Raw genomic sequence first — 133,083 nt, forward strand, 5'->3', positions numbered from 1 at the left:
TACACGTTAAAAATTTTACTTCTTTTTTAAAAAAATATATTTTTATATTTTTTAATTAATTTAATATACCAATATCAAAAAAAAATTAAAAATATATAAAAAAATTACTTTCATATATTGCTGAGCAAAAAACACTTTGACACTTTAAAAAAAATCATTACTATTTAACACAGTTCCAAAAGTTATTGATCATATATTGAAAAACAACTAGTTAAATGAGTCAACTTAATATTTATTTATTAGAATTATGTTGTTTTTTTTTTAGTTTTATAAAAAATAAATTCAAAGCTTGGTTTGACTGGAATCAACTCACCTATTAATCAACCTTTTAAGATACTATTTGTTTTTGTATTTTAAAAGCGCTTTTAAAAAAACTGCACACCCTAATTAAAAAATAGAAAAATATTTTTTTTCTTTGCTTTAAATTAATATTTTTTTGGTGTTTTTAGATCATTTTAATGCACTGATATCAAAAATAATTTTTTAAAATAAATTATTTTTAATACATTTCTATGTAAAAAGTATTTTAAAAAGTTACAACAACGACACTCTCAAACAAGCTATAAACCTAGTTAATCCTCAAATCGAGTCTTCTAACTATAGGTTAAACAACAACTGTAAATTTTAAATTACATAGTCATAAGGATTGGAATACAATTTACCCCAAAGAAAATTCTTTAGGCGTTTAATATATTGTAATGTTCTACTAATGCAAGAGTACAAATAATATCACATTTAATGAATTAAATACTGTAATATTTTGTACCTTTAGAGCATCTAGTTACCGTCTCAGACACGATAAAAGGAGAGACGATATGAGTAAATAAAATATTTTATTTGTTTTCAGTATCTTAAAATAATATAAATTCATTCTAAATTAAATTATCTCGTAATATATTTATTCTATACGTACGTATTACACACAACGTGGGACAATGCACAAAATATTTTGCATGATAATAAAGAATCATTGTGAAAGAATGAGAGATGCTCTATGGGGTGGGTGTGGGGGTGGCAGGCAGTGCAATGAACACCGAAGGTGACGGTGGTGGTGCACATGTGAAAGTGGAAAACATGGGGGATTTTGGCATCGAATTCTAACCTCCATTTCGGTGGAATCCTTCTTTATGAGGCCATGATTTTCTTGGTGTCGTCGAGGTGGTGGGTACGGTGGGTCGATCATGCCATCATCATCTTCAACTGTGTTGGAGACTATTTTTCTTTAAATATAGTCGTTAGGGTCCCTTCTGCGCTCAAAAGAACCCTTCCCACTATCATTAGCATCACTTTCTCTGTGATTCTAATCAATGGCCGCCTCCATGTGAGTTGATGAAAATGGGTCAGCTTGACCATGCCATGTTTTGTGTGATAAAACCAAAAGGTGAGAGAGAGCAGCTTCATGGCATCCCAAAACGTTTAGCTTTAATGCTTCTCAATCTCTTCTTCTTCACTTTTTTCGTCTTAGTTCATGTCCCAATCAAGATTTCCTTTTTCTTCTGGATTTAAAGGTATATTTTTCGCGTTGATATGATGCTTAAAGTAGCGTTTGATCACTCTTTTACTTTTTAAAGAAATTAAAATAATGACGGTTGGGAAAACAGGCTAGCTCCTTCATTTTATAAATCTAAGAATTACTAAAAATTTATATAATTATTAACTTTAAAATTTATATGATTAGTTAAAAAACATACAAACTAACTTGAATACTAATATTAATAAAAAAAATTAAGATATCCAACTATCTTCGGCCATCAAATTTGTCCCTTGTAATATTTTATTATTATTATTATTATTGTCGGGTGTTCGGGTCAGTTTACACGCATCACGACTATTCCCCACGGCTCACTGAACATCCTACAAGCCTAGTGAGCAGGTAAGGCACCGTGGGGATGACAGACGTGCACATAGAAAATCGAACTCGGAACGGGGCGGAACAAGTCCCTTGTAATATACTTGATAAAGAAGATTTTTGCTGTGTTCCATCATTATTATTTGATGTTGTTTGTTCTGTTCATGTTAAAGGATTAAAAAGAGTAATAATTGGAATGTATTCTGAATAGAATGTCCTTTTCTATAGTTAATCACGAGTAAAAGCCCCGTGCCCTAGCTAGCCGTTGGACCTACTAACTTTGTGATTCGTGAATCCATAATGAGATCGATCGGTGGACATTATGAAGAACTTGTTAGAGATTTTTGTTGGAAGTTTGATGATTATTTTCTGTAATTCTTATATTTCAGCTATTGATTTAATAATAAATGTAAGTATGTTATGAATATAATTTCAAGTGAATTTTTAAAATATATAAAAAAGATTTTAATACTATAGATGCATAATGGAATTGTAGTTTTGCCCACCCTTTTCATAGAAGGCTAGGGTTATGTTGTTTTTTATATTAATTTTAATTTTTCATTGCTTGATTTTTTTAATAACAAATAAAAACTTAAGATTATAAAATTTGGTATTAATTAACATCGGTCAACTAAGGTTGTGTTTGTTTTTGTGGTTTAACCGTGTTTTAAAAAAAAATTATTTTTTTAAAATTTTAAATTATTTTTTTTGTATTTTTTGTATTGTTTTAATATCTTGGTGTTAAAAATAAATTTTAAAAAATATTAAAAAAATAAAATATTTTCATATAAAAAACATTTTAAAAAATAATATGTATGATAATATCAAAATGCAATCTAAATAAATGAATAAGAAAACACAAGAAAATAAGTTGGAGGAGTTAACAGAACGTGATTTTAAAGAACTAAATTGAAAAGAAAAAATGTACAGTGACCGAAGTGCAAAATAATAAAAATCTCAAGGACTAAGAGTGAAAGAATGGGCTATGAACAGTAATACGAAGGGAGCTACAAGCTATCAACAATGAAAAACATGTCTGTTTTAGTTTATTTGTTAATGTTAATTCCCTTGGACTTGGGCTCTGCTGTTGTTTGCAATGGAGAGATTTATTACATTGGGCCAGATAGAACAAGGCTATCCTGTAAAGTGATACCATGGCTTTGGGCTCTGAAACACCTCCCTCTTGGGGTGTCAATGGCAGTCTTTTTATGAAATCTGGTAGTTGTTTGATGTTTACCAGAAAACAGTAACGGATAAGAGAGGAGGGAAAACAACAGTCACTCAAGAATGGCATCATTAGCAACATCAACACTCGTGTACTCTACTCCTGTTAGAATCAAAACTAGTTCAAAGCCAAGGTCAAGTTCAAGAACTTGCAAGAAAACAGTCCCTTTCCTTGTTACTAGAGCAGACAGTTCTTCTCTTCTCCTCCATGCAGCTAAGTACACTGTATGATTATCATCCCTCCTCATTTTTTTCCCTTTGAGGAGCATGCAAGGTTGCCAAAAAAGCTACACTCTTTATGCTCTTTTCTTCATCACTGAATGTATGTGTTCAATACCAAGAAATTAGTTTCTGTTCTAGCTTTGATCTGGGATTGCATTTTTTATACGTTTCTTGATCTCAAGTGTGGATTTCTTGAAATTGGTTTGATTGGGATTTGTGTTAGGACTTTTGGGTTACAATCTAGAGTCTAAGAATCAACAAGAGACTGAGAAAAGAATTGATAATTAACCTGCATTGTTTGTGATTTTCCATGCAAATGTTATCTGTGGTGAATTTACAGGCAGATTCGTTGCCATGTTCATTTTCTAGGTTGATAAACACATACAAAGTGGCATGGTTGTTGGTTTAGGGTCTGGACAGGCTTCTGGTATGGCTATACAGTATCTGGGTCGGCTACTCGGAACTGGGGCTTTAAAAGATATAGTTGGAGTACCCATGTGAGTTCATATTCCCAATTTCCTGACATTATCAATGATGGCATTGTCTTTTTCACCATTCAAATAGGTTTCTGTGCTGCTTGATGAATCTATATGATCGCCTTTTTAATGCATATACAAATATTAGAGAGCAGAGTTCAATTCCTACCAACTTGTCTTAGTTTCGTCTTTTTTTTTTCTTTTCAAGAAAATTTATCATAACTCAATCTCATAGATAGATAGTATGCTATATACATATATATATTCCTCTGCGGCATTGCCTTCAGTCTTTATTTGTGCTCGAGTCTCGTTATTGTAGATGATAGCACACTTATACAGTTATACATCTGTTGTGTTCGGCTTTCACTATCTTTAAAATTTTTTGCAGTAGTCCTATCCATTCTTTTGCTAGAATGTAGATCTTGTTTTCATTTGCTTCCAGGTCTGTAACAAGTGCAAGTGAAGCAGCAAAGGCTGGCATCCCATTGGACGTATACCAAGATAGTTCTCAAGTGCGATGAAGTTCTGATCATTTATCAAAAATTCCTTCTTATGATATTTCTCTAGTTCAGTTGAAGTTTTATACATTTGCAAGTTAACATCACGAAATAAAAGTTAGCTAGCCTGGACAGGAAGATTTGAAAACTTTCTAGGATCAGATTAGGTTGTCTAGTCAGAAGTTGATATATATGAGAAGAAAATTTCTATTGAGAAGGAAGAAAGGAAAACAAATCCCTTTAAGAATTTGTACTCTAGTTATAGCAACACAGCCAGTAGTTCGTCGAGTCAAATGGTTCTAATTTGTAACCAAAAGGGAGACTAGAGTGGCTGGTTATGATTAAAATCTATCTACGCAGGTGTGGTGACTTTGGTCTAGCCACGATTGCGTGGAGTCACTTGCTTAGCATGCCCCTACCTTTGGTTTAAAGGGTTCCTCATCCATCATGGGTGGGTAGATCAACAATTTATAGTAGCTCTTTTGCCTTCCATAGTTTTGACTGTTCAAATATCAGAAATCTTGGACCTTAGTCTTGTGTCACTTTTAATTTGCTGTTTTGTAGATTGATTTTGCATTTGATGATGCTGATATTATAGAAGAAGAAACACTTGTTGCAATCATTGGACGTCGGAAATCACAGAGCGACGAGTCCATCATTCAAGAGAAGGTAAGTCTAGCTTTTGATACTCTAGGCATCTGATGGTAAGTTTTCTAAACCATTTGTGGATAATTCAATAATCAAATGCATCTACTGAGAAATTGTTCTGAATTGATATCTCAAAGTTGGTGTCTCAGTATCAAATTCTGACTGGTTATCTTTCCTCCTCCTTATCTCTTGCAGTCAATACTCAAAACAGCCAATAAGCTTGTATTCATGATTACAGAAAACCAGTACGTGGGAGGTCTTGAAGGTTCTATTCCAGTTTTGGTTCAAGCTGTAAGCCATAACGATTCTCATACATGCGAAGCATTAACTGCTGCAACAGGAGATTGATGACCTGATTAACACTTGCATCTATATTTCAGCTCAACTGGATGGAAACTGCTGAAGAGATTGATGACCTATTTTTAGGTGATGCAGAGGTATGAACTTCACAACATACAACTCAGTGCCACCAAGTTGATTACCTATCAATTAATGGCTAAAAGATTAGAATAGTAGGCCATTTCTTCAAGTAGCAGAAAATTTAACTTTCCATGTAAAAACCTGAATTAGGGAAGCATAATTGGGGGATAATATCACCTGGACAATAAGCAGTGGTCTATACCAGGGTAGAAAGCATGCATTCTATTTACTAATCTCAGTACCTTCTGATGTAATCTAATGAGAAATTTTGGTTCTCAATTATGTTCCTGCCTAAGGAGGATCGTTGCCGCAAACAGTTTTAGGCTATACCAAACAGGCTCTCTTAATTCTCAGTACTTTCTGATGAAATGATTTTTATTGAACCCATCCTAGTTGAAACAACGGCCGATTTGAACAAACTAAATCATGCAATAAGGGTTCTTGAAATATGGAGTTGTGATTAGTAGCTTCATTCATACTCAAATGCCCAACTACCACCTTCCTCCTTTTGCTTGGCATTCAAAGGTATGGAGGAGATCATCGATAGGACAAGCTGGTCCGACGGGGGGCGATTACCCTTTCATTACAAGCGAAGGTCACAACGTTCTTGATGTCATCTTCACATCTCCAATACAAAGCCTTGGTAGGTCTATAATCATGAGTTCTTCTCGTTCTAATCTCTTTGTCCATGCATTAAGTTACTCTTTTCCACGACCGCACACTAATCCTAATCTGCAGCTGAAGTAGCTGAAAGTCTTGATAAAGTTGATGGCGTTGTTGATCATGGAGTTATTTCCAAGTTCCCGTTAGTTCTCTTCTTGTCTCCTTCCAAACTCTTACCTGTTTCCTTACATTTGTTTACTTGTGTACAAGGTTGTAACAATGCAGTTTAAAGCAAAATCATGCCAAATTTTTCACAGCAGTTCACTATGGAGGAGTAGATTTGTGTTATTAAACCCAGCCTGGCTTGGTTAGTCAACATAATGACCCGTCGACCCGGGCTAGATTTCAAATTAAACTGGATGGGAATTGACCCGGCATGCCTAGTTAATCTGATCAAAACCTAGTTTGATTTTCTTCCAAACCGTTTTTGTTTCAACTTCAAAATAAAATAAAAAAACCCTTAAAACAACATTTTAATTTCGCTCAGGCCAAACCCAGATTAACACGCAAATCATGTAATCTGGGCCTGGGTCAGGGTATAATAACTTTGGAGTAGACTACATCACTTTTTTTTGAACTTCTCATGTACAATCTTTTTTTTTTGTGGTTCCTTTCCTCAAACATGTGTTTTCAACTGATAACTATGAGACTCTATTGTCTTGTTGCAGATGCACTGTTGTGATTGCTGCTGAGAGTGGAGGTCTGAACATTGTTGATAGATAGTCTCCTAGTGTGGGATATGATTCTTCTTGAGTCTGTTCTGTACAGAAAATTGAGCAAGAAAAAAAAAAACGAAGTGAAATTTAGACATCCTGTTTTTGAACAAAGGTCTCATATGTGCCACAAGATTCTTCTTTTGTTTAAACCCAGTATTATTTAGTATACTTTGAATTTAATTATGTCCCTAAGACTTACCAGTAAGTTACTGTAACCGGGTTTGTTGGGTCAACTTGTGCGCCGGCAAGCTTAACATATATTTATTTTAAGTTTTGGATATTTTTTTAAATAACTCAAAAGACGTTTTAGATAAATAAAAATCTTTAGAATTAAAATTTTCGGTCCTCGTCTGAATTTAGCACGATAAAAAAAATTATTTTAAAAAAATAACACATTTTATTTAATTGTGTCAACATTATTAATAAATATTTCCTCTTTTTTTAGTTTTTTTTAATTTAACATGGGTGTCCGGGCCAGTTTATGCGCACCTCGATTAATCTTACGGGTCTTGAAATTAACGATCATATAACCCTCCCGTGACCATCATATGAGCAACTATAAGGCTCGAATCTGAGATCATAGAGAAAATAAATTTTTTGATTCCAAACTCTTAGTACTGACCGCTAATTAAATAGTTTATCAATAAATATTTCTGCTTATTAGAGTAGATGTCATTCCCCCGTCAGAAATGAGCCTAATTCTCAAGTAAAGAATCTTCAAATATAATTATTTTATTCAAAAAAGTTGACTTTAACTTCCATCAACCACATGGCAAGCCACGGAGAAGGAACAAACATATTAATTATCTGGAAGATGCATATGAAATCACCCGCTTGAATTTCAAGAAAGCAATGTCTACCACTTGAACAAACATATTAACATATTAATTTTTTTGTTTCAATTTTTTTTTAAATTTTTTTTTAAAATTATTTAAACATATTGATATTAAAAATAATTAAAAAAAAAAACGTTGAGAAATAATTAATATTAAAGTCTCAGACACCACTGAGCCGACAAATCTTGTAATTATGGGTATAAACAACGTGAATATCGTGCAAGACGAGATCGGTATGAATATTTGATGAGCAGCACTCCTTTTCAAAGAGAGGTTGAGGGGACAACACTTGCGACTTTAGAGATACTCCTGGCTCCCTCGTTAGATTTCTGTCTGCAGCACTGTCTCTTTTTTCTTTTTCTTTTTTCTCTTCGTTTTGGAATGTTGCTAACCATAGAAAATAAAAACAAAGCTAATTATTTTTATGATGTCTAGTTGCATGTATGGCATGCTTCTTATGCATAGATAATAAAATGGAAGATTATGGAATTAAATAAATAGGTTAGGTCTCGAGTTTGTTATTAAATTAACTTTAAAATGTTAGCACAACTGGGTCCAAGTTTATTACTATTGTCCTTTTTCTTATAGATTTCAGTTACTTCATCATATTATGGTTCACATTTGACTACAAGATTATTGGCAGGCAGAAAATTAAATGCGATTTTAGACTAGCACACTACTCATCTTTGCCTATATGAACCCACCATTCCATCCTCTGTAACCTCAAATCTTCACAAGTTGCTCCCAAAACTATTGAACAGATTCTTTAGCATAAAAAATAGTCATGGAGGTAATATGTTTATTGGTGTCCATGGTTTTTTTGGTCCTAGCACTAGCTATTAGCATCTTTGCTTTCAAGTACTCATCCCACAGTGCCAAGAACCTGCCACCAGGGAGCTTAGGATGGCCTATCTTCGGCGAAACGCTTGATTTCTTGTTTGGTAAGCCTGAAAAGTTTGTTTCTGACAGGATGAAGAGGTACTCTTCTGATATCTTCAAGACTAAGATTCTTGGAGAGGAGACTGCTGTCATATGTGGCCCTGGTGGACACAAATTCCTCTTCTCCAATGAGCAGAAGCTTTTCACTGCCTTTCGACCTCATGCGATGCAAAAGATCTTTCGTTCCTATCAAGCTGCTGCTCCTGCTCAAATTCCACGCGAAGCTGAGTCGAAAATATTAAGGTCGCCAGGGTTCTTGAAGCCTGAGGCATTGGTCAGGTACTTGGGGAAAATGGACTCTATCACACAGCTGCATATGCAGACTTATTGGGAAGGAAAAGATGAAGTCAAGGCCTTTGCTCTTGCTAAGACACTGACTCTGTCTCTTGCGTGTCGCTTTTTCTTGGGCTCGGATGATCCTGAACGTATAGCTAGGCTTGTCAGCAATTTTGATGATATGACCTTGGGGATGCATTCCATTCCTTTAAATGTCTATGGAACAACTTTTTACAGAGCTAACAAGGCTGCAGCTGCAATCCGCAAGGAACTACGAATAATAATCGATGAGAAAAGGGCTGATATGTCCAAAGGAGCACAGGTGCAGGATATACTATGCCACATGATCTTGGCCACTGACCCTTCAGGCAAACACATGGCAGAGGCTGAAATTGCTGACAAGATCATGGGTTTACTAGTTGCAGGATATAGCACAGTGGCTACTGCTATGACTTTCTTTATGAAAAACGTTGGAGAGAGGCCTGACATTTATGCTAAGATCCTAGCGGGTAAAGAAATCATTCTCTCCTGTTTTTGATGATTTTGAGTATCAACACACACACACACACATGATTGTCATGTTACTGTTCTTATCAATGGCCTGTCTTCTTGAAATCCAGAGCAAATAGAGGTTGCAGCAGATAAAAAGGCTGGAGAGCTGCTAGATTGGAATGACATTCAGAAGATGAAATACTCATGGAACGTGATGCATGAAGTGATGAGGCTCACACCCCCACTCCAGGGAACTTTCAGAGAGGCCCTAACTGACTTTACTTACGCAGGATACACCATTCCAAAGGGATGGAAAGTACGAGATAGTTTTTGTTCAAGTCCATAATTGTCTGCACTGCTTTACACATCATGCTTTCCACTAACTCTTGATTTGCTCTACATTTGCAGATATACTGGACTGTTAGCACAACAAACAAGGATCCACAGCACTTCCCAGATCCTGAGAAATTTGACCCATCGAGATACGACGATGAAAAGGTTTTTCCTCCGTTCACATTTGTGCCTTTTGGAGGTGGCCCTAGGATGTGCCCTGGAAAAGAGTATGCTCGACTAGCTATTCTGACTTTTGTTCACAATGTGGTGAAGAGGTTCAGATGGGAGGTAGCATTTCCTGTGGAAAAGATCGCTGGTGACATGATGCCAACCCCTGAAAAGGGACTTCCAATTCGCCTTCAGTCACGCCAAGCCGAAAGGTTTGCTTACTTTTAACCATTACCTTTCTCTACTGTCAGGATTGTAGCTTTCCACCCTTTGGCCATGTCACTTTCTTTAGTTTCTTGCAAAACTCGGAGTTAAGCACCTTTTATTTTCTGTAAGATGATGAAAGTGTGATAATTGTTGTTTTAAAAGTTTTTTATATTTATAATTAATATAATATATTTTTTAAAACAAATTTTGCTAAACGCAATACCAGGCTAGTTTCTTGCAGATTGACTACAGCAACATTTTTTTATTAGTTTCTTGCAAGACCTGGAGCCACGCAAGTTGACTAGGGGGGCAGCCCAAGCTTTAACTATTTTTTATTCTTAAATAAAAAACCCTAAAACCTGTCGTTTTAATAAATAAATAAAAGACTTTGACTTTTTCTATAGACCTGATTGGGCTACATCCCAAGCCATTCTTTATTGCATGTGTACAAAATTTTCCTTACGCAGCTTCATGTGCACATCGAACAGAGGTCCTGTTAACTTCGCGATTCCAACGTAAAACGAGAAAAGAATTGCTTGTAAAAGGTTGCCAGATTCTAAGATCTCTACAATTGAAAAGAAAAAGGTTTAGGAAAAACATACAGCGCCTGTGAATTACGAGTGGATTACAAACAAGTCCATTATAATCTAAATATTTTGGTTCCAGGTCCAGCCATCCAAAATTTAACTTGGCATTCACTTAGTTGGAGGGAGAAGAGCTCAACACAAGGCTAACTCGCATGCAGAGAGCCTGACACTAACAGAAGTACATAACAAAGTGCCCCAAAAATTTAATAACACAGACACCACCAAACATCGAGATATATCACTTCAAGTCTCAATTTACTCTAGGCAAGAAATTGTCAATGCCACATTTCCACAGCATCTTTTTTTCAATGGACATCAGGCGATCAGCTTCATGTAGCTTGAGCACATGCATCATGCACCCAAAATCGCAAACATTATAACTTAGTTGAAGGCCTGCACTGCGCCAAGTTTGTTTCGTCTAATGATCAGATTTGCTAATATAACTTTTCCTCTTGGTAGTGGATACTCTGCTAGAATAACATATTGTGATATAACATCGACCAAATCCTACACTAGAATATAAGAGAGATACACAGTAATTGAAGTCACTTGCAAAGTTGAAATGAGTTCAGACAAAATCAACAAGAAACCTTCACGACAGCACTTGAAATAACCTTCTTCTACAAATTCCATCTGAAAACGTTCAAGGCACATACGACCTGCAAGAGAAAGATGATCAAAGTGAGCTTTCCAGGACAAGCTTGGAGTACAGTGCAACTGGAATGCAATCTTACAATTGAGATATGTTGACAGCATTATAACGTTTTTAGCATCTGATTTATATCTCCAAATAAATCTGCCTAGAGTTGGTTAATAAGCAAGTCCTTGGTAATATTAAAAGTCGTGTCAAATCTAAAAATAGCTGGAACAAAAATATACAAATCTTTTAATAAATGCAAGCAAAACAAGCAGATTTTAATATAGCCACAAAAAAAGCGTTAATGAGCTAAGAATGTTACTCGTTCAGCAATGAAATCTGTGGGTAGTCAATGAATAAAATCACAAACAGAAGCAGATACAAAATGCTATCTTTTAGCACCGAGACTGAATAGGAAAAACATCTAACACTTTTAGCCACGTTTGTGTTTCCTAAAATTCTAAGTGAACCCAAATATGACATGCTGGGTAACTAATAAAATGACAAAAGACCCATTCAAACCAACCCCTCCTGGAATTGGTGATGATGAATGGATGATTAATGTTCTGGGGAAAATGCTTCAAGTTTGTTGGAATCAATAAGGGTATATAGAAACTTATATTTTAAAATTATGCACTTAGTGGCAGCTACAAAGTGGATTATGACTAAATGGCGCCACCACACAATGTGGTATGGGCCAGTGTTAATGGGGTCAAATATTCCCTTGTCAGTACACTCCATATTCCACAGGAACAATGATGACGGGGAGCATTATGTATTCCCACCATCTCTAACGATATAGACATAAATTAAGAATCTAATACATCTGTACATATAAGTGCACTTTCATTTGAAAGCCTGTCAGACAACCACTTCAAACTCATAGTTCAGCGGCATAACTAACAAATAAAAGGCTTTAGTGCCTGTTTGGGGATGCGGTTCAGCATGCTTTTCATGAAAATTTGAAAAAAAAATTGGCTTCAAATTAATTTATTTTTTTATGTTTTTGGATCGTTTTGATGTACTGATATCAAAAATAAAATAAAATAATATTATTTTGATACATTTCTGAGCAAAAAGCACTTTGAAAAACAACCGCTACCACACTCTCAAACACCCCCTTAGTAAAAGAACCACATTCTACTTGGTTAAAAAGCATATGCCAAACTCATAACTATCTAGATCAAACATCAAGTTGGTGAATATGCAGACACTTGGAATAACAAACCTGGTAATAAATCAATTGATAACAGAAAATTCCTAACATTGCACAAAACACATTAGGGGTGAAAAATTAGAATGCCTGGTCACAATTCAAATAACTGTTTACTCATTCATCAACTAAAAAGAAGTAAGCAACTGCTCAGAAAGTTTGGGAACTACAGTTACTATAAGAGCAACAAGCTCAGTGTTTCAGAATTCCTCCTAAACCGAGATCTTAGACCAAGACCTAAACTTCAGCAGCATGGAAAACTGAAATAGGATCATCACGAAAAACATTTATAGCTAGCTTCCTCATACATGCAATTAATTTATTTTTTCTTGCCACAGCTAAATTCGAGTTTCAAAATTAATTACTTATCCAAATGATCAACATCAGAATAGAAACACTATGACTAAGTTTATGTTTTCAACAATTCTGTTTTCATTGAAGCTATAAACCCAAATCCTGTCACCCAGTTAGTAACATATTTCAATACAAAACAATCAAAATATAAGATTGATAATACCAGTTATTGAACATATTATTAAATGGCAGAAATAGAAAACACAAGTTGCTGATAAATAAATTCATTCAATCAATGTAATTAAACAAACTCAATCCTATCAACTTCGTCTAAATCTCCAGGTCTAAGAGATTGAAAAGCAAGTAGACATTCAAAATCCATTAATCAAACATCAAAAGTAGGCATACCTAATCACTATTGCTGCTGATTCTGCTGCTGTTGGGAATTGGGAGGAGGTGGCATACCCGGACGAGGGGGTCCAAAAACAGGAACATGACCACCAGGTGGAAGTGGCATCCCAGGACGGGGTGGAGGTGGTGCTGACATTCCAGGTCTTGGTGGAGCAGGTGGTCCTCTCATCATTTGTACCTGTGGCTGTGGTGGCCCTCCCATTGGTCTCTGGGCAAACTGTGGTGGCATCGGGAAACCCTGTGGGGGCCTAGCAGCAAATTGAGGTGGACCTGGTGGAGGTGGACCCCGGCCCATTGGTGGACCCTGGCCAGGATATGGCATAGGAGGCATCTGACCAGGTGGCCGGACAATAGGTGCACCACCAGTTGGCAGACCACTTCCTGCAGGGTAGGTCATGGGCGGAGCAGAAAGTTGAGGACGAGAGAGTTGTGGCTGCATCATGCCAGGGGAAGGCCCACCAACACCACGGACAGGACCTGCTAGGCCAGGCTGCGCCTGAACAAGAGGAGCAGTAGGAATTCCGCGGCCAGCAGCACGACCAAGACCGGGACCAGCAACAGCTGCAGCAGAGACAGCCTTGGCACGAGACTCTTCAGGAGGAGGAGGGCCCTCAACAGTCATAGAGATGACCTCTTCACCACGAAGGAGAACAAGGCCAAGAGTACGGCGGTCCTCACGCTCCTCATTATTCTTCTTGCCCTTTGCTGGTGGGAGCTTACGGAACTCCTCACAATCACCAAGTACAAGGTTCATGTGGCGATCAAAGGCCATGAATTTCCCTACCAGCTGCCGGCCATCTTGGATGGTCACACGCATCCGGTAGTTGATATATTGGAGCATCTTCGAACTCTTTGACATCGACATTTTTGCAATCTACAGTTTCTTCAGCAAAATGTCTTTATATATCCAAATACTGCTTGCATTAGTTTAAAAAGTATCAACAGTTCTGGTCTGAGCACAAATCGCCAAATCCAAAAGTAAGATCTTTAAAAGCCAGCTCCAAACACAACCATATTGCATCAAGAACAAGATAAGACAGAGAAGCAAAAGAAACCCTCTTTCAGTTTTACAGAGATTCATTAACTGAAACAACACACCGATCATTCTTAGCTAAATACAAAAATCCAGAAAATTAGTTAATTAATTTGACACGATAGTACTGCTATTATTTCATTTTTCTTCACGAAAACCCATCCTTTTGTCTCTTCAAACATTTAATTACTTAACACATTGGAAAACAAAAAAAAAAGGTTTCTCATATTACTTATCCTAGTCTTAGATTCCAAAATTCAAGCACCAAAAATATAAAAATTCACTACAACTACCATTCCAATCCACCCATCATCCGAAAAACGAAAAACCCATCAAATAAAACAGAAAAAATAAACCTAAAAAACCCAGATTTCAGCAAAACCAAATCTGGGTTTCATTTTCCACTCATCCATTACATAAAACAACAAAATCCCACCTCGTAAAACAAGAAATACGAACATAAAACCCCAAAACTAAGCTAAACAATGCACAAACAACAGGGTCTCAAAAATCGAAACTTCTGCTGAAAAATAATATCAGAAAAAAAAACCAAAAGAAAACGGCAAACCTGAAAAGTCTGGCTCTTTACAGGAGCCCTCTTGGAAGTTGTAAGCCTCTTTTTCAAGGTTTTGGTTTTCGGGTACTGAGAGATGGAATCTGTAAGAATTAGGGTTTACGTGAGTGAAGAGTGGGGCTTTTCGTTTTGGTTTGAAAGAGTGAGGGAGGGAGGGGGGGTTAATTAGAACACGCACGCAGGGGTAAAATGGTCAAGTAGAATAAAGAATGGATTCGGTGTAGTCAGGTACTAGATACATAACCCATGCGATGCCGCAGGTTATTTTTTTACATAAAAAATATTAAAAAAAATTAAAAATTTTGGGGTTTTCTGCAAAGTTATACCCAAGAATCTTAGTTTGACTACAACGTTGGACCTAAGAGTAATATTTATAATATTAATAATAAAATTAAACTTGCATGACCCAAGTTTAAGTGCGTCTGGCTGCAATACCAGACCCAAAAATATTAGATGTGGGTCTGGTTATAAGGTCGTGTTATAAAAGTGTGATAATTAAATAGATTAATGAAAAAAACAAAGAAAAAAAATCAATAGGAAAGAAAAAACTAGTGAAGAAAAAAAATTGAATTAATTGGGTTAACCCTTTAAACCAGGTTATCCCGTAAAACCTGGGATTCGCGTCATGAAAGTTTAATAACTAAATAGAAAAAAAATGACGGGTTAACCCAGAATTAACCGGGTTAACCCATTAAACCAAGTTAACCCGTCAAGCCTAGGATACATGTCATGAAAATATGAAAGTCTGATAATTAAATAGAAAGAAAATTAATTTTAACAAACTAAACTAAATGAAAAAATAACTCATCAAAAATTAAAAATAAAAAACAAAAGAAAAAAATAGTTATATAATAATTATAATAATTATTATAATGAAAAAACATGGGGAAAATTAAAAAAAAAACAAAAAAAAAACGTGGGGAAAGCTAAAGCTAAATTTTCAACCAACTCAATATTAAAAAAATAAATTTAACAAAGATAATTTTAAAAAAAATATGTGGGGGAAACACTGCAGCCAAACAAAAACCATGTAAGGAAAACACTGTAATAATTCATAGTGTTGTTTTTTTTAAAAAGCTACAAAGCTAAGTTCTCAACCAGCTTAATATATAAAAAAAACCGACAAAGGCTATTTAAATAAAAAGTCAATTTTGGGTAAAAGAAATGAAAAAAAACATGTAAAAAAAAGGAAACAAAAGCGGAAAAAAAAACACGTGAGGGAAGCTACAATGTTTTAAAAAAAAGACAAAAAAACTAAATTTTCAACCAGTTTAATAGTAAAAACATAAAATCAACAAAATAATTCTGAAAAAAACAAAAAAAAAGAAAATATGTAAAAAACGACAATTTTGGGAAAAAAGAAATAAAAAGTAAAAAAACATATGGGGAAAGTTAAAGCTAGATTATCAGCTAGTTTAATATTGAAAAAATAAATTCGATAAAACTAATTTTTTAAAAAAATATATGAAAAAACACTACAACAAAACAAAAATTATGTAAGGGAAACAATGTAGCAATCCATATTTAAAAAAAAAACTACAAACCTAAATTCTCAACCAACTTAATATAAAAAAAATAAAATCTACAAAGATCATTTTGAAAAAAAAAGAATAAAGAAATTATAAAAAAATAAAAGAAAACAATATATGAGAATATTATAGCAATCCACAATGTTTTAAAAGAAAAAAACTACATAGTTAAATGTTCAACCAGCTCAATCTTTAAAAACAATTAGCAAAGATAATTTTGAAACAAAAAAAATTTTAAAAAAAGAAACAAAAAAAAAAGAAATCAATTTTGGGTAAAAAAAATACAAAGCTAAATTCTCAACCAACTTAATAAAAAAAAATCTACAAAGACCATTTTGAAAAAAAAAAAAAAAGAAGAAAAGAAAACAATGTATGAGAATATTATAGCAATTCACAATGTTTTAAAGAAAAAAACTATATAGTTAAATTTTGAACCATCTTAATATTTAAAAAAATTAGTAAAGATAATTTTGAAACAAAAAATTAAAAAAAAAGAAGAAAAAAAGAAGAAGAAATCAATTTTGGGTTAAAAAAAGGAAAAAAAAACATGTTAAAAAAAACCCAAAAAAAAAACCCTGCTACTGCTACTACAGTGAAAAACCCACGCGTTTTAGAGTTCTTATTAATATTCTTTTGAGCGTACAGAGAGTATGGCAGGATTTTTATTAAAATATTTTTTATTTTTAAAAAATTATTTTTGACATTAACATATTAAAATAATTTAAACATACTAAAAAATATTAATTTCAAGTAAAAATAAAAAAAAATTATTTTTTTTTAAAAATATTTTTAAAATATAAAAATATAAAATACTTTAAAATTTATACTCATTGATAATAAACACAAATAGATTTTAGTATGGACAACAATTTAGCAGAACCGTCTCTCTGAGCTTCACTTTATCATATGATTTTTTTTAAATAATTATTTTGCTTAATAATAAATGTTGAATAGGATATTATAATTATTATAAATAAAGCTAAAATATGTGATTTTTTTACTATTTAAAAAAATACTGTTCACTTTCTTATATTTTTACTGTTGATTAAAATAATATAAATTTTGTAAATTTTTAATTTAATCCTCAAATGTTTTTTTTACATAATTAAAAAAAAATTAGAGCTCAATTGCATTTTTTTTTGTAGGGGATGGTTGAATTGAAAGAAATATGACTAAAATAGAAAACAAATAGGTGGTGGATTGAAAATTTTGGTCAAAAATTCATTTGAGCCTCTCATCTTTTTTAATTATTAGGTGACCAGTCTCTTAAAATTTATAAATTCAATTTTGATACTACACTTCAATTTACTCATTTTTAGTCCTTTTTTAATTGAAAAAGAGAGAGGATATCGTCGAATTTTAACTTAGAAAGAGAAAGTGTTCGTTGGTGAGGAATCCAACCACCAAAACAATTATTTTTTTTGGTGTTAAGATTACATGTTTTTTTTTTATGAGAGGAGTTAAGATTACATGTTTTTTTTTATCTTAAAAACACCTAAAAAGTCATATATGAGCTCAAGAAGTTTTTTTGTTTCGGGTGGATTTCACGTTTTAGGGTAATTTTATGTTTTTTGTGGCCGTGGATTAATTTAGCAAGGTCTCTAGGGTGTTTTCTAAGTGTTTTGGACCAAGAAGTGGTTAAAATCAGTTTTTGGATAAAAAAAAGACCTCATTTTTCTGGCCACCACAATGGCTGGATTCAAGGGATGAACTAACGACACGTCATATACTGATGCAGGTGACGCGTCATTTTTTTCTAATGCATGGGGCATACGATATCTCGCTCATCCCATTAAATTTCAAAAAAATATATAGGCCTGCGTGCCAGGCGTTGCTTGATTGGGCCAGGATCTAGGTCGGGCCTTCCAAACCCAACAACAGCTAGCCTGATTCTTTTAAAAAAATCATTTTTTAAAAAAATAATGCATTAATTGATATTTTTTTCAAATAAAATTTGGGTTTCTGCTTTAATTAGTTTGTGATGAATTTTTAATAATATTGTGTATGTTTAGTTTTTAAAGAGCTAGGTATGATTTATGTGATTTGTTTTTTAATTTTATATAAATTAAATTTGTTTTTTTAAGTATTGGTTTTCTTCATATGTGCAACCTTGTGTTTTTTTATTCAATAAATTTTATGTGGATGTTGACTTCTATTATAAATTTTATAAGTTTTTCTATTACAATTTATTTTAATAGAGAAATTCATTAAACACAACAAAGTAAATTACTCGTGTTGCAATGTTAAATATTTTGATTTTCATTTGTTACTTAGTTTTTTTTATAGCATTTTAGTATTTGATTGATATTTTATTTTGTGATTGTATATTTTTTTATCATGTAGTTAAATAAGAAATAGTTTTGGAAAAAAAAATTATAATCTCATTGGTGTCTATAATCCGGTTAAAAAATGCTTCAAATTAATTTTGTGTTTTAAAAACGTTTTTGAAAAAAAATTAGAATTTTTTATTTTCTTCTTTGCTTCAAATTAATTTTGTTTTAGTATTTTTAAATTGTTTTAATGTGCTGATGTTAAAAATAAATTTTAAAAAAATTAAAAAAATATTATTTCAATATTAAAAAATACTTTAAAAAATAATTGCTATTATAATACCGAATGAGTTCCTAGTGTGTATATGATATTTTGGTAAATTATTTAATTGTGATCTGAGAAAATAGGATTAAGAAAAATTAAAAATTATATATTTTTTTAACCAAAGTTTAAAAAGAGAGTTTTTAGTAGAATTCCTTTAAAACTGTTGCGTCAAACACTTTTAAATCGTAATATATCGCATCACATAAACAAACGGATCTTCAGCCTAAGAAATGCTGCAAAATCCATGGTTTATGAGATCAGATTTTTTTTTTCTTTTGCTGTTACCGACTACCTAACATGTTGTAATAGGGCAGGTTCATGAGCTCTCGACGTACGGGCAATGCCAGGGACAGGTAATCCCTGTAAATGAAGTCATTCATATATCTTATCTTTTCTCCCATGCTTGTTCAAACTTAACTGAGTCGGTTTAGGTATTCCACATGATCCCCACCAGTAATGTGGCTAAGAACTGAGTTAGAATCCGAGTATGGAGTGAAGGCAGGCTAAGCTAATGACCCTAAGCAGACAGTGAATTGAAATTGGGTTGCATCTCATCAGGTGAAGGCAGGAGAGTACTGTTGTCATCAAAAAGTTATGCCTGATTCCATGGACATGATGATGTTTCCCTGGGAGGCCTCTTCTTTTTCTTTCTTTTCATCATAACAAATCTCGAATTTTATCAGCAGCTGTTGAAGGGATTTTCCTTATTCACTGGGTAAGTATATATTCTGTCTCATCATCCCTGTTGCCTGTAGCGACTCTCTCCAAATTAGACCTGCAGCCTCAAGGATTCGTAAGGCCATGGTGGGTTTTTTCCTTCCTTCACTACACTCTTTGGGATCAAGAGCTAAACCTAGCCCCTCTCGCTCAGTCTCAAACCATTATTGCCTGTACATTCCATTTCCTGATGCAGAGAGTAAGGGGGAAATTCAAAATGGATCGAGCAAACTCAAGTTTTGAATTAGTCTCTCGTTAAAGAGTTTTAGGTTTCTGTTTGAAATTTGATTGCCATTTGTTAGTCTTAGCCACATTCAGGATATTGAAATTAACATTGTCATGGAGCAATTATTCCTTAAACCCTCGGATCGGATGCTTCTGCAATTCCTGCAAAAATAATAAAGCCTGATCGCATACTGGTTCGTAGCTATGGTTCATAAATCTTGTAATTGAGCAAACCAAGAGACAAACATACTGGAGCAGACAGCAGTGTGATAGTAAGTACTGATTTAGCACTAACAGAACCATTGACATGCAGAAACAGTACGCTTGTTGTGATCATATTAGGACGATCTATAAATCTGTTCATAGTTTTTCATATCTAATGTTTTCTTTACACATGCATTTTGACTCGATTCTCTCATGCATTATTTCTCTTATACATCTACTTACTAATGTTAATTAACATATCGGAGAGTCGACTTGTTTTTTCAAGAATAACAAAGTTCAGACACCAAGTTCATATTCAAGCTCGCGTGTCTAGGCCAAGATCGCAGCTCGTGAAAAACTAATTTTTAAGTGAAGACTTTATTGATTGATATTCGATCTTTTGAAGTGAAAATTATCTGTCGTGTTATAGCTAGATATTTGGAACCAAAACCCTATCCATTAATTAGCATGCTATATTTTGCAAAGAAAGTTGGTGCCATTGTTTTTATTCTAATTAGAGCACCAGTAATCATCAATATGCCTTGTGTGTTGATGCTAAACAAGGCAAAAAAACCTAGCTAGTGATGAGTAGGAAGCAAACCCTAGAGAGAAAGAATACATGGTGTAATTAATTAGGAAACCCTGAAGGAAATGTGACTCTTTCTCCTATATATAAACATCTTATTCACCAAATCCTTCATTCAACAAAAGTGGGAAACGGCAACTGCCACCTTTCACAGTGTTTCCTTACTCAAAGAGAAGAGAAGTGATGAAGAAGATGAAGATGATGACATGCAAAAGCTGTTTAAGTTTCTTTCATTCACATTAATGATCGATATACCAGAAAGAAAAGCTATTCCTCATTGAACTTTCAGCTTTTTTGCTGAAGATATATAGCCTGAAGTAATATCCCCGATATCTTGTGCTGATTTATCTTTCCTTTGACATTGCATGACATCTTTTCCACATAAATAGCTAGCTTTTCTATGTTGACGAGGATGAATTAATGGAGCAGAGCAAGAAGGCTTCCATTTCCATTTGAATTAATTTTCATTTGTCAAAGTGAAAATTTCTGGTTAATGCAACGAGCAGGCCTTATCCTTCTCTTCAATCCCTCTACTAGAGTCTTCAACTTCCATTCTCGGGTTTTGATATCCCCATGTTCGAGAGTTCTAGCTTAATTTCGCCATGGCTGTGGTTTGGTTATCATCAACCACAAGATGATTACAAGGTGATAAGATGTGTTTAATCAATCTTAATTCCATCTTTAATTGATGATGGTCCATGAAGGAGTATGGTGTGAAGCAATCATAGACATTGCGCGGTTCCAAATTAGTTATTTTCATTCAAATTATTTCATTTTTGAAGCTACTAGTTACAATACAATTAGAAGATTTATCAAGATTTTAATATTAACTTGACTAAATTTAAATGATGAAGTTAAATCTAATCCAAATCTATCTAAATTAACACAAAAAATAATTAAAAAAAATATTAAATTATGATATTAAAATCGATTCTCCACCATGTTAAAATCTCAAAAACATTAGCCCAAATAGGTTAATGGAATCACCATTGGATTGGACCATTTGGGATCCATTGGGCCATTCTCTACTCTATTAAACCTCTACTATTCCATCAATCCAAGCCCCCCACCCCCAAAGATAAAATAAAATCCATACCATTTTCTATTATGCTTCCTTGATATATAAGGATCAACAACAAAAACACTCCCATATTCTCCTTCTCCAGATCTACCAGAAATCACAAATCAGTTGCTACAAGAAAGGCAGAGAGACCCAAGAAGAAGAAAATGGCAGGAGCACCAGATCATCTTTTCAATTTGCGTAACAATTTCTATTTAGGAGCATATCAAGCAGCAATCAACACCAGCGACCTTCCCAATCTCTCCCCTGACGACGCCGTTGAGCGTGACTCACTTGTTTATCGTTCTTACATTGCCCTTGCCAGCTACCAGGTTTAAAAAGTCTTAATCTTTTGGATTTTTGATCTGGGTTTTTTTATCTTGTTGAGGAAAGTTGAGAACTTTTTGTGTTTGGTTGTGTGCAGCTTGTGATTCATGAGATTGATGATGCCGCTGCTACTCCACTTCAGGCTGTGAAATTGCTCGCTTTGTATCTCTCAAGCCCTGAAAACAAGGTCCCATTCTGTTGGATCCGTTGTTGTTTTTTACTAAGTTTTTAAATTTTTTTATGATCTGCTAAGATTCTCGCATTATTGATTTGTTTTTCGTGCTGGTGAGTGAGATCTGTTTTTTATTTGTGGGATTTTAGTTAAGAAAAGATTCTGTTTTGGGGCTCTTAATTTTAGGGAATTCAAGTGTTTAGAGTGTAATGTTGTTTTTGAGTTTTGGCGAATCGGTTTTGGGTCGAATGATCTGATTTTGCTTAGTTTGGTTCTGGTTATTATTTTGCAAGTTTATGTAAGAGTTGCTGATTAGTGTGTGCAATGTGGGATCCCGGTGGAGTTTCGAGTGATTTGATAAGAATCTGAAGACGTGCAAATAATTGAGAGTGTATGCTCAATTTTTCAAGTTCTTAGATTTGCCCATTTGAAAGAATGAAAGAGACAGATAATAAAATTTCCATGGCAAATGTGGTGTGAATCACCATTGTGTTGGCTCAATGTATATTCTTATATGTTGATTCTTGTGTTTGCACATGTAGATCTAGAAAGGGAAGCTATGTGTTAATGATCTGTGGATTCTTGGTGCTTGTAACATAAACTGGAAGATATATAAAACCAAATTGCTATGCTTATTTGAGAGTTGCTAAATAGCGTGTTAAAAATGGGATTATGGTAGAGTTTAGGGTGATTTAAAATGAACCATTTGAGAACGGATGTTTGAATTTTTTAACACTGTACATCTTTGGTGTTGAGAAAATATAATCAAACTTTGTTATGGCAAATATTGTGAGAATCTTACACCTGTATTTGTACAACATATATTCTTATATGTTGATTTTTGTGCGTTTGTGTGCATGCCTACTTGTTTGCATGTCTAGAAATTAGAAACAGAAGTTGTGTTTTAATGATTTGGTTATTTTATTGTATGTAAGGTGAAGTAAAAGAAATAAAGGTCAAGAATGTGTGAAGTCTGTCTTAGTGATTGCTTGTAAATTAAACAGGAATCCACGATTTCAAGCTTGAAAGAGTGGTTGGCTGATTCAGCTATTGCAAACAATGCTATCTTGAGGTTGATTGCTGGAATCATATTCATGCACGAGGAGGATTACAATGAGGCTCTGAAACACACTAATGCTGGAGGCACAATGGAACTGTGAGTTCAATTTGATGTAGAATTGTTTAGCATATTATGCAACTAAACAACTAAACATACTTGCTCCCCCTGTTTAGAATGCTTAGCATTTTCTTGGTTCTTGTCCATTCATTAAAGTGTTGATGCAGAAATGTTTTTGATATTCTGGTGTATCTACATACACATGTATGTTGTAGGAATTAGTTTTCTTGGTTTTGTTATGGCACTTACCTGATTTCTTTTCATGTTCGAGTTAAATTGAAAATACCATGGACCAAATGATGGGAATTTTCACATACTTAGGCAAGGAAATCCCAGCAGATCATAAATTGCCACATCTGTATGCACATGTCAATGAGATAAAACAAAATTCTTGCTGGGTTTGCCTTTTATTGGTTTTTAATCCTGATGTACTGTTTCTCCCTTTGCAGACATGCATTGAATGTCCAAATATTCCTCAAGATGCACAGGTCAGACTATGCAGAGAAACAGTTGAGGATCATGCAGCAGATTGATGAGGACCACACACTAACTCAACTTGCAACTGCATGGTTGAATCTGGCAGTTGTAAGTGCATCTTCTCCGTTTAGTTATGATTAGTTAGGTTTCAAGGAATGATGGCATGCTGATATGCTGTTATATAAACCAGGGTGGATCAAAGATACAGGAAGCATATCTCATCTTCCAAGATTTCTCTGAGAAATACCCAATGACAGGGTTAATCTTGAATGGAAAGGCTGTTTGTTGCATGCACATGGGTAACTTTGATGAAGCTGAAACACTGTTGCTTGAAGCACTAAACAAGGCAAGTTTAAAACAAAGAACCTTGTAATGTCTGCTGAGATCACGACTCACAACACCACGTTCAGTTTTCTGTAACATGACAAAACTGACTGTCTGTATATGATATGTTATACTAATACATGAATGCAGTGTATTCATATAACTGACTGGGTTTTCCTTGGTACCTGCAACAGGATGCAAAGGATCCAGAGACACTAGCCAATTTGGTTGTATGCAGTCTTCACATTGGCAAATCTTCTTCACGTTATCTCAGGTTAGTTATCTCTTGCATGATCAATTTTAACATCATTCTATACTTTGTGTCACATTAAAATGAATTATTTTATGATCCAAATCACTTTATCCTAAATGCTTTACCAAAACAAGAAATTAAAGTATGGGAAACAGGGCAAGCCAGAAAGTTTGTCAACATGTTTGTATTGTTGTTAGGTCAGCACAAGACAATGATGTTAGGAGCTTGCGCATTTTTTGAAAAAAGTTAATCAGTTTACCTTTGTTGTGATTTGTGATAACTGTCCCCTAGCACTAGCTAGGAATTGAGTTTTACTTTTTTGTTCATCCGAAACCAAAAGGGAGCATAGTGTCTTGCAGGGTGCACTACCCCAGAAGGATATATATGAAAGAAAAACAGAATCAAAGAAGTTCTAATGCTGCGCTTTCAATTAATTGTTGGGACAACATTGGGCATGCTGTGTGGTTCTTTATTTCAATGATGCTTGCCTATTATCCATGCTGAAATAAAAGGGCGTAGACCCATTGCTTTTACATTCAGCTTCAAGAAGTTAGCCTTGCATAACATTTGGTCTGCAGTTTTTTTAAATTAGTTACCCAGTGCTCACCCCCAATTGCTATTGCATCTTCTGGAACTTCTCTCCTATTTTCTATGACCATATCTACCCAATTGTGCATAATCTTAGATATTTAAGAAAACAACAAATGTTTCATTGCTGCATAAATTGGATTGCAGCTTTTACTGAAGCATACTGAGATTTTTGTTTATCTTGGTGGCTTGAAATTTCTAGCTTTAACTAGGTTTGCTACGTATCCCGTTATCATTCGGGCTATAACATGTTTTTTGTCCCAACGAGTTTTTCATCTGTTTAATGTCTCTCCAAGATCCATTTCGAGATTCTCATGTTAAATCATATTAATGAAATGACCCCGTGTTCTGCAGCCAACTGAAGCTTTCACATCCAGACCACGTTCTTGTTAAACGAGCGTCATCCGCCGAAGACAACTTTGAAAGAGCAGTTCAGTCAGTTGCTTGATGTTTTGTGGTTTTGGCGATAGTTAACAAGGTGAAAGCTGTTGCTTCACTTTTGTCACAGTTGTTTTTTGGGATTGTGCAAAACCTTTTATAAAGCCAAGAAATATACAACTGAACCTGGAAAGTATGTTTTTGATGTAGAGCTCAAATCTACTTATTAGTGGTATTTGCCAAAGTCTTGTTTGATAAAGTATGTTATTTTTGCTGCTGCTGCATGTAATTGAAACTTGACAGTGCTATTTTTCTTCTTCTTCTGATGTGATCTTGTAACATGTCGTCGCCTCCCTCTACACATTCATTTATTTAGTTTTTGGAAATTAATTTCATTTTGACAAGTGGTATTTTTGAAAAATAAATTTTTAAAAAGTGAATTAATTTTTTTTCCATGTTTGATAATATCATAAAAATTAGTTGAAAAATATTTTTTATTATTTAGTTTTGTCATGAAAAATAAGTTAGAAAATAAATTGTTAATTTTTTTTTAAGTTTATTAAAATAATAAGAAATAAATTTTACAAATTAAAAAGTTTAACTAGAATAAAATTAAAAAAAAATTTTAATTTTATAAATTATTTTAAATAAAATAATATATATTAAATTTAATAAATAAAAATTTTGAAAAATGATAGAATTTAAAAAAATATATAATTTTAAATTTTAAATAAAATAAATAACATGATCAAATTTGATATAATCTAAATAATATATAGTAAATAATATAATATTTTTAAATTTTTTATAATTTTTAAAAAGTTTTTTCATACAAAATAAAAGGAAAAATATTTTTATAGAAATTAAACTAAATTTTTTTTATTAACTAACTTTTTTTAATAATAATCAAACATAAAATAAATTAAAAAATAAATTTTAGAAAACCATATTCCACGGAACAAACGAGTAATTAGTTTTCATTTGACTACGCGGGGCACATTTTATGCGAAACGCAGTTTGCACCGCTAAATAACCGCAGCAGTCTTTCAACGTAATACGTTAATCAAAACCAAACCATTTGACCATGGAAATCTTTGCAAGAAGACTTCACAAAAATATAGGAACTTGACCTTGAACTTTCCATCAATATGAATGGAACTCATGCTCAGAGAGAAAAACTCAAGCCATCCCTGTTTCTTTCTTTCCTTCTTTTCTTTTCTTTTTTTGTTTATTGACGATTATTCAGCTTCCATTATTCTTCAGAATTAGCATTTCATGGACTTTGATACAAGGTGTCCATAGTTGAAAACATGGATTGTGGAAAAATCATACCACATTAATGGAGGAAATTGATGCTGGTCTTTCCTTCAGGCCATTCGTCAGAAATTACTCTTTGAACGTTTGACGAACCTCATATTAGTCCTGCAACCATGTAGAGCTTCTCGTTTTAATCCCGAACCACAGATGATCTTATCATTCTGCCTTTCTTCAACTGTATCTTTTTGTTAAAATAATCGGAGATGGTGATAAGCATGCATGCTTGTGTTTCCTAATTAATTGAACCTGTTTTCTAGAAATCGTGGGTGCAAAAATACCAAATCATAGCTTGCAATTCAAGATAAGTTCAGGCAAACTGTAGCAAAATTGGAGCAATTTTATACTACCTAATGCTCTTGTGTTTTGAATGGAGGGAAAATTGGGCATTGTCACATCTAAGATTTGAGCAAACTAGGGTCGATAAACATTAGGAAGCAGAAGAATTTGATTGCATAGCATGTAAAAGTACTTGTGCATTCCTTTGTTGAGTTTAATAATAAAATTTTTGAAGGATTCCTATAAATTGATTTGCACTACATATTTGCCTTTGAGTTTCAATTTATCACGGGATATGAAATATTTAGTTGTAGACAAACATAAACGAATTGATAAAGAAACATTGAATTTAATTAAGGTTAGATTATTGTACAGTGAATGAAAAAATATCTCATTGATGGAGAGTTCGACTGATAAATTGATAGTTGGATGACTAAATGAAGAGACGTGTTTTATATTCGGAGAACTAATTTGAGGTTTGCCCTAGAACTATCAAAGCATGTATAAAGCTGGGAACAGTGTTTTCAACCACCGTATTCACAAACTTGTATTGTTATGACCATAGCCAAAGCTTGCAAGAAGTTTCCTGTGAATCAACTAGAAGCCTAGCCAAAGAAACTTGACCTAGCAGAAACAAATGAAAAAGGGAATTTTTTATTATCCCGTATATTATCGATAAGTATGCCCTCTCATGCATGACTGGTGAGGGGAAGAAAATTAAGCCATCACAATGCTATTTTCTTCTTTTCTTGATTAACAGTGTATAATCAAATCTGGTACTTGGACCTGTATCAATATCTATTGTTTTAAAAATAATTAATAATATTGCGATGATGGAATATTTTAACGGTATTTAAACATTGATTTCGTTGATAAATACCAATAAAAATAATAAGATATATAATATTATATCAGTAAATATTACTATAATTTACTAACAATATTGTTTATGTAAGTTTGAATTTAACAATTTTCTGGTAAGCTCCATTGATTATGATAATGATGGAACGATTAATAGCACAGTACCAAGCCTTTTTCTTTCGTTTATATATTTTATCATTGCCATGCATGACTTCAACTATCCATGCTTACATATATCTACGCTCATCTTTATTGACAATATTGCTAGGTAGGCAAAATATTCAATGAATGCGACGGGTCTAGAGGAATTGTACGTTGTTGGGAATGGTAAAAGTATGCATTAGCATTGATAAAATAGGGTTAGAGTTACTTGCCCTAAAAGAAACATTCCTTGGCTCCCTCCCATTCCATCTATAAATACAGCCATGCATTCATGGTGTAACAACCCTCAAGTATTGCCTTAAAATGAAGGTTTCAATGACTGTAATTCTCTCAGTATTTTCAGCCCTCTTGCTGTCTGTATCACTGGCAGCTAATTCTGATCCAAGTCTTGACAACTTTCTACAATGCCTTCCAAATAATAGCCTTCCCTCTTACCCTATTTCTGAAGCCATCTATACCACTGCCAACCCCTCTTTCGAGTCTGTTCTGCTGACATACATCAACAACCGTAGATTTCTGACCCCAACAACACCGAAGCCACTTGCGATAGTCACTGCCCTGCATGAATCCCATGTCCAAGCGACAGTAGTTTGTGCAAAGTCTCATGGCTTGCAGGTTAGAATCCGGAGTGGTGGCCATGATTACGAAGGCCTTTCTTATGTGTCAGAGGTCCCATTCGTCATCCTCGACATGTTCAATCTCCGATCCATTGACATAGATCTTGCCAGCGAAACGGCATGGGTTCAAGCTGGGGCAACTCTTGGTGAAATTTACTACAATATTGCAAACAAGAGTAACGTGCATGCCTTTCCAGCTGGTGTTTGCCCTACAATTGGTGCAGGTGGTCATATTAGCGGAGGAGGGTACGGGACTCTGATGAGGAAATATGGTCTTTCGGTGGATAATGTCATTGATGCGAAAGTAGTAGATGTGAAAGGTAATATCCTTGATAGGAAGACAATGGGGGAAGATCTATTTTGGGCCATCAGAGGAGGAGGTGGAGCAAGCTTCGGAGTCATTCTTTCTTGGAAGATCAACTTGGTTCGAGTTCCGGCTAAAGTGACTGTTTTCAAGGTTGATAGGACCTTGGAGGAAGGTGCAACTGATATCTTTTATCAGTGGCAACAAGTTTCCACTGAGCTAGACAAAGAGCTTTTCATCAGAGCAATGCCACAAGATGCCAATGGAAGTGTCGAAGGTACAAAGACGATTAGAATCTCTTTCTATGGCCTCTTTCTCGGACAAAGTGGAACCCTTATTTCCATGATGAACAAGCGCTTCCCTGAATTGGGTTTGCAGCAAAGCGACTGTATCGAAATGAGATGGATAGAATCCACACTTTTCTGGTTTGATTTGCCAAATGGTACGTCCATCGATGTTCTCCTCAATAGGCCTCGTGGAGCGCAAAGCTTTTACAAGAACAAGTCTGATTACGTGAACCATATTGTTCCAAAGGAAGCTCTGGAACGCATATGGAAGATGATGATCAAGGCCGAGCCAATGTGGATGCAATGGAACCCTATTGGAGGAAGAATGAGTGAGATTCCGGATACCGCAACTCCATTCCCTCACAGAGCAGGATACCTCTTCAAACTCCAGTACTCCATAAACTGGAGAGAAGAAGGGACCGAGGCCACAGACCGCTACATAAGTCTGATAAGAGAGATGCATGATGCAATGGCTCCATATGTCACCAAGTTCCCAAGGGAGGCATTTCAAAACTATAGAGATCTTGATATTGGCAGCAGTCCGAGCAATCAGACCAACTTCGAGGAAGCTAAAGAGTATGGCCTCAAATACTTCAAGGGTAACTTTCTCAGATTGGTGAAAGTCAAGGGAATGGTTGATCCAGATAATTTCTTCAAGCATGAACAAAGTATTCCTCCCCGTTGGATGTAGTAAAAGCCCTACAAGTCTGTATTGTTTTGAAATTAAGTTTAATATTGTGTATTGTGATTGTTTCAGGGCTTTTTTCCCATAATAAAACTGTATTGCAAGATTTCTTAAAGCTAATAATAATCTCACCGCTCAGAAAATAACATAAAATTATTTTTAAAGTTTCATTCAAGTTTTTGAATAGATCTTTCTATTACACACCAAAAACACGATCTTTCTATTAATTATGATTTATTACATGTTAAGATGAATATGATCAAAGCCATTTTCAGTTTACGGAGCTAATAATTTATTCTTGAACTAAACAATTTCTTTTTTGCTTAACTACTCATTTCAAACTAGCTGGAATACTTTGTTCATACTTGAAGAAATCATCAGGATCTACCCTTGACTTGACTTTCACCAATCTTATAAAGTTGTTCTTGAAAAGCTTGCTGCCATAGACTTTAGCTTTCTCAAAGCTGGTCTGGTTGCCAGGGTTGCTACCAATATCAACATCTCTATAGTTGAGAAATGCCTCCCTTGGATTGCTGCTCGCATATGGTGTCATTGTATCATACAATTGTGTTATCAAATCTATGTGATGGTTGGCAGCCTCAATTCCTTCTTGATCACTCCAGTCTACGGAGTACTGAATCTTGAACAGGTTTCCAGCTCTGTGAGGAAATGCAGTTGCTGTAGCTGGAATCTCATCCATTCTTCCTCCATAAGGATTCCATTGCATCCATACTCGCTCTACCTTGATCATCGTCTGCCATATTTTTTCCAAGCCTTTCTTTGGGATGGCTCTTTGTACATAATCAGATTTCCTTTTGAAAAAGCTTGCTCGGGTAGGCCTATTGAGTAGAGTTTCAATGGATGTTCCATTTGGAAGACCGAACCAGTAAAGTGTGGATTCTACCCAGCTCATTTCATTGCAATCTTTCTGTTGCAAACCCAATTCAGGGAAGCTATTCTTCATCAAGGGAAGAAGTTTGCAGCTCGGTCCTAGAAAGAGGCCAATGAAGGAAACCCTAACAGTCTTGTTACTCCCGGAGCTTCCATCGACTACCCGTGGCATGACTCTTATGAAAAGTTCTTTGTCTAGTTTACTAGCAACTGCTTGCCACCGGTAAACAACATCCGTTGCACCTTGCTCCAACGTCTTAGAGACAGTAAATGTTGTCACTTTGGGAGGAACATCAACCAAATTGATCTTCCAAGAAAGGATGACACCGAAGCTTGCACCACCACCTCCCCTGATTGCCCAAAACAAATCTTCTCCCATGGACTTTCTATCAAGGATCTTGCCATTGACATCAACTATTTTCGCGTCGACGATATTATCAATCGAAAGACCATGTTTTCTCATCAAAGGCCCATAACCCCCACCACTGAAGTGTCCTCCAGCACCAAGAGTCAAGCAAACACCAGCCGGAAAGGCAAGCACATTGCTCTTATTGGCAATATTATAATAAAGTTCACCGGTAGTTGCCCCGGATTGAATCCAAGCCGTCTTCCCCGCAACATCTATGTCGATAGAACGGAGGTTAAACGTATCAAGAATGACAAACGGAACATTAGATACGTATGAAAGGCCTTCATAGTCATGTCCACCACTACGGATTCTGATTTGCAAGCCATTAGACTTTGCACAAATAACAGTTGCTTGGACATGGGATTCATGCGTGGCAGCTATGATTGCAAGCGGTTTTGGGGTGGTTGAGGTTAGAAATCTGCTGGCTTTTGCATATGCTCGCAAAGTAGGTTCGAAAGAGGAATTAGTGATCCTGTAAATGGCTCTAGAAACAGGGTAAGAGGAATCACTGTGGCTAGGAAGGCATTTTAGAAACCTGTCAAGAGATGTATCAGAAGTTGCTAGCGGTACTAAGACCAAAAGAAGTGAACATACTAAGAGTATCAGAGACATTGAAGCCTTCATTGTTTAAGGATATTATGCTTCAGGCTTCATTTGCAGACACATTGCACGCCTGTACTTGTAGGAAGCAAGAGAGGAAGGCAACTCTCTATTAATTAGTCCAAAGAAACTGCATCTCAAAATATTCAATGCTTTCTCCATTAATCCAAAGTAACAGTAGCACAAAATATTCAATGCTTTCTCTATCTTGCGTGTCAAAAACTTTGAATATTTAATTTGTATATATCTTGGAATGTTTCTTTTCAGAAATTCAAGAGGCTGACTGACACATAAAAAGTCTTGTATAGTTCGGTGGCTCACACATTATCATAAATGCATTGCGAAGGAAGAACCTTGGCAATTCTATGGTCCATTATGCACACTTGTAGGGGTATGTTCTGGCTTGATAACAAGTTGTGAGAAAGTTGTAAAAACCCGGCCGGTCATAATGAAATTATAGATCGAATAGGTTTACTCGGGTTAATTAAAATAATATTATTTTAATAAAAAAATTTAAATTAAATTTTAATAAAATTAACCTAGTTTAATATCATCAATTCTCATGCACACTTGTAGGGGTATGTTCCGGCTTGATAACAAGTCGTGAGAAAGTTGTAAAAACCCGGCCGGTCATAATAAGGTTATAAATCGAATAGGTTTACTCGGGTTAATTAAAATAATATTATTTTAATAAAAAAATTTAAATTAAATTTTAATAAAATTAACCTAGTTTGATCTCATCAATTTTCATTTAAAAAACTCATTCGGGTTAGTTACTAAATTGATCCGCTAAATAAAATTGGATTTAAAAATGCCAGTAGTAAAGACTTTAATTTGAATTAATAACGTTTAAATATTTTTAAACTCCTTATAATTAAGATTAAGATTGTTACTTAATTTCCTTAATTTGGTTTAAATTAATGTTGTTCAGAATTATTATATGAAAATTTTCAGTTTATAAAGCAATGAATGAATGAATATAGAACAGTAAGGAATCAAATATAAAATACTATATATTACGTTTTTTCAATCCCATTCAATTTATGGATTTCTGGATTTGGCTAGTTTAATTAGCGAGATAATTAAAAGGGGTTGAAGCATAGTTAAAGAAAATCAACTCGGTATTTGACCTATTTCAAGTCCTACTTCATAGGTTGGGTGGCTGAATACAAGTTAAATCAACCTAAAATACCATAGCATAAATTTTTTAAAAAAAACCAAAAAGTCAAAACAACATGGTTTTGGGTTTAAAAAACCCATAACAAAATTTATTTTGACTATAATATAATTTTATAACTAGAGTTATAATGACTTGATTATTCCATAACCGCACGGTAAGGTTTTATAACTAGGGTAATCTTGACTAATCTTCCAATTTCTTATGATAATTGGAAGAGTGCTAGCTGCTAATACATAAACAAAATATTAAATGTAGCTGGTTGGTTGACACATGATCACAACTGTCAATTACAAAATATATTGTCCGAGAGAAGGAACAAGCTAGCTACAGTCCTTATAATAATGATTGTCTTGGAATGATTCTGGTTCACAGTTCTCGACAGAACAATCACCAATCATGCAATGCAAGCCTGTGCCCTCTAATACAATGAACATGTTCTTTCTTTTACTATAATTTTCAATGCCTAGTTGGTGACAAAGCATGCAGGAGGCGTCTTGCTCCCTCCTCGCATCCGCGCACGCATACTCGTATATAACCATGCACTGCTGACAATTAATTATGAATAAATATAATATTTCGTCAAAATCTTTAAAAAATTCAAAAACATTAACTATTTATGCATTTGATTCGTTATTTATAATTAAACATTTATTCACGTTGCATCCATAACTGTCTTGTAATAACTAACCATTACTATTATCATTATTGCTCAACACTCAGGATTTGGTGCCTTGTCTTAGGGGACCTGCAAGTGGAAACCTTAAGCCTACATGCATGTCGAATAAGCACTTGATATTTTGTTCTCTACGTTGCATTTATTTTAAATTTCCAACCACTTTTGGGATCTTTAATGCCTATTCATTGCAGACTATTCCTTTCTTCCATGCCTGCTTGGCTTTTTTCCAGTCAGTCTTCTGCATTTCTCTATTGAAAGTGGCATTGATTGCCCTAACTGTTCGGAGATTTTACTCATAGTTTTAAAACTCTGTATAAGATTAATCTAGAAAAAAACGATTTCTAGATTGCAAGAATCAATTCTCAAAAAAAATTTTAATAAAAAACAAACAGGTTAATTAAGTTTTAACCGAGTCAATTCAAGTTTTTAACTTAGTTAATTAACTAGGCGTCTTTTATTATTTTTTTTCTTTTAATCCAAACCAATTTTAACCCGGATTAACCAAGTTTCGGATCAACCCATCTTAACATTAATCTAGTTCTAAAACAATGCTTTTACCATGCAATCTTTTAGGTCTTTTATATTCCGAGGAGCTAGACTAGTGTTGATCGCGCATAATTTGGTACTGTTTAGCTTCAAAAAATGTCTGTCATTCTCATCAATCTTTTCACATCTTCTACTCTCTTTTTATTCTATTTCTTGAAACAAAAAATAACATAATAAATTGAAAAAAAAACATGAAATAGATGAAATAATTAAGCTATAAATGGATTTAATAACATAGAAATTAAATGTATAGTTTATGAAACTATGAAGACTAGTTAGTCAGCCAACATAAACTACAGGGACTTGGTTATAATTGAGTCCTGCTCAAAGTCTGCATTAATTTCCAAAAAAGAATTATAACGCAAGTATAACTGATAAGAGTGCAATGACAACATAGCACCATTATTTTCAGAATATTTTGCAATGGCAGCCAGGAACTGGCGAGGTCAAGAGCCATTTGGTCAACATTCTTATAAACTAGAATCTTGTAACCCTAGCAGCTTCTTCAATGCTCTCTTTTGATGCTTCATACACCCACTCAAGGTTTGACTATGGCAGAGCTCTACACAAAGTTCAGGTTAACTTGGCTAAATGAAATGACTCGGGAGGCAAACAGCACAGTCCCCATTCTCAAAAAACCAGCTTTATTGAACATGAAATATTATAACCGATGGGTATGAACAAAAGGGTAGAATCAATATAGAAGCTATACCAGCGCCAGGGCATCGTATTATTGAGATATTATTGGTTGGAATACATGTAATGAATTGGCCGCTCCTAACACTATATATTAGAAGGTGAAAAAATTATCTTTATCTGAAACCCCACTTCTAAGGGAGAATAGAAGCACAACTGGAGTCGGTGCTGCGTGGGGGCTGCGGGGGTCTGAGTTAAATTTCTGCTATGGACTCTTCCCTAAATGTTCAAGAAGCCATCACCAAAGCGGATCCATACCCATTTTGATGTGATTTTTGCCATCTCCATGCAGTCTGTAAGCTCTTCTGGAGATCCGTGTATTGCGCTGTCCAGTTCAGCTCACGGTAAATTTTTGATGGGTCACTGAATACTTCAGCGTAGTCACCAGGACGGCGAGGTAAATAGTCAACTTTGATATCTACACCAGTTGCCTTTTTACATGCCTTAACAAACTCCTTGACTGATCTACCTGATAATAGTAACAAGAAACAAACAACAGCTTGAGAACACAAGAAGACTGAAAAATCACTTAGAGAACAGTGAAACTTGGTCACCCACCCTTTCCAGTGCCAACATTGTAGATTCCTACTTTACCAGGCATTGCCTTTTCAAGTGCTTTAACATGAGCATCAACAAGATCAGTAACGTCAATATAATCTCTTATACAAGTTCCATCATGCGTCTTATAGTCTGTTCCTTTAACCTGCAAAGTGAAAACAACACCAACAAATTCTGAGAATTTCATTCTTCGTAATGTAAATACAACAACAGATCAGGGCATGGCACAAAGAATATGGAATCAGGCAGATATTAGCAATCTCTAGGTACGAAAACTCAATAAATGTCCCAATAGCCTGATTCCCAGACTCCCAAAGAGTCCAAATTTTCAGCAAGGAAATCACCATCTAAAACTAAACCAGCCACGTTCTGAAAATCAAAGTAACAACAATTACAAAGCAGGAAGGCACAGTGCTCTACATTCTTTTTCTGAAAGATTGAATGAAGAAAATCTCCTTTTCACCAGGAATTGCAGAATCATACATTTCTACCAAAATACAAACTGAAATTTCTACCTTTTTTCGCAGGTTAGCCTTGAAATAACTCAACAGTCAAGTTGCAATTTTGGTCTAAAAGGGAAAATTCAAGGTAAAAAACAAGTAAAAGTACCTTCAGCCCAGGAATAATACCACGAGCTGCATCGAAACAAGCACCAGAAATTCGTCCATGCTCACGCAGTTCAGGTCTAGGAGCCTCACCTAACCTGCCATCTGGATCTGATCCAATCACATTGAAGTATCTGAAAGTTGATCGAAAAAGCATTCATCATTTACCCTTTAAGAGTGAGCAGTTCTCATTATTTAACTTTCATTTAATGACGGGATGTTGCTTTAAAATATCAATTTTGTATTCAAAGCCTCATCTTCTGCAGTTAGTTCAAAAACTGAAGGGCATTTGAGGAATACTTTAAAAAAAACGAAAAAAAAAAAAACAGAGATCGACTAGTAAATTGAACGAAAAGCATTTGAGAGATACTTCAAAAATAACAAGTAAGAATATGCCAGCTATTGGAAAGTCAATAATTCAAAGAAAAAGGTATAAGGATACTCAACACCAACCTCAATATCATAATTGCCATGTCTGAGTTTTTAGAAAAATCAAGGATGATATCTTCTGCCATCTTCTTAGCTTTTCCATATGGATTAATGGGTACCTGAGTTGAGGGACAAACATAATTCAGTCACCTATCATGTAACCTGATAAAAAGGAAAACGAGTTGTAGTATTCATTCTTGCGCTCTCTTGTCCTAAATGAAACTGTAGACTGGACAAACAGAAGAAAAAAGAATGCCAGTTAGAAAGTTTTTAACTCAAACCTGAGGAGTTACTTCAGTAATCGGCATCTTTTCAGGCTCCCCATATGTTGCACATGTACTTGAATATATCAAAGTCTTTACATCATTTGCAGCCATTGCCTCCAACACTACCAAGGTATTTGATGTGATATTGTGATAGTACCTGCACAACAAGGACAAGCATATCATCATTTTGGACACATGATTAAGGGTATTGATTTTGACTGAGAATATAGGTTTTCAGTTAGAAGATGATCCATATCTATACAAAGTGAAATATATGATAAAAGAAAATCTCAAGACTTGATTTACATATATCAGTTTTCAAAATCAATGTTCTGTACGTATTCTATAGCTTCCAGTGGATTTTCTATGATTATTGGACTAAGAAACACAATATGCAAGATACAGCAGAAGTTTCAACCAAAATTGGCTTCCCTGAGCTATTAGGCAGTAAGATGCCCAGTAGATTTTAATAACAAGCCCCAAGGAAAGGTTGTCATGGAAGAATTGGTATCATATGAATACTGCAACAAGTGATGGTATTCTTGTAGATAGGAACCCTGAAGGAACTCATGGTGGTCGTAATGGTGATGGAAACAGCACTACCAGTGGGAAATGCAGCAGCTGGTGTAGTAGTGTCAGTGGTATAATGGGATTGTCAACTTTAGAGGTGGAAAACAAAGATTATTCCAATTAGGAATAGTAATCAAGAAACTCTACCAGCCAAGCAAACGTTTGTGGTCCCCGATACTTAGCAGATAGCCAGTTATAGCAGGTTGAAGAAGGGCAATGGGTATTCATATTTGTTCTGTGCATGAGTCACCATAGGCATAGTGACACAAATACTCATGCAAGCTAAAGCAGCAAGTCTTATAAACCTAGGCTGCACAGAATATGTGCAGTTACCTGTCAAAGAACACAACTTTTTTCTATCCCACTGGCATAATTTTTCACTTTCAAAGAAAAGAGATTTTAATCATGGCTAATTACTCTTCTAATTCTTTCCTTACATTTACTTCCCCCTCATTTTCCCTAACTTATAGAAGAACACGTAAAGTATCAAATAAACAAAATAAGATTCAAGGTTCCATTTAAACATCCTTAAAATATCATGATTTCTGGAAATTCCATTGTCATGCTTTTAAGTTTTGAACCCAAATACCAATGATTACCAGCATTAGAAGATAATTTCCTTCTATTCTTTTAATATTTGTTAACTTCTTAAAAAAGAAGTTCCTCTGCCTTCAATTTTTTCAAAACAACACCATGGAGCTGCTATTCTGCAATAATTTGATGCCTGTTATCCCATCATCTAAATCTTACTTGCAGTTCTTGTATGCAAATCATAGAATCAGGCTATCCAAAAAATCCCTTGTATGAAAAGTGGTTTCAGTGATACCTTCCTTAAACTTCTTATTATTCCATGTGGCCATGGAAAAAGAAAACCTAAACTTGTAATCACACAAACACAAACTATTTTGCAGCAAGTTCAACAGGAAACCAAAACGAAAGCTTACTTCAGGGGTTCCATGGTGCTTTCCCCAACATATGCAACTGCTGCAAAATGCATCACAGCATCAAATGCATTTTGTGAGAAGATAATGTTAACCTGGGATTTTGGTGAAGGAAACATGTTGCAACATCCAAGTTCAGCTATCTTTATAAACAACCTAAAATCAGCACTATACATTATATATATCAAATTGTAAGGATACAGTTTTAGGATCTCCCAGGTCAGCATATATAAACTGAAGCCTCCCGGGCTCTGGAAATAATTCTTGTAAAACCTTGACTGCACCTATGTTTCCTCGAGAAAGGTTGTCCTGTTAACAATATGAAAATCTTTACATTAAATATATATAGATATTAACATCACGGGTGATAACAGGATCTTTCAAGTGATAACAGATCCGAAAGGAAGTTGCTATATTTCATGTAAGGAACATACCACTATGGTTACTCGGTAACCATCCTTCAAAAGTCGCAATGCAGCATGGGAACCAATGTAGCCAGCACCACCTGTCACTAGGACATGGATCACCCCTTCTTCATGCAAAGAGAACTGAAAAACAAATCATCAAGTACGTTAAAAAAAAATGTCATAAACTCAATTTGTAATTCAATGGCCGAACATAATTGAGATTTGGACAACTGATTTCACATTTGAAAGAGGCGCGCAAAAAAATCCAAATGCCCTTTACTGGGGAAGTAAAGGTGGCAATACAATTCCTAGAGTGAGATGACCCTGTATTTTCTAGGGGCAAATAATAAACATGCTTCAAGTTTCAAAATGCTATTTCTGCAGCTTCAGGGGAAAAAACAGGATGTCTGGACGCAATCAAAATGTCTGTTAATTATTTTTATGTCAACTCTTCCACACCAAAAGAGTATTGACTTAACAGAAGACAAATGAACAAAGGATCAAGGAGTTACCGGGCTTGGAGAATAAAAGGTCGGAGATTGCTTTAGCATAATTATACATAAAGCTGTGAGGGTAGCAGCCAAAAGAATCTTTCCTACAACGTTGTTTTTCCTTTTTGGATCTGAATAATCCATGCCTGCAACAGAATGAGCAAAACCAAAAAATTAAACCCTGAAAGCAACTAGCAGCTTCATATAATTCATGCAAGCAGAAGCCAACCAAACAATTGCATCACCATAAACATCAAGGGAGTAAAGAGGGAGCATTTTGATATCAAAATGTAGAGCCATGAAACAGACCTCCAAGAGATATAGATCTATTGGACCTTGGCTGAGCTCTGGTCCTGCCAAAGTTTAGCATTTGGAGAGTACTTCAATTCCAGTCCCTTTCTCTCTCAAAACTAAGTTTCAGTATCAGTGATTTTCTGTTCCAATCTGCTGCAACGAAATCAAATTCAAACAATTAGCAATGATAGAGTTTGAAAAAGAAGAAACCAAAAGACATGAAAGGTAAAATCAGAACCAAAAGGAAGACCAGCTGGGTTCTATATAAGTATTAATTTGAAGCCAAAACAAAACAAAACAAAGAGAGCAAAAGGTTAAACACTACAAGTAAAAAAAAAAATACAATTCAAATGGGGAAAAACAAAAACCCAGGAAAATTCACCACTCAATTCAATTCTTTACAATCTGAAACCAGTTAAAAGAGAGAAAAGGAGAAGAATTTCAAGATCCAGAAAAACCAGTAAACACAAGATATCACTCCTCAGAACTCCATTTGTTACATAAAAAATAAAATCAATTAAACAAAATGCACAGACATAGCAATCGTTTGTCAGGGCATGTCTGATACCAGAGATTAAAAAACAAAAAACAAAATTCTGATATCAGAATGTCCACCATAGACAACCCAGAAAGACAAATGATGAAGCTTCTAACAAATATAAGGGGAAAAAAACATTTTACAGAGAGAAGAACAAACCAAATCCCAAAATGGGAATTCCTCAAGATCCAAGAACACCAATCAATCAAAACCCATTTCCAAAAACACTGCAAAAATCCCAAAAATCACACCATTATCAAAAAAGAGCTAGTCAATCAGAACAAGAACAAGAAAAAAGCTCAAATATTTAGCAGCAGCAGTCTACTTAAAAGAAAAATACTTAAATTCTAACATCAATACCACTAACGAACCTCCCAAAAGAAACCAATTTTCCTTATCAAGAACCAAAAAAAGATCTATCTTTACTGTAGATACAAATATACAGCAAAGAATGGAAGAAAACGCTTGAAATTTAAGGACATGCACTCACATGAGAAATGACGCAGAACCCACAAATAGATGATCAAGAAAACGTAAAAAAGAGAGAATTCTAACTACAGAAATAAATTAAAGATTTTTAAAGAGAGAGGAAAACTTGTAGGAATTTAGAGAGAGAGAGAAGCGTACAAGTACAAGAAGAAAAAAAAGTGAAAACGAGAGAAAGGAGGGTTCCGGTTGTTAAGGTACGTTTGAATGTGTAAGAGAAGAATTGTAGTCATAGGCGGAGAATTCTCTGTGCATTCCATGTTGTCATCGAATGAGAACATGAGAAAGAGAGAGCGGAGGTCTGAAAATTCAATTAGAAAAATAATTTTTTTAACACTAATTATTTCATGTTCAGTATTTTTGTTTTTTAAAAATATTTTTTAAAACATATTAAAATTATTTAAAAATATTTAAAAAATATTAATTTAATATTTTTTCAATTTAACTATATTTTTAAAATACATTTAAAAGGAGTGAAAATAAAATTTTAAATTAAGTGTTTATTTTAAGCTGTTTTTATACGGAGTTTCAATAAATTTTAATTTCTTTTCTTTTGATTATTATTTTTATGTTTTTAAATTATTTTAATATATTAATATAAAAAAATAAAAAATATTATTTTAATATATTTTAAAATAAAATATATATATATATTTTTAAAGACCAGACCACACTTTCCATCCTTCATGTTCCAACTTCTTAGAGCGTGTTTGGCAGTGTGGTTATGGGTGCTTTTCAAATAACTTTTCGTGCCAAAATCCATGCCAACGATGTTTTTTCATTTTTTAAAAATCATTTTTAACATCAGCACATCAAAACGATCCAAAACGTACAAACCATATTAAATTTTAGCAAAAAAAAAAAAACAAAAAATTTTCAATTTTTTTGGGAACGCGGCCGCAGCCGCGTTCCCAAACGGTCCCTTAATATCGGTTTGGCGACGTGATAATTGTGGCGCAGTCTGAATTACACCAAAAATAAAACTTGTGCTAGAGTGCAACGCGGTTCCTTTAGAATAATTGATTTTTAAGATGATATGATGTTTTCTAATAATTATATTATGTTATTTTAGTTTATTATAATTTAAAAATAATATAATGTAGAAAAACATTTGTAGTTTATGGCGAAAATATTGTAATTTATCATAGATTTGCATTGCAACTACTTCAAGGAAAATATACTATAATAAAGGTTTGTAAAATATTTTTTAGATTTTCTCTTGTTTGTCTTCAAAAAAATTAGAAAATATTTTTTATATTTATTTTTAGTGGAATATTTTACATAAAAATAATCTATAAAAAATATTTCACAATAAAACTTCAAACTTAATTTATTTACTTTAAAATATTTTTAAATGATAAAGTTCCATTAAGTATTTTATATGTATTTTTTTGTCAATTATCTCCCCCTTCACTATTATTATTAAAAATTGTTTTATATGTAAAATGTTTTACCATAAGATATTTTTCAAGTTAAATATTAAAAATTATTATATACGGCATAGCATTTTACAAAAAATAATTACACAAAATAAACCTACCCTAAAATCAAATTTGTATAATTTTGAATTTCAAGCTATAAAAGTAGCAAAACGTTATATACACATGTAGGTATTTTTGCTTTAATGGGATGCATATCTTTCTTCTCATACTTGTTTTGTAAAGTGTTTTTTATTGTGAAATGTATTAAAATAATAATTTTTTTATTTTTTAAAAATTATTTTTGAGATCAATACATCAAAATGATTCAAAACATAAAAAAAAATATTAATTTTTAACAATAAAAAAAACCTTTGAATTTTTTTAAAACACATATTGAAGCTCTTTCAAACCAATGCATTCGAAAATCTAAATGGAATCATTTGCTACATGCATACCCAAAATCAATTCAAGAAGGATTGATAGTATTTTGCATTTGTTTTATTGATTGATATTTTGAGCTTGAATCTTAAGGGTTTTTTTTATTGTTTTTTTAAAGCGCTGGATTCATATGAAAGTTGTATTTTTAGAATTATTCTGGAAAAAAACACTTAATATCGGTCTAAATCTCCAATTCCATTAAATTTCACAAAACAAGAAAAGGTAGTTAAAAGAATGTAGTGAATGAACCCAAATCCTTGTGAAGATTAATTTTTTGATATATATATATATATAAAAACTAATTAAGGCTATATAATTTTTCTAAAATTGAAAAAACAATACCACGAAATTGGAAATCTAAAATGAAATATCATGTCCTTCTAACGTGAGATTAAATCTTAATTTAAACTATAGCAAAAACACAATATGATACATTTTAAAAGTAATTTAATAAAAAAATAAAAAAACCAATCTCTTGAAATTTGTATTGGGAATATATTTTTAAAAAGGACTGCATGAAAGGGAGAGGCAGTCAATGACAAGCGAAGCGGAATTAGCGGGGCGAAGGCTTTTTCTTGGGTATCTGGAACTCATCTACTCTGTCTGTCGCCAGTTACGTGCCTCCGTGTCATTGCTCTTGTCTCTGCTTTTTCTTTGTCTTTAATTTAATTTTATAATAATTCAATGATTACCGCTTGACTTTCTCTAAAACTATATTGATTTGGGAATGTTAGAATTTCTAATTATAATTATTTTTTAAAATATTTTTTTATGTTGAAATATATTAAAATAATTTTTTATATATTTTTAAAATTAAAATATTAAAATAATTCAAAATATATAAAAAAATTAATTATTCTAAAACTACATTTTCAAATGGACAATCCAATAACTTATCATGTAAAAATCGTATTTATTTTTAAAAATAAAACATTAAAATAATTCAAAATATATTAAAAAAATTAATTTTTTTAAAACTATATTTTCAAATGGACAATCCAATAACTTATCACCTAGAAATCGTATTCAAGTCACATTTTAGTTTTATTTTTTTTATTTAATCAGTATTTTTTTATTTATTTTTTAAAAAATAAATGAAGTTTTTTAGACCGGTTGCTGAATATTGTTTTTCTATCATATGTTTTTCTGAATTTTCTATATTTAACCATGTTATAAAAATTTAGTCAATAAAATTTACTTTTTAGTTGAAAGAGAACATAAACTTTGGATGAAAGAAAATGTTTTTCATTTTAAAAAAATAGAAAACACTTTCAATAAAGAGTTCGAAAACGAAAGTGGTATAATACTTTATTATATATATATATAGACAATAATACATTAATAAAGTAATTTAAAATATAATATTAATAGAAAATAATAAATTACTAATATATTTATATGAAAAAAATATATTAGGATATATATCAATCTATAATATAAAAGTACATTAATTTGATGTATCAGTATATATAATACTTTAATTTATATAATATTGCTAGAAAATACATTCCAATACAAAACATATTATATTATATAATAATCATACATTTTAAATTATATTAATTGTGTTATAAAATTAGGATACTATAGAGAAAAAAATATTTTCGATGATCTCCAGGCACCAAAAAAAATGTTTGATAAAAATAAAAATTCTACTATTTAAAAAAAATTAATAACTTAAAGTGTATTATTTCTCGATTTATTTTTTTATATATCTAGGAAAATTTGCAACTTATTTTTTATTATACAACTAAACATTTAAAATTAATATATTTCCTTGGAAAATCATTTTTCTTGGAAATCATTTCCCAAAATGAATCAATTTTTGTGGCCTCAAAAAAAAAATATATTTTTTAAGGTTTTGAAAATGAAAAAAAAATTCTAAGATTTTACTTAAGAAATATCTAACAAGGTTAGGTGTCTATAATATTATATCTAAAATATTTATATTATATATATAATTACATGTTATAGAATAAATTATATATAAATATATGATATAGTAATTTTTTTAGTTTATTTTTTATGATATAGTTAAATATTAAAAAATATTTTATAATTTATTTTTTATGATAATATTAAATATATAAAAAATAATTTTCTTTTTAATAACGTGTTTTTTTTTTAAGAAAACATTTAAAAGCAAAAAACTCTTTTTCGACAAGAAAAAATTAATTGATTTGAAAAAATCGAGACACTGATTCTGAACCGACACTTGTAACTATGGTTTTTTGAGATATTTAAGCGGGACCCATATAAAAAAACAAAAAGAGAAGTGGGCCTCACAAAAAAGAGGACAGCTGGAATGGTCGAATACGTTGGCAGGTTGTTTTTTACTGCATGTCTGGAAATTCATTGGTTTTTTTAAAATTTTAATGTTTTGATATTAAAAATAAATATAAAAAATTATTTAAATATATTTTTAAATAAAAGTTATTTTAAGAAACAGCCCCACTATCACTATAATTATATAAATACGTTACAATAAGTCAATTTAGTGGCCAAATTAAACTATTCATAAACATCATTTTAAAATTTTATTAATTAAGATTTAAGATTTTATTTTTTATTTTTTAAAAAATTAAAATAATATTATTTTAATTAAAAAATAAAAAAATTAATTTATTAATGATCAAATCAATCCTATTTTTTACTTAATTAACTTGTTTTTTTTTTTTGTGTGTGTTAAATGAGACACCCAAACTTGGCATGAAATCAATAAATATTGTCTATCACGAGTCCATTATTAATTTCCCCAGCCAAAGGGACTTGTTTCCCTCTAGCTCTCCTCTCTCTTGCTTTGGTCAATTTTTAATTTTTTTTATCACTTGGTATGGAATTTTTTAATTAAATTTGATTAAAAAGTTTTAATGAAATTTTATATTTTTTTAGTGTTAATAATTGAATTTCAAATAAAATTTAATCTCTAAAAATATTATAAAAACAAATCCGAGATCAACTCTTCTGATTTACAATTCAAAAAAAAAATTAATGGTAAAATTAACTTTTTTAAAATATCCAGCTCCTCTTTTTTAGATACACTTAAAGAAATAAAATGAAGGTAAACAAGAGTATTATAAAAAATAAAATGAATTAAATTTTATTTTTATGAAATATGTAAATTTAATAAAATCTTAACTCTTGATCAAGGATTCATGAATCTAATTGGTAATTGGTTTCACGAAACTTAAAACTGAAACAAAGCAAGCAATTAATTTACTCTTTTTGTTTTTCAATTCCTAGAAGTAATGCGATCCAATAATTAATTCTCCTAACAAATAAAAATAATAATTAATAATTTACAAGTGATGACAACAACAAATATTAATAATAATCCCACCTGCAACCATCTAGGTGGTGGCCTAGTAGTAAGAGTTTGGGACTAAGAGATTTGCTTTCTCTTAGGTCTTAGGTTCAAACCCTATGGTTGCTCATATGATGGCCACTGGAGGCTTACATGGTCGTTAACTTCAGGGCCCGTGGGATTAGTCGAGGTGCACGCAAGCTGGCCCGGACACCCACGATAATCAAAAAAAAAAAAAACAATCCCACCTGCTCTGCATAAATAAAGCATTGCTTCTATTCATTTCTGTGATGGATGGACAAGAGACATGCATGTCTCTTCGCTTGATAAAAAAACAATTGTTGGTAGTGCAGGAAAGATTGATTTTAAAATTATTATTTTTGTTTGGAAATATATAAAAATAATATTTTTATTTTTAAATTTATTTTTAATATTAATACATCAAACCGATTTAAAATATTAAAAATTAATTTAAAATTATAAAAAAATATTATTTAAAAAAAAACACCTAAACAAAATAAAACCTTCTTCGGAAATAAATTATGAAGCTCGTTTGCTCTAGGTTTTTTTATTTTATTTTATTATTATTTTAAGATAAGCCATGGATTGATAGAGGTAAAATAAAGCTCATGGTATAGAGATGGCACCACGTTCTTAGTCTAGGCAGATCCCAGTATAGATCAGCAGTTGGGTTTTTCAATGGAAAATATCTTAGCACTAGATTGTGTGTTTTTAACTAAAAGTATGTTGGATTGACAGTGAATACGACTGCTTTTTAAATAATTTTTTATGCTGAAATATATGTTATTAATATTTTTTTATTTTTAAAAAATTATTTTTAACATCAGCACATCAAAACGATCCAAAACATATTAAATTTTAGAAAAAAAATTTGAATTTTTAGAAACGCGGTTTGGTTTGCACCGCGTTCCCAAACGATTTCTAATTGTTTTTATTAAATAACTTTAAAGATGTATTTCAAGAAAATACTTTTTTTAATATTTGATTTATTTGGGGATTAACCTGGTTTAAATCTCGAGTTATTAGATTTCTGGTTTAATCCACGAGTTATCATGTCAATTTGGTTTTATTATTTGTTTTGGTAAAATGGACATTCATGTAATAAATCCTCAAGAATAGAATCATGCAAACGAAACCCCCTTTATGAAATGTGCATCTCCCATGCGCAAAAAGGTCTTCAATGAAAAAGAAAAAAAGCATCATATGATCATTGTCAAATAAACAACCTTTCCCTTCTTTTTTATGGTGATGTTACAAGAAGATCAATTGATTTAATATTTCGCCTACTACCATGGACCATCTCATTCATTCGTTGTATTCTAAATATAAATATATTGTGGCACGCAAGAAATGGCAATAATGTTGCACATGTAATGGCATGATTGCAGCATGGTCTAACTTGTTCTAGCGTGGACATAGTTATAAAGCTCAACTTAGTTCATGATTTGATTAAAATCTTGGTTATAGATTGAGTAAATTAATTTAAAATGTTATTATTTTTTAAAAAATCAAATTTTATTTTACTTGAATCTTAACCCAGTGGACTAAGTTACAAGTTGATTCATCATGTCTACTCCCATTTAATTTAACATGTTCAAGCAAAGTTTTGAATCGGTTAGTTATTGAACTGACTCATTTGATTGAGTTGTTTTTTCTAGAACATCAAATTTAATCTTATTTATATTTTAACCCAATTAACCAAGTTATAAATTGAGTCACCATGTCAATTTTTATTTAATTTAATATATTCGAGCAAAGTTTTCGATCAATGACCTACCAAGCTGAGTTTTATAAAACTCAATGACTTCCATGGTTTTGGACCCTTCATATACTAAAGGAATCATTCCTTTTCCATGCAGGTAATGGAGGGCCGGTTGTCTAAGTCCTAGTTGAGGCTGAAAACAAATATTAGAAGTAGTGATTTGTTGGATTAGGTCACCTTATTATTTTTCAATGTTCTAATTTTTTTAGTACCTAACTTGGTGTTGACTTAAGATTTGCAGCCACTTGAATTGTTTGAATAGCTTAGGAAGAACCCTATCTTATCTCTGTTAGTTTGACTTTTCAATCACACTCAAGACTCGAAGAAGAAGAAGAGCCTCCTCTAAGTGACTTCCAAATCCCTTCCCACCATGCTTTCAACTCTCGAGGAAAAAGACAAGTGGAGCTGAGATCTTCAATTTGGTGCTTCCATTTAAAGGAAAACAATTAACTATTAATCCGTTTCTTAATCCTAATATCTTGCTTGATCAATGGATAATCCATGAAATGTTTCTATCATCTCAAGCAACACGATCATGTGACACTTCTAGTCCTTAAATCTTAGAAAAAGAGTGGATGGAGTCATGAGAACTCGAAGAAGATTATGTGTTTTACTTATTCTAATTGTATGCGTTAATTCCTTAATGCCTTCAATTTGATTGAATTAATACTGTAAATTAACTTAATTAATCTCTTCTTAAATTCCCATGGCCCAATTGAAGCCTACATGATATAGAATTTGGGTTAGGTAAAAGGATAAGAGAGAGAGAGAGAGATCAAATGAAATTGATATGAAATACTGAAAATTCTAGATTGCTTTGACTAAGTAGTGATTAAGATTGTATTAAGCCAATTAATTGATGGACATGGACCAAACTTACGATATCTTAACAGAGAAAATCAATAAAAATTTGACCAAATCATACTCAAGATATTGGCTCTTAGAGGAGTCTAAAGGTTATTTTTATATTTTAAAAATATTTTTTTAAAAAAAAATATATTTTTTTCTTCAAATTAACTTTTTTTGGTATTTTTATATTGTTTTGATATGCTGATTAAAAAAAACACTTTAAAAACAACTACAACAATACCAAAATTGCTACGTAATATTTGTTTGAGATTGTGGTAGTGGTTGCTGTTCAAAGTATTTTTCGCTTGGAAATGTATCAAAATAAATTTTTTTTATTTTAAAAAATTATTTTTAATATCAGCACATCAATGCAATTTAAAAACATAAAAAAAATTAATTAAAAAAAATTTAAAATTTTAAAAAAATAGCTTGTATTGCTATCTCAAACACACGAAAAAAAATTATATGCCCTGGTTTTCTTTCCTAGGTAGGGGGATAGGTAAGGTTCCTGTTCCTATATACAATTTTTTTTTTCTCACTATTCCTTTCTTTAATTGCCATTAATTGAATTGGACTTAAGATTTTAAACATCTAAATCAAGAAAAAAAATCTTCACGTAAATTATGCCAAATATACGGCTGACAAGTATTGCCACATGCACGCATATAAGTGGCCAGGGAGGCTTGAACAATCAAGAACTTATACGGCTGACAAGTATTGCCACATGCACGCATATAAGTGGCCAGGGAGGCTTGAACAATCAAGAACTAGAAGTATAACCGTATAAGATTTGAGAAGAGAGGTTAAGATTAACAGATCATAAACTTAAGGGACCACAATGCTATTTACCCTGTAGAGTCGTCGGCACGCTCCACCAGCAAAGTGTTGAAAAGTCGCCCATTTTAGTTGCCGATTTTGGCCACCTATTTTCAACACGAAATTGCAGATTCCACAGTCAATCTCTTGCAGAGAGTGGATGTTGATTGAAAGCAAAGTGCCTTAATTTGTAGGTGGCTGAAGGTGCAAGACAGGCAGGCCACCTTTCTTCTCAAGGTGTGGTTAGATGGGGTGTTTGATTGTTATTTATTTGTTAATTTGGGTGTTTGATTCAAATTTATTAAATCAAGTCGGATTGGGGTGTTTGATTGTGATTTATTGGTTAATTTGGGTGTTTGATTCAAATTTATTAAATCCAGTCGGATTCATAATCTGACTCGAGTCTTGAGGTAATAAAATAAAAAGATTATCTCATATTGTTTTAATATTTTTTTTTAAGAAATTAAAATGATATTATTTCAAAGATCTTTTTAGATCAAATTTGATTTTAACTAGATCATGTCTAGGGATTGGATTAACGAGTTATCGAGTTGACCTACTAGGCTCAAACAAGTATAATACCATTGGTTTGATTATGATTCAATAGTTAAGATATCTATATTTTTTCAAGCTATTAAAAAAATAAGCATGAAAAGAAATTAGGGGATACAATATGATGCTTAAGGCTTGGCTCAAGTGATTCATAGTTTGTAGTTTCTCCTCTTATATAACACATGCTTGAGTTAAAGAAGGATTGGTAAGATGAAATTTATGATATATTGTCTGCAAGAAATTCTATTACTAGAAAATATGACAATAATTTTTTTTTTTAAGAATACACATAAATTGTTGGATATGGGAGATGCAACTACATGTAAGGGCGTGTTTAAGAATGTGATAGCAGTTGTTTTTCATTAGAAAATATATCAAAATAATATTTTTTTTTAAAATTATTTTTGATACTAATACATTAAAACGATCTGAAAACACAAAAAATATTAATTTAAAGTAAAGAAAAGAATTTTAAATTTTAAATTTTTTTAAAAACGTTTTTAAAACGTAAAAACAAACAGGTTTCAAGATAAGAGCAGAAAAATCACCCCCCTTAATTTCTTAAGAAATCATAATAGTCCTTGATAATCTTAAGATTTTCAATATCCATTCCTTTTCTAAACAACCCTAATAGTTTTTGAAGCTCTCTCTCATAACTCCATGACATTTCTTGATTTAACATTAATTTCTAGCTTAAAACTCAAACAAAAACGCATTTACTTTCAATCCGTGAGCAGGGATCTCAAGCATACTCTTCTCTTTCTATTAAAAAAAATTAAAAAAAAGAGAGAAATTGTTGTGGACGGGTGAAGCAATCCATTGACCCCTACCCTACATCCTAGACATTTGACAAAGAAAAGAAGTGCTCACGTCCTTTTTGCCCTGCACAGATCCATCTCTTTCCAAGGGCTTGCCATGAACACACCAAATCACTTTAAAAGCAAAAGAGAAAACATAATTTGTGGCATTGTTTTTTAGGCACTCTTTAGCCTTTTCTTCTGTTTATGTTTAAACTTTATGGCTCTCTTACGTTTGCCTTCAGAAAATGGATGATAATACTAGCAAAAATGGACCTCAATGCAGGAAGATTCAACACGACGCGCTCAAAGACCTTCAGGAAACCAGAATATCCCAAAAACAGAGGAAGCAGGCTGGTGTACGGTCATACAGATATGGCCATATCAAAATCATAATAGCTGTATTTGATTCCAGAATTGATCTGTAAAAGTACGTGGGTTTTTATATCAAGTCGTGAATCATCTGTCAATTATAACAGTATTTGATGTTATAATAGCAGTAATTTTTTTAAAGTATTTTTCATTTAAAAACATATTAAAATTTATTTTATTTATAATATTTTTTTTACATCGGCATATATATATATATATATATATAAAATTAAACTAAGTAAAAAAATAAATTTAAAAGCGATTTCTAATTGCAAGAATAAAAAAAATGTCTGAATTACAAGTTTCTAATTCCAACCTTACAGATGGAATCAAATTTAATAATAAATATGGAACCAATCCACGGACTTGCTCCAGCTGCCGTGGGTTTGAACAAATATACAATGACATTGTTGGGAAAAAGAAAAAAAGAAAGCCAGAGCAAACACGGTTCACGGTTTAGCTCACTGAAACACATTGGTTCGTCTGTGCAAGACAACTTGGGCTTGAAACTTTGAACCGTGTTATGTAGTATCTTTGGTATGGATTTCTACGTGTGTGATTGCTATTAAGGCAATCTGCTTCAATGGGAGCTTAAAATATCCATGCTTGTCAAACTAGATTCTTGAATGATAAGAGATAAATTCGTAGGAAAAAAAAAACAAAGAGAAGTGATATTAAGTTTCATACCATTTCCTGCTGTAGTTTTTCTTTTAAAAATGGCCGCCTGCCACTTCCAGGCTAGCTTCGAAAAATGACAGCAAACCAACCACACCTAACCAGCTTGCAAGTCCAGCCCATATGAAATGTCTAAATGCAATTTAGTCGAAATACATGCTTCAGATAATATATTATCACCAGCACAAAGCGAGTCCAACGGATCCGAAGAGGAAACATTTGAAACAAGACAAGGCAGCAAGACAAGCTCGCTCATACATAATTATCACCGTTCGAAGGAACAGCATTTCACTAGCATTCTAGCTAGAGCTTGAGCAAGAAGATGCTCACAACCAGTTTCACAGCTTGAAATGCTCCAATGCAGAGATCCCGTCGAGCCCTTTTGCAAAGTAGTGGGTTACCAAGTCCTTCACAGTGGTTTCTCGGTAGATTGCGGGGCTTTCTTCTGATAGCAACTCCTTGATTGGCCCATATAGTCTCGAGGCATTCTCAGGCGGAAGGTGTTGCCTTATAAAGGATGCCACAGAAATTCTTGGACCTACAGTTTTTGCTAGCACTCTGTGCTGGACACTAATAAATCTGTCATTCGAAATTAACTGCACCAAGACATGGAGAAAAGGTAAGACATGGACCTACAGTTTTTGCTAGCACCATCTAGTTATCACGAGCATGGCAAGTTGCAACTCTCATTCAACATTGTAATAGCATCGTCTCAGAGAGTGCACTGATTTGGTTCCAAATTGAAGTACAAATTCTAGTCATCATGACTCTCTGCTGGTCAGTTTAGATCATTCATCAATCAAGTAGAGGTATTAAACTTTACACAATCATTACCTGACAAGCCAGTGAAGTATGTATTTGGACATGAACTTACCTGTAACATATCTCCCAGGTTTATAACAAGAGCTCCTGGAATGGGGTTAACATCAACCCATTGATTTTCATGAAGGACTTGGAGGCCACCAATTTGGTCTTGTAGAAGAACAGTGAGGAAGCTACTATCAGAATGGCTGCTAGTGCCAAAAGTCAAATCTGGTTCAGGACATGCTGGGTAGTAATGACCCACAAAATAGAGTCCGTCTGCACAATGTATGTCTTTAAGGTAATTAGGATCGAGTCCTAGTGCTTCTGACAGCAATTCGAATAATCTTTGTGCTAAAACCATTACTTTGTTTGAGTAATCAATCATGATATCTCTGCAAATCGATTAAATAGGCATATTAAAAGAAGCATGACACAAACACCTTCAATGAAGCAGCTAAAAACTACTTTACAATTATAAGCAAAAATCACATCTTTTTTCTCTCATGAATCCATACTTTTATCAACTATTACCAACTAACCTGCACACATGAGGCAAGTCTCGGGGATTCGGCTGGCGAGGAGCCATGACACAACTCAAACTATCTCTCCAATTGGCAGCTGGGGCTTGATAAAGATCAAAATTTGAGTTATAAAGCACCTTCCTTGTGTAATCCCTTGAATACCATTCTTTCTTCACTTCACTATCTTGCTCATGAAACCTAGCTACCCCACTAATCATTTCCTCCAAAACACTAACTGGGATTCCATGATTGACCACTTGAAAGAAACCCCACTCGGCACAAGCATCTCTTACTCCCTCAACTACCTTTGCACGGTGACTTCTATCTTCATCTATGCCTTCCACCTCTATCAATGGAACAGCCGCAGACTTCTCAGAATCACTTGAAACATCTTATCTTTTGTCATGAACGAATATCTTTGGAATCTTGGTTATTCCATTATCTATTAGACCCTTCACTCCAGCTCTCGTGTCATCAAAAGCTTTGAGTTGACTTGTTTTGTCATAGTTTGATTCTTGAACTTCAGCTGAGCTTGTGATCACCATGTTGTTCTTGATTTTTGATGGTAGGAGGGGCAATTGACATTTTATTTTGACTTCAAGACAAGCAAGGCTCTTAAGGATTTTGGACCTTGGCTGAGCTCCGGTCCTGCTAAAGTTTAGCATTTGGAGAGTCCTTCAATTCCAGTCCCTTTCTCTCTCAAAACTAAGTTTCAGTATCAGTGATTTTCTGCTCCAGTCTGCTGCAATGAAATCAAATTCAAACAATTAGCAATGATAGAGTTTGAAAAAGAAGAAACCAAAAGACATGAAATGTAAAATCAGAACCGAAAGGAAGACCAGCTGGGCCCTGTATAAGTATTTGAAGCCAAAACAAAGAGAGCAAAAGGTTAAACACTACAAGTAAAACAAAAAATACAATTCAAATGGGGAAAAACAAAAACCCAGGAAAATTCACCACTCAATTCAATTCTTTACAATCTGAAACCAGTTAAAAGAGAGAAAAGGAGAAGAATTTCAAGCTCCAAAAAAACCAGTAAACACAAGAAATCACTCCTCAGAACTCTATTTGTTACATTAAAAATAAAATCAATTAAAATATTTGTCTCTCTGTTTATTTTAGAAATATTTGAAAAAATAAAATGAAGATAACAAGAGTAATATAAAAAATAAGATGAATTAAATTTTATTTTATTTTTATTAAATATATGAATTTAACTTATTTATTAATTAAATTCAAATTAAACACTATAGATTATAGATTCTAAATGATTTATGATATTTTCATCCCCAAACTTAAAAATAAAATATAAAAAAATTTAATTTATTTTAAAAACTATTTTAAAATACAAAAACAAACAAGTTCGAGGGGAAAAATCACCCCCCTTAATTTCTTAAGAAATCATAATAGTCCTTAATAATCTTAAGATTTTCAATTTGCCCTCCTTTTCTAAACAACCCTGGTAGTTTTTGAAGCTCTCTCTCATTACTCCATGACATTTCTTGATTTAACATTAAATTTCTAGCTTAATAAAACTCAAACAAAAACGCAATTACTTTCAATCCGTGAGCAGGGATCTCAAGCATACTCTTCTCTTTCCATTAAAAAAAAAATTAAAAAAAGAAATAAATTGTCGTGGACGAGTGAAGAAATCCATTGACCCGGGGGGGTTTGCCCTGCGCAGATCCATCTCTTTCCAAGTGCTTGCCATGAACGCACCAAATCACTTGAAAAGCGAAAGAGAAAACATGATTTGTGGCATTATCACCAGTACAAAGCAAGTCCAACGGATCCGAAGAGGAAACATATGAAACAAGACAAGGCAGCAAGACAAGCTCGCTCATACATAATTATCACCGTTCGAAGGAACAGCATTTCACTAGCATTCTAGCTAGAGCTTGAGCAAGAAGATACTCACAACCAGTTTCACAGCTTGAAATGCTCCAATGCAGAGATCCCGTCGAGCCCTTTTGCATAGTAGTGGGTTACCAAGTCCTTCACAGTGGTTTCTCGGTAGATTGCGGGGCTTTCTTCTGACAGCAACTCCTTGATTGGCCCATATAGTCTCGAGGCATTCTCAGGCGGAAGGTGTTGCCTTATAAAGCATGCCACAGAAATTCTTGGACCTACAGTTTTTGCTAGCACTCTGTGCTGGACACTAATAAATCTGCCATTCGAAATTAACTGCACCAAGACATGGAGAAAAGGTAAGACATGGACCTACAGTTTTTGCTAGCACCATCTAGTTATCACGAGCATGGCAAGTTGCAACTCTCATTCAACATTGTAATAGCATTGTCTCAGAGAGTGGACTGATTTGGTTCCAAATTGAAGTACAAATTCTAGTCATCATGACTCTCTGCTGGTCAGTTTAGATCATTCATCAATCAAGTAGAGGTATTAAACTTTACACAATCATTACCTGACAAGCCAGTGAAGTATGTATTTGGACATGAACTTACCTGTAACATATCTCCCAGGTTTATAACAAGAGCTCCTGGAATGGGGTTAACATCAACCCATTGATTTTCATGAAGGACTTGGAGGCCACCAATTTGGTCTTGTAGAAGAACAGTGAGGAAGCTACTATCAGAATGGCTGCTAGTGCCAAAAGTCAAATCTGGTTCAGGACATGCTGGGTAGTAATGGCCCAGAAAAAAGAGTCCTTCTGCACAATGTATGTCTTTAAGGTAATTAGGATCGAGTCCTAGTGCTTCTGACAGCAATTCGAATAATCTTTGTGCTAAAACCATTACTTTGTTTGAGTAATCAATCATGATATCTCTGCAAATCGATTAAATAGGCATATTAAAAGAAGCATGACACAAACACCTTCAATGAAGCAGCTAAAAACTACTTTACAATTATAAGCAAAAATCACATCTTTTTTCTCTCATGAATCCATACTTTTATCAACTATTACCAACTAACCTGCACACATGAGGCAAGTCTCGGGGATTCGGCTGGCGTGGAGCCATGGCACAACTCAAAGTATCTCTCCAATTGGCAGCTGGGGCTTGATAAAGATCAAAATTTGAGTTATAAAGCACCTTCCTTGTGTAATCCCTTGAATACCATTCTTTCTTCACTTCACTATCTTGCTCATGAAACCTAGCTACCCCACTAATCATTTCCTCCAAAACACTAACTGGGATTCCATGATTGACCACTTGAAAGAAACCCCACTCGGCACAAGCTTCTCTTACTCCCTCGACTACCTTTGCACGTTGACTTCTATCTTCATCTATGCCTTCCAGGTCTATCAATGGAACAGCAGCAGACTGATCAGAATCACTTGAAACATCTGATCTTTTGTCATGAACGAATATCTTTGGAATCTTGGTTATTCCATTATCTATTAGACCCTTCACTCCAGCTCTCGTGTCATCAAAAGCTTTGATTTGACTTTCTTTGTCATAGTTTGATTCTTGAACTCCAGCTGAGCTTGTGATCACCATGTTGTTCTTGATTTCTTATGGTAGGAGGATGGGCAATTTAGATTTTATTTTGACTTCAAGACATGTAGGGCTCTTAAGGATTTGGACAAGGAGTCTCGTCACCTTTGAAAGTGACATGGTTGGTTCTGTTCAAGATAAAGGTAAAACTATATTAGTTTTACCATGAAAAGGTAAAGACCCCACAATTTGATCAAACCATTATTTATGGACTCAGACAAGCTAAGTCCAGATGCTTATGGATGTGATAAATTGTTAAATTTATTATTTTTTTGATACAATTAAATGTTGAACTCAAACATTTTTTAATGAATTAAAGATATTTTATCATGATAAAAAATATCAAATTTCCCCTTCAAGGAAAAGAAGCAACCAAGAAGCTATAAAAAAAAGGAAACAAAGATGACTGCGCCAGATTCAAAATTTTCTCCCTGCTTTAACAATGATAATCATTCAAAGAGAGAATTGATTTTTCTTGAATTGATTCTAATTTAATTATTAAAGAGTCTCCAAATAGATAAATAAGATTTTTTTACTAATAATGACGATAATTAATCTATTTTTTTATTATAAAAAAGATAATTAATTTGTTATGACCAAAAGATTAATGATTTTATTTATAATTCAGATGTGACTTTCAAGTCCAAAGATAAAACAAGACCTCATGGTGATTCATTAAATTAGTCCATCGAAGCTGGGTTGGGTTTACTGTTGTTGGTTGGTTGCTTGCCTGCCTGCCTTATACCAAGGCAGGAGTTATGGGCCTTATGGCACTTGTTCTTCCATTGTAGGGAAATTTTTTATTTGAATATGAGTCAGATCCTTCTCGATTTTTTTTTTCTTTTACTTTAGAGGTTAACGATGTATTATCAAAATTGGAACCTGAACCTAGTTTTAGTTGTTCATGTTCCATTGGTAAATCCCTCAAAATGAAGTGTGATTAGCTTCAACAGATGCTACATGGTCACGAAGATAGTTCATCACCACTGTAAAGTATTGCAATAGATGATTAGCTCATCTCCACTCTCAGTATTGCTATTAGAGCTAGTCTATCCTTCTAATCAAAGAACTCGACGCATGCATCAACATTGGCTAGGGGAACTATGAATTGATGCAGTACAGTAGCAAGAATTTCAAGAAGCTCCATCATTACCAATCAGACTCCAACAGTCCAGTAAAATGATAATAGCCTTTCAGCATTACCAAATACACAGATGTGCTAAAATCTCCTAAAAATGGAGATTAATTTAAAGTACCCAGAATCCCAAATGCAAAGATGGCATCATGTGATGATTTTACAGTTACATCTTAATGCACTCAAGATGGAATATCATAGACAGATTGAGATAAATCCCAGCAGATCATGCAATAAATCAATCATAACTCAACATTCGAACAAGTCACTAAAGCTTCATTCATGTCGAGTCATGCCCCAGACTTCACAAGGTCAAGCACATTAGACTAGTCATTTCTCTCAACAACAAAAAGAGAAGAAGAAGAAGAAGATCACACCCCACTCTTCGCCTAAACTAAATTCACTTTCATAGCTAATCATCCATGAACCCCAGCTCTTTCCACGCCAAACAAAAACAACAGATACTTAACAACACAAATAGGGAAAAAAACTAAACAAAATTTCACAGCGAAAAATCCACACATCTAGCCATTTCCCCCGCAAACAAGTGCTGAGTATCTGGCGTAATCCGATGCAAAAATTCAACATAATCCTCTGAATGAAACTGAGCAAGCTCAACCTGATATGCCTTGCCGGGTCTCTGCATAGCAAGTTCAACACAAACAAAAACATCCCACGTCATATTTTCCAAAAATCACACAGCAAAACAATAGAAAGTTCGAATCTTTAGCATAGCTAACATACAAAAACTTCCATCTTCTTGTGAAGCTCATAAGAGAGAACAAGATGGTGTGTCATTCAAAGCCTGTGTGGTTTCATTGGATGCTTTGGTCCAAAATAAACATTGCCCACATCACCTACAAAAAAAGATCGCATCTTTATATAACTTTCATAAGTTTTGTTAGCTAACAAGCAATGCATAATAAAATTTGGATGCTACGTTATTCACTATTATTGATAGCAAAGAACAAAACAGCTTAAAAAAAGCTTAAAGCTTTTTAACTTACCATCATAGAAATAGGAAATTCTGTCCTTGGAGCGCATTTTTTCAGACAAATTTAGCAGACAAAAGATATACTTTTTAATTCTCTTACAGATTAATAACTGATAAGTTTTCAATATTGTTTTTTAAATTATTTTTTATTTAAAAATATATTCAAATAATATATTTTAAAAAAATTAATTTCAACATTAACGTATTAAAATATCTAAAATTATTTCAAATAAAATTTAAAAAATTCAAAAGATTTTAAAAATACATTTTGGTGCAGGTTTATGTTTTGAATGTTTATATACCTGTACAAGATTGCTACTTTTTCATAAGGACATAAATACCCCTTTTTTTATTAATATTACAATGGTAGCACTTTAAAAGGTCTGCTATTTCCTTCTAAAACCCTAAACCAAAGCAAGCAAAGCTCGCAACTTTGTTTCACTCTCGTTTATAACCTTCTCTTGTCCCTTGAAGTAGTAAAGGAGCCGCCTTTCGTAAACTAACCATGCCTAAGTCTAAGCGTAACAGGCCAGGTTTGCTCTGCCTTTCTCATATTTGAACATATACATGACTGTGACCGTATCTTGTGTGGGCAATTTAGTCTATGAGAGAAAAACTGACTTGTGGGTGTTTGGGATTTTGTTGTTTTAGGCTTAAAAGACAACTGGGTATAACTTAGTCTGGGTGATAGCTGTAGTTTTTGGGTTTAGTTTGTTGAGTAATTGTGGGGATTTTGAACTTGTTTTGATAAACTTTTTTTTTAATTGGGGTTTCAGTATTTTGGAACTTGAGCTTGTGTTGCTCTTGAATTATATAGGCAAGAAAATCTGCGTAATTTCATGCTTTATGTTGCTGTTGGAAAAAAAAAAGAATAAAAAAATTAACTCTTGAGGTCATAGAAGATGAGAATTTGCAATATCGATGATCGGTTTTGTTATTTATAGAGGTTTCGTTGTGTGATATGCAGTTACTTTATCAAAAACAAAGAAGAAGGGGAGGGAGCATAAAGAGTCTATAGTGAATTCGATAAGGGATGCTGTGGAGAAATACAATTCTATTTATGTGTTTAGTTTTGAAAACATGAGGAATCTCAAATTCAAGGAGTTCAGAGAACAGCATAAATTAACCAGCAGGTAGCTTCTGTTTTTCTTTTTGTTTCTTTTTAGTAGAAGACAGGCCACCAGAGATTGTCTTCTCATCAATAAATGAAATTAATAATGGTAAATGTTGATCGGTTTGGGGTTAGATAGTTTGCTTCTGGATTGTTGAATGAAACTCCTTCTGTTGTTTGGGGATGCCGTTAACTATATGTGATTCAAGATAGCCGTCTTCTTGAATGAAACTCCTTGTGTTTTTGTTTTCCTCAAAACTTTACCTCGTTTAAAAAAAAAAACAATTTAGTTCATGGGATTTCAAGCACTTGGCTCTTCAACATCTTACCAACTTGTAGAGCACTTGGTTTTCTATACGTAACCAACTTACTGTTATGGTTTTGTCAGATTCTTCCTTGGGTCAAACAAAGTGATGCAGGTTTCTCTGGGCCGATCTGCTGCTGATGAAATCAGGCCGGGTCTTCACAAAGTTTCTAAGGTAGCATGAACATATACACAGCCATAGTTTCTACATTTTTCTATCTTGATAAAGAATTCTGATGACTTACCTTTTCTTTATGCATTTTTTCTCTTAGCTTCTATGTGGTGATTCTGGACTTTTTCTTACCAACCTGTCAAGAGAAGAAGTTGAAAGGTAACCCGAGTACTTATTGTGATAAATGTTACATCCTGTACTCTATTGGGTTGTTTGGAAATAGAGGAACCAAATAGAGGTCCTGGTGTCTTGCTGTTATCAGAATTATTCCAGTCATCTTTTTGATGAAGTAGAAAGAAACTTTAATTACTCAAATAATTTTTATTTATGTTATTATTTGAATATAAAGAAGAGGAAACCTGATGTTCCTCATTAAGAAAGTGATAACCACTCACATATGTAATGCCTTGTTACCTGTGACAAAAGGGCCATGTTCATAATCTGGTTCTAAAGATGTAAGGCAGTGCCATATGTAATGGGTCAGCGGGGGGGCATATACACTGATCATTTATAATATAACACTTCTAGTTCTTTATTGGGAGCTTGTACTTGAAAATATGTTTATGGATTTGGTTGAATTTCTGGCAATTTTGCGCACCTATTCTGTGATAAAAATACAACTTCATGAGTTAAATGTTTTTAGTTGTTTTTTTGCAGGTTGTTTAATGAGTATGAGGAATACGACTTTGCAAGGACAGGAACCACTGCAGCAGAAACGGTATGCAAGATTTTTTATGGCTGGCAGTAGACTTAAATACTGGTTGAATAGGTTGAACTGTGCCTTGCTGCATTGAATCAAATAACTAGATACATCCATGCACATGTATAATGATTACTATATACATACCCTTTTTGTAATTGACTAAGAAAAATATCATCGTGGATCTTTAATTTGCTATTCAGTCTGTCCTTTTTTAACATCCACTTGAAGTCTCCAGTTTGGAAACAGTCAAATTTTTTATTTCATCTTCATCAAAATATAAATGCCTAGTTTAGATGCATTATAAAATCAATGACCTCCTCTTTTGCACTGTGTATAAGTTCTGTAATTCTAACTTGGTACTGGGTTTTTCAGGTGGAACTTAAGGAAGGTCCCCTGGAACAGTTTACTCATGAGATGGAGCCCTTTTTGCGCAAGCAAGGGATGCCTGTTCGGTTGAACAAGGGTACATAATTGCTTTCTGCTATTTTCTGTCTCTTGCATACCCGCACAACTCACATGCACAAAGGACTTGAGGTCTGTTATTAAATTTATCGTGGTCTGCAGGTGTGATAGACCTTGTTTCAAACTTTGTTGTCTGTGAAGAGGGGAAGCCTCTCTCGCCCGAGTCTTCTCGCATACTGGTTAGTTCTGGCATGGTCTTTAACTTTGCTTGCTAGTTAGCATGCTCACAGTGTGTTTTTCTTTTCTTCTGGTTAAAGATACGTGGCTGATGTATTTTACTTATTTCAGCGCTTGTTAGGCACCAAGATGGCCACCTTCCGACTTCACTTAATTTGCCGATGGAGCCCTGAGGATTTTGAGCTTTATAGAGAAGGTCTAGATGAATCAGATGTTGAATCAGCATAAACCTATGCAACTCATTTGACTATTTGCAATGGTATTCATGTGAAATCAATCAAAATCGTTGAGAGAATACCTGTGTAATTGAAGTTAATTGCAGTAGGTGTTGAATTTTTGTAGTTCAAGGTGATACAGGAGCAAGATCCTTTCTTTGTGTAAGTTGTGGTAATCGAAGACAGCATGTTATTTTATTGTTGAGTTTGATTTATCTTTGAGCTAAATAACTGTGACATTGTTTTTTAAAGTTTTTTTTTTTGAAATATATTATAGTAATATATATTTTTTAATTTTTATTATTTTTATATCCGTCTGTTAATATGATATGAAAAGACTGAAAAAAAATAATTTGAAGGAAAAATAAAAACAAAAATTTTCATTTATTTTTTCAAAAAGCAAAAACAAAAATAAACTAAGAAGAAAAAAAATCGTTTTATCTGGCATTTGCTGCCTCAAAAAATGTTCCTAGGCCCAAATGCTTGTAATTCACTTGTATTTTATTCATTTTAAAACAATAATTAATTTCTAAAAAGTGATAATGTGTTGAAATTTCAATATCTAAACCCTAAGGAGCAAGAGAGTTAACCCATGAGTGGGAAGAACACAAATGAAATTCTAGTTAGTAACTAATCACAAAGGAGCAACAATGAAGGAAAAGGGAATTGAAGAAGAAAACAATTAAGCAATACCATTTCACAAGAAAAAAATAGTGTTGCAGTCTTTGAATTATGGGATTAATTTAGAAATTAATTAATTCCACTAATTTAATTTAACTAGCTTTGAATTCGTTTTTCTTAGTAATTCTAATTGCAAAAGAACACTATACTAAATATTTTTAAATTAATTTTTGGTTTTTTTGAACAAAATCAATTCATGGTTTGTTTCTCATATTGGGTTTGAATTCAACTATGAATAATCTGTCTAAATACTTCATTGAGAAGGAAATTAGTCTCTTTACATGAGAAATTGTTGAGAAATATCTATATGGGAAGAGAAAAAAAAAGAGAATAGAAAAAAAAATATTTTTTAGTTTGTGTGAAAATATCCTTATTAATAGTGGATTTGATTTTCTCTTTCAATTTGTCACAGGTGGTAGTGTAATTACACAGAATTATGGGGCAAAACGTGTAATTTAAACAAAAAAAACCTCGAAAAAAAATAGACCTTCACTGTGTTCTCTCATTCTATTCGCCACAGACAAACTTCTCTGGTCTCTCTCTCAGCATCCAAATCCTAACCAGACTATCTTAAGCTCCATTCATCAAGGTAATCCCTTTTCTCTCTCAATCTATCCATTTCAATATCTTCTCTCAAAACCCTAACCTTTTTGGTTTTTTAATGGACTGTTCCTCATTAGGATTCTTTGAAGTAATCCTTCATTTTAAATTTTTTGAGATTTTATTCAGTTTGGTACTTCAGAATTTGGATTATAGGCTTTGATTATGGTCTTATGATGTTTGTTTGTATCTTTTTTTTTTTAATCTGAACGTAGATTATTGAACGTTTTTAGTTGATGGGTTTCAATTAAATCTGAGAGTTTCCATGTAAATATTTTGTCTTTAAGGCACCCAATTAGTATCTAATTCATGTGAAGATTGTTTTTTTAATTACCCAATTAGTATCTTTTCATGTCAAGATGGTTTCCCTGGGTGCCAAATTAGAATTCTATGACTCTTAATGTGAATTGGGTTGTATTTTTGCATCTGCATTTAATGACTGAAACTGGGTTTTTTTTTATAGGCCCTATTGTTTGGTTATTGTGTTTATTCAATACTTGTTCGATGTTGTTTATGTGTAAACATGATGGATTTGTGCTTGTGCTTAAAAAGATTGGGATTTTTTGTTGTAATTTGAAATTTAAGGATGACAATGGAAGAACCTTTTCGACCACGTGAGAAGCTATTAGAGAAACAGAGATATTTCCAAAGCATTCACAAGCACACATATTTGAAAGGACCTCTTGATAAGATCACCTCTGTTGCCATTCCATTAGCATTTGCAGGCAGCACACTTTATCTTATTGTGAGTAGTCTAGCCTGTAGTTTTACGTACCAACTCTTGTTGATGATTTTCCATGCCTTAAGATGAATTTTGAACATGTTATCTGTTTTTACTTCAGGGGCGAGGAATCTATAACATGTCTCATGGGATTGGAAAAAAGGAATGAGGAGGCAGTTTGTGTCATGATCGGTTTTATGTTCTTTGTGCTCGTGTTTTGAAGGATTATTTGCTTTTATGTCTCATGGATAGTGTTGTTCCTAAGGTTCTTGTTAAATAATTGCATGGTTGCTGGCTGGCTGCAGCTACCAATGGAAGTAGAAACTTCACCGGTGAAGTCTTTGTTCTCTATTTAACCTTTAATGCCTGCACGTTTGAATTTCAGGGTTGCCCTAGTTTTTGGGACCTCTTTGCTAGCTCCGTGTATTCTCATTCAATTTCTCTCTCTTTGCGTCGTTGCATTTGGAAGATGAGAAGGGGGGGGGATGTACACCGATCTCACCAGGCAATCATACCTTGCTTCTTACTTGTTGTGACTATTCGCGCGAGTTACCGAGCGCTTGGTTAGATTTCTTGTGCTTTTTTTAAGAGTGTGGGGTTCAGGTCGACTCAGTCATCTGTGAGACAGTTATTTGAGCAGTTAAGCTGTTGGACCAAAGCCCTCACTGAATACCTGACAGGGAAGACTGAAAATTTTGTAGCCAATATTCTTTTGTACCTTTCCCAATTTATTGCATATTTCCAGGCTTCCAAGCTGAAAATGGGGTGCCGATGTGCAACCAGAAGCTCATTATTGATGACAGGGAAGTGCAAGGACTAGAGTCGTGATGATTGCCAATTCATGAAATAGCCCTGTCAAGGTGAAGTTTAAGGTTCATTGTCACGTCATCAGATCCCCCTAGGCCTCATCAGATTTCCTAGGGATTTTGCCCGTACTTTCCTATTTTCTGGATCAAGCCCTCCAGGTTCATGGATGGCTTTAAAAGACCAAAATTTGCTCAATGAGACCCTTTTGAGAGGATTTAGATCCCATCATTAACATCCTGCGGATTGTTCAAATTATGGCAAAAGTAAATGATGCAGGACAAAGAGAGATTTGAAACTAATAAAGAAAGAAAGAGAAGAAGCTATGAAGATAAGCCAGAAAAAAAGGAGGAGCTGAAGAAGAAAAAAGGTAAAGGAGGAGAATTGCAACTTGTAATAAAATAATATCATTATACACGTACGTGAATCTTGTCTAAGATCTAGTATGTGATGTTCCCATCACTATTTTTTTTTTTTTTTGAAAGATATAAAATCACAAATTCTATGTTAGCAATCACCATCAATCAACTATCTTTGGCTTATTGGGATATTGGAGTGGCTACTGATCAATTAGGCTCACACTTTTACCTTTGAAATTGTTAGAGTTTAAATTCAATTTGTGTAACATCATTCAAGATTTAAGTTAATCAAAAGAGTAATCTAAAGATAATTAAATTTAAATCATGTTTTAATTGAATTGATCTGTGAAGTCAATCAAGTTTTGATAAAATTAATCCTCACTTGGTTTATTATTAAATTATCTTAGATTATATCATAAGTTAATTAATTAGTGAATTGATCATGATTTTTTTAGTATTGTTATTAAATTGTATTTTTTTAACAAAATTTACCTTGATTTTTATAGTTTTTTTGAATGATTTTAATGATATCAAAAATAAAATTTTATAAATAAAATAATATTATTTAATACATTAAAAAATATATTTAAAAAAACAAATTCTGCCGATCTCTCTCAGCTCATCATGAAGGAATGAACAAGCTGACAATTTAATAAATGTTTTGACCTCACTTGCATTCCAAACCCTATCGTGTGGAATGTGGATCCCACCTGGCACAGAAAACGACCGTTGCACACTCTCCCTCGTACTCCTCAAACCCTAACAAAAATAAACTCAAAAACTACAAAAATGTTTTCTTTTTTTAAGAAAAACAAATTCAAATTTCAAACGTTCAAAATCCTGTGATAAAGAAAAGCTGCCACCTTTTCTAACGAATAATCTCCTTCCTTCACTCTCTCCACTCTATGAGTCCATCTTGAGAACTGGACTCTTTTCTTCCATTTCTAGCGCTGTACACTCCACCATTCACATAGCTCCACTTCAAATTCAAGTTCTTGCACCATCAAGACTCTAGCTTTCTGTTCCATTGAGGACCAACCCATGATTTCTGCTTTGATTTTTTGTTACCTTTCTTAGCCTCTTGGTTGAAGAAAACCCATTTTTGAGCTTCGAAGAATTTATGGGTTTTGATTGATTGTAGGTTGAATGATCAGAAGTCCAAACCCTTTTTTGTTTTTTGTGTAGGTTTTATAGAGGTCAAAGTTTGATCTTTTTTTGTTCAACAAAATGAGAGAAGAAAACACAGTTGAAACTAAATCGAAAGCAGTAAAATTTGCTGATCAAAACCAAGCACCAAAGCCACAAAACATTAAAGGAAACAACAACAACAATGGTTCAAAGATCAAGTCTTCATGGGGTTCACATATAGTAAAAGGCTTCACAGCAGATAAAAAGACCAAAACGCAAACAATCACAGTAACAGCCAAGAGACTTCCACTAGCAAGCTCAGAGACCACAAAACAAAAGAACTCTCTTGTGAATTCTCATTCAAGAGTCAAGAGATCACTTATTGGTGATTTAACTAGCTCAGTTACAGGAAGCCAGGTGCACCCACAAGCCTACCAGGCCAATCACAGGAGACAATCTTCAGGGTCAAGAGATTTGTTTGTGGAATTAGACCAATTAAGGAGCTTGCTTCAAGAATCAAAAGAAAGGGAATTTAAGTTACAAGCAGAGCTATCAGAGGTTAAGAGGAATGGAAGAGTAGTGGATCTTGAAAGGGAACTTGAAGCTAGAAGAAACGAAGTGGATGAGCTCTGTAAGAGAATTGGGGTTTTGGAGTCTGAAAAAAGTGGTCTTTGTGAACAAGTGAATGAGTTGTGTTTGATTTCAGAGAAGAGAAGTGAAGAGATATTGAAAAGGGAAGGGAATGAGAGTTCAGTGGGGAATCTTGAAATGGAAGTTGTGGAATTGAGGAGATTGAATAAGGAGCTGCAGATGGATAAGAGGAATCTTGCTTGCAAGCTCTCTTCTTTGGACTCTCAATTGGCTTCTCTTGCCAGGTCTTCTGAGGTACAAACATTCAACTCTTGTTCCTTTCGTTCTGTACGCTTTGTTTACTTGATGAGAAAATGTTGTAGTAGAAAAGAAAATGAAGTTAAGTTTTTCAAATTTAGAAGTTTTCAGCATTAGGGACTGGAAAGAATAATGATTTGAGATAAACTAAGTAGAATCTATGGTTAATTTATTTAGTTTTTTTCTAGAAAACAAAATAGATTTAATTTGGCAATGTTTAATTCCGTCTTGATTTAAAAGTTTAATTCTTTTGGCATTTTTTAATCCTGTCTCGACGATGACAAGTTAGTTCTTTGATCCGTGCTGTAGTCTACATCCATTGTTAGTTACTTTTTTATGATGGGTTCAAGAATTTAATTGGAAAGCAAACAGAGGGCCAATGATGTCAAATTGATGGAATTCTCCTTTCTTTTTGCTTGAAGAGTCTAAGTTTAACATAGCTAGCCAGGATTCATTACTAAACTCTCTCTTGAATTTATCAGAGTGATGTTGTTGCAAAAATAAAAGCTGAGACATCTTTGCTAAGGCACACAAATGAAGATTTGTGTAAACAAGTTGAGGGTCTACAGATGAGCAGACTAAATGAGGTAGAGGAGCTAGCTTATCTGAGGTGGGTCAATTCATGTTTAAGAGATGAATTGCGTAATTCATGCTCAACGATGAATTCTGACAAGGCCTCAAGCCCCAAATCGGTAGAGAGGAGTAATGAATCTGCTGGCTCAATTTCTTGCCAGAGTAATGACTACTTAGAAAGTAATAGTAAAATGAGACTGAATTTTATTAAAAAGTTGAAGAAATGGCCTATTACTGATGAAGATTTGCCAAATTTAGAATGCCAAGATAAAAATTGGGTCCACTCGGAAGATGGGAGAAGTCCTAGAAGAAGACACTCTATAAGTGGATCAAAGATCTGTTTAGAAGATTTGGCACCGAATAGGAGAAGGCAATCTGATGTTTTTATGTGTATAAAGGAAATGGAAAACGAAGTAGAGCTTGTAAGTTCCGAAAAGTATGAGTTGGATATAATGCAAAGACCCCAAATCCTTGCAAACTGCCAAGAGACCAACAAAATTGTAGGTCCATTAGATGTCGAGAAAAGGACTTTGCGTGTTCCAAATCCCCCTCCAAGACCCTCATGTTCTGTTTCTGCTGGACCTAAAGAGGAAGTTCAAGCTCAAGTTCCACTCCCACCACCGCCTCCGCCTCCGCCTCCCCCACCACCGCCTCCGAAGTTCTCAGTGAGGAGCACTAAAGCAGGAGTGGTGCAGCGAGCACCTCAAGTTGTGGAGTTTTACCATTCATTGATGAAGAGGGACTCCAGAAAGGAGTCTTCAAATGGAGGAATCTGCGAAGCCTCAGATGTTGCGAATGTTCGGAGCAACATGATTGGTGAGATTGAGAACCGGTCATCACATTTGCTTGCTGTAAGTGATTTCTTACTTCTAATCCCAAGGTCAATGACAAGTGATTTCATTGAATAGCTTGGATGCCCTTTCATTAAATCGCAGCTCACTATTTGTGTTAAAAAATGTTGAATTTTATTGTGTTACTATGAATAGAGAGGAATGGGAAAAATACTTGTAAGCTGGCAACATTCTAGGATTAATTTGCTGCTGTGAGAATGCAAGTATTGTTTTCTTTTCGACTAATGTCAGATGGATATGAAATGAAAGAAACAGTTCTGAATTTTTTCTTTCCATAGAGTTTGACATTTCTACGCGGTATAGAAGTTCAAATGCTTAAAAGTGATTCTTTCTTTTTCTCTCTCAGATTAAGGCAGATGTTGAAACTCAAGGAGAATTTGTCAATTCTCTGATCAGAGAGGTCAACAATGCTGTTTACCAGAACATTGAAGATGTTGTAGCATTTGTGAAGTGGCTTGACGATGAACTTGGCTTTCTTGTAAGTTTTTCCTGGATAGAATAACTTATTTGTAAAAATTCTAGGCTTTCTTGTAAGTTTTTCCTGGATAGAATAACTTATTTGTAAAAGGATTCCATAGGATTTTATTGCCACAGGCAACGAATAAAGCAAGTTAGGAAGAAAACCCACAAATGCTGTCACGGCTCCGCAACTGCTGTAACACTTTTTACAGCATGTACTTGATATACTTTGAAAGCATTTACATGGGCTACAATCACCTTGAAAATCCATGAAACATGGAATTTGAAGTAGGGAACTTCTATATGCACATGGGATCCATACTTCTCGAGTTGAATTAACAAGGGAAAATAGTACACAGTAATGACAAAAGGATTTCATATCATCCTCGTAATCCATTCGTTTATGTGAAGGTGGATGAAAGGGCAGTCCTGAAGCACTTTGATTGGCCAGAAAAGAAAGCTGACACATTGAGAGAAGCAGCATTTGGGTTTAGTGATCTCAAGAAATTGGAGTCTGAGGTGTCTTACTACAAGGATGATCCCCGAGTTCCATGTGACCTTGCTCTAAAGAAAATGGTTGCTTTGTCTGAGAAGTAAGAATCTGAAATTTTGCACTGTGGCAGATATATAGTAATTTTGTGCCGAATCTCCAGTTTATAAATATATATTAATTGGATATCATCTGCAGGATGGAACATACAGTTTATAACCTTCTACGAACAAGAGAGTCCTTGATGCGCAATTGCAAAGAATCCCAAATTCCCTCGGATTGGATGCTTGACAATGGGATTATTAGCAAGGTAAGCTTCACTAAGTCACTCCATTCTTTTTTTGTTTAGTTTTTAATACTATACAAGTTAAACATTACAAGATTTAGGACAATAAAGGAAAGAAATGAATCATGTTCCTTCTTCTCCTTCATAAGAGGATTGGATCAAAGTACTAGAGGTGAACAAGCAGCAAAGCCTGGTATTGATATGAAAAGAAGTGGCGTTTGGATTAATAGAGTTGAGAAAAGGAAAAAATTAGTCTTAACAATTTAAGATTTTATACTTATGTTAATGCCAAACCTACATACGACTCTAGGCTTTTACTTTCTAAATGATTTCTGGAAATGCTAAACCTACATATGACTAGGGTTTTACTTTCTAGACGCTTTCTGTACATTTTCCAATAACGGATCTTCCTGCCAATCCTTTCATGCTTTTCATTTCTGGCAAGAGGTATTTACTGACTTTCACGTGGAAATGAATTCCTAATTTTGTGTTGCAGATAAAGTTTGGCTCAGTTAAGTTGGCGAAGAAGTACATGAAGAGGGTAGCCACGGAAATCCAGTCGAAGGCAGCAGCAGCGCTAGAAAAAGACCCTGCTCTAGACTATATGCTACTTCAAGGGGTTAGATTTGCTTTCAGAATCCATCAGGTTTGTACCGTGATAAGCATTTTAATGGCTGTTCATTTTATATTTTCTTGTTCTATTAAGCACCAATAAGATACCTGTTTGTGCTAATAGAAAAGTAGCATTTAGAACGTGATTGTTGAACTGAACTGTTTGGTTTGGTTGGCATTTACTAAGAACATAGATAGGGGTAAAGAAACAGCTGAGACTAACAAAGGAAGCGCATGGCAGAAACATCTAAATAGTGTTCATGAAGGGGAAATAGAACGATGCATGGCAGAAGTTATTGATTTTTTTTCTTGCGTTATGCAGTTTGCTGGAGGATTTGATGCAGAAACAATGCATGCGTTTGAGGAACTTCGCAACCTTGCTCACCTGCTTAACAAAAAGTAAAGATGAATGGTGGGGAGTGGGAGCAATTCGGGCTTGCCATCTGAATGAGCTTTACTTGGATATCTAATCTATATTATATAGTGAAGATCTGGCTGGGGTAGTGTATGTATGGTGTGGTTTGCTCAGGGTTTTAAACAGTTGAAAGTTGTACAAGTTTTGTGTGTGATATAGGAAGCAATTTTGTTTGTGCTTTTACTCATTCTTAAAACAAAGGAATGTAAAAATTTGATGAGAATGCGTACACCTGTTCATACTCAAGTTTGTCTACTTAAGCCCCCCTCGCTGTTTTCTGGGCACACATGGCTCTCATGGACAGTTTCTTCCCAAGGTTGCTCTTGTTCAGTTAGCTCCTTGGCTTGTTTTGAATTCTCTTGACAAATTAACCAGACAAGGCAAGCAAATTCTTTAGATCATCCCTGTCTGGAAAGCTACTGGTCAAGCAAGCTTGGGAAGTTGTTGACGTTCAAATTCAGAAAAGGGCTTCTCCAGATTACTGGAGTGCTATCGGATTCCTGGCATTGGGACTGGGGATCTTAAGAATTCTCATCCAAAATGATGACACAGGAGCTTACAAATAACATTTGAATTTGAAGCTTTCATGCTTCTTGGCCACTGTACATTTTTTTGAAGTTCAAGTTCCATGGAAACTTCATCAGAGCCAGGTCAAGATGATGATATAACCAACCAACCAACCAACCCTTCTTCTCTTGCCAAGAATCTGTCAGGTAGGAAGGAATTGGATTTCCATCTCATTTATTGGAAATGGAAGCTAGCTCCATGTCAAATTGCCATTGAAGGCAACAACAATGACAGATGATCCAAAGAGTAAAAACAAAGAAAAGGGAAATCACCATGGATAGACTGTTCCAATAACCATTAGACAGACTATCCTTGATGCATTGGTGTCCACTGAAAATCCAGTCATGGACCCGGGGAACTAGGCCAATGGCCTGTACACTTGAAAACAACAACAGTTTAAAAACAATGAAACTGTCTATAAAAGGAACAACTGAAATTATTATTAATATTTTTTAAAAAAAGATCTCAGAAAAAAAGCGGAAAAAGAAAGGACCCTGAGGGATTTGACAGTTGACAAGATGTAAGATTACAAGCAAGCAAGCAACTTGGTGGGCAAAACAAAACAAGAAAGAAAAAGGAAGGACGGAAGGATCTTCACTGCCTAGTCAATCAAATTGATTTGCTCCTTCAATTCTCGATTTTACCCTTCCTCGAATCTTTCCTCTTTTTAACCCCACCCTACCATTCTTCTTTAGATAATACAGATTATATATAAAAATAAATTAAAAATAACACGTGTCTGCAGAGATTATGGAGAAAGACTCCTGATAAATTTACGGAGAAACTACCTTAAAAGAAAGGACTCGTAATTAATAATTGTTGAATAATATATTTATTTTATTTTATTTATTAAGAGTACAACTGTATTTCTTGTTTAATTTATATATTATTCTTTTATATTTAAATTAACACAAGCATTTTAGAATAAACAAATAAAAAAATTTCGAACCTTTTTTTATATTCATATTTTTTATGTTAATTTGAATTACTTTAACATTAATCTCTATAATTGTCTTTGCTTACACGGTCAAACAATGCTTTTAAAAAAAATTTATTTTTATATTTTTAGATGATTTTAATTAAATCATATCAAAATGAATTAGAAAAAATATATTACTTTAAAATATTTCCAAGCAAAAAATACTTTGAAAAACAACAGTTATCGCAATATCAAACACTACATAAACTGTAATATCTCATATCGGCGGATGAAGGTTTGGTAGCTGGCCTTATTAGTAGTGCTAGTTGCTAACTTGTTGTACGCATTTTGGAACGTCAGGTTCAGAAGTGGGCTCGCGTCACCAAGAACAAAACCATGAGGACGGTAAAGTTCAAAACAAACAATATACGACATGTTAGGCCAAGCTGTTATATAAACTCCAAGCTATATTTAATTTCTATACTCTTCAACTTGGTACAATTTGTTTGTTTTTTTTTTGTTGAGATTGTGTTTACGTACGTTTAAAAATATATTTGGTATGAAAAAACATCAAATTAATTTTTTTTAGTGTTTTCTAGTGATTTTAATGTGTTGATAATATCAAAATAAATAAATAAAATATGAAAAAAAGTTTATTTAAATATATTATCAAGTAAAAAGTACTTTTAAAAAACTCTCTACACCAAACACACACTAAGTGTTTTTTATTTTATTTTAATGAAACCTAATATTCATCAAAGTTGTTCATTTGTTTCCAAAATTATAATAATGTTCCAAATTGTACTCTTGAAACTTTTATCAAACTAAAACTTTATAAAAGTTGTTGTCCATTCCTTCTAAGATTTGAATTTGTTTTACATAAAATATTTTATAAAAAAATATTTTTCATATTTTTTTATGTTTGTTTTTGAAAAATATCTTTTAAAAAATTGTTTTTATATGTTTTTCTCATAAAATATTTTACAGAAAAACAGATCAATATAAAATACTTTACAGTCAACCTTCAAACTTAATTTATTTGCTGAAAAAAAAATTTAACTCATAAAATTTTATAAAATATTTTACGAATAGCAATCTACTTATAATATCATTTAACTATATCAACCACCATCTTCATCTCATCACAACCACCTTTCCTTTCATCACTACGATCACTATTATCATTTTATCATCACTATCATCATATTATTGTCGCCACCATTATCATCTTATCATCACTACCATTATATTATTATTGTTAAAGGAAACCAAGCACAGCATAGGAAATCAACCACAGAATAGAAAATCAAGTTTAGGAAAATACTGTAATTGAATCTTTACTTATTTGTTTCCTTATTCATAGATAATTAGGTCTGATCGTAGGCTATAATGTAGGCTCTTTGTATTAAGCCATTAGTATAAATTGTAACCTTTGCTTTCTCTGTAATACAATAAGAATATATCATTCTCTTCATGGTATCAGAGCAATTAATCTAGGTATCAAAATAAAATACAAACCCTTTAGCCAACTTTCATGGGAGACGAAAACCAAGGAAGCATGTCTTCAGGAGCAAGATGGGATCATCCCAATCACCAGCTTTACCTTCACCATTCAGATCAACCTGACGTTGTTCTTGTGCCACAACCTTTGGTTGAAGACAACTACAGCACATGGAGCCAATCCATGACTATGGCTCTGACAGTTAAAAACAAGATTGGATTTATAGATGGCTCAATGAAGGAGCCTGATGAGAAGAAACCAGATGAGCATCAACAATGGAATCGTAATAGTTTGGTTAAAACTTGGCTGCTGGGATCTATGTCCAAAGATATTGCAGCCAGCGTCATCAACTGCAAGGATGCTAGACAAATGTGGCTTGATTTATAAGAAAGATTCTCACATGTGAATGTGGTTTAGTTATTTAATATTGAGAATAAATTCACAACTGTATGCAAGGCAACATGTCTGTGGGATCCTACTTTACAAAACTGAAAGGTTTATGGGATGAGCGTGATGCACTCTGCACCTTTCCAACATGCACTTGTGGATCAGCCAAGGAAGTGGCTGCATACCTGGACACACAGAAAACCATGAAATTTCTCATGGGTCTTAGTGATTCGTATGTGGGTGTTCGTAGCAACACTCTGTTGCAAGATCCATTACCAACAATAAACAAGGCATATTCACTGGTTCTTCGTCATGAAAAACAATCAGAAGTGACAACTGGGAAAAGTCTTGCTTAACCAAAGGCTGTTGCCTTTGCCGTAAAGAATTCAAGCCATGAGACTGAAACTGAACAGAGATGCTCCAGATGCAACAGAACAAATCACAACACCAAGGATTGTCGCGCACATCTCAGATGCACTTTCTGCCGCTGGAAGGGACATACGGCTGAATATTGTCGCAAGAAGAAAGCAGTAACTGAAGCTGAGTTTAATATGGCAATTTCCAAGGGAAATCAAGTTGCATCCCATGAGAATAAAAGGAAGGAGATGAACTTTCCTTTCACACCTAACGAGTGCAAACAGATACTCAGCATGTTAAAAACTAAAACATCCTCTGCCAACCATGTTAGTAACTGTCCAACTCATGATGAGCTCTCAGGTAAAGCTTTTTCACTCTTCTCTAATGGCAACAGGAGCACATGAATTTTGGATAGTGGGTGCACAGATCATATGATTTATGACCAAAATCTGCTCACATACTCAAGACCGGTTAATGGCCGCACATTTGAATTACCGAATGGATCAATAGCACAAGTAACTCACATAGGCAGAGTTCATCTATCTCTTGATTTGATCCTTGATAATGTTTTATGTGTCCTATATTTCCGATTGAATTTAATTTCCATTAGCAAACTAGCCTTTGATTCTTCTTGCATAACCATTTTTCTAAGCCAATTTTGTGTGATTCAGGACCTACGTTCGGGGAAGATGATTGGGACGAGAATTGAACGGGAGGGTCTCTACTTTCTCGACCAAGCCAAGAAAGGAACCTGCAACCATGCCAAAACTTCTAACCCAAACATTTGGCATCAACGTCTTGGGCATCCCTCAACCAAAGTCTCTCCATTATTTTCTAAAGTTAATTCTTGCTCTAACGACAAGTGTTTGATTTGTCCGTTAGCAAAACAAACCAGACTTTCATTTTCTTCAAGTTCCATTACTACTACATCTTCATTTGATTTAATCCATGTTGACATTTAGGGTGGTTATAAAATTCCTTCTATTTCAGATGCCAAATATTTTCTTACTATCGTTGATGATCATACTAGATACACATGAATTTATCTTATGAAACACAAATCCGACACTAGGGATCTTCTAGTCAATTTCATCAACATGGCTGAAAACCAATTTGATTCCAAAGTCAAAATGATTCGTAGTGATAATGGTCTTGAATTCAAACTTGAAAGCTTTTACGCTCACAAAGGTATTATTCATCAAACCAGTTGCATTAATACTCCACAACAAAATGGCGTTGCCGAACGCAAACATAGGCATTTGTTAAATATGGCACGTGCTTTACTTCTTCAAGCCAGTCTTCCTTACCAATTTTGGGGTGACGCTATTCTTGCTTCTGCTTATCTCATAAACCGAACACCAACCCCCACTCTCCATGGAAAAACACCATATGAAGAACTCTTCAACATAGTTCCTAATTACTCGCACTTACGAGTATTTGGTTGCTTATGTTTTGTTTCCACCCATGCCCAAAGTCGCTCCAAATTTGATCCTCGAGCATCTCGGTGTATTTTTCTTGGCTATCCTTATGGGAAAAAAGGGTATAGAGTTTTTGATCTAGCTACACAACGAATAATAGTCTCCAGGGATGTTGTTTTCTTTGAATCCATATTTCCCTTTCTTACATCTGCATCACCTACTAATCCCCCATCATTTTCGCCTCCCACCCCTACCCCCACTCCCACTCCATCCTTGAACCCCTCATCCACTTCCTAGCTCACCCAATTCCCAGACCCATCCTTCCCCTACCTCATCTACTCCTCTAGCTCCCCTCACAGAGTCCCCATCTCCAGCTTGTCCTACTGAAAATCCACTACCCGATTTATCTCCCATACAGAACACCTCATCACCTGTGCCCATTCCTACCCTTCATCGTGGCAGTCGTTCTATCACCACTCCTTCTTACTTGCAGGATTTTCATCTTGTCATGACTCTCCCTTCAAGGTCTGACCCGACATCATCTACGAACATGGTTCACACTTCAAGTACTGTTTATCCCCTATATGCCTATTTATCTTATACTCACCTTTCTCCCCATCACAAAGCTTATACTGCTCAACTCACTCTCCTCAAAGAACCCATTAGTTTTTCACAGGCTATTCAACATCCTCAGTGGCGTGAGGCCATGCACCATGAGATAGCTGCTTTACAGGCCACTGGGACTTGGAGTTTGGTACCTTTACCATCCCACAAACAGCCGATCGGCTGCTAATGGGTATACAAAATCAAGTTGAAGGCCGATGGGACAGTGGAACGCTATAAGGCACGACTGGTGGCTAAGGGCTACAACCAAGTTGAAGGCGTTGATTATCAGGAAACCTTTGCTCTCGTAGCCAAGATGGTCACTGTCCGTCTCTTACTTAGTGTGGCAGCTTTGCGTGGTTGGCATTTACATCAACTTGATGTCACCAATGCATTCTTGCATGGTGACTTGGATGAGGACGTATACATGACTTTGCCTCCTGGCTTCGGGCGAAAGGGGGAGACACGCATTTGCAAACTTCATAAATCCCTGTATGGCTTAAAACAAGCCTCTAGACAGTGGTTTATCAAGTTGTCCGGTGCACTCAAGGCTGCAGGATTCCATCAGTCCTTATCTGATTATTCCTTGTTCGTCCGAAGCCATCATGGTAACTTTCTAGCATTACTGATATATGTTGATGATGTGATATTAACTGGGAATAATTTGCAGGACATAGAGAACACTAAACTCTTCTTGTCCAAACAATTCAAACTTAAGGACTTGGGGCAACTGAAATACTTCCTTGGCATCGAGGTTGCCAGATCACGACATGGCATTAGTTTGTCACAGAGAAAATATGCACTCGACATTTTGGATGATGCGGGGTTTTTGGGTGTCAAGCCATCTCGGTTTCCCTTGGAGAAAAATGTGTCCCTAACACAATCCGATGGAAAACTTTTGGAAAATGGATCAACATACGAGAGGTTAGTTGGTAGGTTACTCTACCTTACAATAACTAGACCAGACTTGACTTATGTTGTGCACATCCTAAGTCAGTTCATGGACAAACCCCGCCAACCACATCTGGATGCATCTTATAAAGTGCTCAAATATATCAAACAAACACATGGGCAAGGCATCATGTTGCCGTCCACAGGTGCACTTCAGTTACGAGCATTTTGTGATGCTGATTGGGCTCGTTGTAAGGACACGAGAAGATCAGTTACTGGTTATTGCATTTTACTTGGAGAAGCACCAGTTTCATGGAGGACCAAGAAATAGACAACAATATCACGTTCAAGTGCAGAGGCAGAATATCGCTCCATGGCTACTACATGCTACGAAATTACATGGCTGAAAAATATTTTGAAGGACTTGCAGATAAATCACACACAGTCGGTAACCTTATTCTGCGATAATCAAGCAGCAATGCACATAGCATCGAATCCCGTCTTTCATGAGCGAACCAAGCACATAGAAATAGACTGTCATTTGATACGTGAGAAAATTCAAGCAGGAATGATTCAGACAGCCTACATTCGAACTACATATCAACCGGCTGACTTGTTTACTAAGCCATTAAGCTCCACACAGTTTGAGACTTTACTTAGCAAGTTGGGTGTAATTAACATACACTCCAACTTGAGGGGGAGTGTTAAAGGAAACCAAGCACAGCATAGAAAATCAACCACAGAATAGGAAATCAAGTTTAGACAAATACTGTAATTGAATCTTTACTTATTTGTTTCCTTATTCATAGATAATTAGGTCTGATCGTAGGCTATAATGTAGGCTCTTTGTATTAAGTCATTGGTATAAATTGTAACTTTTGTTTTCTCTATAATACAATAAAAATATATCATTCTCTTCAATTACCACCACCATTTTTTTTCCACCATCGCCATCTTCATTTGGAAGTAACTAAAATAAGCATAGGAACCGGATCGAGCTTGTCAAGCAGATATTAGCCAGGGTTTGGAAGTTTGCTTCCTAAAGGATTCAAGTCTAAATTCTTTTGTTAACAAAAATCTCCTGGGGTCTCTAGCTGTATATTGCAAAGCACCTTATGTAAAGGCTAGTTTGGGATGCAGGAGAGTTTTTGAGAATGCAATACAAATCATGTTTTTAAAAAATTTAAATTTTATTTTTTTGTTTAAAATAAATTTTTTTATGTTTTTATATTATTTTGATGTGTTATGTTAAAAATAATTTTTTAAAAATAAAAAAAATTTTATTTTGATACATTTATAAGTAAAAATATTTTAAACCTCCACCATTTTTTTTAAAAAAATAATAATGCTAAACACGTAAATTTTAATTTCTCTTGAAAATACTTTGAATTATGTACCTTATAAAGAACATTAATTCATCAATAATTGGAAACCGATATGGGGTATAGACAATTATATATATATATATATATATATATGACCTGAATATTATACAGAGAGAGATGACATTATTGTTTAAATTATTGTGTCCTCAACACAGCAAGAGAATTTTACAATTTCACTCCTGTTCTTTAAGGTCAAAATAACAGTGTTATAATTAAGACCTGGCTTGGCTTGAGAGGTCAATCAAGCGACCTGCTAATTTGATCGACATCTAATTCTTCAAGGTCAAAATAACAGTGTTACAAAACTGATATTTTTTTTTTATTAAAACAATATTATTTTTAAAAAAAATCAAAGTTTAGGTTACCCTCCTAACCTGCGAATCAGCTCGGATAGTACCTTGTAAATAATATTTTATGATGGAAACTATGCATAAGAGACTCGTCAGTTTGGATATGTTTTTGTGTATCCACAGAGTCGGACACAACTGAGATCTCAGTGAAACATCTTATCATCACAGCAAGAATCTTTTTGGGCCATGCATCGACACAAACTTGTAATTTGGTATTAATGGCATGGTCAAGTTACTGTCCTAATTTGCAGGCTCTATAAATGATATTTGTCCTCACTTATAGGCAAGAACATAAATGTTACATGAACAATCACATGTTGTGCGATCATTCAACTCTATTCTTGTTAATTTGCAGAAATTCATACAAGCAATTGTGAATGATCCTCTCTTGAAATACTTGAAACTTAACTTTAACATCATACATCAAACAATGTCGCGACTAATCATCCTCTCTTGCTGATTTTCATGTATCAAAACTAAGGTTTTAATAACAACCATAACTTTATATTTTGTTTAGTTTTTGTCAAGAAACTATCTCAACCTAAAAGCTTAAACTATTAGGTGAGGTCCCAGGATATGATTTATATTATTCTCTAACACATCCCCTCAAGTGAAAGCCCTTTGAACTTAAAACTTGCACACACCCACTTTACCTTGTGCTTAATTTTTATTAAATAAATAGGGATGGTGAGATTCGAACTCGTAACCGCTTGGTCATCAAGGCTCTGATACCATGTCAAGAAATCATCTCAACCTAAAAGCTTAAGCTATTAGATGAGATCCCAGTATATGATTTATATTATTCTCTAATAGTTATCACTTGAAAAAATGTTATAATTTATAGTTTTGTTTAAATCTATTTTTTTAAACTGTAATTGTAAAGCTACTCGCTTTACAATTGTAAAGCTACTCGCTTTAAAATGTTATAATTGTAAAGCTACTCGCTCTATTCGAAAACAAACTAAAAGTTTTTCTTCTTACTTCAGCTAGCTAGAAATATATTATTTACGTCAGAATTGAAGGATTTGAGAGAGTTTTACATGCCATGGATTGCTACAGGTTTGAATCTTGATATCAAAAAAGGGATGCAATCCCTTGTTCATCGAGGGAGATATCCCTTTAAAACACTTGTAGAGGGAGGGATAGGTGAAAAAAACTGAGGTGACATTTTTGTCATGATATTCAAACTGTCATCACTTACTGGACGTGGGTTTCTTTGCATGGGTCCCTCCTTTGTCTCCTTCTCCACATCTCACATCAACACTACCTCTTCCTCCTATTCCTCTATTTGATCCTCTGCTTATATATTCTCTTGCATGTCTCTCTTCTCTTCCATGAATTCTTTCCCTCCCCCTCTTCCCGTTTTATGTGATTCCTCAAGAAAATAAGCAGTCTCTTAATTAGCTCCATCCGCAACAAGACTTGTAACATGTCAGCTGCTGTTGCCGCCGCCGCCTCTGCGGCCACTATGTCACATAATTCTGCAAGAGGTGGCTCGTCAGGAACTCCTAAGAGCCACCAATTGCAGAAAGGAGTGCTATTACCACCATCATCACCAATATCATCACCACTACCATTGAGTCGTTACGAATCTCAGAAGCGACGAGACTGGAACACTTTCGGGCAGTACCTAAGAAACCACAGGCCACCACTGGCACTGTCACGGTGCAGTGGAGCTCATGTTTTGGAGTTTTTGAGGTATCTTGATCAGTTTGGAAAGACCAAGGTGCATAACCAAGGTTGTCCATTTTTTGGCCACCCCCATCCACCATCTCCTTGCTCTTGCCCTCTCAAGCAAGCATGGGGCAGCCTTGATGCTCTCACCGGACGTCTCCGTGCTGCCTTCGAAGAGAACGGTGGACTGCCTGAGACAAACCCTTTTGGTGCACGCGCTGTGAGATTGTACTTAAGGGAAGTAAGAGATGCACAGGCAAAAGCTAGAGGGATAGCTTATGAGAAGAAGAAGAGAAAGAACCCAGTACAACAGCAGCAGCAGAAGTCACAAACTGCAGGAAATGGCTCTTACAGCCATGTTCAAGAAGGTATTTGTAATGGTGGAACTGATGGATACGTTCCAAGAAATGTCCTGTCAAATGGGGCTGCTATGATTAATGTTGGGGATGTGTACGTGTTCAACTAAGCCAATAAAAGTTGTTCTTAATTGGTCTAGGGTTTAGAAGGATATGTAATATGTAAGGTAATATTGTAATGCAAGTTAGGGTTTATCAGATGTTTAAGTACTTTTCCTTCTTATCTGTGCTAATGGTGTGTTAGGTGTTGGTAATTAAGAGAGAAAGCCATCATTTTCTCCTATTTTGGATCCTATGGTAACCAGGAATCATCAGTTAATCAAAATGTTTGTGAGATTTTCCTAAGATTTAGACAGCACAGAGACTGTGAGCAATATCTAAGATTATTTTTTTCCCTCTATCAAGTTTTATTTTGTATTAGGTTTTGATTCTATGTAACCTATCTGTAACATTTTAATTTTCATTCAACAGAATCCATTCTACATAGCAATGAAAAAACAGCAGAAAATAATTTTCATAACAAATTGAAAAGGTGATTGTCCATCCTAAGGCTATCTGTGTGATCTCATGAACATGATGGAACTATTTGAGCACAGAACATGTAAAAGGATTTCATTGTCCCACATAAAATTCTGTCTGTGGTGAACTATCTGAGAGAAATTGTGATGACCATATGAAAACTAAGTAATTCATACAGGTAGTTCTATATAGGGTAATGATGGGATTGGAAGATTAAATAAGATAATTAGTTTTAAACAATCTTCTGTTTACAAAGAAAAACAGGCCATATTCAGTTAAACCCTAAGATTCTTCTTGACCAAGTCCCCCTTTTCTACTCCTGTTTCAGTTTCCTTTGCTTGTGAAACTCTCTTTCCCATCTCTTTTTGCAACGTTTGAAGAAAAATCCAAAGATATGTCTGCTCTTCTGTGGGAAGTCTCTTGTATCGAAGACACCTTTTCATATCCACAAATCCTCTATTGGGAAGACCAAGTCTTCACGTTGACAACTTCCCTCTCTTTAGCAAAGTAGTGGTGGGTAGAGGTTTCTGCTTTAGATGGGCAGTTGAGCACATTATTTCCTTCAATTCATATCCCCCTACTTTAATCATTACTCTGTAGTGGTATATTTTCTGCATTATTTTATACCATCCAACTAATTGTTATCTCATGAATTTATTTAGAGGATTACAGATATTAGCATCTTATATGGATGACATCTGTTGCACACATTAGGCCCTACATGAGCTGGTATAACATGCAAATGATGTAATTTGATAAAATCATGTTGCAAATAACATAATCTTGTGTTTTACAAATTTCCATGTCAGGTCAGATGAATCTTCAAAGCTTGCTTCAATGATGTGAATTTAATTCTAGCCATAGAATCTCTTCAATGAAAAGAAGAATTGCAAGGAACTCCCAACTCCCTTAGAATTTACAACAGTCCTGCCAAGAAAGACACAGCTTGACTTCCATCATCGGTCATGAAACACAGATAGATACAAAAAAGGAAATGCACTCTTTTAAGGAATAAGACGCTGTCCACCCTGAAACAAACAAGATAGACCTGGAAAGATCTTTTAGGTACCAACTTCACCTCAGCAGTTTTGCTTTAATGCCCAAAATTCCTATGCAGTAAGGGTTGGCTCCTGTAGATGGATATGTTTTCTTACCTGAATTGTATGTGCGCGTGGCCACACTGTGTGGCACACCTGTGGAAAAAAATCTAGAATGCTATCACAGACAGCTGGTTCATTAAAATATATGCTCCAGATCAGAATCAAATTAAGACAGAAAGGTGCAAATTATGCTGGTAAGATTTGGAGATTATGTCCATTAAAGATGGGGCCTAGTTCTTAAAATAATCAGAGAAAGAGGATCTGGTCCTCACTTTAAGCAGCAAAGCATGGTGGGATTAGAATAGCAATACTTATCTTTTATTGCAACTTTGTATGCTATATAGCAATAAAGGGAATTGTTGATCCCCGGATGTCTTTGTATCAACTACTACGGAGTACCACTGCTCATCAGATACGAAAAGAATTTTTGCAGACATCATGCATCTTTGTCATATACATAATGAGTATATCAAGGACAAACAATTCACAAGTTCAATTCAGAATGGCAAGGAATGTCATGGAGAGAATAAAGTACACCACGGACTTTAGTCTCAATACCAGTTCAGGATATGGTCATGTTTCTATTAGTAACTTCTTATCCTTGAGAACTGCCTATGAACCATGATGGTAATCATCAAACTGCTGAATATAAACCAGACCTGGGTGTGTGATTTGTGACACTTGCTAATTATCTTTGTTAGTCTATGGATTTTTTTCTGGCTACAGAAGAGCATGAGAATTTATCAACAAGAACATACAGGAATAGGGCATTCTTGTAAGGAGTTTACTTGATTATTGAGGTATTTGTGTTGCTTACTGTGCCCTTTTGTTTTCTTTGCCACTCTAGGCATTGCAAGAGTGGTCCCTCACTTAAGAGTTCTAAAACAGAATTTCTGGCAAATACCATTCTTGAAGTCGAGGAGTCATAGACACGTTGATATTTTTAACTACTATCATCGTTCTCTCCATGTGCAGTCTTCTATATGTTGCACACCAAAGCAATGACGTCAAAATCAACTCCAAAAGTTCTGTGTATATCAACAGACTTCTAATATCTATGCTATTGATCATCCTAACCTCAGTTCCAAATTCAAGTAGGACGCCAAACTTAGCATAGTGTTCACCATGGCTGTGGAGTACCAATTGCTCTGGATAAATCTTTGGTAACCCGGACTCATCCTGTTTTCGATCAAAGGAGTTATCACCAAACTGCTGATCTAGTTGATAATGAGCTCTAATATCTGTTCAAATAAAACAGTAGTGAAAGTTCACAGTCCCGTGAAATTTGGATGGGGATAATCAAGGTGTTACAAGGAGAAGACACTAAAATTGACATGGGGATTGCTAAGTAAGCAAGCGAGAGCTAGACAGAAAAAGAAAGAGTGAGCAGAGAGCAACTCACTGAAAAAGAATATGGCAATGATCAGCAGGGAGCCGCCAATAAGGTTTCCTCAGCAAGAGAATGTTGCGTCATAAATTAAAACTGTCCCATCCAACTACACTCCAACAGAAAACTGGTAGCACATGGTGTCAAACAGCAAAGCAATGCACATACATGAGCATAATAGATATGGATACATACACCAACCTTAATGTTGAGTGCGAGAATTGGTCAATACATGTCATCTATATCTTGTTTCATAGCAGCCATTGCTAGAAATAAGGGGAAATGTGTCCCAAGAGGAAGCCCATCCTGAATAAGCCAACTGCCAAGTAGCCAAAGTTTGAGGGTCAGTAAATACAATAATGAAAAGATGCACCAAAGCAAATGCTGATGCGTACATAAAATAAATAAAAATTAAAAATTGTAAGAAAAGGAGCATTTTAGAAGCAACTTGACTTCTAGAGAGCATGGTAGTCCATTACGTGATGCAACACAAATGTAGTGTATTAATGAGGCTTCATCATTTGAACAGTGAAAACAATCACATTTTCAAAGTATAAGGCTGCCTAGGGTAATACCTACTTAGAGTGTAAACAAGGGGAAAAAAACTAGAGCAATCTGTGCAAGTTCTCTCTTTATTCGATTCTTGGTAAGCATGTCATGTTGCATGTAGTAAATTTTAGCTAAAAAAAAAACATTTTTTTGACTCGACTACAAAGACAAAAATTAAATAAAAATAACCAGTTTCATTATTTGACACATGCTGACATTAATAATAAACCACAAACAGTTTCCTAACCTCGTTTGGATCAAAATCAGATGAGACAGAGAGGATGCTCGAGCCACTAATATCTTTCATGATCGCATCTGTTTCATCACTCCATTTCCTGCATTTATCTTAAAATTTCTTGTGCCATGTCCAATTCTCAAGATTCAATCATTTCCAAAACAAGCTACAGGTTGAGGAACATAACCAACTTTTCTTAACTCTAGGAGGAGACTCTTCAGCAAAGAATAGATCTGAGGAGATTCCGGGTGACTTCCATCTGCAGCAAAAAACACACAAGTGGTGTTGTTGACCTCAATCCAACTGCATCCAGGAACTTTCTGGACTCCTCTTTCTTTCATCAAATGTTGTATCGTATGCACACTCCTCCATTTTCCAGCATCAGCGAGTACATGAGTAAGCAATAAATAGTAACCAGAATTTTTTGGTTCCAAGTCAAGTAGATATCTTGAAGCCACTTCAGCAAGTTCAACATTGCCATGGACTCGACAGGCTCCCAGCAACGTGCCCCAAACACTGGCAGCAGGTGGAAATGGCATGCTTGTTATGACTTCAAACGCTTCATCCAAATGGCCTGCCCGGCCAAACAAATCTGCCATGCAAGCATAATGCTCCATTTGAGCTGGGATACCATATTCCTCAGTCATGCAGCGGAAGTAGTGAACTCCATCCTCGACCTGTCCAGCATGGCCGCAAGAAGATAATATAGTGAGAAAGGTGATATGATCTGGCTGAATTCCTTCTTCCAACATATTATGAAACAGAGCAAGAGAGTCCGCAAGGTAACCATGGTACCCATAAGCAGCAATGATGCTATTCCATGCAACTTCATTCTTCTCTTGCATCAAGTTGAACACCAGGCGAGCAATATTTAGTTTCCCACATTTGGCATACATGTTTATCAGTGCACTCATATCAAAAAGGTCAGACTCAAATGCACCTTTAATCATGAAACCATGAATCTCTTTCCCATAATGAAGCGCTGGAATGTTTGCACAAGCAGAGAGAGCAGCTGAAACAGTCACGCAATCATACTTCACTCCTTCCATCCCCATTTGACGAAAAAGATAAATGGCCTCCTCTGGTTTTCCATCCTGGGAAAAACTTGTGATTATAGAGTTCCAACAAATAGCATCCTTTATGGAAATTCTTCCAAAAATTAGGTGTGCAAGATCCAATCTTCCGCATTTTGCATACATGTTCATAATTGCACTTCCCACGGGACATTTCTCTTCTAACTCATTCTTGATGATGTAACCATGCAATTCTCTCCCCAATTTTATAGCAGCCAAACCAGCACATGCTGGCAAAATACTAGAAAATGTTAAAGCATTTGGAATCATTTTCTTTTGAAGTAACCACCTAAAGATTTCTAAAGCATCCTTATTCATACCATTAAGCACATAGCCTGAAATCATAGCCGTATAAATAACAATATCAAATTTTGTGCTTAGAGTAAACATCTTGCATGCCATCACGGCATCCCTGCATTTAAAGTACAAGTCAATAAGAGCACTGTTCAAGTACACATCCAAAATCACACCATGCCTCACTATATAACCATGAATTTCCTTAATTTGCCTGAGACTCGATGACTCAGCAAGTGATGGGAGGAAACTAGTAAAAGTGATGGAGTCTGGTTTAATACCGGCAGATATCATCTCATTAAACAACATCGAAGCATCATCCATAAACCCATTTTGTACATACCCACCAATCATCCTATTCCAAACCACCAAATCAATCTGAGGCATCATATCAAATAATTTACGTGCATCGCCCAATTGCCTGCCTTTTGAATACACAGTCACTAGTGTATTCCCCACCAGAGGATCAAAATCTAACCCGCTACGAACAACAAGCCCATGAAGCTGTCTACCATACTCAACCATTGCCTCAGAGCAAGAGATAGAAAGAACACAAGCAAACGTCACGGAATCAGGCTTAGCTTCAGAGCTCATCATATCCTTAAACAACTTAATAGCACTATCAGACTCCCCACACTGTACATAACCGTTAATCATCACATTCCACAAAACACAATCTTTATCAATCATTTTATCAAAAAAGCGCCTAGCATCCTCTATACAGCCATTATCGGCATACAACTTGATCAAAGAACTAGCAACAAACATATCCAAATCAAAACCCATCTCCAAAATCATATCTTGAATCACCTTCCCTAATCTCACATTATTCAAACCAGTGCAACACTTAATCACAGGAGGGAAAGTATACTTATCAGGAAACACACCACAACCCAACATTTTGAAATAAAACAACAAAGCAAAATCAAAACAACCCATTTTCACTAACCCTCTAATCATCCAATTCCAAGGCATGGCATAATAAAACTCAAGCTGATAAAAAAGCTTCTTAGCATCCACGAAACTATTACATAGCACATACATACCCAACATTTTCCCACCCAACAAGCCATTGTTGATGATGTTTATTCCACTAACAACGAATTGGGCATGTAGTTGTTTTGCTTGTTCAAGTTTTGTACTTGGTTTTTGCAACATTGATTCAAGTTGGGTGGCTAAAGAGTGTTCGGTGCTTAAAAAGATTGGATCTTTAAAGCCTTTTTTGAAGTTTGTGTGTAAAGACTTCGACTTTAGCCAAGTATTTGTGAAATGTCTGTGCATTGAAGGTAGTTTTGTGTAGGACATCCTCAGTGTTTCGGTTTCTTGGCCTTCTGGTACGAGGTTAATGAGTTATTTATGCAGGGTTTAAACGGTCATGATTGAGGGGTATTTTTGGGTTTAGAGAGAATAAGGGTATATATGGAAAAACAAAATTCCTTTTTTTTTTTTTTTGTTTTAGATCGTTACTAAAATACACACCAATTATTTATGATTGTATCGAAAACAAAATAATTATAGAGTGATTAAGGAAATTTATTCTGAGTTCAAATTTAAAAATAAATATTATAAATATTTATTTTTCTAAACACACCAAACTAATGCAAGGGATAGGTTTTCAATCATATATATATATATATTAGACTGATTTATTTATTTTTACCTTTCGAGTTCAAATTTTAAAATCTACATCAAAAAAATTATTTGTCAACTGATGTAGGAAATATGCATTTAGATCATATTAAAAAAATATTTAGTTTCTATTTATGTAAAAAATTCTAAGAAGAGAGAACAATTAAAAGAGAAGGAAATTCTATTTTTTTAGTGCTATGCCATTTGACCCCCTTTGTATTTATTGTTAGTAAAATCACCTAAATTAAAATTTCCAGACTTAAATTAAACAATTACTTTTAAGAAATCTTATACTTTCTTTAAAAATAAATGAATGAATTGCTTAGTAAATTAATTTTCTTTGAATAACACATGAACATCATATATTTATAAAAAAAAAATGAAAGAAAAATCAAAATATTTCACTGTTTTTCTTTTTAGTAAATAGAACTACTAAATGATTTAATTAAGATTCATACAAACTAAAATTTAATATGCTTAAAATAAGATAATTGAGAGCGGTTAATTTTCAAATATTTAAGGTTGATTGAGAGCGGTTAATTTTCAAATATTTAAGGTTGTTAACCATGTAATTAAATATTAGTTAATTACTATGTATAAAATAAAAATAATTAAAGTAACTTACTTTAGATTAAAGCTATTTTTGTTCTTTAAATAAAATAAACAATTTTCCTTTCAAAAAAAAAAATTACTACGCTTTTTAAACTAAAAACTAATATACCTTATAACTGTTTTTATGAAATTCACCTTCCATTCTTAAAGATTAAGCAACAAACACCTTTTCTAGTACTTTAAAGCAAAGCAATATAAGTATTTTTTTAATAAAAATAAAATAGAAGGTGAAACAGGTTGTAAGGAAATGCTTCCTTCAAGGCTATCCTCCCCTGAACCGGAAGTGAGTGGTTGCAACTCAGCAGGGCAAATAAGAACAGCTCAGAACTCAGAAGAATACGTTCATAAATGGCAGCTCCAAGTGTACGTGGGGCAAGATAATTCATCGCGCGCGCATGCCGTGAATGCGAGGGCGATGCAGGTTGACAGAGAGAATATAACAGCCATCTGAACTAGTTTTGCTATACAAGAAATGTAATCAAAATCTTCGACTACAACAAAGAATCTCTCTTCCAAATGATGCAGGAAAATAAACAAGTCTTCCGGTCTATACCAGTCAGTTGCTATCAGTTCCTAACTCTTGCACTCTGACAGGCCAGTTACAGGCGGCTCTTTGACAATTGGAAGTCGATCTTGAAAAGATGCCATTAACAAATGATAACAGAGCTAAAAGGAGTCTTGCATGAGGGAAGTAAATACGGTCAGTGCAGAAAATTCATGGCTTCCATAATTTCATTGTGGAATCTTCGCTGTAGGTGGCAAGAAGATTCCTATGAGGATGATGGGTCACGCCTATTACATCCTTCTCGTGAACCTGGCAGTATCAAAGGTCAAAACATGCACTTGCAAAGTTAGAATGACCCACGCACGAAATGGCACATAATAAGCAGAAAGCCAAAACGACCAAGTATGTAATTTCTTTAGCTGGTTTTAAGGACAGCTTCTGTATTACAACATTCATGCACAAACATGAAACTACATGCTCAGAGAAGGTTGTCCCTGACACTAAGATAAACGACAAACACCAATCCATACAGTGTGGACACGGAGGTTAGGGGTTAAAATTTGTTGGCTCCGAAAAGCAATGATGGCATAAATGAATTAGCAGAAATAAATTTCATAGCAGCTTAACATCATGTAAACTTGTTATCCTGAACCGTATCATAATCACCCTAAAAGCCCTCCCTGGTAGTTGAAACAAGGACCACGTCCTGCCCAGATTCTTCCTTTTCTTCCCTCATTTTTATTGTCTCCCTTCTGGGTTTATACCACAACGCTCGATTGAGAATAAGTTTATTTTTACAAAATGTACATTGGTTGCCGGTTATAAATGATGGGGAAAGGAACAAAATAGAGAGCAACCCAAAACCCTAGATCCTGCCACCCTAGTGAAAACTCACCTTCATTAGATGCTCTAGTTTGCCAGATTGGTAGCTGAAGCAGTAAATATTCCTGCATGCAATTTTGAGGACTGTTATTAACAAAATTAAACCATCTCAAACGCCCATCTCTCCAACTTATTCTCAGTAATAGATTGACATTTTCATTTCATCTCTCTCTTCATTTCTAAGATAACTCTTATTTTATGAGAAAAATAAATACAGAACAAGGTTGTAAATTTTACATAAGAACCAGCTGGACAAAGGAATACCTGTCTTCACCAACACAGTAGATCCATTCCCCTTTTGGTGATAAACAGGCTGCAGCAAAATCTCCACCTTCTCTTTTACCGGAAGAAAAGCTCTTCACAACCTGCATCACAATCACGCAAAGCAATATGTCATTGATAATGAATTATCTAAACTCCTCTACTTATGCACTCTGAAAAAGTTTCAGTGAACAAAAACAAAGTGCCTGAACCAGTAAAACATAGAATCGTAATCTATCTATAGAATGATTATCAGTTTATATTTGCTTTTGTGGTGGTCTAAGGCTAGTGAAATATGCTAGAAGATGCTACGAAATGTCATGGTTTGCTGCCAAAAAGTAGCAGTACACTATATAAAATTTGGTCCCAACTCCAAAACCCAAACATGGCAGAGCAACAGATGAGTGGCATAATATTAGCATCAGCTCGAGTTAAGAGAAACTACCTGTCCTTGAAGTGTCATAATGCATATCGATGATGTCTTGTTACATACAACAATATGATCAGTGTTTTTTGGGAAAAGATGAACAGAGTTCACAGAAGCATCACCTCCCTAACAATCCACACAAGCAGCGATAATCAGCCACGTGTTATTGAAGGCAAAAGGCAAGACATATAGCAAGAAGCAAGATGAATTAAAAGTATTCTATCCCAGGTAAGCCACACAAAACAATGCAGCTAACTCAATCTCATGACCATGCACATTGCATTGAGAAAAAGTACCCTCAATGGCGGTGGTGGCCTGAACGTATGTATACAGTCTGTACTCTTCATATCCCAAACCTATTAGGAAAAAAATTGGAATCTGTTATGCAAGCTAGAGAAAAGAAGTGTAACCTCATGAAAACACTGCACTTTAATGTGTGACTTACCTTGACCGTGCAATCACTGGAGGCAGTAATAACACGAGTCCCATCACTAGTGAAGATGGCATCATTCACATAGGATGCGTGCCCACGGAATTCTTTTAACAACTTCCCAGATTTTAGGCCATGAATTCTACAACAAAGTAAAATGTAGTTATTTAAAAGAAAATAAGGGAAAATGATTGTTGTATGGATATGGAAATGACTAAAGTTAGAAACTCAATGACCACATGGGTTACAAAGAAAAAAAAGATACTAGTCTTAAGAGGTGTCATCTCTTAACCACGAGCTGCATTATAGTCATTAAGAGGGTCAATATAGACAATTAACTTGCTATGCACACAAAAAAATGTCCATTGCTGTAAATTAACCTCGCTGTGCTGTCAAAGGATGCACTTAGCAGCTGGCTTCCATCACGAGAGAAAGCAAGACTTGTGACTCCCTGAGAATGTGCACGTTCAAGACGACGCAAGCATTGACCAGTCCTTATACGCCAGACCTGAGAAAAGGTACATTTTAGACTAAGTTTCTTAAAAAGACGGCAATATCAAATTCCAAATTTAAATCATTTTTTTCCCATATGTCCTCACCAGCAATGCAAATTTTACCACAGCTGAAAAAACACAAGCTTAATTGTAAAGGAGAGCTAAAACATCAATGTTATCATTATGTATATAAAAATAAAATGTTTTCCTACACTCATGAAGCATTCTCTTAGTCCTAAAATCTGCAAGTCAATAAACTCAAATATATGCAACCTTAAAAAAACTAAAGTTTCAGGTCCTAAGAACTTTTCGCATTTCATCTTGTTCATGAATTTTTTAGCTTCCTGATTCTTTTGAGAAAAACTTCCCACTTCCCTCCCAATAGAGTTACCAAATTGTCTCAAGAACTTATACTTCACAAGATCTATTAAACTCATGCCTCTATTCTCTCAGAAGGGAGCTTTATGGATAATATAAGATCCACAGCCATCAAGAGAACTGGAGAAGATAAAATTAGATATCATGTAGGATATATGAAAGAGAGAGAATTCAGAGCTACAACATAGATGCAAGCATGTAAGGGTATGACTTACTTTGATCTTCCCATCTTTCGCTCCAGATGCAAGCATCTCAGAATCTCGGCTAAAATCAACACAGAGGACAGGATCATCGTGCATCATAAAAGTTTCCTGGAAAGATTTTACATTTTTACCAGTAAATATACAACTAGGAAAGAACAACTCCACTGAAAACTATTTAATCCTAAATCAATTTGAAACAATCAAAGGATACATGGAAATAATCCCTTCAATTATCTACTTTTCATTCTTTCTCTACTCATGTTTTGGCACATGCTTGAGTTAATTGACTACCTGTGAACCTTTACAAAATACAGGACACCAATGAAGACCTAATTTGGGATTCTGTAGTAATACAGAGCATCTCATCACCGGAGCAGCATCAGTTTAGTGTGGTGAATGGAAGAGTGTTCAGTTTTGGATGATATATGATGCAGGGATCAACCTTAGATGTTTATTTTTCGAGATGTCAGTCCATAATAATGGACAGATGAAATAATGGTATAGGAATTGATCAGGTGAGGTTTGGGAATGCATGAAAACTTATCAATAGCAGAGAGTACACTATCTCCTTCCTGGTATTGATAACATTAAAAGCAAGCAAACACAAAGGGTTATAAAAAGAAAACTCACATCAGCCTGGTACTGAAGATCCTTTTTGAGCTTTCCACTTACATAATCCCACACCTAGCGGTGATCAACAAATAAAATATCACTACATATCCATTCACTAATCTTTCATCATCTGGAGGCAGTTTCCAAAAGGATACCTCAATGAACCCATCAATAGAACATGAAACAAGGAATTGCCCGTCTGGAGAGAATTTAGCACATTCAGCATGACTTTTTGTTCCAAACTGCAGAAGAACACAGCAGGGTGTAATATGAGGAGCTAACAATTTAAGGACGCAATATAAAGATTAATATATATATATATAACTGTACAAACTACAAAGTAATACATGCAAACCAAATAAAAATAACAATCGCTTTTAGTCAAAAAAATCTGCGTAGTAAATTTGGATAATGCACCTACCTTTATGGTATGTGTAAGAGTTGTTGGGTACATATCATCAATATCTTGTTTCATGGCTGCTGTTCCTCGGAATAGATCAAACTGAGTTCCCGGAGGAAGCAACCCTGGATGAGGAAAACAAAAAAGTAAATGACAAGAAAGTGTATCATGTTTCCCATTGCCCACTCCCATGAGCAGAGGCAGTATCCAGATTTTGAATACATTAAGTTCGTAAAAAAAAAGCTCCAAAAAAAGCATGCATGCTCTAAAAAAAGGAAAAATTTAATAAGAAGAGCATTTTTTAGAGGCAACATGAATTCCCTTACCATCCAAGTGAAACAAAACAATATTAACGAGGCTTCCTCCATTATGTATAAAGTTTCATTTTGAAGCGGAACATACCTTGGTGTTGCTGCCACTTGAGAGCCTGACCAATTAGAGCCATTAATCTTGAAGGTGGAACCACACTAACTTCTGCAGCAAGGGCTGAATACGGAACAAGAAAAATCACTCGTAAAACTAAAAAGGAACAGGAAACAAAAGCATAATGCGAGCAAGCAATCCAACAACTACTCTGAAAGTTATAGAAAACAAAAAAGTTTAACCCTTTCTCTAGTTGTCTTGATTCACGGTGTTCAAAACAAAATCTGTTAATCATTCTTCTAGTTGCCTCGATTTACCAATTAAATCCTTCACAATTCAACAGTATTCATTCCCTGCATTCTATTCTACAGTTTACTCTAATTTAAACTTCCAGAATCTTCACAAATGTACACAGCAACCACTAAGCACACAAACAGAGGGAAAAATCAAGAAAAGAAAAACCTTGAGCAATCTGTGCACGTCGTTTCTCCTTGGTTGATTCTTGATAAGCCTGTCATATTTCACACAATTCCCATGTCTCAGGCCCAAAAAACTCAGATATTCACTTATGAGAAACAAAAGTCTAAATCTTCACTACTCCCATTGTAAGCTACACCTTCCATTCAAATCCCATTATTAATGTACTAACACCTACTACACTTTCGAAACCAAAGTGCATTAAAAAATCCAAAATTTAACTAAAATCAACAAAACTCATTACAAAACAAACCATAAAACACAAGCATTAAGAAGAGCAAAGCACAACACCGATAACACTTTCGAAACCAAAGAACATTAAAAATCCAAAATTTAACCAAAATCAAGAAAACCCATCACAAAACAAACCATAAAACACACAGAAAAGCAGGAAAAAAAATTCCTTTTTTCTCACCCACCTCATTAGGATCAAAATAAGTTCTAACAAGCAAATGCTCGAGCCTCAAATATCTCTCCGGCTGTTCCTGCTTCATGACACCCATAGCTTGAGTCTGTCTTAAAATAGCACGAGCAGTATCCAATTCTCGTAACTCAATCATTTCTAACACAATCTGTTCGTACAAATCTTCTAACTTATTCCTCGGCAACTTAAGTTGCGCCACTTGAGGCAAGATCGTGTCCCATCTTCCTCCGTTTATGTCTGCCACGAATGTTTCAATGCTGTCTACTGTGTTTAAGGAGACTTGACATTCGTTTTGTAGGGTTTGGAATGTTTGGTGCAGAGAGTGTTCTTTGCAGAACTGCAGCACAATTTTTATTACACTGAAAAAGAAAAACAATTAGAAAAAAGTGTCAGGGGAAGGAAATTCAAGTGCTGTGTCGTGTTTTTTTAAGGAGAGGAAGCAGAACTTACTCGCGAGCTTCGATTTCGAGTGCCATGTTTGGTGTGTTGAGGAGGGAGAGAGGAGGTGTTAGGGTTTTTGATTTTGTTGGAGAAGAAGAGGACGAAAGAGAGTGAATTTTTAAATTTCTGGTTTTGAGTTCGGTTTTGTGTATATACTTTTCCCAATTCTCAATTTAGTCCTGATGTTAAAACTTCTATCAATTGAGTTTCTAACCTTTCATTAAAAGTTATTTTAGGCTCGGATTAGCAAAATGATCGCTCATACTTGTAAATAAACAATTTAGTTTCAACACGTGGGTTAGATTTAAATAAAAATAATTTTAAAATTAACTTGATTTAATCAAATTAATCTGTTAAATTCATTTACAACACGATTAAAGCATAATTTATCTTTTTTTTTAATTATTAAAAATAATATCGTATTGATTAACTTGAATTAACTCATTTAATTTTATGACTAGAAACCTTTGACTAAATATGTTTAAGTCATTATACTTGAATGGTTTCGACTACCTTATTTACCATCGAATGAAATTCATCAATCATTAATCATTCATTTGATATTAAATCTTATAGTTATTCTCTAAAATAAATTATCAATCAATTTCAAGATAAAGATAGTCATTAACAACTATTAGAAACTCTTAAATATGCACATTTATTGAAGGCTCGATCAATTTTTTTGTTCCCAATGGTCAATACAGGGTCCCTCTAACATCATATGTTCATTTTCTTCATTACTTTCACAAAAGAGAAGGAAAGCTAACTTAACCTTTAAGGCTTCCCTCGAAAATACTCATAAATAGCTAAATTATCACAAAGTCTTCAAAGGAGAGAACTCTTAGTATCATCATTTGGTATGAAGATGTTTAACATATGTTTAGTTAACAAATGGACTTGATTAAATTCCAAGATTGTTTGGGGATTCTTGCCACAAAGTAACTTACTCAATGGTTGACTGTGTAGTTTATGAGATTCAATACATTTCATCTTTCAAGTTAATAAAAGTGCCTTTAGTTTCACTAATATAGTAGAAATTTAGTAATTTACAAGGTCGCGCTACTTTGCGGTTTGAATAAAAAAATCAAACATAAAAAAAAACTCTAGGTCACGAGGAACTACTTAGAATTATTATTAAACACAACCTAATATGCCAACCTTAAAGCATCCCAGCCTATCTCTTTGTATAGTCTAGATTTAAAATTAAACCATGTGAGAGTTGTTATGATTTGAACTAATTGACTTAGAGGAAGGCATCCCAGGTGACAAGTAAAAAGTGTGGTATGGCTTTAAAAAAAAATTTAAGATGACATTTTTTTATTGAAACGACAACATATTGGATTAACTCGGGCTTCATAGTGTAACCCGTCAAATCAGCAATCTGGGTGATTGACTCTAGCGAGTCTAAGAACTTTGTTTCTTAAACTGTTTTTTACTTAATTATACAATAAAAAAATATACATTCGTGAAATTGAGTACAAACCAAATGTCAGGATATTTATTTGAGACTACAATAACCTTAAAGAAAGCAAACCTAAACAATTTATCAAAACAAGTTCAAAATCAAACAAATATTGAATGATGAAATTGAAAAAATAATTGTAAAATAAAAAAGATGGGGGGAAAGGTAAAAAAAAACCTTTACCACTTATGAAAAAGGTGGTTGCACCCCAAATATTTTAATAAAAAAATATATAATTATCGGATAATAATGAAGTCGTGAAATACTTTAAGCATGATCTTGCTTTCCTTTTTACCTAGTAACACATGGTATTTGTAAATACTAGGGCTACATAAGCTTACTTGGTGGAGAGAAAAAAGAGATAATATTTATTTTCCTAAAAAAATAAGTCATTGGTTAGCATGTCACGCTTGCTATTGGTGGATAGGTTGGCACTTGAAAGTATATTATTAGTGATAAGGGTGACAAGCTAGAAAAGTTGGTGCAGAATCAAGCTTAAAGTAGTTATTAGTTAAAAAAATTGTCAAACCAAGTTTAAAGATAACCTCTAGTGGAAAGGTTGGCCTAAGATAGTTTGGGAGAAGTTGTTATTTGTTAGAGATAATGGCTATTGCAGGCTAGTAATAGGGTTCGGTTGGGCTTATCTAAGGATGATGAGGGTTTGGTTGGTGATGAGAGAGTTTAGATTAGGCTAAAAAGGAGAGATTCGGTTAGGCTACCTTTTTTCCTTTTTTTTTTTCTCTTTCCTTATGCTTAACCTCAATTGAGCTAGTGGGGTTTGGTTAGGCTAGCTTTCATCTCACATCTTGTTCTTTCCTCTTTCTTATTCCCTTATTTTTTCTCTCTCTCTTCCCTTCTTTTCTCCATTACCAACGTCTGGAGTCAAATGATCCTATTACCATGCTTTTTTTTTCCCCATCCAATACATTTCAATAGACTAGGGCTAATGCTTTAATTTGTTCTTTTATAACAATGTTTTTTCTCTAATATATTCTTATAATCTAAATTTAGCTAACTTGATCCTTGAATATACATTAAAACTAATCACGTGATGCAACTAATCACGTGATGCAAGGGCTAGAAGGGAAGCAAAGGCCTGAGCCCAGGCCCCTGCAAAACATTTGAAAATTTTATATTACTTAATGGTTAAATATATGGGAAAGAATAATATTTTTTTTATTTTAAATAGATGTGATATTCCTTTACTAGATGTAAGGAATAATAGACATTTTCTCTCCCTTTGCTTTAATTTTCTTCACTCTATGCTAAGCTCGCTTAGCTATATATGGAAAGAAACAAAAAAAATTCATAGTTCAATTATCTTCTTTTTAAGCCAAACACAAAGGGTAAAAAAAAGAATCGAGAACAAAAGGAGCAAAAGGCAAAGGCTAAGACAAAGCGATCAAGATTAATTAATCTTTGATCAAAACAAGGTAATTGGTAACCCAAACTTAAAATCCTTTTTTTTTCTTGTTTTGGGATGTTTGTTAAGAATTTGATGAGTGTTTTTTCCTAATTGTGCTATTTTTGCTCTCTTTTCCCTTAAATTTGCTAGTTTTGCCAAAAAAAATGAATTCTTTTTATAGATGAATGTTGTTTTCCTAATTAATTGGATATTTTACATATAATGAAGAATGTTATGGGAATTACTGATATGCTTTGCTAAGCCTTGAAACAAAAATCTCAATACATTTTAAATGTTATGGATTTGGTGACTACCATAAAGACTTTGATTCAAAAGTTATGAGATGATAGTTGAGAAATTTTTTTAAAAGAAGTAACATCATTTTATAAGTATCAAGACATTGAAATTCCTAATATGGATGCTTGTTTTTCTAGTATGGGATGATCTTGTCGTCAAAAGAATTTAATAATATTTAAGTATCACTATCGAGTTAATATATTTACAGCTATCATTAATCAATAATTACAAGAGCTAAATAATAGATTTAATGAGCAGACGACCAAGCTTCTTATGCTGAACACAATTTTGGATCCTAAAAATACCTATAAATTATTTAGTATTGAAGATATATGCTTGTTTATTGATAAGTTATATTCTAAAGATTTTCTAGGCAAGAAAAAATTCATTCGAGACTTCAGTTGTAATATTACGAGCTTGATGTACCTCATCCAAAGTTAAAGAATATGTCATTGATTGCTAATTTTATGCCAAGGATTGGTTGAAACTAAAAAAAAATTAACAATTTATCCACTCATTAACATGTTGATTCAATTTATTTTGACTCTTCTTAATTCGATAACAACTATTGAACATGCTTTTTCAACAATGAAAATTGTTAAAACAAGACTTTGCAAATGGATGGAGGATAATTTTCTTGCAATTATTTGATTGTCTACATAGAAAAAAAATTGCTGAAAAATTCGCAATTAATAAGATAATTGATGATTTCTATTCCATAAAAGAACAACGAGCACAATTAAAATGAAAATGTAAGAATCTTTCTTTATTATTTTTACTTCATTTCAAAATTTATCAACATAAATAATACTTTGTTTTAGTTAATGTTTCTTATATACTTTATATATTTATATTTAATAAGTATAAAGACCAACAAAATTAAAGTGGCGGCAGCCTTATAAATATGAAATTCATTTCATAGTTTTAACTCAATTTGATATTATTTTAAACATCTTTCCCTATATAAAAATCATTATATACCTGTAGCAAGTTCTTCAAATTATACTCTATACTAAAAGGCATCAATCTTTCACTATCCGAAACCACAATAAAAGGCAAATGCCTTTTAGTTATAGGTTTTTTTATTGCTTTGTTTTTTTATTTATTTTTAATTAAACTTTTTTTTGTTTAATTTAGTTATTTAATATTAATTTTTTTATTTAGTTATCACATTCTCATGATACGGATCTCGGGTTTGATGGGTTAACCTGATTTAGCGAGTTAATCCAATTGACTAAGATTTTTTTTCTTAATTAGTTTTTTCTTTTAATTCATCCTCTAATATTTATTTGATTAAGAATTAAATTTTATAATTTTTTTGTTTACTTTTCATTAGATTAACTTGATCTCATGAGGGGATTTTATTATACCCCTCCTCACAAAGTACCACTCATCATAATAGTGCTTTGCTTTGTTTTTTTCTTTTCAATTAATCTTTCTTTTTGTTTAATATTAATTTTTTTCTATTTGGTTATCACATTCTCGTGATACAAATTCCAGGTTTAATGGGTTCACCTGGTTTGGCAGGTCAATCCAAACGACTCAGATTTTTTTTCTTTTACTTAATTAGTTTTTTTTCTTTCAATTTCATCATTTAATATATGATTTGATTGAGAACTAAACTTCATGATTTGTTTTGTTTGCTTTTCATTAGATTATTCGGATCTTATGACACAAAAATAATGCTTAACGGATTACCCTGAGTTAACTCGGATTGTTTTTATATCTTTTATTTAATTAATTTTTTTTTCAATTTTATCATTTAATATTGGATTGATTGAGAATTGAGTTTCATAATCTATTTTGAGTTGCTTTTTATGAGAATATCTTGGTTTTAAGATCAAGGTCACGGGTTTTAGCATTTTAACCCTGGTTAAATCAAGTTTTTTTTTTAATTTTTTTTTAAGAGGTTATATTGGTCTCATTATCATTTAAAATTGGATCGATTGAGAATTGAGTTTCATAATCTATTTTTAATCTATTTGAGTATTTTTTTCTCTTTTTTTAATTGACTCTCTCAATTTTATCAATTAATATTTGTGTTTAATTATGAATTAGGCTTCGTGATTTATTTTGGTTTGTTTTTCATTAGGTTATCATAGTCTCATGACTTAGTAATAGTGCTTAACATGGTAATAGTGCTCAACGGTTAACTCGGGTTAACTTGACTTATTTTTTATGTTATTTTTTTAATTAAAGTTTTTACAATTTTCATCGTTCAACATTAGATCCGACAGGGACGATTGAGAATCAAACTTTATAATTTGTTTTGACTTTCTTTCTATGGAGTTATCTCAGTTTCAAGATCAAAGTCACGGATTTGACAGGTTAACTTAAGTAAAATCATGTTATTTTTTTTATTTTTTTCTATAAAATTATCTCACCCTAATAACTCAGGTTGTTTTTATGTTATTTGTTTATTTAATTTCTTTTTTTAATCTCATCCTTCAATATTGGGCTGATTAGAGATTGAAATTTGTAATTTGTTTTAATTTGCTTTCATGTGGTTATCTCGGTCTTACGACTTGGATTACAAGTTTGACATGTTAACCCGAATAAGTTTCTTAGGTTATTTTTTAATTAATTTTTTTCAATTTCATCCTTCAATATTGAGTTGATTGAGAATTAGACTTAATAATTTATTTTGATTTGCTTTCTATAGAGTTATCATAATCTCATAACCCGGGTCGTGTTAACCCAAGTTATCCAAAGTGAATCCAATATGTTTTTATTTTAATATCAAGAAAAGATATCATCTTGAAATTTAGTTTAGTCAAATTTTATTTTCACAAGTTGTATGAGTTGTTTTTAAACTAATAAAGTCAACCGAGTTATATTGAGTAAATCCTCACACAATTTATATTTTTTTTGTTATGAAAAATAAATATTAGTAATATTTAAATATTTTTTTATCTTCAAGAAAAATTTAACTTGATCTATAGCATAACATGAGTTAATCATCTAATAAAACTAAATGATGCAATATTTTTGTTTTTATAATTTATACATTGTATGTTAAAAAAAAATTATATCTTATTACATTTTGATCTGCCCCCTAATAAATAATTCTAGTGACATCCCTGGCGTGATGTGCACGTAAGAAAAATAACTCAAACTTACATTATATTCAATTACAAATTCATCTCTTTTTTTCTCTTCTTCTTGTTTTCCCCCTAACTATGCGTTTCCTAAAAAATAATTTTGTAGAATCTTTATTATTCTTCATGAAAAATAAAATACATTCACAATTTTTTTCAATACTTATCAATCATGTGATGTTTTTTTATTTAAAAAAACTAGTCCATCTTTTCTTCTATTAAACCCTAATCAACTCACCAAAATCCATATTTATAGCAACTTAGTGGCTTGTTGCTTCACAAATATTTGTAATTAGCCCCTAATTAATCATAGATATTAATGACCCAATGGGAACCAGTGATTTCATGACCCCACACGGTTTCTAACCCCAAGTCACCTATAATTCTCTCAACACGTGTTCGGCCAAGATTCCCTCCTCCTCCAAAACGCGTTAAATCCTCATCTGCGCGCCTTCTCTTCTCGTCCCACGTGTCAATCGACTTTTCATCGTGCCTCCACGTCGTCTTCCACTTAAAGCCGGCAGAAATTTCCTATCATATACGCCCACGTGTCAGTCATTCATTCTCTTTATCTGCCCTTAAATTACCGGCAGGTTACCGGGTCTTCCCTTAACTCCACGGCACCTTCTCTCTCGAAATCACCGTAACCTGCACGATGTTTAATCATCCGAAATAAATTTACTTGACAGGTTTGCCCCTCATGTAATGGTTATAGGGCGTATTTTACCCCTAAAACTATTGTATTTGTGGCAAAATAAGACCTGGACAATCAATTTAATTGTATCCTCAAACTATTATGTTTTGACCAATCAAGTCCTTATGTCAGAATCGTTAAGACTAACGGTCATCACTTGACATCGTATATTCAGGTTTTGCAAAAATATGTATTGACGTTCGAAATTTGACAATTAGTTTTAACTATTCAATTTAAAAAAAGGAATTAATTGTTTAAAAAATAATAGTTCAAGGATACAATTGATCAAATTGATAGTTTAGTCCTTATTTTGCTAAAATCCCAATAATTTATGATGGATAAAATAAGTGCTCTTTAACCCTCGTATTGTCATATGACCACATCTTCTAGTCCTCTACCTTTAAAAAAGAGGTCAACCCATGTGGATAATTTGGTAATTTGACAATCTCAATCATGAAATAGATAAAAAACTATAAAGTGTATAATAATATTCAAAAGTTTATAATATATATTCTATGTTTTATTTTCTTCCCATTTTTGGTTCTTCAATTTTGTAGTAGGAAAAGGGAAAAGAAAAGAAAAGAAATGCACCACCACTTCAATTCCTAGCTTGATTCTCACTTGTGAATAATTTTAACCAAGTAAGTTCTTCTTATGACTTTTAATTCTAATTTCAATAGTAACAAATTTTTATATTCCTTTGGATTGATTTCCAAAAATATTTTTTTTCGTAATTTTTATTATGGTTTATATGCTAATTTAGACCATATAGAAACTCTATTTATTTTTCTTAGGATTAAGAGATTTATGATCTATAAGGAAAGTTTTCAAAGCCCAAGCAGCACCATGGTCTAAACAGTTTTCAATTAGCTGTATTTGTATCCTTTCCATTTGAATTTCATTTTTTTGGGCTAAAATTCTTTAGGGTTTTGTGTTTTATACACAAAAGTGAAGTAAAGTTTGTATCTTTTCGTGTTTGGAAAGTGATTATTTTGTGATAAAGATTGTATCTTTTTGTGATTACAAAAAAAGGGTTTTTGTTTATGTTGTGATTTTGATTGAAATTCTGTGATTTGAGAAAGAATGGAGTCATCAAGGAGTTGGTTTAAGATATTTAAGCAAGGGAGTAGTAATTCAAAAAAGAAAGAAGCTGCAGCAGAGAGTGTAAAGAAGAATAATAATGGTGGTGTCGGTGTTGTTAGTAGTGGTGGTAAGCCACCAATTAATGATGCACCTTCACATGCTACAAAGCAGAAAGTGGATGCAGCTAAACAGTATATTGAGAATCATTATAAAGCTCAGATGAAGAATTTGCATGACAGGAAAGAGAGGTAATTTTGAATTTTTGGGGTTTAAAGTTTTGTGCTTTCTGGTATTTAGTTTGATTTATTGTGTTTTGGAACATTTTTTTTATGTGGGTTTGTTGGTGTTTTTAGAATAATTTAGAACGTTATGTTGTTGTGTTATTTTGGTGTTTCTTTTTAGGTTAGAGTAGTTGTGTTGGATACTGACCGGATAATCTGACATGGGTACCGGTACTTAGGCAAATCGAATGCGCGGGGAAATTAAATGAATTTTGAGAATATAGATTGAATGTGTTAGGTTAGTCGAATTGGGTGGTATATGTGGTTCGGGGTTTGGATTTGTTGGAGTTTTTTTTTGTAGTTAAAATGGTGTGTTGGTCAATGTAGGAGATGGATGTTGGAGAGGAAGCTTGCAGATGCGGATGTTTCTCGGGAAGAACAGATGAATATACTGAAGAAGTTTGAGGAGAAGGAAACTGAGTATATGCGTCGTCAAAGACATAAGATGGGGGTTGATGATTTTGAACTTTTGACCATCATTGGCAGGGGTGCATTTGGGGAGGTGTTTCTCCTTTCAATTTTTTTTCTTAAGTTATTGTTTCTTTGTTGCATTAGAAGCAGTTTGATATTTATCTTATCCAGTGCCTTTCTTCAATTATGAATGCAATGATTTCTTTTATATAGCTGTATGATTTTTGGCTGTTCAGAAGTCTTGAGTGTAGAAAAATAAATTTTATGCTAAAAAACTTAGAAGTTCCGTCTTCATTCACTATTCGTGTTGATGAGCTGATTTATATTATCTTCTTGGGGCTGACAAGATAACTTTTCATTTCTCTTTCAGTCGGTCAAAAGTTGTTTTGAGGAAATTTTCATATTGTTATTGTTTTGAAGTTTTTAAAATTCTGTCCTTCCTGTTCTTTTGCCATTACCTCTTGCCAATGAACTCCATATAGTTATATTATTGTGATTACATGTGCAATATTCATCCAGAAGTTGATAATTTCACTAATGGTGCATATGTGGTCACTATAGGTGAGACTTTGCAGAGAAAAAACTACTGGCAATGTGTATGCAATGAAAAAGCTCAAGAAATCCGAGATGCTTCGTAGAGGACAGGTTTGTCGCTGTGGTGCTTCATTCAGATCAATGTATTTTGACAATTTATTTGTCCAATCTACTTTATTTTCATTTGGTGGTGCTGAATTTTGTTATTCTCACCTACTAGTTGCATTATTGGCCAAACATGCTCCACAGTTTTTCAAAAAATGCTTAAGATTGATGTTCATTGCGGTCTTCACTACTTGCTTGTAAAGTTGTGTCAGCCATATCATTTATAGGAAATGCTATAAAGAAATGAACTGCAGGCTTGATGAAGAAATAGGTGTCTTTTGAAAAGAAAAGTAAAGTTGTACCCTGTTCAATATTTTTTTTTTTATCAATGGGATTGTCATGGAAACTTCACTACTAAACACCAGATATCTCATCTAGTTGGTCCTATGAGGAAGATTCATCCCTATTTGCACTTTCTCTCCTTTCTCATGCAGGTGGAACATGTTAAAGCCGAAAGGAATCTCCTTGCCGAGGTTGACAGTACTTGTATTGTCAAGCTCTACTGTTCCTTTCAAGATGATGAATATTTGTATCTTATCATGGAATATCTCCCTGGAGGTGACATGATGACATTGCTGATGCGCAAGGATACCTTAACTGAGGACGAGGCCAGGTTTTATGTTGGGCAGACAGTTCTTGCAATTGAGTCTATTCACAAGCACAACTACATCCACAGGTTTCCTATTAATCTTTTGATGCCTTTTGTTTCATTAGTTCTGTCTCTGTTATTGGGTAGACATGGTTTATATCTATGTGGAACTGATACTATGTTTATCTGCATCGAATACAAATGCTCCTCATATATTTAATACTGGGAAGTGGGAACTCATATATTCACATTTTCTAACAAAGAAATTGGCTTTCAAAATTAATACATCCTGCATGTTCCTTAACATGCTTCAGATTAATGATTAGGATTGCCTATTTGGTGGTTCAAAAAGGTGAGTGCTATCATAAGTACAAATATAGGAAGCCTTATGAGACATGTTTTATTAATGCTTCAACTGGGAATGCTTGCACGGTTGCACCATCAAGTTGTCATGAGGCATACCTGCAAGAACATTTACCATTGATAAAGATTGATGTAGACATTGAACAGTTGAAAATGAAATGTATATATCAAATCCTTACTGTTTTGGTGCCCTGGTGAACATATTTGTTTCATATCCATTTTTCTTAAGCTATATCGATGATATGCTGACTTTGTAGTTGTTATAGAGAACATATCTAGTGGGTGGTATTCCTGACCAAGTTTTTTTTTGGCCTTTTTCTATGGAATATGTATTGCTGTTGGTGTATTATTAGCTGTCTTTTAGTTGCAAAAATGTTTTTTTTCCACGACTTGTAATTTTGTGCACCTTTTATTTTCATATTGCTTTAAAATTTTCATCTACACACTTGCAATCATGTATGTTGAGAATCTATTCTTACCTCTCTATAACAGGGATATTAAACCTGATAATTTGTTGCTCGACAAAAATGGCCATATGAAGCTTTCAGATTTTGGGCTGTGTAAGCCCTTAGACAGCAGTAGCTTTCCAAATTTTAGGGAGGATGATTATGCAGGTGGAAGGAACTTGAAACCTTCAGCAGAGGGCACTAAACCTCCTATGCCAAGGCGGACACAGCAGGAACAGCTTGTTCACTGGCAGAAGAATAGGCGAACATTGGTATGATCTCTCAGCTATATTTACGATTGCATACAGCTTCTCTGCAATTGGTAGAAACTATGTTTTCTGGATAATTTAATACTGAGATTTGCCTTGATAAAACAATAAACAGCACCAATTGATGGATGCCATTATGCATTTCTGCTTGCTGTCTCTTTCATTTTGGAATTATTTTGTTACAGTTAATTTATATGGTTTTCAAAATTGAAACTTGTTTCTTCTAAAAATTTGTAAGCAGTTAACTGAAAGAAATGAGTTATACTGATGCTTATATTATTTTGCTATATACTTTAGTTTGGAAGCTGAAAAGACCCATTTAAATCTTGATATTTTCATGTCATTTATCGCAGTTCTGCTTTCAAGTTTTTCTCATATGTTCAGTTCTTTCATGTATTAATTTTCATATTTTGCTTTTCAGGCATATTCAACGGTTGGCACTCCAGACTACATTGCCCCGGAAGTATTATTGAAGAAAGGCTATGGAATGGAGTGTGATTGGTTAGTTTCCTTACCAATGGCATGCTTGATACATTCTATTTTTTTTTTCCTCTTGTTAATTAATATGTCTATTAGGTGGTCTCTTGGGGCAATTATGTATGAAATGCTTGTGGGATATCCACCTTTCTATTCTGAAGAACCTATGTCAACATGTAGAAAGGTAAGAAAACTTTTTTCATCTATTAGAGACATACCTATGTATCAAGCATGTGTGTATGTGCCCATGCATGTGTTTGTGCACATGAATGCATGTTTATGTAGGTAGATTTTTTTATTAATTTTTCTAAAGGTCTGAATAAAAATGACATGAAAATGTGACTTTAAGAAAATTTTCTCTGCTTAATAACAAGATACTGAAAGTCTAAAAGTACAGCAATCAATTTAGTTTATTCTGCATGCCACTACTTATGGATGGCAGCACATGTCACGCTCCTAATCTCAACCCTTTTCATCTAGCAGGACAGTAAGAACATTTATTTCCCCACGTAAAAAAGCATTTTAAGGAAGTAAACATATTGCAGGAGTTTACATGAGAAAAGGGGATAAATTCTGTACATGACAGGAAGGATTTTAGTTATTGCTCTAATGTCTGTCTAGTATCTGGACTGGCAGATGTGGATCCTGATATTCTGATGTCACTAGAACACCATTTGGATCACTGACAGTGGTTATAAGATAAAAGTGAAAGCAACCTGGTCGTTTTTAGTGTCCTGCAGGATGATTTTTGCAAGGAATGTGCTTTTGAGAGACATCACATCTGCATAACTCAAGAACCAAGAGAACTTTTGAAATAAGAAGACATGAGAAAACTTTTGATTAACTTAATATCAAATCCTGTACCGTAGAATGATCCTTCTACTGTGAAAGATAATATGTTGAAACATGTTTATTTAAGAATTTCTTTAATCTTAGAAAAAAGATCTGAAACATGGAAAATAAAAGAAGTCTGTTTTGGTAAAAAGCTTTTATTATAACTCCATTAAGGGGCTACTTCTGTGTTAGGTCTGACTCCCCACATGAATTAGTTTTGGATCTTGATTTACTTTGAATACGTACAAGCTTGTTCTGCCGTTGATTAATTTATCTTGTCCTGTCATCTTATTGATAGGATTACATGTCTTTTTCCTCTGAATTGAAATTAAATGTATATTTTTTAATATCATGTGATGGTTTGCTGCTGTATTTGATTGAATAAATTTTATCAAACAATGGTCAATTGATCCATTCAGATTGTCAATTGGAGAAATCACTTAAAATTCCCTGAAGAAGCTAAGCTGTCTGTTGAGGCTAAAGACCTTATCCGAAAACTTCTATGCAATGTAGAACAGAGGCTTGGGACCAAAGGAGCTCATGAAATAAAAGTTAGCATATTTAAACCATTGTTTCCCCTTTAGTTGAATTCCTGAATCCAGGGATGACATATTTGTTTCTAAAACATGCGTTTGACTTGTTTACACCTCAGTCACACACATGGTTTAAAGGCACCGAATGGGACAGATTATATCAGGTAGAAGCTGCATTTAAACCAGAGGTCAAAGATGAGTTAGATACGCAGAATTTTGAAAAGTTTGAAGAGGTAAGGAATGGCTGTAAATCTGTGACTTGGTTCCTTTGTTGAGAGGTATCTTTGCTGTTTTCTTAAGGGAATGATGATTGGTGTTCGCTATGCATTTTGATCTTGCTGGAATTTGTTTCATGTTGTTTTTGTTTTTGCTGCTGCTTTTACTCTCAGTGACAATTGACATGTTTGATAAATCCATGTATACAGCTGGGGACCTCTCAATCTTCATCAAAATCTGGTCCGTGGAGAAAGGTAAGCTTAAACTTTTCATAAATCATAACATGGATTCGTGTTCCTTTCAGTAAAATTTATTTTTGCTAGCCTCTGAATTCAGAGTGCAGTGCAAGTTCAGTTTGATACTGAAAATGTAGTGCCATGTGATTCACACCCATTCTGTACTATGCACTTGCTATTTCAATGACACTAAAATCAAAACCGCAATAGCTTTTCCTGAATGGTAGGATTATTGCAAGATTGGAAGCATATTTCTCAGTTAGGAATTTTCCATACTCATACTTTCCAAGTACTTGGTAGAACACTTTCTGCAACTTGCATTGTCCTATGCTGAACAAAAATATATCGGGAATGCTCACTGTTTTGACTCCTAGATTGACATTTCATTTTATGCTATGGTGGAGTATTGTAGTTGTTCATCCTGATTGCATCTAACGAGTTTTCTGTCTTGCCTCTTTTACCCGTGATAACATTTCTTCCTACCCTGATATTGTTTTCTATATTCTATGGAACATTGGATAAATGAACTCACTAACTTTTGTTTTTTATTTGCAGATGCTTCCATCAAAGGATGTGAACTTTGTTGGTTACACTTACAAGAATTACGAGATTGTCAATAATGATCATGATATGCCATCCGTCGGTCTGTGTATCACCCTGAGGACTAGGATAGCTTGATTCCATGTTTAGAAAATCTTTTATTAGGACTAACAGTCTTCATTTGTGTTCTTGAATGCAGAGTTGAGGAAAAAGAGTACTGCACCAAAGAGACCAACTATCAAGTCATTATTTGGTACAAACCACAGTCTACCCCCCTGAATCTCAACCTCCTTTGGGTTCGATCTACTTTCTCTAACTCCCACTTTACCACGCCTTTTGCAGAAATACCTGATTCTTCTGACCAGCATGCTCAAGGAAGCTTTCTAAACCTCTTACCCACCCAAGTCGAGGTATCGGAAAGCCCTGAATTATCTCCGCGGTCCACTCGAACTTCACAACACCATCACAACCACAAGCCTATAAGAAGATAGTAGAAGAGTACACACTTGAGCCGTGATTTTTTATAGTTGCTGCAATTGATTTGGAGGGTTTTCATTTCTTGTAATGCAAATCAGGAAGAAGAAAATGTTAATGCAATATATGTATGTTGTATCTAGCGTTGATGCGCCTAGTAGAAGAAATGATTTCTTGTATAGTCAACTAGATAAAAGAAAGATTAGGGCAAAGTAACTTGTAGTCTTGTCAGCTTCTTATTCTCAAATTCTTTCCTTCAGGGTATAGTTCATGGCCTCAGCCTGTGTTGACTCTATCGAATCCACTTCTACTGTAGAATAACAGAAGTAAATTCTTACTATCAGTTGATGTGATTACTAACTACAATATTCACTCATTTTGGCATCAATTCCTTCTAGTGAAGAAAGAAAGAAAATTCTTAGCATTGAATTTTGGTATGTTCAAGCCTCGTAGACGAGTTTTAGTCTTAGGTTAGGGTTTTCTTTTTGTCTTCCTAGGTATCTTCGAGGTTTTGTCGGGTGTCAAGACAGGAACTAAAGACAGGAACTAAAGTAGGCGTTTGGTGCAGTAGCCCAATATTGGTTTGGCCCAAGTCATAGGTAGAGGAAGAAGCACTCTCAAATAGAGTTTTTTTCTTCCAATCATTGATTTTTGAATTTTGTATTTGACGATCCATCTCTCTCATCAATATATCAAAAGGAGCTTAATTTGAAGAACTAGTTCCAGACAATTTGCTTGACAAAAACAGAGAATCCATGCCACCATTTGCATCAAACAGCTAGCTTTGCTACATCTTATGCCATACGGTGCCCTGATTTCTAGCCTAATTGTTTTTTATTTATAATCCCAAGGGCCTTAATTAATGATTGAGAAGAAGATCTTGCTATTTCCCAAGCGATAAAGTGGATGAAAAACATAAAAAAAAAAAAAGAGATGTGAATGCATGACTGGTTTTCTGAACTTGATCTGCACTTAAAGGGCCTTAGGATCGATCTCAGAGAGAGAGAGAGAGAGAGAGAGATCCCCCATTTAATGCCCTAAAGATTGAGAGTAGAGTAAATTATACCACATGGGTAAGGGTCACATGCCACACAATCCAAGGGCTTAATTATCCATAACCTTTATTTAAATATTAACCTTATTATAAATTAATTAAGATGATGGTCTGCCTGTTTCCAATGTGCATATATAGCATGGATTCCTATGTATATTATGGTCTCATGTTCTCAAGATTGTGATCTTCATCAAAAAAAATAAAAATGGCTGGCTTGGATTGCATTGCTTTGTGAAGAAGCTTGATATTAATATTACAACAACTAGTACTAGTTGTTGCTTTTATGGTTATAAAATACAGCTCGACTTGAAATTTAGGTTGTTAGTTAAATGATTAACTTGAATTAACTAGAGTTAAATAAAAATTTTATTGTTTTAAGTGTTTTTTTTATTGTTAAAAACAGATAAAAACACATCCTTTTAATTTATTTTTTTTAAAAAAAATTAAAACAAGTCTCTCTCTAAATTTTAACTAGAATCTAGATAATAAGCACCGTGAATGGTGGTGAGAAGTAGGAACCCCACTTATATTGGCTCATGGTGCCATGAACACAATTTTTTACTTAATTTGGAGGTTTATTTATTATCATATATATTTACATATGTATTTTGGGGCATCGAGAAATAATAATTATCTCTCCCTCAACATTTACAGATAGATTAATGATTTTGTTTTTTGATCTCATGAATATACGTGTTCATAAAACAAATTAATATCAAAAAAGCAAAACACATAATCAAGACTTTGATTACTATTTGATATGGGTTTTTACTTTGATTATATATAAAATTTAGTGTTAATCATGTAGCATGTTTTGAATTGGTTTTTATTTTTTCTTGTTCTTATTAATCTTGTTATTTTTTTAATATATTTTATTTATCATTGAAATTCTAATGAATTTAATATGAATTTTAATATTTAAGACACACGAGAATATATGAATTAATAAAAGTTATTATACGAATTCGTTCTATCAACTCATTCATAAACTAAACTAAGCTAGCTATTCATTTAAGCTAAAATCTAAAAAACAATGGTTAATTAAATTAAGGAGAAAGAACAGGTGCCAGGTGGCAACGTCAATGGATCAAAGCCGTCGAAATCGATGGCCAAGATCCATGTAACCGGTGAACTTGCCATATCTATATTAGAGCAATACGCATATTTTTTTGTCATGGCAGGCAAGACAATTAAAACAAGACTTTTAGGCAGTCAATGCCCCATTTTAATTTTAATTAATTTCTTGTAATCATACCCCACATCTTGATTAGATTAACTGATTATTGAAAGAAATATTCGTCATCAGCAGGGAAATTAAAGTGGACGGTTGGCGTATTAATGTGCTCCAAATAAGTGATCACCGAATTTTATAATATGGTGTATGGTGATAATAAAAAATATATATATGGAGGTGGTGCACATGGCCATGGATGCTTTTGAGCTTTGATTAATGCTGTGGAAAGACAAAAACCCTGTATATATTTTGCTCAGAGAATCCCAGTTCAATTTGTTCTCTTGTGGGGGAGAAGAGTGTCTTGGGGCTTAATTTGTCATGCAAGAACGTTCGTTCGGCAAGTGTTTTATATATATATATATATTAGAGAATAATATAAATCATATCATGAGATCTCGTAAAATAATATAAATTATATCATGAGATCTCACATGACAGTTTAAACTATTGGGTTGAGATGATTCTTTGACATGATATCAGAGCCTTAATAACCAAGTGATCACTGGTTCGAATCTCACCATCTCTATTTATTTGATAAAAATTAAACACAAGATAATATTGATTTATGCAAATAAATCATATCTTAATTAAGATCTCATATAACAATTTAATTTATTGGATTGAGATAGTTCTTTAAATACACGCTAACATATTCCTAAACATGATTTATTAGAGAACACATACTTTCAAGAACTAGACTAATTATAAGGAAAAGCCTATTAATTAACTTGAGATCTTCAATTGATAAACAAGTTTACATTGGAAAATACGAATAATAGAATTTGAATCAAGGATATTATTTTTTTCTATTTAATTTTTTATTATTTGATTATTATTATTATCAATTAAGCTGTTGATTCACCTACACGCGACAAGTGTTCTAGAGCCCATCAAATGTATGATTCATTCATGACTTATATTACTACCGGTTAGATAGCTTGGCTTTAGCTAAGGTTTATATATATGGAATATTCGACCACCCGGCCAGGCCGACCCTCAAGAGAGAATCCCAGTTAGCAAATTTAAATTCTTATGATAAAGTATAAGTCAACTAACCCTGTTAATTAAATTAGTAATTAATTATCTCGGAATAAAAGAGATAGAGATAGGAAATATATATGTTTTTCTGTATCTTTTATTTTAAAAATATATAAATTCATTTAAAAATTATCTTAAAAATATATTTGTTTTATATTTCATCCTTGTTTCTTGGACTAATTAAATATATATGTTTATATCTTTCTTGTTTTCGTCTATTTTATCTTGGAATATTGATCAAATGTAACAAAAAAACATAAAAAAATGAGATAAAAGAGTATCTATACATGTGATTAAGAACCCTAACTTACAAAATTTTAGATGAGGTTATTAATTAATTTGTTGCTATATATATAATTAAAACATATAGATTCTACTAGCTAGGTAGTTAATTTATTTGTCTATATATATAGGCCACCAACCATATAGCCCTATTCTTCTATATATTGCCAACTTCATGTGTGATTGTTTTTTTTATTTTTTTATGAGATGCATGCATGTGGCATATTTATAATTAGGCTTGTAAATTAATTAGAACATTTAATATTTAACATTTCAATATTTTCATGGGTGCATGCTAGCTTGTGAGGCAGCTAGCTCGATCTTGTCACTTACACAGCCATGCCTCTCTGCAAAATGGAAGCCAAGATCAGGATGGATGGAGTGAAGATATATAGTAAGAAGACTAGCTCAATTTCAATTGTTTTATTATTCCAAGACATATATAGTCATAGGAAGCCTAATTCAGTCTTAAAGTTTTTACGACTTCTCATCATGCATCGAGCTGTGGATATTAATATCCAAGATCACATTTTTATAATGTCAAATTAAGATTTTAATCGTGTGCTAGCTGGACGTCTGTGTAATACAATATATACAACAACTAAACGATGCTTGAACCATGCAATGGGTAACTGGGGTGTTGGTTTTTTGGATCCTACAGCATGTCGTGACTTTGTGTTCTTAATTATTTTTTTTATATAAAAAAATAAAGCAGGAAGAAGAGATTAAGCTGTGATTTTCTGAATCATATTGAATGTCCGTAATTAAATGTTCTTAGTTGATTAAAATTATCAAGAAGAGGTTAGGTTTCCCGATCGCGACACAAAGCTTGGATACACTCTAGAAGTAGCAGCAATTATAAGCAATACTAGCTATTTTATCAGCAATTTTTCTCATTACAACAACATTCTCCACATGTTTTTTTAATATAAATAAATTTAATCACAAATAAAAAAGTTCATGTATTCATACAGCCAAAAATATTATGAAACATAGTTTCTAAACAACCGAAGTTAATCAATTAAACTTATGATCAATAATTTTTAATTTAAAATAGGTACCTGTAAATTAAAAATCAACTAAATATCAATTCAACTAGATAAAAATATCATACCGAAACAAATTATATTGCTCGATTAATAATGAACAAAATATTAAACTATGAAATAAAAAAAAATTAAGCCATAAAAAAATTCAATTGTGATGGATAAAACTTTGAAAAGAAAAAAGAAAAAATAAGGAAAAAAGTCTACGTACTCGGGTCTCAACAGAAAGGTTTAAGCGCAAAGATTTGGAGTATCCCCTTGAATGTTTGAAAACAATTAGTTCTTACTCATATTTCAACAATCCCTGCTCACCCAAAAATTAGGTTGTGATGTTCTTAATTTTTAAAAATTGAAGGGACCATATATTTATAATTGGAAAAATTTGAGGATTAAAATGTACATTTCACACAAACTTTATTAAAGCTATTTATTGTCTCTGTATTTTAATTTTAGTCTCCTCTCTTTTAATCTCATTATTTCTTAACAAATTAACCCAAATTCATCAATAATTTTGCAATATAATAGTAAAATTAAAAAAAAAGTTTTATAACAAAAATAGAATTCAAAGTCTAAGATAAAGCTACAGTGCGTGGAGAACAGTAATTCCTCCACGCCTTTTACTTTACTGTGTAATAATATGTAGCTGGCAACGGTGGTCTTTTGAAGAACTTGAAGTGCTCTGTGTGTGTGTGTGTGTGTGTGTGAGAGAGAGAGAGAGAGAGAGAGAGTCGTAGTAGTTAGGCATAGAAGATTCTCAAAATGTCTCATCAAACATTATAGGGTCGGCGATTCCCTTGATGATCATTGGCCCATTGAAAGCTTCAATTCATCACATAGGAAATAAAAGCCACCTCTTCTCGATCTTTCACATCAACATCCCGTCTAATAATTATTTCTGGGATATAATTTATCTAAGGTTCAGATTATTTAAATTAATAAAAAGTAGAAAAAACCAGATAAAAAACTTATGATCTTGATCCTTCAATCCTCCTGACTCGTGAATTATTTTTCAAGAAGAGTTTTAGAGCTATATATATATATATGTTTGTAACATGAAAAGGAAGGAACCCTTGATTAAAGCTCAAGGATCAAATCAGTCATCACTTCGATATGTCCCATCAACAAGACTGTATGTGCATGTTTATTTCAGCACCATCTTTGAATGAATCACACCTAACTTCGTAAAAGAAAACCCTACTTTTAGGCAAGATCAGGCATGTTAATTCGACATTTTAAGGATAAAACCTTGTAACTTTATTACAAAACAACATCCCAAACCATGATTAAAAAGGGACATCTTGTTTAGACTGGTCTTAATTATATGAATAAAACCAATCCTAGCTAGCAGCTTGTCCTTTATCATCCCGACATGAAACACATATATACACCAGACCCTAGTTTAATTAGTTATGCTTCTAAATCCCATGCATGATAATCGCCCTTTTCAAGTTTGATTATGGTGCTTAAAGACCATGATTAACACTAATTCAAACCTTAATTTATTTATAAAGCTAGCTAGCTAGCTAGCTCGCTCCCCCCACTTCTCTGTACATCACGGAAAGTGCTTTGTTAGACCAGTTTAGTGGGGGAGATAAAGTGGATTCTGAAATGAAGAAAAGGCAAAGATAATTAAATCACGTCCACAAGACCAAGCCAATATTGCTATATATATGATTAGAGAAGTCTACCCATCTTTGACTTTGAATGGATTTAGGGGGTCTAGATTGCACCTATGCTATGTATGTTTTAGGAATCCATATTGTGGTATTTTGTAATGACAATTCTTGTAATAGATCTATTTATATGTTCAGTTTTTCTTAGATTCATCAGAAGATCTAGTAATGTTAGATTTTAAATGGCAATATTTTGATTTCTTTAGTTTCTTTGTATACAACCCTTTTCTTATATTTATTTATTTATTTTAAAATAGACTTAAAAAAATAATAATATATCACTAGTTCATAAAATATTGGAAGTAAGATTTTATTCGTCTTAATTAGTGGCTTGCTATAACGTTACGTGATAGCATCCAGTACTATTTTAATTTTTCTTTGAATTTCAAAGTTCTCCTTCCATCCTTAATTCCTTTAATCCTACTAGAGTATTAACTATTAATCAATTGGAGATTTATTCCAAATTCTGAACTTGTAGTTAACATTTCAATTAGCACAAATTAATTAAGACATATATATATATATATATATATGATCCATGAAACATTTTTAAATAATTAAGGGCTACTCTATCTCCTTTGATAATCTTTTTCTTCACAAAATTAAACTTAATTGTGAATGTTGAGCTGACAGAATTATTTATTATCCTAGAGAATCTCCAAGTACTGTCTAATTAGCTATCTAAATCCTGTCAAAATAATCTTTTAAAAAAGGAAAATTCAAAGGAAATACACTTTCAATGACGACTTGATGCATGGGATTCTTAAGAATATATATCTCCCCAAAAATTAACCCATTTTTTTTCCCCAAACCAATTGTTCTTTCATATATATGTTGCCCTCTTGTGACAAAATCGTTTCCCAAACCAATTGTTCTTTCATATATATGTTGCCCTCTTGTGACAAAATCGTAGCTATATATCCTTTTATGCCCTATGGAAATTAACTCAGTTTTTAACGTTAAGATTTCCTAAGAGAACATTTCTAATATATTCTATGTTTTCTTTCAGACTACATATGTACGATTCTAAACACCTTGTTTATAAAGAAAACCCTAAAGGGGCATCCATGTTCTGGAATGAAGAGTGGTTCAACGTTCGATCATGGCGTCCATTATCAGAGGTTTTTTTTAAAAAAAAATTCTACTACATATGGTTAGGTTTCATTGATTAGTACATTTAACTGTTCTGTTTTGATTAGATGTTGTTGATTGTGGTTCATTAATTGTAATTGAATCAAAGAGGTAGCATCTTGAGTAACAATCCATTTCTAGGAGCTTCTTTTTTTACATATTCACCATGTAGCTTCTTTTTTTTTTCTTGTTATAAAATCCAATCCAGATTTGATCTAATTTAATATTTTTACCATGGATTGGGTGTGATGATCCATGAATTTACAAATTCAATCCAAACTACGATTTTTAATTGATTTGAAATAAAACCTAATATACACAAAATTCTGGATTGATGAGTCAGTACCGAGTTAACTTGCTAGATCAAGTGAAGTTTTACAATGAATAATTGATTTACTAATTAGTAATTCCAATTATTTATATTAGTAATTCAAAATAAATTGACCCACGGTTTTTGATTTGTCGACAAGATGGCATCAAAATTGTGTATTTGATTTAGTGCTTAGCATGTTTCAGCAGGAGTAGCTGGTTGTGACATGTAGCTAGGTTTCAGTATGAACTACATAAAACTTAACAATATTGTCATTGTTAATTTAGGACACACACGCACGTATTGTTTGATGGGAGCATATATAGTAATTTGCATAGAATTATATATCAAATAGGCATAAAGAATGAGAAATTGATTTATTGAGTTAACATATTATTAATTATTAACAAAAACTATACTAGAAGAGAAGGCGAATTTGCTATTCATACTCCCACGAAACATTGTTATCGTGATTTGAGTTTTTTTTTAAAATTTTGTTATTTAATATAAGATTTATTAGAGAGTGACTTTCATAATTTTTTTGAATTGTTTTTTTAGAGATTATCCCAATTTTCTAACTCGAGTTGGTTTTTTCAGGTCTTTTTTTTAATTGATTTTCTTTCAATATCATTATTTAACATTGAATTTACTATGAATTAAGTTTTATAGTGTGTTTTGATTTGTTTTTTTATGAGTTTATTCTAGTTTCATAACTCAAATTAAGGGTTTGATAGGTTAAATTGGATTGATTCAAGTTTATCAAATAAATTGTCATCTAAATACTATTTTAATATAAAAATATCATTTTAAAAAAAGATTGATCAAACTATTATTTTATTAACTGTTAATATTATTTTTAGATCCATCAATTTTCATATTATTTAATTTTTTTTACTAGAAAAACACAAAAATAACGTTTAAATTTTTTTTTTTTTTTATGTTCTTAAAAACTTTATCTACCCCGCAAAAAATCTAGTTTTGACTATTTGTGTGGTTAAATATATACTGCGCATTCCTATTGTTTTCTTGCTGGTGGGACAGTAGGGATGAGAGAGCCGAGAAAAGCAAAAGAAACAAGCACGTTGTTATGCGCTCATCATTGCCTTTGAAACGTTTCTAATAAAAAGAAATAAAGACAAGGCGAATGCAAATTATAAAAACGTTTCGAAACGTTCCTCCGAGAAATGCGGCTGCTTGCCGCCTCTTTACTTCCCCGTCACTTGTTCTTCAAAAAAGATAGAGAGACATCGTGTCAAGAGAACAAAACTAAGACTAATATATATATATATATATATATATATATATATATATATATATATATATGTTGTTTCCATAAACTTGGTCCTCCACTTTATTTTTCATTTTATTTTAGAAATCTATCATAATATTCGTCCATTTTTCTAAATAAATGACATAAAAATTATGATTTTCAATCTTATTTTCAGTTATTTGATTAATTTCAATTTAATGAAATAATTGAACGTCTATATTTGTTTTTTGGTTAAAATAATATTATTTTAAAATTTTTAAAAGATTATTTTAATCAATGTAATTTAACTAGGGTTACATCTTTGACCCGGGCCGTATTTGTTAACCATAAGACTCGAACTCTCTAATTTTGTCGTTACTAAGCATGAGATAAATCACCAGCTAGGTCGTTCAATAACCCTTCGATTACGTTATTCTCATTTGAGTTTAAAAAACACTTCCCAAAACTCCCTCTCCCTCTCCCTCTCCTTGTTGCGTGTAGAGGAGAATCCTTTTTGTATGAAAAGTCAGCGACTCTCTCTCTCTCTCTCTCTCTCTCCAGAAACCATTCTCTTTTGTTTGTTAATGAAACAAAGAAGAAGCACATCTTAGTTTACTTTCAACCTTCAAGAACCTGTCTTGTTTTTTTGCTTGCTTGCTTTCTCGTTTTAACCAAAACCCCAATATCTCACAAGATGAATCCTTGTACCTAAGCTAGAACTTGCATGTTTTGTTTTTCCACGTTTGGTGCAAGAAAAACAACACCATCCTCTAGTTATATCATCCTTTCTCCCTTATTCTTTGATTCTACATTAGTATATGCAGGTTTTTTGGGCTCAAAATGGATAATTATCAAGGTGATTTAACGGATATTCTTCGAGCTAGTACTGGTGGAGCTTTAGGCCAATCAGATGTTCCTGTTTCAAACTGGGAATTCCCTTCTGATCCAATGAATCTTGCATCATCATCAATTATGGGAGATAGTAGAGTGAATGCTTTTGGTGATCCTTTTTGCAACCTGAGAGATCCCCTTCTACATGAGCTTAACGTTGCTGCTTCAAGCTATTTTAGCAGCCGAAGTTCTACAGATCACATGCTTAGTACTACTAGTGTTGATCAAGATCACACTAGTAATAATTTTGTTGGTGCAAATAGTGCTACTGCTAGTAGTTGTAGTAACATTCTTGCTCACCAAAAAGTCTTTGAAGATCATGAGATGCATAAGGCTGCTGCTGCGGCCACTTCTTCTCGTCGCAATATATTTTCAAGAATTCAGATCTCACCAACTAATCCCACAAAGCTGCCTGTTTCACCTTGTAATTCTCCGGTTATAGCTGCTTGTTCTTCTCCGAGAGGGTTCAGGCCATCTGCTATGGTTTCAAGTGATGTAATTAATGTCAATAACTCAAAAGGTTGCTTGATTGACAACACTGGATCAGTGCAGATCTCATCTCCAACGAATCTGGGGATCAAGAGAAGGTGAGTAATTAAGAATTGTCTTGTTAATTAAACTTAGTTGCCCCACATGTTTCTATGGAATTTAATATATTTGAATTTTGATTCCTATGCAACTTTTAGTGTGTACTCATTTTTTTTTTTAATCTTGACTTCATTAATTGAAGTTGATGATGATGATAATATATAGTATGATTAATTAATTATTCATAGGAGGATCAATGAATTTTTTTGGAACTTGAGACTTGAGTAAAAGCATGGTGATGGTCAGGATCCAAGGAATTTAGGGTTTTCAGATAAAGTATATGTACTAGTCTTTCATTGACTGTACAGGGAGCTAGGGGGGAGGGGGGGTAAAGCCTTTCTTTTCAGGTGAGATTGTTCAAAGACCGCCTACATTACATAACAGAACATCAAATCTTTGATGGGATTTAATCAAGTAACCTGAAAAGGTAGCCTCACTGGTGTCATAATAACATTCACAGACTTAGCTTTCATGGTAGTAGCTATCTCTCAAGCAACTTTATTTATTATTTATTTCTTAATTTCCTTTCCTCAAGTGATCACTTGAAAAGATAGCTATGTGTTCTGGTTGATGTATAATTGTCTTTAAGAACATACCATCCCTTTCAAGCTTCATAGCTCAAGCTCAAGTATTCATTGCTGCCCCAAAATGGAAATCGAATTCTTGTACAAATATAGCTTGATAATTTTTTTTATCTTTGTTCGTTGCTTCTTCATCATCATTGTCATTAAATGCTTCTATCTTGAGTTTTAGATTTTGGAAATGAAAACAAAATTCCAAGATTAATTTTTGTATTGTTATTTCAGGAAGAGTCAAGCAAAGAAGGTGGTTTGTATTCCAGCACCAGCAGCTGCAAACAGCAGGTCTAGTGGAGAAGTAGTTCCATCTGACTTGTGGGCATGGAGAAAATATGGACAAAAACCCATCAAGGGTTCTCCTTATCCAAGGTAAGTAATATATATATATATATATATATATATATAAAGTTGATAAGATTACAAAGAACAAACAGCTGGATTTTTCTCTATTCTCTCTGACAAATTATATCATTGCCTGGAAAAATATTTCTTGATTTAATTCTTCTTATTTCCCTTTTGCGCATGAAATGCAATATATTTTTGCATAGTAATGCCCTGAAAAAGTTCTGGTGAACCCAAGTAATGCCTCCCAAGACACTGAGCTCAAACAGTTTGTTGTTTGGTGCATAAACAGCATTTTAAGCATTGATTAACTGGTTGTAATTTGCAGTGCTAGTATTGATGAATGTGTATGCACTATTGTTCTTTGAGCTCAACAGCTTCAAAGAGTTCCCAATTTGCATGCTCAAATGATTGGCAGGAAGTGAATCCAAAACACTGAGTTTCTTAGCATAAAATATTTTTGTGAACTATTAGTGTTTTCCTGTCATCTTTCTGATCAGTTTTCGGTTTTGACCTTAGATTTTCTTTGAGTAATTATTATTGTGAAAGTGGTCTGTAAATGTTTGGTTAAGAATTGCACTATGTTAAAACATGTTGTCTTTCCTTCCAGGGGTTACTACAGATGCAGCAGCTCTAAGGGTTGCTCAGCAAGGAAGCAAGTAGAGCGGAGCCGAAATGATCCTAACATGTTGGTCATCACCTACACTTCTGAGCATAACCATCCATGGCCAACACAGAGAAATGCACTTGCTGGCTCAACAAGGTCTCAGCCAACAAAGAGCAATGCAGCTTCAAAGAGCTCCACAGGTGCTCAAGCACAAAAAACAGCAAATGCAAAGGAAGATCAGAAGGAGAGTAGCAATGATACATCGTCTCCTACCGATATTATTGGTGGTAGCTCAACAGCAAGTGCATCTGTCAAAGAGGAGTCTGATGACATTGAGAAGCAAATGGAGATGGATGATAATGAATTCAGTACTGAAGGGTTTTCTCAGAGTTACAGGCCATCAATGCCAGGTCAATCTGATCAAGACTTCTTTGCTGAATTGGGAGAGATAGATACTGACCCTCTTGACCTGTTGTTTACACAAGGAATCAATGGAGAGGAGCAGAAGGAGAGCAAGGCCTTGGATCCATTCAGTATCTTCGACTGGTCTGAGGACACGAGCATTTCATTTGGAGAAGCAAAGAGGGGGGGATTTATAACAAGACAGTGAAACAACAACGATGCCATTTCCCAACTAAAAATATCCTATTGAGTGTTTGTGCTGCTGCTGCTGCTGCTGCTGAAACAGTGTCATTCTGGGTCCTGCTATAAACCCTTGTCTTTCAGCTTTGAAATTCCCATGTGGGGAGGTGATTTTTTCTTTCCACTTCTTCTTCCTTCGTTTCTTCTTTTTTACCAAAACAGCCAGGAAAATTAGCCAGAGAAAGAAGAGTAAAAAGTCAGTGCTGGTTGATTGGGAGCAGACCTAATGAGCCCCGCATTCCTTTGGGAATATTGCTGGATGGGACAGAAAGCTGTGGAACAGAAGGTTTCAACAGTTAAAACAAGTAGATACACCAGACATGACTGGAAAGCTCAGTGAAGAGATTGATACAAGATGGGACTTGCCCTTTCATCTTTTCAAGTGGAAAAAATTATTCAAGCACAACCTCCACCCTCCCTCTGGTCTCATGTGGGCATTCCTTGAATTCAAAAAAATATAAACATACATGCTTTTATTGCATTGATGGGAATAAAATGGAAGAAGATGACAAGAGTGTGTGTGTGTATATATTTGTTTGGTATTGTAATTTAAGATATTTTTTTAATTTTTAATTTAGATATGTATTAAAATAATTTTTATTTAGATTTTATTTTTATTTTGATAACATATTAAAATCATTAAAAAACATTAAAAAATATTAATTAATATTTTTTATGTCAAACATGTATAAACACAATTTCAATTTCAATTACAAAAAACAAAAAACATATTATACTTGATTAAGATGGTGTTTGACATTACAATTCAACGGTATTTTCAAAAACTTTTGATTTTTTTTGTGAGCCTCAGGTATCTTTTGAATCTTTAAAAAATATTTTTTAAAAAATATATATATTTTTTAAATATTTATCTCTATTTATGTTCTTAAATATGCAGTAAAGGTTCGTTGTCGTGTAACCACAAAAACTAAATCATAATAAAAGTAGGTTTTTGTTGCCGTGCAATTTGCGAAAAAAGCACTAAATTTTTTCAGAAAAGCTCAACTTTCTTTTCAGTCTTGATCGCTTGGGATGTGTGCTTGCAAGATCAGAGATATATCATTCATGCTTTGGGCTCCTCAGCTTTTTGTTTCTTTTCTTATCCATCCACAGTAGTCTTTATTGGTGGGGAATATAATTTAGTTATTTTTTTAAAGTGTTTTTTATATTAAAATATATTAAAATAATATTTTATTTATTTTTAAAAAATTATTTTTAAAATCAGTATATTAAACAATTCAAAATATATATAAAAAAATTAAATTTTAACAAAAACAAATAAATATTTTTTTTAAAAGAAAAGAAACACTATTTGCATCAAAAATCAATTTTGTCAATGCAGTGTTTGGGACTTTACTAAAATTAATTTTAAAAATATTTTTTTTTTATTTTATATTAAAATATCAAAATAATTTAAAAATATAAAATAAAATAAAATTTTCAAGCAAGCACGGAAATTAAAAAAAAAACACTGCAATACTGATATAACCGGCCAAATGGGGGCCGGTTGGCGTTGAATCTTTTGCATGTGAATTGCCAGCCACATGGACGTATAGACTTTTTGTATTATATACAATTAATATATTTATGCTTTTCCTTTTTGTTTTTCTATAACATATTATTTTCGAAATAGTTTTTATACATCGAGATTAATTTTATAATTCTCTTTGTACGATAAAAATAAAGAATTCTTAAACATTTTACTTTATATATTCCATTTTTAGATAGCGCTTAATAAATATCTCAACAAAAATAATGAGTACAAAGTGCATAAATGTATTATAAAATATTTTAAATATAGATTTATTTAATGTTTTTATCTCTATCTTTATTACTAAATAAGTTTTCTTCATATTTATTCCTTGTGTGGTGAAATAATTTGATATAAGCTCGATTTATTTTTTATTAACATTGTTATTCGAACTGATTTGTGCATATATTAATTAATCTCACAGACTCTAAAATTAACGACCATGTAAGTTTTTAGTGGTCCTAAAGTTTGTGGGACTCGAACTAATAATCTATAAAGAACAAATCTAGAACCTGATCAGTTAAATTATACTCCTTATAGTTAAATTTTTGTAGTTTATACTCAGTTATTTTTTATTTTCTCTAACATTTTAGTTATTTTTTAAATTTCATTAATTAATTAAATAACTTGTACATGTGTTCTAACCCCCTTGTTTCAGGAGATTATGCTTTGTTCTTTCTTTTCTTCATCATTTTAGTCACTTCGAGCACCAATCAACGAAGCTACCAGCTGGTGCAGTACTGGTGCCCCAGGAGGGTCTAGTGCATGTTTTGGGGCTTTCATGAACATGAACCCTAGCTAGCTACAATCCTCATTAAGTTAAGTTTGAAATAATGAAGTTCATGAGATGACAAAACTTTCGGCTCTCAAATCCCTGTAGCCTTGCTGCTTTACTCCATCTAGTATCAGGCGATGGCCAAGAGGGTGCTTGGAGCTTTCGATTGAATTGGAGTTTTGTGATTTTTTGTTTTGTTATAGATTGATTTTTTTATAGTTTTAAATTATTTTGATATGTTAATATAAAATAAATATTTTTAAAAATAAAAATATATATTATTTAATACATTTCAAAACAAAAATCAATCTTCTACGTCAAATATTTTGAAAATGTTGTGAACACACACACACACACACACACACACACACACATATATATATATATATATATATATATATATATATATATATATATATATATTGATTCAAATTATGAATATATGACTAAAGGAGGAATGATTAATTAGCTTAGAAACCTTCAAGTATGGTACAAATAAACTAATGAGTATTCTCTTAATGATGATTATGTAATTTAATTTCTTTTTCGTTTATTAAGGTATCATGTAATAAAGCCACGCATAATCTTTCTGTTAATTTCTGGTTAATTAGTGTTTCATTAATAGAGGTACTTTACCATGAATTCAATTAAAATATGATAATAGTCTCAAAACTTGATTCATTTATAGACCACGCGTAAACTTGATTTATTTTTTAAATCTAGACTCGTTTAAGTTCCGGGTCAAAATAAATTCTTCTGATTCAACCGGTGGTCTGGATTTTATATGAAGTGAAAATAAATTGATATAAATTAGCTTATATAATAATAATAATAATAATAATAATAATAATAATAATGGTTAAAAAAGGAGAAAAACTTGCCAACACATAGAAATGGCTGTTCCTCCAGTAAACACCTGTCCAGAGGAGGCATTGTTGCAGCATTGGAAACTTGAGGCCTGTAGCTGTATTAATCAATCATGGAAGCAACTTTTACCCGATCGATCACCAAACGCCAAACAGTGACACTAAGTTCTGTCAAATCCATCACCTTTAATGTAGTTTTGATATCCTTTGAAATCAAGTCACTCAATGGAGAAAATAACAGTACAAAGTTGATTTCTTTCATACCCTAACACAGTGAAATAAAATAGATTTTAAACTAGCACAGTAATCTCAAATTGTTTTTGCTTGGCAAATATATATATATATATATATATATATATATATATGTATATGTCATGGAAAAATAAAAAAATAAAAAACAAGGGATGAGAGAAGAGAAAAAAAATAAAAAAATTATGCATCGGAGATAAGCTGGAGCTTCAATGATAATACTCTTAGTATTATCAGAAGGATATTGACAAAACAAATTTATAAATATCATGGAAAATTAACTTGGAAGCTGGTGATTGGTGATGAGATGATAATAATTAAAAAATGCATCTAAATATATATATTTTAAGAAAAAAAACTAGTCAAAAGTTCCATGGAATGATTCCTTTTCACTCTGTGATTGGGATGGGGGTGATAGCCATAATGCAAAGGAAGGAAAATTAGGTGCAATTGGGCATATGGGGACTACTGTGCTAATGATTTTTGAAAAGGAAGGAGGAAATGGAGTTAATTGATTGCATACACTAAAAGATTCATGACCATTATTTGTTCTTTTGAAGCGTTTGGTTGTAAATCTCTTAGCATGCCTTTACGCTTCTTATGCACGAACCATCATTTGATGTTTTTCTACCTTTTTTTTTATCAAAATGTTAATCATAATTACAATGCAGAGTTGATATTTTCGGTTCGGTTTGGTTTTTATCAAAAACAAATAACCAAACTAATTTTTTTTTAAAAAACCCGAAACCGGTTCAAACCGACCGGTTTCGGTTCGGTTCGGTTTGGTTTTTTAGGACAAAAACTAGCTCAAACCGGTTTGGCTCGGTTTTCTCGATTTCAGCTTGGTTTTTTCCGGTTTTGGCTTGGTTTTTTTCGGTTTTTTGCTTATAAAACAGAAATCAAACCGAACCAAACCGGCCGGTTTTTTCAAAAATTTAATCGGTTTTTTAACGGTTCGGTTTTTTCGGTTATTTTTTTTTTAATTTTCTCGGTTTAATTGATTTTTCGGTTTTTTTATTCACCTCTAACTATCATCATGTCATCAGCAAGATTTCCTATACTAATATATGTTCCATTCCAATTCACATGTTGTCTTTTTATCAAAAATAATACAAGTATTATTAAACTCGGTTCGGTCTGATTGAATGATTTAGGACATGATTTATCCATAACTTGATTATTACGAGAAGCCTTATTAAAAATTAGTTTGATTTTTTTAAAATATCATTGTTTTAAATTTTTTTAATCATAAAACTAGGGGTGAGTTGTTGTTTGATAATATATTATTCTTAAAAAATTAAGTAATTATTAAATTAAATTTGGAACAAACAAATTTCCAATTGTCATGACTAAGAAATAATAGAATCTTTGTACCATTATAGATTATTAAGTATCCCTATCATGATCTCAGTCGGGGAATTAAAAAAATAGATATTTGATACAGAAAAATAATAATTCTTGAATCCCTTTCAAGCTGTCCTATGTATTGATATATGTTGATGTCTTCATGGAGCTCCATCTGTAATAATCCAAATGGACCGACCAAGATGATTTTTATTTATTGCTGCTCCTTATCTTTAAGTTTTCTTTGTATTTTCCTTTTACTCCATTGTATTTATAAAATTCAACCGAGTTATTACAGGGTAAAGTTTAAATCACGAAGGGTCATCCTTGATTGACTTCAAATTTTATTTTTAAAATATTTTTATTTAAATAAATAAATTGAGAGTCAAGTTTCGATAAAGTTTTTCTTAAATCAATCCAAGTTTTTAATTAAATTAAGATATATATATATAGACACACACATGAATTAATTCAAGTTATAAATTGACCAATTCTGAGGATGGCTCGTAAAGCCATCAACATTTACACATCAAAATTAATTTATTTTCAGTTAAATTCAAGTAATCTAAAGCAAATAATTTTTTTTTATTTGAAAATTACTTGGGTCTATAAAAGCCCATAGTAGATGAAATAATATTGGGCCATATTTCTACTGGGCTATGAAACTGCAATCTTTTCATTTTGTGCCTTAAAGATATTTTCCACCGGGAAAGGAGGCTATTAACTAACATAATAATTAATATTCACAAACTTCAAATTAGTTCCTAATGTATCATACAACTCTAAATTGGGTCCCAATACAAAATATTTCATCAATTAGGTAACAGATGTCTTAGGATTTCTCAATTGGGCCCTTCCATCAATTTCTAATAATAATTTCACCAGAATTTCTTTAAAATACCTAAATGTTTTATAGCATAAAATGTGCAAGAGGATATTGATATAAGGACTCAATTGATAATATATTTTGATTTTAGTGCTCAATTAAGGATAAAAATATAAGTTAGGGACTAAATTGTCTAAGTATCTAGCATGAACTATTTAGATGTCTGTTTCCAGTTCTAAACAGTTAAAAAAAGAGAGAAGAATGAAGCTTTGGCTTCCAAAGTCCCATGCATTCATGGCCACACCATTGGCTTTCAGATCAATAAGAAGGGCTTGTTTTGCATCTTCTGGTCTCAAATGGGAAGGTGGGGTCTCCATGGTTCAAGGAGCTTCTAGAGGAATTGGCCTTGAATTTGTAAGCTTTTACTTTAGTTGTTTTATGCAAAGTTCCTGTCTTTTGATTGCTTCAATTGTTTCTTGCATCTGCTAAAAATGGGTTGGTGTTTTTTTGTAAAGAAAGATCTGGAGAATAATGTTTAAGTTAAATGGTTGGCATTTGGTTCTTGATAATTGAGCTTAGATTTCTTGATTAGCGTAATCAAATTAACTGCATGCATAATTAAGTCTATTGATTGATATCTATCACATTGGTTGCTAATGTTTCTCTCTGTTGTTTTGTCATACTCTTGATGAATTGCTAGAGAGCTGCTAGTTTGTTTTTATTTTTTTTTCAATTTTCCATCTGGCGTTGGAAATGCGGACCATTTCCTTGATAATCAATAAAAGGGCTTTCCTGTTTTTGGTTTTTGTTTATGGCAGAGAAATTTTGTGGATTAATTCATCCTTGGAGTAATATAACAATGCCAAATCATTTTCCATGTCAGTTTTCATTGCCTTTTCAGCTTTAGTTAGTGTCATTGTTTTGTTGAAAACCCGTTGGACCAATCCGATTAGCTTATCGTGTGGTTGTTATGCCAGTTTTCTTATTACAATCCCGTTGGATATGAGTAGTAGACTTTATTTAAGAATATAATTATTCTCATTTTTCTTCCGAGGTAGAAGTTACTATGTAATAAGTTGATTTAGTACTATTCTTGATGCCAACTGATTTTTGGGGCAATTAAATGACAAAAACTCATACTGTAATTTTCATCACCATGTATTAATTCTGTGTGCAAAACTTGAATTGTTTACTGCCTGCTGCAGGTTAAACAGCTTCTGGAAAAAAATGACAAAGGGCATGTTATTGCTACTTGCCGAAATCCTAATGGGGCAACAGGACTTGTTGATTTGAAAAATAAGTTTGCTGAGCGCCTTAACATTATGCCATTAGACCTGACCATTGAAAGTACTATAGAGGTTGGTGCTCATTTTTTGGTCGATATCTCCTGCCTTTGTCCAGGCCAGAAGAAAAGTTTACCTCTGCCTTTTCTTTTGAGTCATCGTTTGAACTCAGTTGTCTCAGTTTTTTCTGCTTCCTGCCTTATGAAATTCTTTGGGATGACCATATCATTATTTTAAACTTATGAAAATGCTTGATGTTGGAATGACTCTTGTGAGATCAGAAATTTTTCTGAATTTCCTTTAGCATTTTCACAGCAATGATCTGGTGCATTAACACTTGTGTACCCTGATTAACTGCCAACTGCCAACTGCCAACAGCCAACATGCTGAAGGAAAGTGCTGTTATATTTTTTGTTCTTCGAATTTCCTGATATGATGCCATATTTCAGGCATCTGCAAAGTTCATAAGGGAGAAATATGGCTCTCTGAACCTTCTGATTAATGCATCAGGAATCCTCTCAATACCAAATGTGTTGCAACCAGGTAGGAATAGAAGTTGAGCAGTAGACTTTCACATCAGCATTGTATTATATTGTAGCAAACAGGAAGCTAGTCTTCTTTAGCCACTGTACTTAGGTAGGCAAAAGAATTGATTTCTTTTGTTTCCAGTGCAGAAACAACATTGAGCAAAGTAGAGAGGTCATCCTTAATGCTGGCTTATGAGGTCAATGCTGTGGGTCCTATTCTAGCGATCAAGGTACGGGGAATGCTGTTTTTAGTTAATGACTGATAATTCATATTGTGTGAAATGTTTTCGGAAGAACCTAGTTCTGCATTCATTTTGGCGTAGCTGTTTTTCGGTTAAGATCAGCTATATTTATGAATGCTGAATTATCAAATGTACTGAAGTACTAAAGCCAGTCATGCTTTCAATAGATTTTTTCTTTCAATATATAAAGCCAAATGCAGGAAGAATCACTTTTAACCTTTCTTTCATGAGAGAAAAGAAGTCTTCATTTTAAATTGGTCCTTGGATGAATGCATGAATCGAGCACAGAAAAGGAAAACAAACACAGGCATCTGATTTTATAGTGCTGTTTATAACTACTAGTAATTGTTATTAGTATTGAAAGAATAATAATTGCAGGCACAGAAACTCCTTAACAGTGTTAACCTTGAAGAGATGCATTCGAATTTGATAATAGTATTTTCAGGCAATGATAAAGTTGTTGCACTAGGGGTTTCTCTATTGCCCTTTTGTTTCTTCTAAGGGGGTAATGATTCACATGGAGCTAAATATTGTTGTTTGCCATTTGCAGCACATGTGGCCTCTTCTGAAGGCTGGAGGAGGCTTTGGAACTGAAAGAGATGTTGCAGTGGTGGCCAATTTAAGTGCCAGAGTTGGATCAATTGGAGATAATCATCTAGGTGGTTGGCATTCATATCGATCTTCAAAGGCTGCTCTGAATCAGTGTATGATTTCTTCCACAAAGTTCCCTTGGCATGCGTTTCTTGATTTATGGCTTCAATTTATCATCTTTAACTGTTCCTTAATCATTTCCACAAGCAATGAAATGTTGCATTACTGCATGGTTAGTCCTTTCAGATCCTGAGCATATTTTATGTGAATGTGGTAACTTGGCTTCAGCTCCTACCTGTCTTATTTTCTAGGACCGCAATTAGATATGACAAGAAGAATCATGGTTACTTTAGTGAAGACATCTATGTTGGCTTATGTTTATTTTCCATCTCTGCAAGGAATATATTATACGTCAACTTTCAACACTTTTTTGAGTGCAACTTGGCATGGAATCTGTCAAGGGCACCGTTGCCTAAGATTTGAGACTATTCATGCATGTAGGTATGCCTCTTTTCTTTGTTTGGACCATCCAATGCACAGGCTACAGATGACATATGCAAAGGACATGCTTGGTGTCCTGAAACACAGGCATATCCAGAAGTTTTCCAGCCAAGTCTTTTCGAGGCAGGAAATACTAGTGAAGAAATAATTACTTTGTGAAGAAAATTTCCATGGTCTTCGAAAAATATTCTAAAAGATTCCCTGCATGGCATTTACTTTTGTTAAACTTTGCTGGATGTCACCTGGTTCATGATTTCTATGCTCTTGTTTCAAATACTGTGAAACCTTGCTGGATGTCACCTCCTTCATCTTGTCCATTCCACCTTAAAAATCATGAAAAGAAAAAAAAATCAGTACACTTTCCAGTCTTCACTTTCCTCTGACTAATATAATTCGGTTAATTAATGTCTTAGAATGACTTTGATCAGCAGTCCTTTAAGAATATGCATATTCACATGAAGTGAATGAATACTACTAGGGCGTGGAAGCATGGTATCTTGGTATGCATGCATGCATGCATAAATCTGTTTTGGGTGGTAATTAGTCTCTTTTAGCCATGCTAGAACATACACATTAAAGCCATCATTATTTGAATCTCTCTTGTGGTAATACTTCTGTTGGCTGATGGTAGCAGTGACAAAAACTGTGTCGGTGGAGTTTGCGCGAAAAAGGGATCCAATAATATGCATCCTTTTGCACCCAGGCACGGTAGACACAGATCTCTCTAAGCCATTTCAGAGAAATGTCCCCGATGGCAAGCTTTTCACGAAAGAGTTTTCAGTGCAGCAGCTCTTAAGCATCATTAATAATGCAAAGAGCCATGATAATGGCAAGTTTTTTGCCTGGGATGGCCAGGAAATTCCTTGGTAATTGGCTATTGTACTGAATTGAAGTCACTATTTTTGTTACCACGCAACTCGTATATGTCCTTACTTCGTTGATCATAAATTGATTTGACTGAGTGATCCATCCTTTTCCATCTGTTCACCTGATGCAAAGCATGCAAATCCTCATCACGAACAACATGCTACCCCAAGCAGCAAAGTATGAGAATAATTTATTGGTTTCTTATTTGTAACTTAATTTTTCCAAACATCATTGTGGGTTTCGAAGCTATTGAATTGTGGGCTGGTCTGCAAATGCCAGCATTTCTTTTGATGTCAGTAATAAATGGATAATTGTGGCTGTCATTGGGCTTGGTCTTTAGGGCTATGGCAGATAGCTGGATCTGAAGAGTAGAATGGAACTACAAGAATTGTTTTTTGGTTTGATCTAGTTATATTATAGCACAACACTGCAATGCATGCCTTGCAATATGTCAAAATTTGAAGTTCAGCACATAACAAGATCATAAGAGGAGGCAGAAGAAGAAATGAAAAGCATGAAATCTGAATCTAAAAAGCCAACTTGTTATGATATCAAATCGCATGATTATTGAGGTACAAAGTAGGGTCTGGCTACAGAGCACATGCATTGCCTTAAAGTGTTTATTCAATTAGGGTTATGTTTGTTTTCCGGAATTTATTTTTTGAAAAATTATTTTTTAAATTTTTTTATGTTTGTTTGTTATTAAAAAAGTTGGTCAACGGAAAACATTTTCAAGTTAAAGAAAAATTTGGCTTGGTTTTCAGGAAAGTGTTTTCCTGAAAAATTTGGGCGGAAAACACTTTTTGAAAGTTGTGAAAAATTTAAGAATATCATATTATTTGTTGATTATATCAAATTTAGTCCTCAAACTTTTGATTGCTATATATATTTTGTTTTGAATATTTATTTTTCAATTTCATCTCTTAAAATTTAATTTTTATATTAACTTTGCTCCTCATTTTTATAATTGTTATTTGCTTTTTCCTTATCATTTTTTTATTGAAATTTTTTATGTATCAAATTTGGTCCTCATTCTTTTGATTGTTACTTTATTTATTTGAAATAATCTACGAAATGTTAATTATTATTATTTTAATTTCTTTATCTTTCATTTTTTTTTTAAATTTAATCTCTATTATTTTTATTATTATTTATTTTATTTAAGATAATTTATGAAATTATATTTTTTTTAATTCCATTCTCATTCAACTATTTAATTTGTAAAACTTGTTCCTTATTATTATAATAAACTTAAGAAAAATAAAATATTAATAAGTTATTTTCCATCTTATTTTCCATGACATAACCAAATACTGAAAAGTGTTTTCCAATTTATTTTTTTATTACACTACCAAATATTAGAAAATAATTTATTTTCCTGAAATTTACTTTAAAAAAAATAATACTTTCTAGAAAATAAACATGGCTTAGTAGTAAATTTCACTCTCCTAGAACCTCCTCGGTCACTGCTCGACTTCGATCCACTGTAAGAAATCTAAGTGAATCCTGCAAAACCAAAATCAAAGCATAAGCAAATCACCAGGGCCCAATTGATCATTTGCTAGTTATCAGTGGGTGCACAAGCTTGTGAGGAGAATCAATGGAACCTATAAGGTAACAATAATATACTTACGCATCACAGTTGACACTTGTAGAGACAGGGAATCCAACTTTGATGTTGCAAGCTCCAGGAATCTTGCCTCAAGAACTGGTCCAATACGTTCTGATTATGTTGCAGGATAAAATTCAATGGAGTTGATGAACCTGGCAGGAATTTCATGACAGAGCTGCATATCTTCATATTGGTTTCACACATGCAAGCACCTAAGTAGTCATAGTCACATATTTTTCATCAAAACAAACAAGAATATAGTCTAGATTAGGTTAGTCACTTGTGTTATCTAAATCCCAGGATGTTCATCATAAACTCTTCGTTTGTAAATTCCAGAAAATAACCTGACGCAGCCGAAGAAAACAAGCACAAAAAAATCTCAAACAACTAAAGCCCTCATTCATACTTAATTATGTCAATGGCTGAACCTTACAAGAATCAAATAGAAGAAACAACAAAAAATTCAAA

The 133,083-nt window shown here is 33.6% G+C and overlaps 17 protein-coding genes across 60 annotated transcripts; 11 read left to right on the forward strand and 6 right to left on the reverse strand.

Annotated features, from left to right (window-relative positions):
- Nucleotides 1–3,044: 3,044 nt before the first annotated feature.
- Nucleotides 3,045–6,898, forward strand: LOC133703033 (probable ribose-5-phosphate isomerase 4, chloroplastic). 3 transcript variants are annotated; one of them, XR_009843820.1, is made up of 9 exons: nucleotides 3,045–3,298; nucleotides 3,665–3,792; nucleotides 4,214–4,283; nucleotides 4,833–4,937; nucleotides 5,112–5,207; nucleotides 5,297–5,353; nucleotides 5,862–5,979; nucleotides 6,210–6,306; nucleotides 6,668–6,898. XR_009843820.1 is itself a non-coding variant. In XM_062127426.1 (9 exons), exons 1-9 carry the CDS (start codon nucleotides 3,137–3,139, stop codon nucleotides 6,720–6,722), a joined length of 858 nt encoding a protein of 285 aa, XP_061983410.1. In that variant the 5' UTR covers nucleotides 3,048–3,136; the 3' UTR covers nucleotides 6,723–6,898. The 3 variants fall into 3 exon arrangements, 2 of the variants coding, with proteins under 2 accessions (XP_061983410.1, XP_061983411.1); XM_062127426.1 differs by lacking the exon at nucleotides 6,210–6,306 and adding an exon at nucleotides 6,075–6,141 and having other exon boundaries at nucleotides 3,048–3,298; XM_062127427.1 differs by lacking the exon at nucleotides 6,210–6,306 and adding an exon at nucleotides 6,075–6,141 and having other exon boundaries at nucleotides 3,287–3,395.
- Nucleotides 6,899–8,052: 1,154 nt separating this feature from the next.
- Nucleotides 8,053–10,181, forward strand: LOC133703435 (beta-amyrin 28-monooxygenase-like). Its single transcript, XM_062127934.1, has 3 exons — nucleotides 8,053–9,275; nucleotides 9,387–9,574; nucleotides 9,667–10,181. The coding sequence occupies exons 1-3, from the start codon at nucleotides 8,336–8,338 to the stop codon at nucleotides 9,985–9,987; spliced, it is 1,449 nt and encodes a 482-aa protein (XP_061983918.1). The 5' UTR covers nucleotides 8,053–8,335; the 3' UTR covers nucleotides 9,988–10,181.
- A 608-nt stretch (nucleotides 10,182–10,789) lies between these two features.
- On the reverse strand, nucleotides 10,790–14,868 carry LOC133703436 (uncharacterized). Of its 5 annotated transcripts, none has more exons than XM_062127939.1 (3): nucleotides 14,710–14,868; nucleotides 13,106–13,982; nucleotides 10,790–11,212 (listed from the first exon to the last, which is right to left on the reverse strand). In XM_062127939.1, the coding sequence occupies exon 2, from the start codon at nucleotides 13,971–13,973 to the stop codon at nucleotides 13,113–13,115; it is 861 nt and encodes a 286-aa protein (XP_061983923.1). In that variant the 5' UTR covers nucleotides 13,974–13,982; nucleotides 14,710–14,868; the 3' UTR covers nucleotides 10,790–11,212; nucleotides 13,106–13,112. The 5 variants fall into 5 exon arrangements, with proteins under 5 accessions (XP_061983923.1, XP_061983924.1, XP_061983922.1 ...); XM_062127940.1 differs by having other exon boundaries at nucleotides 13,106–13,991; XM_062127938.1 differs by having other exon boundaries at nucleotides 13,106–14,005.
- A 6,799-nt stretch (nucleotides 14,869–21,667) lies between these two features.
- LOC133703746 (coatomer subunit epsilon-1) lies at nucleotides 21,668–25,593 on the forward strand. Its single transcript, XM_062128379.1, has 7 exons — nucleotides 21,668–21,963; nucleotides 22,056–22,145; nucleotides 23,135–23,286; nucleotides 23,697–23,832; nucleotides 23,915–24,070; nucleotides 24,243–24,322; nucleotides 25,244–25,593. Exons 1-7 carry the CDS (start codon nucleotides 21,799–21,801, stop codon nucleotides 25,335–25,337), a joined length of 873 nt encoding a protein of 290 aa, XP_061984363.1. The 5' UTR covers nucleotides 21,668–21,798; the 3' UTR covers nucleotides 25,338–25,593.
- Nucleotides 25,594–28,149: 2,556 nt separating this feature from the next.
- LOC133703135 (berberine bridge enzyme-like 17) lies at nucleotides 28,150–29,890 on the forward strand. The gene has a single exon (XM_062127571.1). It carries the CDS (start codon nucleotides 28,187–28,189, stop codon nucleotides 29,780–29,782), a length of 1,596 nt encoding a protein of 531 aa, XP_061983555.1. The 5' UTR covers nucleotides 28,150–28,186; the 3' UTR covers nucleotides 29,783–29,890.
- Nucleotides 29,891–29,919: 29 nt separating this feature from the next.
- LOC133703136 (berberine bridge enzyme-like 17) lies at nucleotides 29,920–31,814 on the reverse strand. Its single transcript, XM_062127572.1, has one exon. It carries the CDS (start codon nucleotides 31,698–31,700, stop codon nucleotides 30,108–30,110), a length of 1,593 nt encoding a protein of 530 aa, XP_061983556.1. The 5' UTR covers nucleotides 31,701–31,814; the 3' UTR covers nucleotides 29,920–30,107.
- A 2,891-nt stretch (nucleotides 31,815–34,705) lies between these two features.
- On the reverse strand, nucleotides 34,706–40,662 carry LOC133703578 (UDP-arabinose 4-epimerase 1-like). Of its 17 annotated transcripts, none has more exons than XM_062128185.1 (12): nucleotides 40,501–40,658; nucleotides 40,033–40,100; nucleotides 39,351–39,485; nucleotides 39,063–39,187; nucleotides 38,578–38,691; nucleotides 38,345–38,452; nucleotides 38,147–38,238; nucleotides 36,648–36,789; nucleotides 36,391–36,485; nucleotides 35,942–36,071; nucleotides 35,333–35,477; nucleotides 34,706–35,243 (listed from the first exon to the last, which is right to left on the reverse strand). In XM_062128185.1, exons 3-12 carry the CDS (start codon nucleotides 39,409–39,411, stop codon nucleotides 35,002–35,004), a joined length of 1,254 nt encoding a protein of 417 aa, XP_061984169.1. In that variant the 5' UTR covers nucleotides 39,412–39,485; nucleotides 40,033–40,100; nucleotides 40,501–40,658; the 3' UTR covers nucleotides 34,706–35,001. The 17 variants fall into 17 exon arrangements, with proteins under 17 accessions (XP_061984169.1, XP_061984171.1, XP_061984174.1 ...); XM_062128187.1 differs by having other exon boundaries at nucleotides 39,351–39,488; nucleotides 40,501–40,652; XM_062128190.1 differs by having other exon boundaries at nucleotides 40,364–40,504.
- Nucleotides 40,663–50,938: 10,276 nt separating this feature from the next.
- Nucleotides 50,939–56,218, reverse strand: LOC133703420 (1-aminocyclopropane-1-carboxylate oxidase homolog 3-like). Of its 2 annotated transcripts, XM_062127907.1 has the most exons (6): nucleotides 55,623–56,218; nucleotides 55,154–55,475; nucleotides 54,622–54,875; nucleotides 52,710–53,072; nucleotides 52,241–52,562; nucleotides 50,939–51,962 (listed from the first exon to the last, which is right to left on the reverse strand). In XM_062127907.1, exons 1-6 carry the CDS (start codon nucleotides 56,147–56,149, stop codon nucleotides 51,705–51,707), a joined length of 2,046 nt encoding a protein of 681 aa, XP_061983891.1. In that variant the 5' UTR covers nucleotides 56,150–56,218; the 3' UTR covers nucleotides 50,939–51,704. The 2 variants fall into 2 exon arrangements, with proteins under 2 accessions (XP_061983891.1, XP_061983890.1); XM_062127906.1 differs by lacking the exons at nucleotides 50,939–51,962; nucleotides 52,241–52,562; nucleotides 52,710–53,072 and having other exon boundaries at nucleotides 54,731–55,050; nucleotides 55,623–56,210.
- Nucleotides 56,219–58,652: 2,434 nt separating this feature from the next.
- On the forward strand, nucleotides 58,653–61,617 carry LOC133703421 (uncharacterized). The gene is made up of 8 exons (XM_062127908.1): nucleotides 58,653–58,808; nucleotides 59,243–59,408; nucleotides 59,775–59,865; nucleotides 59,963–60,021; nucleotides 60,520–60,580; nucleotides 60,938–61,028; nucleotides 61,130–61,206; nucleotides 61,316–61,617. Exons 1-8 carry the CDS (start codon nucleotides 58,781–58,783, stop codon nucleotides 61,430–61,432), a joined length of 690 nt encoding a protein of 229 aa, XP_061983892.1. The 5' UTR covers nucleotides 58,653–58,780; the 3' UTR covers nucleotides 61,433–61,617.
- A 926-nt stretch (nucleotides 61,618–62,543) lies between these two features.
- LOC133703031 (uncharacterized) lies at nucleotides 62,544–63,837 on the forward strand. The gene is made up of 3 exons (XM_062127424.1): nucleotides 62,544–62,689; nucleotides 63,286–63,445; nucleotides 63,543–63,837. The coding sequence occupies exons 2-3, from the start codon at nucleotides 63,287–63,289 to the stop codon at nucleotides 63,588–63,590; spliced, it is 207 nt and encodes a 68-aa protein (XP_061983408.1). The 5' UTR covers nucleotides 62,544–62,689; nucleotide 63,286; the 3' UTR covers nucleotides 63,591–63,837.
- Nucleotides 63,838–65,414: 1,577 nt separating this feature from the next.
- Nucleotides 65,415–70,532, forward strand: LOC133702984 (protein CHUP1, chloroplastic-like). Its single transcript, XM_062127358.1, has 7 exons — nucleotides 65,415–66,597; nucleotides 67,083–68,024; nucleotides 68,371–68,502; nucleotides 68,895–69,076; nucleotides 69,172–69,283; nucleotides 69,756–69,905; nucleotides 70,194–70,532. The coding sequence occupies exons 1-7, from the start codon at nucleotides 65,812–65,814 to the stop codon at nucleotides 70,272–70,274; spliced, it is 2,385 nt and encodes a 794-aa protein (XP_061983342.1). The 5' UTR covers nucleotides 65,415–65,811; the 3' UTR covers nucleotides 70,275–70,532.
- A 9,417-nt stretch (nucleotides 70,533–79,949) lies between these two features.
- On the forward strand, nucleotides 79,950–81,039 carry LOC133703153 (protein LIGHT-DEPENDENT SHORT HYPOCOTYLS 4-like). The gene has a single exon (XM_062127595.1). The coding sequence runs from the start codon at nucleotides 80,094–80,096 to the stop codon at nucleotides 80,802–80,804; it is 711 nt and encodes a 236-aa protein (XP_061983579.1). The 5' UTR covers nucleotides 79,950–80,093; the 3' UTR covers nucleotides 80,805–81,039.
- A 925-nt stretch (nucleotides 81,040–81,964) lies between these two features.
- Nucleotides 81,965–87,164, reverse strand: LOC133702961 (pentatricopeptide repeat-containing protein At4g21300). Of its 19 annotated transcripts, none has more exons than XM_062127332.1 (4): nucleotides 84,497–87,164; nucleotides 83,902–84,019; nucleotides 82,368–82,406; nucleotides 81,965–82,140 (listed from the first exon to the last, which is right to left on the reverse strand). In XM_062127332.1, the coding sequence occupies exon 1, from the start codon at nucleotides 87,154–87,156 to the stop codon at nucleotides 84,631–84,633; it is 2,526 nt and encodes an 841-aa protein (XP_061983316.1). In that variant the 5' UTR covers nucleotides 87,157–87,164; the 3' UTR covers nucleotides 81,965–82,140; nucleotides 82,368–82,406; nucleotides 83,902–84,019; nucleotides 84,497–84,630. The 19 variants fall into 19 exon arrangements, with proteins under 19 accessions (XP_061983316.1, XP_061983314.1, XP_061983308.1 ...); XM_062127330.1 differs by adding an exon at nucleotides 83,716–83,796 and having other exon boundaries at nucleotides 81,965–82,406; XM_062127324.1 differs by adding an exon at nucleotides 83,716–83,796 and having other exon boundaries at nucleotides 81,965–83,492.
- A 1,252-nt stretch (nucleotides 87,165–88,416) lies between these two features.
- On the reverse strand, nucleotides 88,417–94,545 carry LOC133703943 (suppressor of mec-8 and unc-52 protein homolog 1). Its single transcript, XM_062128690.1, has 15 exons — nucleotides 94,399–94,545; nucleotides 93,944–94,307; nucleotides 93,510–93,558; nucleotides 93,087–93,170; nucleotides 92,706–92,809; nucleotides 92,440–92,526; nucleotides 92,303–92,356; nucleotides 91,685–91,780; nucleotides 90,978–91,105; nucleotides 90,613–90,739; nucleotides 90,464–90,523; nucleotides 90,186–90,293; nucleotides 89,744–89,844; nucleotides 89,493–89,544; nucleotides 88,417–88,906 (listed from the first exon to the last, which is right to left on the reverse strand). Exons 1-15 carry the CDS (start codon nucleotides 94,422–94,424, stop codon nucleotides 88,808–88,810), a joined length of 1,539 nt encoding a protein of 512 aa, XP_061984674.1. The 5' UTR covers nucleotides 94,425–94,545; the 3' UTR covers nucleotides 88,417–88,807.
- A 7,281-nt stretch (nucleotides 94,546–101,826) lies between these two features.
- LOC133703478 (uncharacterized) lies at nucleotides 101,827–109,079 on the forward strand. 3 transcript variants are annotated; one of them, XM_062128030.1, is made up of 14 exons: nucleotides 101,827–101,986; nucleotides 102,428–102,676; nucleotides 103,037–103,211; nucleotides 103,682–103,765; nucleotides 104,194–104,435; nucleotides 105,204–105,429; nucleotides 105,848–105,927; nucleotides 106,003–106,087; nucleotides 107,157–107,288; nucleotides 107,390–107,503; nucleotides 107,696–107,740; nucleotides 108,278–108,365; nucleotides 108,462–108,515; nucleotides 108,605–109,079. In XM_062128030.1, exons 2-14 carry the CDS (start codon nucleotides 102,429–102,431, stop codon nucleotides 108,751–108,753), a joined length of 1,722 nt encoding a protein of 573 aa, XP_061984014.1. In that variant the 5' UTR covers nucleotides 101,827–101,986; nucleotide 102,428; the 3' UTR covers nucleotides 108,754–109,079. The 3 variants fall into 3 exon arrangements, with proteins under 3 accessions (XP_061984014.1, XP_061984016.1, XP_061984015.1); XM_062128031.1 differs by having other exon boundaries at nucleotides 101,863–101,986; nucleotides 102,424–102,676; XM_062128032.1 differs by lacking the exons at nucleotides 107,157–107,288; nucleotides 107,390–107,503.
- Nucleotides 109,080–118,154: 9,075 nt separating this feature from the next.
- Nucleotides 118,155–122,029, forward strand: LOC133703169 (probable WRKY transcription factor 14). The gene is made up of 3 exons (XM_062127619.1): nucleotides 118,155–119,231; nucleotides 120,039–120,179; nucleotides 120,763–122,029. Exons 1-3 carry the CDS (start codon nucleotides 118,594–118,596, stop codon nucleotides 121,367–121,369), a joined length of 1,386 nt encoding a protein of 461 aa, XP_061983603.1. The 5' UTR covers nucleotides 118,155–118,593; the 3' UTR covers nucleotides 121,370–122,029.
- Nucleotides 122,030–127,218: 5,189 nt separating this feature from the next.
- LOC133702987 (uncharacterized) lies at nucleotides 127,219–131,105 on the forward strand. Its single transcript, XM_062127361.1, has 6 exons — nucleotides 127,219–127,406; nucleotides 128,198–128,350; nucleotides 128,725–128,818; nucleotides 128,950–129,032; nucleotides 129,595–129,748; nucleotides 130,771–131,105. Exons 1-6 carry the CDS (start codon nucleotides 127,254–127,256, stop codon nucleotides 131,004–131,006), a joined length of 873 nt encoding a protein of 290 aa, XP_061983345.1. The 5' UTR covers nucleotides 127,219–127,253; the 3' UTR covers nucleotides 131,007–131,105.
- The last annotated feature ends 1,978 nt before the right edge of the window (nucleotides 131,106–133,083 follow it).

Source organism: Populus nigra, chromosome 9 (genome assembly GCF_951802175.1).
Source record: "Populus nigra chromosome 9, ddPopNigr1.1, whole genome shotgun sequence".
NCBI lineage: Eukaryota > Viridiplantae > Streptophyta > Magnoliopsida > Malpighiales > Salicaceae > Populus > Populus nigra.

Bases quoted from the DNA above. Each gene is read 5' to 3' on its own strand.
- LOC133703436 (XM_062127939.1), bottom strand. From the start codon at position 13,973: ATGTCGATGTCAAAGAGTTCGAAGATGCTCCAATATATCAACTACCGG.
- LOC133703435 (XM_062127934.1), top strand. From the start codon at position 8,336: ATGGAGGTAATATGTTTATTGGTGTCCATGGTTTTTTTGGTCCTAGCA. The intron at 9,276-9,386 runs GTAAAGAAATCA...CTTGAAATCCAG, and splicing joins TTATGCTAAGATCCTAGCGG to AGCAAATAGAGGTTGCAGCA. The intron at 9,575-9,666 runs GTACGAGATAGT...CTACATTTGCAG, and splicing joins CCATTCCAAAGGGATGGAAA to ATATACTGGACTGTTAGCAC.
- LOC133702984 (XM_062127358.1), top strand. From the start codon at position 65,812: ATGAGAGAAGAAAACACAGTTGAAACTAAATCGAAAGCAGTAAAATTT. The intron at 66,598-67,082 runs GTACAAACATTC...TGAATTTATCAG, and splicing joins CTCTTGCCAGGTCTTCTGAG to AGTGATGTTGTTGCAAAAAT. The intron at 69,906-70,193 runs GTTTGTACCGTG...TGCGTTATGCAG, and splicing joins TTGCTTTCAGAATCCATCAG to TTTGCTGGAGGATTTGATGC.
- LOC133703031 (XM_062127424.1), top strand. From the start codon at position 63,287: ATGACAATGGAAGAACCTTTTCGACCACGTGAGAAGCTATTAGAGAAA. The intron at 63,446-63,542 runs GTGAGTAGTCTA...TTTTTACTTCAG, and splicing joins GCAGCACACTTTATCTTATT to GGGCGAGGAATCTATAACAT.
- LOC133703136 (XM_062127572.1), bottom strand. From the start codon at position 31,700: ATGAAGGCTTCAATGTCTCTGATACTCTTAGTATGTTCACTTCTTTTG.
- LOC133703033 (XM_062127426.1), top strand. From the start codon at position 3,137: ATGGCATCATTAGCAACATCAACACTCGTGTACTCTACTCCTGTTAGA. The intron at 3,793-4,213 runs GTGAGTTCATAT...ATTTGCTTCCAG, and splicing joins GATATAGTTGGAGTACCCAT to GTCTGTAACAAGTGCAAGTG. The intron at 4,938-5,111 runs GTAAGTCTAGCT...TATCTCTTGCAG, and splicing joins AGTCCATCATTCAAGAGAAG to TCAATACTCAAAACAGCCAA.
- LOC133703169 (XM_062127619.1), top strand. From the start codon at position 118,594: ATGGATAATTATCAAGGTGATTTAACGGATATTCTTCGAGCTAGTACT. The intron at 119,232-120,038 runs GTGAGTAATTAA...TTGTTATTTCAG, and splicing joins AATCTGGGGATCAAGAGAAG to GAAGAGTCAAGCAAAGAAGG. The intron at 120,180-120,762 runs GTAAGTAATATA...CTTTCCTTCCAG, and splicing joins AAGGGTTCTCCTTATCCAAG to GGGTTACTACAGATGCAGCA.
- LOC133703943 (XM_062128690.1), bottom strand. From the start codon at position 94,424: ATGGCACTCGAAATCGAAGCTCGCGA. The intron at 91,106-91,684 runs GTAAGTCATACC...ACCTTTTCTCAG, and splicing joins CGAAAGATGGGAAGATCAAA to GTCTGGCGTATAAGGACTGG. The intron at 90,740-90,977 runs GTTAATTTACAG...ACTTTGTTGTAG, and splicing joins TCCTTTGACAGCACAGCGAG to AATTCATGGCCTAAAATCTG.
- LOC133702961 (XM_062127332.1), bottom strand. From the start codon at position 87,156: ATGTCCTACACAAAACTACCTTCAATGCACAGACATTTCACAAATACT.
- LOC133702987 (XM_062127361.1), top strand. From the start codon at position 127,254: ATGAAGCTTTGGCTTCCAAAGTCCCATGCATTCATGGCCACACCATTG. The intron at 128,351-128,724 runs GTTGGTGCTCAT...GCCATATTTCAG, and splicing joins CCATTGAAAGTACTATAGAG to GCATCTGCAAAGTTCATAAG. The intron at 129,033-129,594 runs GTACGGGGAATG...TGCCATTTGCAG, and splicing joins GTCCTATTCTAGCGATCAAG to CACATGTGGCCTCTTCTGAA.
- LOC133703135 (XM_062127571.1), top strand. From the start codon at position 28,187: ATGAAGGTTTCAATGACTGTAATTCTCTCAGTATTTTCAGCCCTCTTG.
- LOC133703153 (XM_062127595.1), top strand. From the start codon at position 80,094: ATGTCAGCTGCTGTTGCCGCCGCCGCCTCTGCGGCCACTATGTCACAT.
- LOC133703578 (XM_062128191.1), bottom strand. From the start codon at position 39,411: ATGCTAAACTTTGGCAGGACCAGAGCTCAGCCAAGGTCCAATAGATCT. The intron at 39,188-39,350 runs GTCTGTTTCATG...ATTCTGTTGCAG, and splicing joins TAGATCTATATCTCTTGGAG to GCATGGATTATTCAGATCCA. The intron at 35,244-35,332 runs GTGGGTGACCAA...TACTATTATCAG, and splicing joins CAATGTTGGCACTGGAAAGG to GTAGATCAGTCAAGGAGTTT.
- LOC133703420 (XM_062127907.1), bottom strand. From the start codon at position 56,149: ATGGTGATCACAAGCTCAGCTGGAGTTCAAGAATCAAACTATGACAAA. The intron at 53,073-54,621 runs GTGAAACTGGTT...AGATGTTTCAAG, and splicing joins GCATTGGAGCATTTCAAGCT to TGATTCTGAGAAGTCTGCGG. The intron at 51,963-52,240 runs GTAAGTTCATGT...GTCTTGGTGCAG, and splicing joins ACCTGGGAGATATGTTACAG to TTAATTTCGAATGACAGATT.
- LOC133703421 (XM_062127908.1), top strand. From the start codon at position 58,781: ATGCCTAAGTCTAAGCGTAACAGGCCAG. The intron at 60,022-60,519 runs GTAACCCGAGTA...GTTTTTTTGCAG, and splicing joins TCAAGAGAAGAAGTTGAAAG to GTTGTTTAATGAGTATGAGG. The intron at 61,029-61,129 runs GTACATAATTGC...CGTGGTCTGCAG, and splicing joins GCCTGTTCGGTTGAACAAGG to GTGTGATAGACCTTGTTTCA.
- LOC133703478 (XM_062128030.1), top strand. From the start codon at position 102,429: ATGGAGTCATCAAGGAGTTGGTTTAAGATATTTAAGCAAGGGAGTAGT. The intron at 105,928-106,002 runs GTTAGTTTCCTT...TATGTCTATTAG, and splicing joins TATGGAATGGAGTGTGATTG to GTGGTCTCTTGGGGCAATTA. The intron at 107,504-107,695 runs GTAAGGAATGGC...CCATGTATACAG, and splicing joins ATTTTGAAAAGTTTGAAGAG to CTGGGGACCTCTCAATCTTC.
- LOC133703746 (XM_062128379.1), top strand. From the start codon at position 21,799: ATGGCAGGAGCACCAGATCATCTTTTCAATTTGCGTAACAATTTCTAT. The intron at 21,964-22,055 runs GTTTAAAAAGTC...GGTTGTGTGCAG, and splicing joins TTGCCCTTGCCAGCTACCAG to CTTGTGATTCATGAGATTGA. The intron at 23,833-23,914 runs GTAAGTGCATCT...TATATAAACCAG, and splicing joins CATGGTTGAATCTGGCAGTT to GGTGGATCAAAGATACAGGA.